Source organism: Nelusetta ayraudi, unplaced genomic scaffold (assembly GCF_046127955.1).
Source record: "Nelusetta ayraudi isolate G7.1 ecotype Tasmania unplaced genomic scaffold, CSIRO-AGI_Nayr_v1 ptg000039l, whole genome shotgun sequence".
In the NCBI taxonomy this organism is placed as follows: domain Eukaryota; kingdom Metazoa; phylum Chordata; class Actinopteri; order Tetraodontiformes; family Monacanthidae; genus Nelusetta; species Nelusetta ayraudi.
Window position 1 is genome coordinate 520,168 of NW_027466089.1, and position 114,671 is coordinate 634,838.

The following is a 114,671-nucleotide window of genomic DNA, read 5'->3' on the forward strand; positions in this document are numbered from 1 at the left end:
TCCGCTCGCCGTTACGCCTTGAAGACGAAGTGGCACTTAAGAGTGTGCATTTCATTTGACCCCTGAGGCTCTCGTGTCACACAGTCAGTGGTGCACTGTCACTGCTGGCCTCGGGGAATGCTGATGGTGCAAAGCACTCAGAGGAGTGATCCATCCACTTTGGAGGGGCGAGGCAGGGAGTGCAGCGAGAGGGCCCGTGTGTGTGTGTGTGTGTATGTTTGTGTGTGTGGCAGGGGAAGGAAAATGAGATGTTTGTTTTGTGTGTTTTGCGGGCTGCATGATACAATATCAAGTTTTTAAAGGGATTTCATTCCCCGCATGCTTCAGTGTCTGGACGGCAGAGTTCACCGCGTGTGCATCCGCCGCCCAGCCAGTAATATTCAGCGCTCGCTCTCAAGTCAGTCTGCCCATCCGGGCATATTTTCGCTGGTTCGCATCCAGGTGGAGCAGGCAGCAACCGCAGCACAGCTCAGCACACACTTTTAGGCAAAGAGACTGAAAAAAAAGGTGCACGTCTGCACGTGAGGTGCAATTAGGGAGACAGAGCCGTGCGAGGAAACGTGGCCCTGGACATCATCCCCAATTCAGCTCAACACTGCCCAGAAAAGAAGCTTAATGCATTCTACCATTAGCCTCAGTGCACGCGTGCACTGACCTCAGAGCAGCCTGGAAACTTGTTTTTCGAGACCCTGACGCCTGTTCGAATAGACCTCACGTTTTGCAATGCCTTTAAATGCAGCCAAATATGATCAGCAGTCAGCCAGCCAGCCAGTCAGACAGTCAGGCAGGCAGGAGAGAAGCTCCCAAAACACGCGTAGGCTGCAGCAGTTCTGCCTGGCCTCCGCTCACGTTCACACCTAACAGCAGAACAAACAATGACAGGGCGGGAAGGAATTGCAGACACCTCACCCTGCATGTGTAAAAACAAAAGCTGCTCCAGGGCGGATTCTTCTGCGTCTTCAACAATCATGGAAATTGCGACGGCCACGCCATGCAGGCCGCGCTCAGACAAAGGTGTTTGGCTCCAATTGTACGTGTCATGTCCTTGAGGGCGACTCCTGTGTCATTGTTACTGCGTGGAGCTCTGTTAACTTTTTTTTTTTTTTTTTGACGCAGACAGGATCTCAATGGAAAATATATTTCATCGGCGTCGGCCTTCTTTGATGTCTGCACTTGTCATCACGCAGATTAATTGCATTTTGCTGTGGGATTAAGTAATTCATTGCGTCTAACCGCATAATAATATTTGGGGCGGGACATCAAAGTCAGCTCTGTCGCTTTTCTGGGCGTTTTTTTTTTTTTTTTTTTTTTTTTCTTCAAAGGTAAAGCAGGGTCTGCGCTCTGTCTAAACTTAACCACCTCCTCGCCTCTGAGAGTTCCAAATGGAAAATCTGATCCCGAGAATGTGAGAGCGAAAAGGCAACCCCTCGCGCTCAGAGGACGTTTTCATCACCTCTGGGCCGGCTGCTCGGCAGATACTTCTGATTGCATCAATGTGTCCGACCGAAGGGAAGTGGTTGTTAAGTGCTGCTGGTGAGACATAAACAGAGAGGGAGCGCGAGACTGGACAGTGTGGGCAGAGGGAAAGTCTCTCACCTCTTGGGTCTGGATGATGACTCCTCTGTCGCAGGGTCGTAGAACACCAGCAGCAGTGCAAATATCAAATAAGACGAGTGACTCCTGTCATTCGTTTCATTGTTCTGTAAATGAGATGGAAATTTCAACTCTATGCTGATGACTTCACGCTCTTGGCTAGTCACAGGTGAGCAGAATGGGGGACTGAGGTAGACAGTAATGCAAGCCTCACTGGGTGCTGACGAACAATCAGCACATAAACCCTGAAGCACAAACCTAGCCAGGGTTCACGTGGGAGAAATTAAGCCGCCTCGTTCTCCATCTGAATTCTGAGTGACCTCTGGACTCCAGTCACTCACTCTGGGGATGAATAACACAGAGGTGTTCCAAATTGCAACGGTGACCTTTTATTGATCCCCAAGGAAACATGGTTTGAAACCCACGCTGTATACTGACAAATCTATGTGACCCTGTCACCTTTCCATCAGCGGTCTGCTGCACACAGGGCTGCTGCAGGGACTCCACTTGATCACTGGCAAGCATGAAGAAAAGTCACCAACTCATCACGGACAAACGACATCTGCGTTCACGCTGAGAAAAAAACAGCAGGTTGTTTACACATGATTTATTATGTGATTTCTTTGGATTGGGCGAGTGTTGAGACTAATTTAGTAAAACAGTTTAAATTATTTTGCAATTATAGACAGCTAAATTGAAGTAAAATTATTAAGGATTGAAATATGTTTTTGCATTGAATACATTTGCATATCATTTTAGTCTAATTGAAAAATTGCTTTCATACTGGTGACGACCAGCGCTTGATTGTGAGCTGTGGAGCTGGGGTGTGGTTGTTTTGTCTGTTCATTTCAGGTGCTGCCGTTGGTGTTGGAAGTAGACGCTTTTGTTTGTTAAAAGAAAATTCACCAAATAAATCCTCAGTTAATTCCACAAATGGTTTCCGGCATTTTATTTTGGAGATTTTAACAAGGAGGAACTATTGCTCCCTGAAAGAACACGTTACAAACAACTTGGAGCAGCAGGTGGAATGTTTCACATACATATGTGACATATTTCACATGTCTAAGGGGGAAAGAGCCTGCAAAAGGTGAATTTGAATAAGACCGGGCGTGTTCACTTTATTCGACTGAGGAAATACAGCCTAGCTGTAACAGAACTCCAGTCGCTGCAGTGATCTAGCTCCGCCCACCACTGTTTTCAAGAATCCTGTCTAAATCCTGGCCTCTTTCTTCTCTGAGGACACTGATTGGTCCTGTCATACGCTCAACAGAAACCATTAAAAGGGCTAAAACAATTTCGACGGGCGCTTTTCAAGGTGGATCTGTGTGATTACATCATTAAAAACTCAGCAGCGCGGCCGCCTGCCGAGGATTGGGACACACAGGGAGGCCTGGCCAGAGCGGGAAGTCCACTTCCTCTCCCACTGATCAGCAAATCTTATTCTCTGCCAGTCTGTCCTTTGATGTAGCACAGTTCACACTCACCTAAGGATAAAGTCAATGCTGGAGTGCAGAGGGCAAATGTTGCCTGAAAGGTCAGCCCGTCCCCACATGTGCGCGACTCTATCGGAGCAGTGAAGTAGCACAGCAGAAAATCCCAACAACAGCAGCTCATCTTACTGTAATTTACGAGGGCCTCATTTGAAAAGCACAAAATTGGATGCATCCCAAGGTTACATGCCCGTAAATTTTCCGAAAAGCGCCCCATGTACAGAGGTGACCCCACCAGTGACAATAATTTACATTTCAAAGCTTGGGAAATTGACTTTAATGGCGTGGGTTTTTTTTTTTTTCTTTTTCCAGCAGAAATATGAGTACGAGTTGACTTTTTCTTCCCAGTTTGGCATGGAATGGGGTCTGGAGTTATCATCGCAGAGGAGATTCCAAAGCAGGTACTTAAGCAAATCTATTTCCATGCTCCAATTTAACTCACAGGGGCAGAGAATTCGGGGGTCGGGTCTCTGCCGGGTGAAATAAATAGAACAGAGACGTGAGTGTGGGAGGACTGGAGATGAAGAAATAAGACGAGACGGCACGGGAGTAACGAGAGACGGGAGGGTAAACAGCAAAGGAATAAAGACATTGAATTAAAGATGTGCCCCTGGTTGAGGAGGCGTGTAGGTGGGCGGGAAGAGGGTTGCTGGAATACAGGAGAGGTTACTCACGTCTGCAGGCAGAGATGTGGAGCCCCAGACAATTGTGAGGAGGAGACACAAAAGGTGACACACTCAGTCAGGAACTTGGGTTAGAAAGTAGTATTTCTACATCAGAGGTTGTTGTTCTGATTGAGCCGTAGCTTTAGTTTGGTTCCCTACTGGTGTTATAACTTTGGTGCGTTGTCTTGAATGAACTTTTTGAATGAAATTGTTGTCAAAATACAGATGTTGATTGGAATCAAATACAAATCCCACTAAACTGAAACAACAGATCCGGTTAGTAAGTTTAACAAAGTAACTTTTTTGAATTCTAAGTGTTATGTATTTGCAAATGTACTGAACTTTGCTCTATCGTGGCTAGTCAGCAGCAAATACATTCAAACTGCTCGTCTTTATAACATCATATTATTCTCAGTTGTGCAACTGAAAACTCTTGCGGCACAAACGGACCTGTGATATTAAAGTGCATTTTTAGAACAATAAAAAAGACTTTAAAAAAGAGACATTTTCTTCCCACCCGGGAATCCCATTTTTCTGAAGCCCTCTGGCTATGGGCTCTAAGTGCTGTTTCATGCTACAGGTCAAGCAAAGAAAAAAGAAAAAACAAGCAGTGTGACCGCGTTTTGCTCCGTTTTTTGTGAGGAATGCAACGGATGCAGACTGGAGCCGCAGGGGATTGGTTGGATCGGCTGGTAGTCATAGCACATGTTGTCCTTGTCTGCACCACCTCTGACCGGTCGCTGCGTTCACTGAGCAAAAAAAAAAAGGCTATGAGGCCTGATGTTTAAAAAAAAAAGAAGAAAAAAGCAAGAGCATCTTACTAGCCTGTAATGTCTGAATAAAGACTGTCGGGCGTAATGTCAGCAGCCAGCCAGTGGGTTTAACACCAACGGCTTCACAGTTACAGTGACTATGAATAAGAAAGTCAGAACGTTTCTTTTCCTGCAGACATTAGGTAGGCGGGTGGCACAGATTCTACTGACGACAGTCTGTTTTGTTTATGACCTTTGTGGAAACATTACTTTACCTTCTGATGAGCCTCTTTGGCTGCTGGATGGATACAATTTGGATTCCAATATAATGGCTGGACTGGTTTAATGACATTATCTACACATTTGACTCTCATCCAAATCTTTCCACCTAACGAGAGCCAACTGTCGAGTTCAATCCGGCTGTTTAGCTCAGTATCAGCTCGGACAGAAATGTGTTTTCTGATTCGTAGCTTTGAAAAAACCAGTTTTAGACTTCATCCCGTATCTTTCAACAAAGTCAGTTATCAGTGGGGACAAAGCTGCTTTTATTGAAAGAGCTTACGCGGATTTATTTTAAACGCTCCATCTTTCCATGGACAGTGTCATGTAAACCCCTGACAGCTGACTTCGTCTCCCCCGCCGACGTGTTAGACGCAGACTGGCCGCTGTCTTAAAAAGCCGGCGGTGCCAGACCGAGCGACAGCTGCCTGGAAAAGAGCTTGTTGTTGTGGGTCCAATCCGAACCTGAGCGAGTTTGGGGTAATCCGGGTCTTAGTGCGAGTGTAAATACTCATCGCGTCAATCTCTCCAGTGTTTCCTGCACACATGGATCTGCGCGACTCCCACAGACTGGCACCTACGGCGAGATCCAAAACTCCACCGCAGCGTGCCATTCCTCGGGGCCTTTTGTAAATTTGACAACGTGAGTAATCGCTGTCGAAAGATCACCAGCATAAATAGCGCTTAATTTGTGTGTGTGTGTGTGTGTGTGTGTGAGTGTGATTCATTGATGGGAAACAGTAACGCAACGGGTAGGAACACGCCTCTCTTGGATCAGCGTGTCGAGTTGATATTTGCAGCGAGTGTTGTGCGTCTGGCTCCGACTCGGAGCTCAGGCCGAACGTGAATCGTTCCACTGTTAATGCACTTCAAATAAATCCTCCGGCAGATTTATTCCATTATTTGAAGTGTTTGAAATGTATTAGACGATGCAGGCAGCGTGTGTGTGTGTGTGTGTGTGTGTGTGTGTGTGTGTGTGTTGCAACATCCCAGGCCAGCAGCCAGTCCAACACTCTGCCCTGCAGACGGAAACACGCTTGTGTACACAGCCGTGTTTCCTTCCCATGACAACAGATTGGACCCGCCCACGTGTCATCAGGTGGCCGATAATGGACGAAGTCCCGTGATGATGATGTCACCGCCTCGACACAAAAGGAGCGCGGCGGCGGCGCTGAGGAGCGCGGACAAGGCTTCTCACTATCTCAAGAGCTGGGTGTTGAGTTGGGGATTAAAGGGGACGGTGGCCGTGCCAGCGTCACCTCCAAACACTCCCTCACTCCCCGCCTTTTAAAAGTGTGTAAAAACTTAACTATAGGCGTTTGGGCCACGATGCGAACTTTGCTACATTGTACTTTCCGCTTGGACTCAAGCGCCAAGAAAAATATGACATAACCGGCAGCGCTCGCATCAAAGTCGGGGATTTGCAAAGAAAGGAGAGGGAAAGAGAGAGCAATGAAAAAAGGGGTCATAGGTCAGGCTGTGCACCCCACTCGTCAGCTTCCTCTGCCTACCTCCACCAATAAACAGGAGCACTGGTGTGACGACTATGAACTGTGACGGCTGTTGGATTGGACACTTTATGGGGTCCAAGTTATGGCGAAAATAGCCGATCAGCCAATCACATCACAGCAATGCGGCTTAATAAAGTTCAAAGCGAGTATCAGAATTGGGGAAGAAAGGTGACTGAAGTGACTTTTTTTTACAAAACAGATTTTCACGGCATCACAGTCATCTCTAGGGTTTACCGAGAATGCTCCCCAAAAGAGAGGATATCCAATGAGCCTCAGTCGATGCCAGGGGTCAGAGGTCAGAATGTGCAAACTGGTTGGAGACCACGGAAGAACTCGTATGAACTCGAGATATGTGTGCAGGTTTTTGTTGTTTGTTCAGATCTTCAGTAAAGTGGCACTCCTCCCACTGTATCGTGGTTTTGCAAGAATACAAACGACGACGTGCTGTTTTCCGCCCACAAAAGCAAAAAAAAAAAAAAAAAACTGCACACAGCCAGCACAGTCGTGAAAACAGAGGCAGCCCAGAAGTTGTGCGGCGGCATATTGCCAAGAAACTGCCATGGGGGACGTCACTGCGCACGTGCGTACAATGATCTTGGTTGACAAAATGATTGAAAAAGAAAGAATGGAAAGATAGAGGAGCAACACTTGCAGCTGTTCAGACAGCCTTGTCCAGAGCAAGGGTGATTACGTCTGTTCTATACGGAAAAGACGTTCGTATCGCCTGCCCTTCGGTGGCTGCATCTCTGCTGTGTCTAAGCCACGAGAGGAAACACACACGCACACACACGCACGCACTATTACACAAGAGAATAAGTTGAATAAGGGTCCGACCAGCTCAGCCGCAGCGTCGCACCTGCAGCTTCAACCTTGACGGACGGCCATCGCCTGCCGCCGTGCTGAGTGCTGTCGCCTCGGACGACAAGTGCAAACAAAGTGCGAACCTCTACGCCTGGTCACGGCGAGGACAGCCGGGGAGGTCACGGCGGTGGCAGCCAGATAATCCCCATCCTCAACCGTCGGCTTCCTAATGGAAAGCAGACACGGTTAATAGCAGATTCCTGCCCGTGATTAATGATATTGATTCAGTTTCCCAAGCCCTGTGTTTTCCTCTTTTTGAAATGTTTCATCAGTGTTGCCATGGCCAATTAGTCTGATTGCTCTGCCGCTGGCATCAAAGGCTGGCTGTGAGAGCGGCGGGCCTGATGTGTCCCGGGCCGAGCGCGCAAGGCGCTCAGGAGGACTGGAAAACAAGCCCGATGTCTCTCGTTACGAAGGTTCGCACGTAATCAGACCCGACCTGGGGGGAGGAACAGCCATCCCAGCTTACGCTTTAAAAATGTCCGCCTGACGTAAAGGCGGAGATTTTCAGAGTGACTCAACTTTGCCGTGACGTCCCTCCGAGGAGGACGGAGGTACCGCGGATGAAAGAGAGGGCGGCGTCAGAGGGGTTTTTGACGCAGGTGTCGGCCGTCAGCCGTTTTTTTCGGTTGGAAATTCAAATGTGTCACGGTCGGTTTGAAGACGACGTCGGAGAAAAAAAGGAAATCTTCCCACGATAAAACACCCTGCCAGGAAATGTCACGTGGAAACAATCAGCGTGTGAATTAGGAAAAAGAGGTACGATTGAACCCTGAACCCACCTGGTGTTCACCAGTAGGAATCCTGCAGTCCAGCCTCACCTCACTGCACGTCCAACTGAGCGTCTGCGTACATTTTCTGTTCCATTTTTCATCATAAAAATCATTTCATCATTAAAACACACTGACTGATTTATTAAGTCAGATCAAGTCATCCTGACGCTGTGTGGAACAGTTTGAGTTTTAGGACAGTCCTAACCTCACTTCAGCTGATGTCACATGGTCCTACTTGATGTCCTGTTCACCACACCAGCTGCAGTTTGCACCAAACATCACAGGAGCTGTAACCCAAGTGCCTAACAGTTCAAATGATAATTCAACCTTGAATTTTTCATGAAAACTCCTCAGTCCTTGTGCAATATAAGTTGTGTCTGCTGAGGGTTCAATGCAAGAAAACAACCAAAATTGACATTTCTGGCAAGAAAGTCAGTTTAAACAAATCTGTGAAACTACCCGTAAAATCTAGTTGCTGTCAAACTGCCTTGAGGGGGTTAGTGGAATGTCATTAAACTGGTGTTTCTTTGAGGTGACTTACAAACACGTTGCTCCGTGAACTCCCCTCTTTTAACTGGCCACACAGGTCCACGTCACGGTGCCGCTTGGAGCTCAAACCCAAACCAGGTTGACATGAAAAAGCCCCTCAACTTGTCATCGAGTGTGTCGGCTGAGCTACAAGTCCGGCAAAACATGCACCAGAAACGAGAGGCACCCTGTACGACACCAGGTACATCAGTGCGGTCGGAAACTTATCCCACTGACGGAAAAGCGAGTGTTTGTAAGCCCCCAAAACTACTAAAAAGGCTTTATCGATTCAGTAATGACATTCCCGTCCACTCTATCTCCACAGGGTGCTCCACCCTAACTCGATCCAGATGAGCTCCATCATGTCATACTTGGAGGGGAACCAATCTTACATGACAGAAGTGGGTGGGTATTTCTACACTTCTGATAAAAAATTGGTGGGGTGGGTGGGGGGGGGAGTAGGAAAAAAAAAACATTTCTAAGCGGACACTCTATTAAAGAAAAAGGCACGAGGCCTTTTCCAACACAGCTGTTTTGCACATTGGCCCGAGTCAAGCGGCGTTGCTGGTAATGGAGTGACAGATAGTGCGGAGGCTCGGTCCACTGAGGGCCGCGTTAGGCTTTCTTCGGGGTGTTGAAGAAGCACTAGCAGGACCGCACACACACTCAGAGTAACACTGACGCTGTGCAAACATGAAAAAAAAAAAAAAAAACACACACACACAGATTGCAAAACGGCATCGCCTGCATGTGAACAAAAAAAAAAAGCGCCTGACAAACCTGGTTTTCCCCCTCGTCTGTTGTGGTTTTACCTTACACCTTGTTCTAATGATGCACAGGTGTGCAACAACACACACATCTGACAACGCAACAGCAAACTCAAGGGGAAACACGCCAGAGTCGCATTGTGTCCTTGAACTTGTGTCCTTGAGGACTCTGTTTTCTCAAGAGCAACAGCTGATTTTTGGTTGTTCAGCAGAAAACCAGCTCGACCACACCGAATCGGCCTCAGCCTCAGCCATTTCTGTTCCGGAAACCAAGGGGAAATGTGTCCGGGCCAATCTTTGCACCCGCAAATTACAAGAGGGGATGCCAATCGGACTGCCTAATTCAAGCCGGAGGTTTTTTATGAACGCAGTCGCTATCGCTGCCAGAGAGTTACACTGAGCACGCATGGGCCGGAGGAGCTGGCACTGCAAGCAACAAAACAGGGAAAGAGCAAGAGAGAGAGCAAGACCATCTGGCCAAAAACATCAAAACACAACAGCAAGCAGACCGCCGTCAGCATCAGGGATGATGAGGAACACCTGAGTGGTGGGAACAAGGAGGAAACGACTCGCACTGACAAAGTCAAAAGCTGAGGGACCACATCCAGGCTGCAGAGACGCTGTTCCAAAGGAGGCTGAGCGTGCAAACCCCACGGACCTGGGAACAGCTTGAGCTTGAACAGCAAACCAGAGTGGAAGACTTGGGGGTTGCATGACAATAGCAGCCTTCGCCATAAAACAGCTTCAGTAATATCCACCTGCATTGCAGAAATCAGTTTAGAATCATATACTGAAAAGCCCAGCTGGCACACACAAACATAAAAAAATAAAAAAAAACTTGTGGTTCACCAGCTCATGTGCCACCACCTCTAACATCCAACATCTGCAGCAGAGCGGAACAGTGCCCAGCGATATTTTTAAGAGCTCCGCTCGCTGGAAATAGCGGCCAACCAACCGCCACCAGGCAGACAGCTCGGACCAGAGCTGTGTAATTAAAAGCCAAGCGGTTTGTGAAGTTGCGACCGCTGGAAACGCCGCGGTGAGATGAAAGCTGCGGAACGGCGGCTTTTTTCCCCTCCACGGCGAGGCTCGGATCGTTCAGATCGGCCTCCAGAACCCCCTCCGATGGCCTAACGGGCCTCGCCGGACCCGCTCGGGCCGCTCGGCCCGCGCAGTATAACCGGCGTAGCGTGCGAGGAAAGTCGTGACACGGCGGGGCGCACTTCAAAGACGAGCTGGGATACCTGAGCCTCACCTTCGGCCGGTTGCCTCACCGCCGCGGCGGCCTGTAAAAATAACACGCTGACTGCTGTGTTTAATGTAGTCGCTGGTGTTTGCCGTCGCCGCAGCGCAGGGGCCAAGTTCGCCTCACGCTCCACTGATCACTTTGCATTTACATACTTTCCTCCAGAGCGGACGCGTCCAGGAGTCGTCGGCGTGACGTGACCGGCCCCCGGTAATTTGCGTGAGCAGATCGAGGCAGACTACTTGAGCTGGCAGCGAGTTAGAAAACGAAGAAATGGGGAAAATTAAACAAGCCCTTAAATAGAGCAGGTTCTCGTAGCACGGAGTGGCGGAACGATCCCCGGGGTCCAAGAACTTTGCGCTCGTTCTCGACAACATTCTGGCAGGTTTTCCAAGGGACAAAAAGCACCGAAGGCCTCTTTCTCATCTCAGTACACTGTGATCTGTGCTTTGAGTCATTCTCGTCTGTTTGGCAGGACATATTTTAAGCGACATACAATGTAAATTGATCCATGTGAGGGAAAGCAACAGCACAACAAAATCTTTTTAGGAGAAAAGAAAGCCTGTTGGCAGTAGGAAGACTTAGTAAAGCAAGAAAAAACAACAAGAAAAACATACCCTGTTATCAATAAAAAAAAAATCAGTTTCCTAACTGTAGCAGACTGCTGGTATTTGACTCACATTCTTTTTCAAGCACTAATTAAAAAGAAATGATGTAATGGAAGATTTTGAACAGTAATTGCCACACTGAGTTCGGTTTCCTTTAGGTCTCACCTACAACTTGAGAGAAACACAGACGTGTTTCTCTCTTTTGTTGACTATGTATTGTTTTTTGGGTGTGTGTATGCATTAGCAGTGTCATTTCCTTATAATTTATTCTTATAAGGAAATAATAGTATCATATTATAATGTTTCCCAGTGTGTTGTGCGTTTTTGCTTCACTGGTACCTGCGCTGTCTGTGCCTCTCTGGATTTTTTGCCCAGTGCCCAGTACACTTGTTTGCCCACACGAGACTGTTTATCAAGGCTGTTCTGACTCATTATTCCAGTAAGGCTTCTATTTTTGCTTTAGTAAATAAATCGTTAAACTAAAACAGCAACGCCTCCACTGACTTTTATGTTGCCATTTTTGTCACTTGTAGCATTTCTAAATCACCTCGACCATCAGGCATCCACTGTCGGGCTTTGTCTGACCAATCACGTCATGCACCTGCTCCATCTGGACTGTGGTAAGCTTCACCTCACCAATCTCCCAAAATCTGAGTCTTGCAGTTTATCTCTTCCTGCATGGATGGACGGATGATGGATGGATGGATGATGGATGGGGGGGAAACGCACGCACGGGCTCACCACGTTTTATTTCCACACAAACTGAGGACAAAACATTGGGGGAAATGAAGTTTACTGAGGCCTTTGTATTCACTCTGAGATGGAAAAAGAACACAGCTGAGGTTATTTCATTTGACTTCATGGTACCTGTGAGATCACTTACAGTCCACTTAAATGAGCACTAAACGGCTTCACACAGCCATTTAAAAGAAGACGGTCCAGCGGCTCGCCATAAAGGAGGTCTCAAAAACCTCCCCTGACCTTTGGGAGAGATCATTATCTGCGAGAGTCAGTCGGGGTCCAAGAGTTCACTTCCAGCTTCCTCCGCTGCCAAACGTTAAAACTCTATTAGTTAACACCTTGTAGCGCCATGAAACATGCCTGCGCTAGTTTTACAGGTTTTGGCTAATGGGACCCGCGGATCCTCTCGGACCAGTAAAAAAAATTCAAAAAATAAAAAAATCTACGAGCGCACAGTGGAAAGTGGAAGACGTTGGCCCATATGAGCAATCAGACAGCGGGGATGGGAGGGATGGGTGCGTGCGCGCTCTCAGCCTCCGCCAGCCGCACAGTAATGTCACCGAGTGGAGAAATGAATCCATGGAAAAGACACATAATCCTTATTACAAAGGCTTTTGGCTCGTCTTCTTATAACAAATGCAACTGGCGGGACAATAATGTATTTTTCTAATCCCATCGAGCAGTCAGCAGCTGGTTTTGTGGAGGCCCGACCTTTACGGCAATAACGGAATCTCCTGAACAAAACAGACACGTCAGGTTTGCCTCTCCCTCGCGGGCCGGCGTTACGTTGACACGTGCTGTCCTCGTTGCTCTGCGTGTCGCCCAGGCCAACGGCGTACGTGCACGAGGCAGGGGGCGGCGGACTTGCACTTGCACAGGAGTCAGGACTTTGCAACTGAATAGCTCTGATCTGTACTGCTGTCGGCAGGTCAAAATGTGGCAGGACCAATCAGGGTGCTTGCAAGAGGCGGGAGCTACGGCCGGGGGTTCAGCTGTGACAATAGCGAGGAGCTACGAGGCCGCGGCGCCTTTCAAGCCTCGCTGTGGCGCTGCCAACAGGCGGGTTAGGAAATCTGATTGGCTTGAATCAGCGGCAGGTCCCCCTTCCAAAATACATTGGAAATGTAAAACATTCCATGTGACGTGTCGGATGAGGTAAGCAGAGAACAACTGATGGATCGATGGAAATACGTTTTCTGATGGGAGATTTAGCCTCTCATTTGATGTCATTGTAATCAGTGATGGCGAGTACTAAGTAATCCACTACTGTAATTAAACTACTTTTTGAGTAACGGAGTAATGTAACAGGACTACTGTGATAAAACTCGTAATTATATCATAATTACTAGTAGACATTTACATAATTACAATTACATAATAGTTACTAGATTCCATAACCTGTCCGAAATGTTTTGCTTTTTTTTAACTCAAGTAATTAGTAATTGATTACTTATGAAACAAAGTAGTTAAAAAAATAATTAGATTACTTTTTTAAAATAAGTTATCAGTAATCAGTCGTTGGATTACTTTTATGGAGTAATCCCAACAACACTGATTATAATTATAGAAGAAGTAGTAGTAGTAGTCGTTTTGTGGTTCACCAATTAGCTCTGGATCATCAGAGCGGAACATCACAACAGCGTAGTCCAAGTCCCTGCAAAGCCACATGTCTCACACATGTCACCGAATCCGCTAAGTTGACGCGTTGTGCAAACTGTGAGTTTTGGAAGTCACATCCAATCAAGTCCCTTTTAATTTAGCGGACATCATTTTCCCTGAGCTTTGGATTGTTCCTTTCACGATGGGCATGTGAGAAGAGAAGGAGAACGGAAAGTGTAACGACACCAACTCACCAAACAAAGTAAGAATGTACCAAAAAACTGCAACGAGAAAAAAAACAACAAGCTAACTTTAAGGTGCACGGGTTCACGGTCTGCTGTTGTCAATAACAGCGGGGTTCGCTCGGCGACCCGGCGCGCTGCTCGGCTCCTCCTGCAGCTTGTCGGAACTGGCGGCTCCTTCCCAGGGACTCCTGGCTCTCTCGTCCAAAGTGCAGTCAAGCCTCAGAAATAAAGAACCCATGAGACCCATTCGCCCGAGCAGGCAAGCCTCGCACCGACAGTACGTCACAGGCCTGAAACCCACACTTCCACCGCCGATTCCTTTTTTCTCCGTCTTCGCTTTCTATAAATATGAACACACACACTCAGACACACACATATATTAAATACAACTGCATCGGCTTTTCTCTCTTCTGTCACTCTCCGCACCGTCGTCCGCCCTCCACTCTGGCATTCCTCTTCATCCGCATTGTTCCCCCCCTCCTTGCACATTCCCTTCTCCGCTTGTAGTTGTTTTGTTTTTCTGTTTCCCACTCTTGATTTCTATGGTGACAGTGTGTTTCCCAGGAATAATGGCGGCTGGGGGATTTGGAGGCGTGAAGGCGGACGGATGGCTTTCTCATAAATAGGTAGGAAACTCCTGCAGCCGGCTGGATGGGATCAGCAGATGTGTTACATGAGCTCAGCCTCTAATTGAAGACATTTCTATCAGTCCGGGCTGCGTGCGCGGGGGGAAACGGGAAACATTCACACGGTAAAAAAAAAAAACACACACGCAGACACACACACACAGGCACACTCATGTCCAGACGCTTGTATCGTCCCCGTCTCTCGAACTCGGGGACCACTAAACACCACTTAATAACCCACAGCGAGAAACACACACACACACAGCGCTGGCGGGCGCGCCACTAGAGAGGCTTCATCCCAGAGAGGCTCCATGTTGACAGGATCCCCACGCGGCTCTGAATGGCCTGGGAACCACACACACACACACACACACACATACACACACAGGTTAAGAAGAGAAAAAAGAAAAAGCCCCTTAAGTCAAAACACATCAAAACAGTCGTCGCACACACAGGCAGTCCAACGGGAGGTCGAACAGAAACAAGGCCGGCGTGTTTACACTGCCATTCCCACTTGTTTGGAAGATAAAGTTTGAGGTTCGCCGGGTTTCTTTGCTGCTGCGACGCAGCAACTTTCAGCAAGCGAGGGGGAGCTGGAGTTAGAGCTAGAGTTTGAGTTGGAGTTGGTGTTGGTGTTGGAGCTAGAGCTAGACCTAGAGCTAAAGCTTGACCTAGAGCTTGAGCTTGAGCTTGAGCTTGAGCTAGAGCTTGAGCTTGAGCTTGAGCTAGAGCTTGAGCTGGAGCTGGAGCTGGAGCTAGAGCTGGAGCTGGAGCTAGAGCTAGAGCTGGAGCTAGAGCTAGAGCTGGAGCTAGAGCTGGAGATGGAACTGGAGCTGGAACTGGAGCTTGAGCTAGACCTAGAGCTGGAGCTGGAGCTGGAGCTGGAGCTAGAGCTAGACCTAGACCTACAGCTAGAGCTAGACCTGGAGCTGGAGCTGCAGTTGGAGTTGGAGCTGGAGCTGGAGCTGGAGTTGGAGCTGGAGCTGGAGCTGAAGCTAGAACTGGAGACCCTGACAGGCGGTTCCGTCAAAAAAGGAAACGCCATCGTCTTTTGGTACAGCACTTTTTGGCGTTACAGAAGAGAGAAAGAGAGAAACGGAGAGAGAGACAGAGAGAGGGTGAATTTCCTGTGAGTGTGTGTGTGCAAGCGCGCGTGTCTCAAGTTTAGCGAGGCCTGGTGTGTTCAACAGCCTGAAACATCCAGTAGCCGCTGCGCTCCATATTTGCCTAACCGCGGCGACCACAGGCGAGCCACAAGCTAAAGTCTCCAAAGCCAATTAAAATGTTATGAAGTGGAGTTCCCTCCATTTATTTATTTATTCCTCCTGGCAGCGACGCAGCCAGACAGTTTTCTGTAAGTACACAAAAAAAACTTGCGTCCTCGGCCCTGCCTGCCCGCCTGACTGCCTCCCTGCTGCCTGTGGAAAAACTGCAAGCTGCGGAGGCTCAATACCGCCCCCCACCTCTCCCTGGTGAGGCTTTGGCTGAGGCCCTGTGACAGGCTGACAGCGGGGGCAGTGGGGAAAGTGGGCGAGCGCGACCCCAGCGAGGCCGAGGTCACAGGAAAGGCTCCAACGCCGCCGCCGCCGCCGCCGCTCCGAGACCCACCTACGCCGAACACGTCGCACAGTGACGTGTGTTGCGCTGACACACGTAACCCTGCGCCGTCAAAGCTGCGAGCCTGGAGCACCTGTGAGTGTGTGTGTGTGTGTGTGTGTGTGTGTGTGTGTGTGTGACGGAGGGAGGGAGGGAGGGAATCGCCTCGCTTATAAAAACATCCTGCAGGCCCAGCTGAACACACACTGGAGTCCCCGGCAGCCCTGAGCTCCTCACGCTGCGGCTGCATGGCAGAAACGCTACACACACACACACACACACACACACACACACACACACACACACACACACTTCTCCAGGACTCACACACACAGACACACACACATCGTCCCCACCCCAAACAACGCCCCTCAGAGAGCCACAACCTCGCCGTTCCCAGGCTTTCGCGCTCGCGTTCTGCACGTCGCAGGTGTTCCAGTCGCGGACCGGCAGCAGCGGCGGAGGCTCGACGGCGTGGAGGTAAAAAGTCCCCGCTTGCCACTCGCAGAGGCGTGAGGGAACACGCTCGATGGCACCTTGGCAACGCGTTTTCTTCCCTGCCCCCGTCTGTATTCCCTCCAGCAGAGTCCCCCCTGCGACACAGACACCTTGCAGTGGATGGGCGGTACCCCAGCAACACCTGATGTCACCTGACTGGTTACTGCTCGCACTGTGAAGAACTGAACTTCATTTCATTCTGTAAATATACAGGTGTTTATATGGGTTATAATATAAGGAGGGTTTTTTTCAGTGTTTTAAGAGTCATTTCAATAAAGAGCTAAATACCATTGAGCGTCAAAGACAATGGTTTTATTGTAACTTTGCTTTTGTTCATTTTCAATTGACATTAAAGCATGTTTTCTACACAATCCATGATATGTTTTTTCTCCTATGAGATGGGTAATGAAAACACTCCATCCATCTGCTGCTGCTCCGGCCCCTCGGTCACATTTTAGAACCCATTGTGACCCCATCGGTCAAAAAGTTTGCCCACCCCTATTCTCGATGTTATTTCATCTTTATTTTTTCAACCTATTTATGCACTCTATATCTCTATTTCAAAAAATGCATGTATATTTCCATTTTTCTTCTTTCTGTGTGAAAGCCAAAAGTCAAAATTCCTGCTTGCATGTTTGCGTCGCGGCAATAAAAGATCTTGAGTCTGGCTCTGCAAAATGTGCCGAAGAAACAGAAAAAGAGAAACTATTTCATACTCCACACCGAGATGATGACACGAAGTCTGTGTGTACGTGTGGTAGCGCCTCCCGCCAAGTGCACGCCAACGGCTCACCGTGCCCGCCGCTGTCTTGTTGATGCAAAACGGTGATGAAATGACTTCTTCTCTCTCGTCTTCACGCAACCGTCCACAGAGGTGCCACCGACGTCGGGACTGCGGAATGCGCTTTTCTCGCCCAGCCATCAACACGGCGGGGGAACTGTTTGTGCACAAATTGTAGGTTGACGTGCAGCGCAGGCCAGTCATGTACCTGTTTTAGGGAGGAAATATTCATTGTCTCAGCAGGTTGCGGCCGGACAAAGTAAACAGTGTGCAGACGCGGCGGGAGCAACAGAGAACCTGTTCCCAGATCGGGCAGAAGATTCCAGCGTGTTTTCCATCCGTTTGCTTGCCATCTGCTAAAAGCTTCTGCTGAGTTTTTTGGAGGGTTTTTTTTCTCTCTCTCATTAGATAAAATCAGATTTTTCAGTCTTCACAAGTTATCTTGATACGGAAAGAAAAGACCAGAGCCAAGCCAATAACGGGGCAGTGGAAAAGCCGTTTTACCTCCCTCACATGAAAACGCTTGAAAGATTGAAAAATGTGGTTTGTTTTGTTTCTTCTCTTCCCAAGAATTTTGAGCAACGTCTCCGGTCGCCAGTAGGGGCCGTAGTTTTTCTGCACATGCCTGAGGAGGAAGAGGAGACGGGAAGGATGGAGGAATTCGGATTGCGCGCACAGGTCGAGCTTGAAAAGGAGGCCGCCTGTCATCGGCTGGGTGAGACGGGACGATGCTAACGGCACCCTGGTGGGATGACGGCAGCGCCGAGGATGATGCTGCTCTCCGGAGAGGAGGCGCGTTCGCTCCGTCACGCTCCGCTAAGCTTCCCCGAGCCCTTTGATATCACACGGCAGCGCATCCAGAACACCCACATTCACCCCCCCCCCCCCCCAAACCCCACCCTTCCACCCTCCACCCCGTTGCATTCATCAAGACGTGTTTACGCGTTCCTCGATACGGAGGAGAGGCCTGGTGGGAGAGTCGAGCGCAGATCCCGATGGACTGTAAAAGCGACTCCATCAAAGAGGGAGCCGTCGTCGAGGTTCTGGGAAGAATTAAGTGGGACTCACTTTTCGTACGTTTCCTCATCCGTGAAATGCCGCTAGTTGCGGAAAGTCGTGAATAATCGGCCTCGTTGATGTTCAGCGCAAACTTGGAATCTGAGGCCTGATCAAAAAACAAAACGGCCAGTTTGCTTTTTATAATTATCAAGGGGGGATTAGATTTACACTTGTGAGAAAAGGAGGGGTCGTGAAGTTAACCGCGGCCTCTCAGAAAGCTCTTTTTTTTTTCGCCAACAACCCGACGTCTCTCCTCCCCCTCCTCCTCCTCCACCTCCGCTTCGCCGACAAATGGTGGCGTTCTTTCCGATCGATTCTACTGTATGTGCTGGCGCATATTTGTTTTCCCTCTCTCCTCCCTCCCTCACTCCCCTCCCAATCAATTCCTGGTGGAATTACTCCATTATTCCATGGAAACCGCCTAATGCGAGCAGGTGTTGCGGAGCCGAGCTGATTGCCAGACGGAGCCGGAGCTGGAGTGCAGCTGACTGTAGGGCCTAATGCGAAGCGACAGGCCCTCTGAAGCTGGGGAAGAATTGGAGGAGTGGAGAGGGTGGAGGGGAGTGTGGGGGGCGTTCCACTTTCCAGAGCCGCTCCAGGAGTTATCAGGTTAACTGCAGGTTAAATACAAAGCAAAGTAAAAAACAAAAAATTATAAATACTTGATTCAACTTTAATTGGTTTCCCGGGTTGACAAGTTCAATTGTTATTGATTAGAGGCAAGTGATTCACCGCCGGATGCTGAAAGACAATTACGTTCTGATCCAGAAATAAAGCTGATGGAAATCTTTGTTCATTGTTGCCTTTCACGCATCCCGGAGAGAGATCCGAGTTCTGACAACAAAGAAAGCGCCCATGAAAAAGAGGTTTTGATCCTTGAGCTCAGTCGTCATAATTGCTAATGCGCCGTCACAATTAAAAAAAGCAGCCTCCGGCAAACCCAGCCAGCTCATAATGCTATTCATCAGCGATAGGCCAACAGGGGTATTTTTCACTTTGCACAGCATATTGCTAATTTTTTTTTCTCTTTTTTTTTTTTCGCCCTGACTTTCCCTCGGACGACGCTGCCAGAAACCAAGAGTATCAACTTTGGTTTGACATCTGCCCCGGCACAGCAGGTGTTTTGAAAGCGGAGAGACACTCCATAAATCCAATGAGGAACATGTTCACAGGCAAACAAAATGTCATCAATCCCGCCGTCTACAAGCTTATTCGATCGAAAACAGAAACCAGCAGGAATCTTGCTCACATCTGTTTCTCGTGACGCCAGCGGACAAAAGTCATGAAATCACTCATTCACCGCCGAGGCGGAGAGGTATGAGAGGGGCGAGCGAGAACGAGAAAGAGAGAGAGAGGGAGAGAGAGAGAAGCTGCGAGTCAAGGTGGTTCCAATTACCGAGCTATAGATAACCCCCTCATTTATTTGAGACTTGGCCCCAAAGAACAAACGTTAAATTCACACCATTGGCTAATGGAGTCTTCTTTAATGAAAGCAGATACCTCTATCGGTCCTGGACTCGGCTGCTGGCTGTTTTCTAGCCAGCTAGTATCCCGCCACGCTGACAGGATGAAAGGTAAACAGTGAGGGAGGGCGCACGCAAAAGGGCCCGAGTTCTCGGTCTGAACCCCTGACAGGGAATAACTGAACAACTGCCACGGCAGCCTGGAAGAGGAACAGAGAGAGAACCACATCTGTTAGGCTCATGAGTGCGGGCCGCTCTCCCTGCGCCGAGTCTGAGTCTGTCTGTGCCCCTCGGAAAGGAGCCGGGGCTAAAAGCACCAGTCAGAGCCACTTTGTTTCACACCCTGCTCCATCTTTAAGTCGATTCCCTTCAAACGGTCCTCTCATCTCTCCTCCCGATCAGGGTGTTCTCTCTAGAAAGGTTGCGCTTAAAGTTCTAATAATTCATCATTTATAAAGTTATTCTAAAGTCTTTTACTTGAATGAACTTTGACAAGGTGTGTGCAACAAAACAGTCGGCTAAATATAAGACAGAAGTTTTGCATTTTGTTTTTTTTGTCCGAATGGTAATATTCCAAGTCAGCGGGCTTTTATGAGAAACAAAAGCTTACGGCACCAGGTGCATCCGCAGAGCGCCGTCCGAGAACTCGGATGGAGACACGGAGGGAGAGAAGAGGCAGACGGCAGGGCGGCTTTGAGCGGACAATGAAAAAGCCATGTGTCCACGTGGGCATTTCCAGAGCCCCCGGGGTCAGAGACACAGAGATTCATAATGCAGCGATCATTCTGCACAACCTAAACAAGTCTGAGATTTTAACATCGCCGCTCTCTGGAAAAAGACTTATGCCTCGGACCTCTGGAATGTGTTTATAGACGGCTGTCCACCTGACAAAGCCATCGGCAGATATATGAACTACTGTCAGGAGTCACTTCAAAGCTGCGGCTCATATCTTCGGAAGCAGCTTCCGCCGTGTGTGTCCCGTCTCATCTGACTAATACTTTATTAAACAGAAGGAAAGGTACTTGTTGGCAAGGAGCGCAGACTCGGTTTCATCAGGTTCCCACAGCATGTTAAAGTCACTTACTATTTCAGGATCATTTTTTTATGTATACGTCCATTAAACTTGAACCATCACACAACCAGGGAAGCAGCAGCTGAGAAGCTAAAAGATTCCTCTTTTTTTTCAGAAGACCTCTTCTATTACCAAGAACACGTCATAAAATGTATTTAGCAGTGTTTATAACAATAATTGCCTGCAGGCTGTGATTAAACTCGCCAGGCAAGAGAGAGAAGTTCATATTTTGCCTCGACTAGAGTGTGTTGCTAAAACACACACTTATCTTTCTGGTAAATCCCCTTTGTGATGTCACCGTGGGCCTTGATGTCTCTTTCAGGCTACTAGCAACATCTCCAGGCAGGCGTTCCATTCGCTGGAACCTCTGTCCATTTCCAAAGACAAGGTGCGACAAAGCATCTGTAAAAATAGCAAAGAGAAGGTTGTAAACAAAGGGCTAAATACATTGTTTTGTGGAGAGGTCTTCCAATTTCAGGATTTTAGACATTTGAACTGTTATTATTATGCAAAAGCATCATAGTGCAACAAAAGTTTGTTCAGCTCTTTGATGGCAGAGAGCGAGGAGCACATCCTTCTCAGACAATCTATTTCAGTCCCTCTCTTCATGTGCAAAGCGGCCTTCAAGTCATCTATGAAATGCAGCTGTTGCTTTGAGCGGAGAGACTGCGATAATTAATAACCTCGCTCGTGCCTCACACTCTGGCGCTCAAAAGAACACGTCAACAAGTGGGGAAACACACACAGCGACTTAAACAAAAACAACCAAAAAGATTCCCTTCTGTTCGAGGTTACGCTACACGATGGGGAAGCGTGCGCTCAAGTCAGCATGCGTGCCACACACGGAAGGAGACGCGCACACGCAACGATGTGTCTTGTACCCAGAGGTGTCAAAAGTACTCACATTCTGTACTGAAGTAAAAATGTGAATACTTGTGTAAAACAAATACTGTGGCAAAAGTAAAAGTACTGAACTTCAACTCTTTTACTCAAGTAAAAGTAAGATAGTACAGGTTCTGAAATGTATTGATGTAAAGAGTAAAAATTATAAACTATGCAATTCATGAAACTACATTAATTGTATAATAATTGTTTAATAATTTTGCAAAAATGAAAAAGTAGTGACAGAGTAATCTGGACTGAACTGACCAGAGTGGCCCCAGCGCTGAGGTACACAAAAATAATCTCCCTCTAAAATATGATCCACTTTTATATTTAGCTACACAACAGCAAACAGCTACACTTCAAGCCACAACATATTACGTTCAACAGAATCAGTGTATTTTACGCACTTGTAAACACAAAAGTAACGAGCATGTTTTCCAATGTAAGAAGTAGACAGTACATATATTTGTGTACAAATGTAGGGGGGTAAAAGTAAAAAGTCGTTAGGAAAATAAATACACAGGTGAAGTACAGACACCTGAAAAATCTACTTAAGGACAGGAACAAAGTCTTGGTACGTCGTTACTTCCCACCTCTGCTCGTACCTTACATCAGAGTGACAATCTGCTCAATGGACTGACTCATGGAAACGTCAGTCTTACCGTCCTGAAGCCACACTGCGCAGCTCAGAGCGGATCTCTAATTCCGATGTCTTTTGCTGCATACTCACAGTACACAGGCATGCGTGTATGTCATGTATATGTCATACATACAGTAAACCATTTGTCCAGATGATGGGGATTTATTAGGAAGGGACTGTAACCACATGTCTAGAGGAGAAAGGGGGGCACCAAAAGTAGAACTCTGCTAATAAACACTTCCACCCTGCCAACTAAATATGACATTCTCTCAATGACTTGGATTCAAACAGCTGCTCCGGTCGATGTTTCTGCGGCTAGCTGGCAAACATTTGTTAAACCACAAGTGTTAACGGACCCATAATTCAAGGCTGGAAATAACTAAATGGGAAGGGGTTTCCCCACCTGCCCTCCTGATGTTTCTGCGTGTGCGTCTATATGGCTGGGGGCTAAATTAGCATGAAGACAACCGCGCAAACTTGATCTCCAAACCGTTAGCGCCTCCCTCAGCGTCGCAATGCAGCTGAGTGGCTGCCGTTACACTCCTACAGAAAGTGTTGTCCATCACATAGTACTCTACCACCAATCAGCTCCCTTTTAGTTGCGATGAAACCAGAAAGTAGCTACAAAGCGTTGCAGGAAGTGCGAGGGGAAGTGATTTGTTTGCATCGACTGCTATATCTGAACTGGCTTTTTGGGAGAACGCAATGGAGCACTGATGGTGTTTTTGACTGTCGAAAATGATCAACACAGATAAATAAATGAGCCAGGTGGATCTACTCCCATTCCCACTTGCTCGGGTACTTTTCGCTTGTACAGGAAAAAGGCTGTATCACGAAGATGTGCTTCACCAAGAAAAACAGATCATTTTGGAAACTGGAACAAGGCAAGTTGCAAGTTGAGGAGTTGAGATGCCCTGGGGCACAAGGTACTTATTAACTCCAAACCAGTCGTGGAAATCACAAAGGCAGTGTCAATGCAAAACGAGAGTCACCGACAGGTAGATACCAAAGAGCTTTTGTTCCACCACAGCGTCTCATTTAGTGCCTAGATTCTCTGCCCCGTCTAATCCCCGGCGTGTCGACACAAACAAGGAAATGAAAACTTCCCTTCTTCCACAAATCCATTTGGCACGTCAACAAGGCCACCAGTCAGTGTTTGCTCCCGGGGGGAGCAACAGCGCCTCATCGAATTACCGCAGCTATTCATATCTGCCTCTCCGCCAATAGAAAGATTTACCTAGAAACAATCCCGTCTTTCCGCGATGATCTTTAGACTCCCCCCTTGGCAGTCAGCTGCCTAGTCCTCCGATGTAGGCCGTGCACTTGACGACTTTCTACGCCATTTCAAAGTCATTTTTAAAATGGCTTAATTTTATTGGCAGTAAGGGGGGAAATCATTAAGGCATTGATGGAGTGTCGTATCGAACTGGACTGTCAGGGTACAAGGGATTTTTATACTCATCATGGTGTCACAAATGTATGAGTAGTTGTATGATATTTGTTTGGTCTTGAGTCTGTGGCTAAAACATCAATGACTCAGTGAGTCACAGGCAGTGGCAATGAACTTAGATTTGTCATTGTAAATTAGTGCACCATTAGTGCACTACTCTGCTGGTGGATTAATCCCTTATGTCCTCTGTTATAGCAGAGACAAGGCGCGTCCAATGAAAACTTGGTTCAAGTGGTGTAAGTTATTTTTGCTTGTTGGGACCAATTAGAGATAATTAGAACCGACACACATTCAAACTTGTTTGACTTGACAACTTTCCTGCCGCTCTTGCGAAGCACTCATTTAAAAAGTGTACAGTAACGATACTGCTGCAGTGTCTTTGCAGCAGAAGCACGCAAACATCATCTGGGCTCAAACTCAAAGGCTATATGAATTCCCCAGCGCGTCACCAAGAAAAACAGCTTCACCGCAAAATATGGATTCCAAGAGGTTCCCCCTTTTTTATATTAATCAAAACATCTGTAATAAGTGCAAGTATTTCCATCCATCTGTTATTCGTGCCTCGCAGCCTGGTGTACAGGAAAGTGGCAGCAGTCTGACTTTGGAGGAGTCCTGAGCAGAAGTTTTCTGTGTTCGAGGACAGCGCATACATCCTGGTGTCCTGCTGCGCTGAAGTTTCCTTTTGCTGCAAAAAAATTTATCACCTGACTAACGTAAACCTACAGCCCGGTTTGCGGCTCCCACTGTCTTACTCATTTTGTTGTCTGGCAGCGAATGGAAAAATCATATGTGGCTCAGATAGTTCAGGGCTGATGCTAAGCAGTTTGTGCAGTCAGAGCTCTGGACTCCTAATCCAAGCAGCAGCGGCAGCCAAGTGGGAAACTGCAACCACACAAAGCATTTTTTTTTTCTTCTTCTTCTTAAATCAGGTGAGGCTTAACAAACTGGACGCAAACGCAATGACATTCGGGTCCGAGATTGATTAAGCATTTCGTAGGGGGGAGTCAAACAACAGGTGTCTTTGTGCGTCCGAGGCTGCAGCAGGCAGGCGGGCAGGCAGAGGGCGGCCGCTGCGTTAGGGTTTCAGCTCTTTGAAACCGATATGGGTGAGCTGCTTTTCTCAGGCCTAACCCCAAATCTGCCGCTGATGGACGGACCACCCAACTCTCCGCTCTTACAGGCGCACAGTGGGGCCGCTCGCAAGCAAAAGGCGGTCCCCTGTCGCCCCCCTCCCCAACCCCTTTGGCAGGGAAATGGATCAGCCGACTGTTTGTCAGGGCCCACTGTCAGGGTCTCCTCCACAATCAGCGGCCCGCATTCCCAAAACAACGGCGCGGGAATGATGGATTCCAACGGGATACATGCGGTGCTTTACAAACCCCGGAGCTTTACATCGGTTTCAAAATGTAGCCGCCGGCCTGACAGAAAGGGGCAGAATTCCCCTCTCTTTGTGCACGTACAGGAAGGCCCACTGTAGGAAAAAATAAGACAGCACCATCACTCAAAGGCAGGGTCCCAAGAAAGAAAAAAAAATTTTTTGGGCCATTTGCCTCTCCAGTAAAGCCCTCTGTTTCGGCGTATTATTGGGACTTTTATGAGGGTTTTCTGTAACCCCGCACAGCAGCTGAATCGCTCAGATTTCAACTCTGAGAAACCCAGCTCATCCACCTTGCCAGCCTCAGACGCAAAAGTGTTTTTAAGCCGCTCTTAATTTTCCACAGATTTCATAACCAGTCAGCTTCCATTAGGGGTAAAGGTGGCCAGGGCTACGAGGACAAGAAGTGACGGCTCCAGACCGCTCCAAAAAACGACGCAAGGAAGCTGCTAAACAGTGGCTGCTGCTGCTGAAGAGATCAGCTGGATTGCGGATTTAACATTGAAAGCATTTTTTAAAAAAAATGCCCTGAAGACATTTTGCTAGATGACATTGTTCAACTTTTGATCCTACTAGCTTTAGCGATGGTTCTATTGATCAAATAGTGCTTGTTGGCTAGCAAGGGACAACGACATGTAGCTGCGGCATAAAAATCCCATTGGCCTGCCTGAATGTTTGTCCAATCACCTTGCATACGTTGCCTTCCTTCCTCCAAAAACCTTTGTTGGCATCTTGACCAGGTGGAATCTTTTTCTTCATCTGAACTATTATGGCATTATCAGGTTTATCAGTACGACCAAAGTCAGAGAGCAGGGAGAACGAGAGCTGTTGATCAGAGGCGGAGGGTTATCTTTGCAGGACCGTTCAACTGACTCTGTAGTAGCTTTTCCAAATCCAGAGACTCTTCTCTGGAGTCCCCCTGATCAGACGCAGCCTCGAGTAAGCCTGCACACTCTGACTGGGTCTGTTTTCCCTTTGCTCCTAAATAGAATCTTACACTATGTTTTGATGCGCTGAGGCCAGGCCGACTCCTCATCTTCTGTCCAACCAGTGGGAAGCATTGAGTGCCGACCAACACTGAGTCAAAGACTGGGGCCCAAACCAAGCCGCTCTCCCTCTTGTCCTGGCACGTCACACTCACTATCGTCTCAGACCCAGAACAAAATATCTATCTTTCGCTGGATCTTTCTTCTCTCCCCCCCCACCTTCAGACACATTGCATACATACAGACATACCTAGCCCACTTCTCAAAGGGAAACAAGTTGTGTTTGGCTGGTGCAAGGGGGGGGGGGATTGGGGGGCCGGGCACAACCATAAGTCCAAATACCAAACATATGTTCCCGTCCTTGGCTGGATGAGATCTGAGATACTGATCATTACTTTCATGGCTTTTTCTGTTACGAGGGAGCCCCTCCCCAATTAAAAAGGGGGCCTCATGTGTCTCTCCAATCAATAAAATGAGAACCGTATTGAGCGGGGCACCGGCCAACAAACAACACTATGTCAGCCACCCCAAATTAAAACCTGTTACCTGCAAGAGGCACAGACGCAAAGGCAGACGCGAGGCCTCAGCTTTGTGTGAACAAGTGTGTAACTCCCCCCCCCCGCCCCCCCGAGTCTCAGCTTCGGCCGTCCATCCATATTCTGTACCGTAAATCAAACCGGCGTAGCATAAATCACAAATTAAAAAAAAAAAAAAAATCACTGGTTGTGAAGAAATTAAGCCAGTGATTAATTTTTGTGCAGACATTTTTTGTCAAAACGCTTACCTCATCGCCTCACGCTCCCGCTTCATTACTCAAACACATCTGGCTGACAGGTGCCCCATCTGTTAAGCGTTGAGTAATTTCATTCCAGCAAAGAGGAGCAAATGGAGAGGAGTGGAGAATAAGGTACTCTATCTTCTATCTGCGATGACATCAGGCCCGGGCTCTTGTTAAGGGAGGCCGACTCGGAGCGGCGCTGCTCTCCCTCCCTGTGTGCAGACAGTAATCCGGCCCGCCGCTGTCATAGCCTGCGCTGAGCACTGATTACTCCATTTCCAAAGGCCTAATCTCTGTAAACAATCTCTGTTTTCATTATCTTTTAAACTGATTAGCCCGATGAATATAACTTTCCAGGACGCTGGACTTAGACAAAAAAAAAGAAAAAAAAAAGGCGGCCTTGCCATATTGATGCCAGCTGTAGCTCGCATGACCTTACAAGAGGAGCAAAGCTGCGATACAAACTCAGATAGAGGAGCGAGCGAGCCGCGGCCCCGCCGAGGAACACAGCGAACCACGGCCAACGACTTCAGAGCGAGAAGAGGCAAATTCCTGAGGGCGAAGCCTTAACCTGATTGCGGTTTTGCACAATTTGCAGCTTAATATTTAAGTCGAAAACTTGGGCCGTCTTCTTTACGGGCCCCGATCGCCAACTCAAACACGTGGGCTTGAGGCGATTTTTTTTTTCGGAGGGGCGGCGGGGGAGGTGCTTCTATTTGTAGGATCCACAGCAATGGATGAAAAGCCTGATTGCCTCTCTCTCCGGCTCTCCATGCGGACGCCTCAAGTGCCATTCGGAATGAGATGTTGGCTCCCAACCCGTCCCTCCCCCGCCCCCAATCTTTTATTTTGGACCAAGCGAGGTAACATTGGCCAGCATATGTCTCCGTCTGTGAACAAACACTTCCAACATGTTGAGAACAACAATTTGGCCCGGCGTGCTCCTCCATCGGGATGTGATGAACCGGTGCACCTGTCTCAGCCTCCAGCCTTGTTTCTGGCAGCGGCCGAGACTGTCTCAACCCGACAACTATTCAAGGAGCCTCACATCAAAGGCGGCAAAGTCGAGAGACTCGCAAGTTAAAAAAAAAACAAAAAAAAAACGGAACGCCGCTTTCTTTTTCCATTCTAGCCCCCGCCGGTTACAAATCATCAACAGCGAACCTGCTGCCCCCAAGAGTTCCTTTTTTTCACCTCCCCCCCCCCCCCCACGTTTGCCAAAAATCACTCGGAGCCAATTAAAACGTCCCTGCTGGAGAATGTTTGATGTCAGCGAGCACGCAGGAGACGTGCCTTCTGCTAATCTCATTCGGTAAACACCGCTACGAGAGCGTTCTCGTGCAAAACAGAAAGAGGGCCCACACCCCCGGACAACTAAATCAGCCCCGAACGGTTCAAATCACATCGAGTAACATTTCTGGTCCGGGGGGAAGAAAAAAAACAAGAGATAAAACTGCGTCAGGGATCTTGATTGCAGAGACGGCGGGGAGAATTTGTCCAGTCACGCGAGCCGAGTCATCGACTTGGCCGCCGCCGCCGCCGCCGCTGCCGTGACACGGAGGGGCGTTCAGGAATGAAAGCAGCCAGGGAGGGCGACCCCGGCGTCACCCTGCCTCTGAACCCCCCCCCCCAGTTTAATTAGCCGACGCGTCTCCATTTGTCATGGCGTGACATCGCACGATTCCGAGGCAATCCGAGACGCCGGCTGGACGCGGCGCGGGAGGGAAAACATCAGCACCCTCTGCTGACAGGCCGGCCAGCTTCAAGCGTCTCCCGGGACTTTGATGTCATTTCCTTCCATTTGCATGAAGGTTGCCGGTCTAATTACGGGCCCTGTGATAATGCTGCCACTGACCGGCCCGCTAACGAGGACCAGATCCGCTCACTCTCTCCCTCTCTCTCTCTCTCTCTCTTGCTCTCTCTCCCCCGCTGTTTTGCATCATCGAGGTCATGGTGGCTTTGATGAAGGTTTCGGGATTTTTGCAAATAAGATCAACACACGTCAATGTGAAAAAACAATGTGTGCTGAAGGGAGGAGGGAACGGCCAAATAACCGATTTTGTTTTTCTTACACTTAAAGCAAACAGAATTTGGCCCCAGTAGCTCAGAACTGCACAAAAACTGCTTTTGAGAAAAGGGGAACGTTGGGGATTTGTTGTTGTCGTCGTCGTTGTTGTTGTTGTTCTGCATACCTACTGGGTTACGTCTCATGAAAAGACCAATAAATGCCTTTAAGTACCTTCTGGCAAAATGACAACATTTATGTCATAAGGTTGTTGAAATTGTGTTGCTTGTTTGTGTAGAAATTGCTAACAAGCGATTGGTAGTTATAACACTTTTATGCCTCTTTTGAATGTTTGCTAAATCCTCTCGGCCCATCTGCAAACTCACCTTCGCAGGTCAGTGAAAAAGAGAAAAACAACCAATCAACATGACGTTTGCATCAATGATTATAGCTGCGTTTCCATTACAGTTTTTCACAAAATAAGAGCGATATTTCTACAATTTTGACAAAGTTCAACTGCGATTTGTAGGTGTTTCCATCGAATGATGTGAAGCGCATAAGCAGTAATTCTCGTAGACTCTCGTCCCGCAAGATTTACGAGAATTATGTTTGTTTGTTTACGTTTGTTTGCTGTCATGAAGGGTTGTTATATTTTTTACTTAGTCTCCTCCTCTGTCCGAACGTAACGCGGCACTTTCACTTGAAGTGAACTGGACACATGACCCCATACGTCACGTCCAGCATCGCTTAAATGCGAAAGAAAAATGTTTCTCTGACACTTTAGCGATATACCTCGACATCAATACGTCAGAAAAACCACCTCATGAAAGCGTGAAGACCTTTGAGCCATATGTGAGAGGTTTTTCCAAGTTTAGTTGTTTCCATTACCGTTTTTTTATTGCGATATTTAGGTCTTGCTCAATTCTAGGGGTCATGGAAGTGCAGCTGCTGATGGACTGTTAGCACATTTTACATCTCTTCACCTGAAACCCAGAGTCTGTTATCGCTACACGCGCTCCAACTTCAAGGGACATATTTGGCTTTTTCACTGACAGGGTAAAAAAAGGCCCTAAATATAAAGCAACGGGCTGAGGGTCCGTGCCGGTGTGGAGATATTCTCAGATACGGCGCGGCCTGGTCTTTTTCATCTCCGTGTAACCGAACCTGCGCTCGCTGGTATGTCTCTGTCTGCTCGGCCAAGCAAATTAGTCCCTCTGATTGATCAAAGTTTATATGAGCGCGGCTATTTGATTTCAAACAGTGAGGAGGGGGGCGGGGGGGCAGTGAAGGAGGGAGGGGAGGCTGGGTAAAACAGGGGGAATGTGAAATGCGAAAGGCAGAGAGCTGGGTGGCGGTGGTGATGGTGGTGGTGGTGGGGGGGGGGGGCAGAAGCAGAGGAGGAGAAGAGAGAAGAGGAGAGTTAAAGAGTGCGCAGCTGGATTGCCATGTAAATAGCTGTGCAGATAGGTAGAGTCGGGCTCCGTGCCAGAGGCTCTACAAAGGGCTCCTAACATCTGTTTGAGGGTAGATTCCTGCTCTGTGTTGTTGTAAGAATAATAGTCTCGCTTTGAGGGCCTCATCAGACGGGGGATCATGATCACGCATACACGCTCGCTAACGTCAGACCGCCGAGCTCGAGAAACACGAGTCGATGCCGGGCCGCCGATGTTGCCGGACGCCGCGCCGCGGACCGACAGGTGGAACATCGCTCCGGTGCGGCTGGGTGGGCGGGCGGGCGGTTGCTCCTCCTCCTCTCGAGAGAACATGAGACTGCAATTAATTAGCCTATTAGCCGCCATCGCTGCCTCTGAGAGCCAGGAGGACTTTTCGCTACTTTGATGAATAAGTGGCCGTATTTCAGTTGAAATACGGCCACTTAGTGCTGCGAGTTTACGTTCGACTCAAACAGACATCTGCTTGCGAAAAAAAGGCCAAACCGCACGTTTGCAGCGCAGGTAATTAACCGCAAAAGCCAAATTAGAAAAAAAAAACAAAAAAACGGTGGAGACAAACTTTTAAATATTTCCCCCTCCGCTGAAGTTCTCCCACCGTCGGACGGGCGAGAAAAGAAGCGGCGTGACATCTCCGTCGGCGCGTCGCGTCAGGGATTCTGTTTCCCTCTCGCGGGGGAAAACACATGCAGGCAATTTGTACGGCAAATGTTGGTTTTAGACCGCGTTCCATTTTTTTCCTCTCGCGTACCGGGGCGGCTCCTCGGCGCAGAGAGCTGGAAGGGCTCCGTTCGTTAGCGCTGGAGAGCAAAAAGCAAACACATTAATTAGTGCTATCTTTCTCGGGGGGGTGGTGGGGGGTAGCGGGGGGGAACAGGCGCTGAAACGCTACACCCTTACCTAAATTCACATGCGTCTGTCTGCTGTACCCTCCCGCCCCCCCCCCCACCGGCCCTGCTTCCAGTCCCGCCCCTGGCCCGGCGCTCGCGGCCGGCGCCCTTGAACAAGGCCGAGAAGACCACCTGCGTGAAAGCGGAGACCCTCTCTGTTATGTCTTTGCTAGGGAATGAAATAACACGGAATCCAGCTCTGCAAATAACTCACAGGGAAGATCATTTTCCACATGCTGCTTGACAAAAGGTAAAATAAGAACAGATGATGTCCTCCTCCCTCTCCCCCCCACCTTCCCCTCGTCTCTCCGCTCTCTTTCTCGCGGATCTGGATCTCGGCTCGGCCCGTCCGGGGCCCAGAACCTGTCTCGTGCACGCCGCCTTCGGTGGCCTTGTTAAAGAGGGGATTGGGGGGGGGGGGGGGGGGGGCGTGAAGAAAGATAGCGGCTCTCATTCCCAACAGCCACTGACACTGAAAGAGCCTCTCCTTTTCTCTCCCTCTCTCTCTCTCTCTCCCCCCTGCTCCCCTTTTTTTTTCATGCCCTCACTCGGCCGAGGTTAAGAGGGGTTCAAGGAACCCGATCCCAGATCGGATGATTACGTGTGAGCCATCAGGAGCAGCGGGAGGCCTTTTTCTAAAACCGGGCATCCATCACAGGAGAGAGAAGGAGGCGGCAACTGGCTCCATTATGACCAGCATGGCGGTGGGGGGGAGGGGGGGGGGGGTGAGGAGAGGGAGGGAGGGGCGATACATTTATTTGCTTTGCGTTCCCGTAAAGAATTTTGCACAAATTCCGCGGAATGGCATTACACAACAATTACACGGCCTGGAGGCCGTTTTATTTGGACGGCAGGATGAGAGGAGAGGAGATGAGATGATGGGAGAAGAGGTGAGGAGGAGGAGGAGGAGGAGGAGGAGGAGGAGGGAGGATCGATGTCGCTGTTTCATATTACAGAGTCTAGATTGCAACGCCTCGGAGCGCCAGTGTCGTCACAGGTAGAGTTGTGGAATTTACCAGAAGTGATGACAAAAAAGGGTGTTTACGGGTTGTTGTTTTTTTTTGTTTTGTTTTGTTTCGTTACCACTTTGGGGTTTACTGTCACTCCGGCTACTTTGTTTTTTTAACGGCAAATTGCAAACAGACGGTAAAAGGCAACGCTAAACAAACAGACGCGCACGCACACACACACACACACACCGCAGTGTTACCGACTGGTTTTAAATGAGGCGGCATTGCTCGGACAGGAACATGGTCTTGGAGCTCGCTGCGATACATCGCTCCTGTGGCGCTTCGATAATGTGGCGCTGGAGCAAAGCGGTCCGGTCTCAGGTTTTTGAGACGACAAATTAGTGCCGTGCATCTGTGCACGTGGCAGCAGCAGCAGCAGCATTGTATCTTTGCACAGGGTTAGTGTGCAAGCAGGCAATTTTGAACACAGCATTTGGCTTTTAAAGAGCAAATAACAGGAGGGAAACCCAGCGGGGAAACATGGAGCACGGATACCTGGCATACTTGGTGTCTTTGGCTCCAGCTAAAATGTCAAATCGATGCTTTTGCTCCTCGTTGTGAGTCGGAACTCCGCCGCCCCGCACGCGGCGACGCGTCGTCGAACCTCCAGCGCGGCCGCGAAACCCCGCCTCACGGTCTGTAAAACAGGCCGGGGGTTTGTTTGTGCAAGCGGACCTGGGCGCACCCCCCCCCCCAAACCCCTTCCCCCCTCCCCCTGCCCCTCCCCCCGCCCCCGGCGAAGAGGACACATGTGAAGTTTGTCTAATCCAAATAAATAGGTGAGGCTCCCATTAGCCCCAATCCCTGCTGCAAGTGTACCTTCAATTCCAATTTGGACCCTCCCGCCGTGACTCATGGGAGAGCGACTTCAAAGCCGCAGCCGCGCACTCGAGGTCATTATCTTCATTTCTATATCCTCTGCAGGTTCGCAGCCATATGGGAACATTTTAGGGCCTGGATCGTGTGTGTGTGTGTGTGTGCGCGCGTGCGTGCGTGTGTTTTTGTGTGTGTGTGTGTGTGTGTGTGTGTGTGTCTACTGCCATAAATCTGCCGTGTCTACTATAAAATATAGCTGACCAGCAGCAGATGTAGCTTCTAATAGCTACAAAAGCAAAAGAGGAATCTAAATTCACCACCTCTTGATTTTTATTCCTACGCATAATGGAGCCGAAGATGGATTTGAGCTCCGGGCCCGGGGGGGTCGGGGGTCGGGGGGGGGGGGCGGACGGTGAGTTGAAAGTCAGAAACGTGCCCCCGCGGGAATGGGGGGAGAAAAGGTGCGCGCGCGTGCGCCTGTGTGTGCGTGTGTGTGTGTTGGCGTTTCCTTGTAATTATCCTCCGTGCTCCCTCGCTTGCATCTCTTTCGGCCCCGTCTCCCCTCCGCGTCTTTTCTTCCATCCCTCTTTTGAGCTGAGACGAATTCCCCTTTCAGCCACCACCCCCCCACCCCCCCGCTCCGCCTCCCTCCGATGGGTCCCCGGCGTCCCGGCGCACAAAAGCCCCGACCGTCCCTGACTCCTCGTCAACCCCTTCCTTCCCGATTCATCAAGCGGAGGCCCACCGAGCATTCATCACCGCCGCCACCTTTTCATATAGCGTACCAGCTGAAAGCCACTGTCCCTCCCCTGACTTCAATGCGAGCGTGACACACCCGCAAGATTTATAGCGGCATAATTAGTAGCAGCGGAGGGGGGAGGAAAAAAAGAGGGCCCTTGGTACTTTGGAGGGTCAATCATACTGTAACCCGCTCACATCTGCCCCGCCGCCGCCGGTGCCGCCGCCACCGCCGCCGCGAGAGTTGATGAATTGGCCGAACGAAGAAGAAGAAGAAGAAGAAGAAGGAAAAAAAAAACGCAGGAAGCCGGGGAAAATCCATCAAAGGCCGACGGTGACATCAAAACAATCTCAAGCGCGCCGTTTGTCACCATTCACAGAGGCAAGAAGGGCCCCGGTCGCACCGTAAATCACGCTCCTCCACAGGAAGGCCGGGGCGGAGATGAGCGGCGCTGAGGTGAGAGCTCAGCAGCTCTCAGGTCGGAGGCGGAGGCGGGGGGGGATTTCCAGAAGCAGCTCCGGGCCACTCTTAAATAACACGGCTGATAGTTTAACGCACTGTTTACGTAATCACGCCTCCTCCTCCTCCTCCTCCTCCTCCTCCTCCCCCCACCGACCACCGCCGATACCAGCTCATTCAACCGCTGCTCCAGGAGTTTGTTTTCAGTTTCTCACACCGAAAATTAAAGTCCCCGACTAAACCTTCATCTTCCTTGCGGAGCCGCAAGCCGGGACCTGTCGCTCCCCGAGTGCACCGAGGGGCTGCAGAAATCCCCCATCGATCTGAAGTCACGCCGGTTACTCATCGTTCCTCACAATCTTTCCTGGCGTCTGGTCAGGTTGCAACAGCAGGAGATGTAAAAAAAATTTAAAATTTAAAAAAAAAATTAAAAAAAAAAGGGCGGTTGAGTTTGAAGTGACTCGTAGTTTACTCTTTCCATTAGTCTGAATTTATTTGACGGCTACAATGAGATTATGATTTCTAATGTAAACCTTGTTAACATGTCAGCGGAGGACTTCAAGTCCAGATGACTGTTTGATCTCCGCTGACACTGTTATTATTGTTTTTCTCATTTGCAAAAGCGGATTTCCCCCCCCCCCCAAAAAAACAAAACAATTTCGGGGGGGCGGGGCCCCTGGAGCCCGACTTTTGGCCTCGCAGCCGCAAGTCCTAGCGAGTGTTCTTTGGAAAACTGCAGCTTCTACATTATAAAACATCATAGGAACAGACTTTATATGCCAAGATATAAGAATTCCACAAGTTTAACGTGGGGCAATGAAAGCTATTTTATGTGCGCAAGTGCGCCGTAATGAAGGAGAGAGTCGCAGATTCAATGAGTTTGTTTCCTGTTTTCTTTTAAAACTGTCTTGGACACAAACACAAATGCGTTTTAATGCTGTCCAACATCTGTCAAGCACCAGCCTCTTTATCAGTGTTTTCCTAACAACTTGTGTCTGGAAGTAACTCGTCATTCATATGCGGTACTGAGCTTTTTAGAAGGTTTTGGGAAACTCTTAGACACACAGCTATTTCCATGAATCAGCTCCGGCAGGAAGTGCGAAGTGAACATTTTGGGGAGAAGGCTGTAAACAGCGGGCTAAGTGTGCAGCGCTCTGGGATAGATAGCTGCATCAGTTCATGATCGACTGGAATCAAAGATGAGAGGTAAAGACGTGGAAATCGCCACCATACGCACCCTTTACATCACGTTTCTGCTCTTTCAGGGCCTTTGCACCACTGAGTTGCTCATGTTTTGCAACTTTCTCCCTCGTGTTACATAAGCACTGAGCAGAAACAGGCCGCTCGGATCCGACGCGACACGTCATCCGCGTCGTTAAGCAGTAGTTGCAGTTGTGGTGGTTAAAGATGCTGGTTTCGCTGGAGCGCATTGCCGAGCGTCGGGCAGAGGGGGGGGGGGGCGAGGAAGCACCTGCTTGTTCCAGCGGGGAGGTGGAGAGAAGCTCGGCTCAGCTCGGCTCTGCTCTGCTGAGAACGTCCAGCTGCAGCGGTTGGCACTTGTGCTGCGGATTGGATTGCTCAGAAGATTATGCCTCGGTTATTTTTACAGTCTTAAATCTGAAGCGCTCTGATGCTTTGAGGGTTTCCTTCTCTCTCTCTCTCTCTCTCTCTCTCTCTCTCTCTCCCCCTCTCTCTCTCTCTCTCTCTCCCTCCACCCCCCTGCTCTCTCTCTCTCTCTCTCTCTCTCTCCCTCTCTCTCTCTCTCTCTCTCTCTCTCTCTCTCTCTCTCTTTTCCAGAGGACTGTTGTGGTGTGACCCAAAAAAACCCAGAGCAAATTATGGATTGCCTCTGTGGTGGAGCGGTCGCTACAGTTTGTCTTCCGATTTTCGCATTTGTGTCAGCTCCCATTGGCCTCTGAGCGATGATGATCTCTGCCTCTCGGGCTCTCCGCGCGCCGCTAAGTGTTGCCAGAGCTCCCCGCGCACGGACGCTCGCCGCGGTTTTGGCCAGACGGCGCGCGGCCGCGAACACGACGAGCGCACGAGCTCCGAGGAGATAAGAGATCCCGCACTTTTCGGATGTCGCCCGCAGCCTCGTTGAGACGGAGACACGGTCGGAGGTGTACTGATACGTGTGTATTCCAAAAAGTTTGAGTGAAGTGACGAGGGAAGAAACACAATCAAGCGAGGAAACCGAGGCGCGTAAGAAGAGATGCCAGCCAGGCGTGGCTTGTGTCTTGAATGTCCAATGTGAGAATGCGTGGGGAGTATGTATATAATAGAGTCTTTCCATCTGATAGAGAGAGAGATATCAAACTGATGATTACAGCGAGGGACGATCGATAATCTGAGAGAGGCGTCCTCGGATTCGGCAGGAGCGCGGCGCGCTGGGGGACTCGCTGTTTGCGCGCACACGGAGCGGACTTGTGTAAACTTTTTATGTTGTTTTTGTTTTGTTTTGTTTTGTTTTTATTGTTTTTACACGCTTCCCCGCGTCGCTCACCGGTGATCTAACTTTTCGATCTAAACAACAAAAATGCCACCGCTTAACTTGACCGCGGTGCACACCATGGCAGAGGTCGGGAGTTTCCTGGGGACCATCGACTTGGATTTACAGACTTTCCCCCCACTGGGCACCGTGCCGCTGCCGGAGTCTCCGCTGGGCTTGAATGAGCGGCTCGGTCAGATCGAGGGGAGGCTGCAGCGGGGCTCTCCCACGGATTTCGGGCACCTGAAAGGGATCCTGAGGCGGCGGCAGCTCTACTGCAGGACCGGCTTCCAGCTGGAGATATTCCCAAACGGCACCGTGCACGGGACAAGGCAGGACCACAGCAGATTCGGTGAGATGTTCTCCCGTGCACGCCTTGTAAAGAGATTTGAAGGAGAAAAAAAATGTGTGACTTTTGCTTTCACAGCAACTTGTCTCGGAGATGTGTTTTTTCCCATCGTTATTATTATTATTATTATTATTATTATTATTATTATTTATTTATTATTATTATTATTATCATTATTATTACAGTACTGTATCTATTAATTTACTATATGTAGTTTGGAGTGAATTTCCTGTTTATAGTGGTGTCAGGAAAACAAGTTACAAATGCATACAGCATATAAAGTCAAGACAAATATTTGCGCTATAGTCGCTGTGCGGCTTCAGTGCGGGTTCATCTGGAGGCTTTTCCGCGCGCACGTCCCCAGAGGCGGCCCGTTCGTGCGTCACTGTCACCTGGCCGCGCACCTTTTTCGGTGGCGAGGGGCGTCTTGGGTGGTGGCGTCAGGTGTGTCGACCCGGGTTTGGCAGCCTAGGCAACAGCGCGTGCGCGTGGCGTGCCCCCGTGAAACAAATGGAGCGAGGTGCGGCCGGCCAGAATGCATGGCGGACGATAAACACATGAGAGAGGGGCGGGGTTGGGGGTGGATGGAGTGGTGGGTGAGGGTGGCAGACACGCACATCATGTCCCGCGCCTCATATCCACGCAACCGCCGCTGCTCCCTCGCAGGTGCGGCGCCGCCGATTCTCTACTGCGCCAACATAACGGGGTGGGGGTGGGGGGGGGGCGACTCGGGGATAAGATTAAAGCGTGACCACCAGTGCGGGATACGGTCGTGTTGAGCCCAAAACAAGGGGATGGGTGGTCCGTTTGTTGGCTTCTGGCTTCACTTAAGTTTTTTTAAAAGATGCAACAAACTCTTTTGTCAGAGCAGAGAGGGAGGAGGGGGTGGGGGGGGGGGGGGAGAAAGAGGAAGACGTGGCTTTGATTAGAGGGATATTAAACACACTCCTCACCCCACAAGAGAAAAAAAAAAAAAAATTAGAGGGATGTTCTCTGTCATCCTCTGGCCATCGGATGAGGTCGCAGGCAGAGATGGGGACCAGGTGGCCCCAGTGCCTGGCAGCGCTGCCAGCTGGATCCTCTCTGACTAACCTCTGCAGAAGCGCAGCTTTTAATTTCACCGGTTGTTTCCCCGCCTTTGAAGTGCCTGTTCACTTTACTGTCTATCTTCCTGTGAGTCAGCAGCACCCCCACACCCCACACACACATACACACACACACACACACACACACACCATGGGCCCACATCTCAGCTCAATAAAAGCGACCTCTGCGCGTGTATTATTAGCCGGATGGGAAGTTCCAAAGACAGGCTGAACACATGTACAGACACCGCAGCCCACTGTGATTAACGTGTCGGGAGCATTTAAAAAGAGAAAGATATCAAATGAATCTTCAATGTGAAAGCAATTAGAGTTATGCATTTACTGGATTTTTTTTTTCTTTTTGCTTTAATGAGGGATGCTGATTCAAGGGGGACGAACAGAGAACGCTCAAAAACGACACTTGTAACTTGTGCCTTTTCATCACTCCATTTTCTGTGTGTGTGTGTGTGTGTGTGTGTGTGCATTGTTTAACCCCAGGTATCCTGGAGTTCATCAGTCTGGCAGTGGGTCTGGTCAGCATCAGAGGGGTGGACGCTGGACTCTACCTCGGCATGAATGAGAAAGGAGAGCTCTATGGGTCGGTGAGTCAAAAAAAAAAAGAGAGAGAGAGCGGGCGGGGGTGGGGGGTGGACTCCTTTCATTCACAATCCCAGCCTCGACAGGCAGCCCGGGCTCTCATTCACAGGCCCCGGTACTTGATACACATGACTTGCTTTGCAGAATACGCGACTTTACAGCCATTCTCCCAAGACAAAGCGCTTTATTTTTTTCAATCCCCTACAATATCCACCAGGAGAGCTTTTAGAAAATGAGGGGTTTTTTTCCAGGAGAATTTTCCGAGACACTCGGTTATCAGGGTTCCCATACATGAAAGATGGGAAAACCGCAGTGAGACAAAACAACCCGAGTTTCGCTACCAGCGGCTCTCACACCAGCGGAGCTAATAAATGATGGTGAGCTCGGGACCAAAAACAACTGGACTTGTTGCAGAGTTTCTCAGGAGATTAAATTCAGGGTGATAGAAAGCCCTTGTCTTTATTTAGTCTTGAGTTATTGACGGTAATATGGTGGAAACAGAAGCACTGGGAGGTTCTCAGCGTGCACCTGGGTGCACCGGTGGAATATAATGATTGTCACGTCAAGTTTGCCCTCAAATCAGAAAACATACTGTCCTCATAAATGCTGCGTCTCCAGGACGTCTTCCCCTCTGGCTGACTTTGCCTCCCGTGTTGTTGCTATCTGTGCACACCGAGAGAGGGAGGAGAAGGGGAAGAGCCGTAGCAAATGAAGGGGAAATATGCGAGGGGTTACCTGTATCAGGTGTCCTAGGGCATTACCGGAGGGCCCCTCGGGGCCCAGACTGCCTCTGGCTGGGAACGCTGGGAACAGAGGCTACCTTTAAGCACGGCCATTACGTTGAAAGTGCAGATATTGTTACTGCACGCTATCAGAGTCTGGCATCCTGCAGCTTTGACCCTGGGATGGAGGGGGAAGGCGGAGGGGGGCGGGGTAATTGCACACCTGACTGAGTCACCTGACTGACAGAGGGAGCGATGTGGACACGTCTGCGATGGAGGGCCGCCGAGGGGGGCGGAGTAGGCAGGGGGAAGAACAGGTAGAGGTTTGCTTCCGTCCAGCAGCCAGCAGACCTTGACGGGCTTTTGATCCAGTGAGATGTGTGTGTGTGTGTGTGTGTGTGTGTGTGTGTGTGTGTGTGTGTGTGTGTGTGTGTGTGCGGGGGGTGATGTATTAGGATGGAACTGGCCCAGTCATGTGCCCTTGAGACTGTGTTTACAGGCAACAGATTCACCACACAGCCCTAGTCAAGCCGAGCCTGACAACCAGTCAACAAAACTTCTGCTGCTTCTGTTGCTGCTGGAGGTTTTTCTTAAGAAGAAGTGACTCTTGCTCAAACAGTGACAGAGGCCAACGGTTTTTCTCAGGGCTGGGGATGAACAGACGACTTGTGTAGAGAAGCCAGAAAGAGACGGTCTGAGGGGAGGAATGTCGGGAAGGGAAGGGAAGGGAAGGGAAGGGAAGGGAAGAGAAGGGAAAGGACATGAACAGGGAGGAGATGATTTGGAACATATTCATAACGGGTGCAAACGGGTCCAGCTGTTTGCTCCTTGATGGTATTTCTGACTGGACTGTGTATCTCTGGACTGTGAGGCCCTAAAAGCGAAGTTCCTTACTGCTCCCATACTCCCTGACGGCCCTTTGTGGAGTGAGCAGAGGAGATGTTTCTCCGTGCAAAAGATCAGGAGGTTGGCAGGTTTGAGGATTCCGTGTGGGGGACGGAGTGAACAGACAAGTTGTCATATCAGAAGTACCTGCCTCAAAGAGTTTCTCCTGGTTCGTTTCAACTAGTTGCAACACAGTGAAATACCCCCACCGCCTGTCAAAGATCTGCAAAGTTGCGTAGAGATCTCTGCTGCATTTGCAGGACAAACTAACTAATGTTTTTGTCTTTCCCCACCCAGAAGAAGCTGACGGCGGAATGCGTGTTCCGAGAGCAGTTTGAGGAGAACTGGTACAACACCTACGCCTCCACCCTGTATAAACACACGGACACGGGGCGCTTCTACTACGTGGCTCTGAACAAGGACGGCTCGCCCCGGGAGGGCAACAGGACTAAAAAGCACCAGAAGCTCACCCACTTCCTTCCCAGGCCGGTGGAGATCGAAAAGATCCCGCAGGCATACCGGGACTTGTTCCAGTACAGGTGACCAAGTGCTTGCAGCTGCGGAGAGCCGCTTACAAGTGGAGCGACGGAGATGAAAAGGGGAGGGAGGAGGAGGAGGAGGAAGAGGAAGCGATGTGGCCAGTGGACCACTCACCTCAGAGAGGAGGTGGCACCACGGCGGATGCAGACGGAGTACCACATGAATGCCCAGCTGGGAGGGCATCAAAGGTCCCCGACATCCTGACTCTGGACTATCCAATCAAGCGGCTTATTTTCTTCTTCTTCTTCTAATCTCCTTCAAAACAACCACTTTGAAGAGGCGGAAGTGTAGATACTGAGACGACATTCGGCGTGCGTCGAAGGCGTTGCGGGGACGATGAATACAAGGTTTGACTACAGGGGACAACGAGAGGAGACTTTTGGGGAGTTTCAAACGATGACACCACCAGATGTCATCCGGCGCGTTCGCCACGCGTGGCCGTGGCGAACGCCAGAAAAGACCACATTCCTTCAAAAAGTCTCACCCCAGAACATGTGAAGCGCGCATATTGACAGGACGCGAGAGTCAGGTACGAAAGTCAGCGAGGAGGGACTCGCTCGGTAGTCCAAATAAGAGATGAAAGAGGCACAATGAGATGAATGTGTGAGAGATCAGAGAGCACTTACTGCACATAGCCGGTCCCGGCTGGAGGCTCAACTCTTCTCCCCAGCCAACTGAGTCAGAGTAATGAGCTCATCCATCACCTTTAGATAAACTAACAGGCGGCGTCTTGCAGAGGTTGTGCGACGCAGAGAAAATGATTAACTTTTGGGACGGAAGCACTTCTCCAACTGTGGTTGTAAAGGAATACGTGGTGGGTTTTGTGACTTGTAATGTTCAGGAGTGTGAGGAACATTATTAAAAATGCAAAAGCAGCTGAGGTGTACATATGGGTGGTCCTATTTATGAGATGTACAATGTATTTATTTTCTACATATAAAGTATAAATATAAATCTATATATTTATTTATTGAAAAGACTTTATTTTGTAATGAACCTGGACTGTAGATTCTACTGAAATTACACGCGGGAAAAAAAAAACAGGACGACAAAAAAAACAAACTGCAATGAACATGACAATAAAATTGTCTTGCTATCAAAAATATTGTGAGAGGCTATTTTTGCTTGGTTGAAAAGAAACGAGGGTGTACCAGTTAAAACAAAATATAGAATCTATGTGAATACTGCAGTTTGCGTTGGTGAACCATCCTGACCCCGAGGGAAATACCTCCATCACAGCTGGATTAATCATCACACTGCAGACATTAATGGAACCTGCAGGGCAAAATTCCATTAACTTGTAGGAGAAACTTTGCCAGTACAGGAAGTCGCTGTAAACCTAGCTGTTGCTAAAAAAGATTAGCTCAGATGCTGCATTTGTTGGCGGTGTTATCTAAACTACGACATTTTCACACTCCGGGAAGAAAGAAGAAAGGGGGTGAGGGGAGGCCGAGGGAAATGTGGAAAATGTTTTAGCTTCAACTTGGACCAAGAAAAGAGAAGGAAAAGTTGAGTTGTTCCCCAGCATTTCTAATGTCTCCCCACTGACGGGAGGCTTTCAGCTGTTTGATAACCGACTCAACTGGCTGTAAAAATGTGATTGGTCCACTTCGAATGAATCTGATAGACAGAAGCCTTGTCCGGGCTGCTTCCAATTCCATTTATAAAAGGGCTTTTCCATTCCAAAACGCTCTCAGTGATTTCTTTACCAGACAAGATGAACACAGGGAAACTGGAGTCGCCAGGTTATCATGGAGTTATCATTTAGGGATAGTAACATAAAAATGTAGCCTTGTAAGAATTGCAGGTAAGACCATGAAAATACAAACATAACGTACTTTTTTTTTTTTTTTTTTTTCACAATTAAGCGTAATAAAAAACATGATGTCCAAGTGTCCAAAACAGTCAAGCGAGAGAGCAGATTCCTTCCCAGGGAACAACAGTGCAATCTCAGGCCAATTTGCCCTCATAAACCCTTTTTACTAAGCAACGTGCACAGACCCTCTCTGTCTCCACGGGGTCTTAGTCCGCCTTACATCCACCGTACAAAATCAGATTCCTCATGCAACTGAATCCTGACCCCTAATTGGCTTTACACATCAGCATGGATTAAGGGCAGTGATTGGCTGCTCCATGGCGGGGGGCCTCACGGACCCCGCCGCGGCAGTGGCAGCGGCAGCAGCAGCAGCAGACTCTACAACGCCGGCTTCTTTTTCAATGGACAGAAACAGCTGCCTCGCCCTCGCCGTGCCGAGAAGCAGCGGGGATGTGCCGCGGCCACGGAGTCGGTGGTAATCTGGGGCTGAGAGGGGATGGGATCAACATTTCAACATCTGCAATAGTTGTAATGTTTCTCCACTGGCAGATATCTGTAAGCTGCGAGAGGGAGACAGAGAGAGGGAGCGAGAGAGAGAGAGAGAGAGAGAGAGAGACAGCAAGCCCCCCCCCGGGGGAGCGAAGGGAATGGAAAAGTCAAAGACATGCAGGGGGAAAACCCTGGCAGACAGTGAAATGAAAACAATACCGAGAGAGGTGGGGGGAAAGATGAAAGCTAAAAAGAGAAGAGAAGAGAAGAATGGGACGAGAGGCATTGCGGGTGTGAGGCACGTCAGTCATCTGTTCAAATGTCATCGGAAGGAAGCGGCGAAAAACATGGGTGTGTGTGAACCCGGCTGCCGAGGAGACGAGTAGGTTGATGTCGCCCTCGCGTCTCTGAAGCTGCTGCCATGTTAGCAGAATTACTGGAGCCAAGAGGAAACAAGTGGGCGGGTTTGGTTCAAATCTAAAGTGAAGAGTCTGTCACATGATGTCAATGATGATGATTTTTTTTTTTTTTATAAAAAAAAAAAAAAAGAGAACGTCAACTTCAATGCTAAGCTTTTCATTTTTTTCATTTGATCTGTTGCCGTATACAACAGCCACAGTGGCATTTAGTCATTTATTGCTGACTCAAGAGGCCCGGCAACACCACAAGTAAGACACTGGCCAATCAGTGCTCGCCACCCTCAGCAAGTTTGGAAGCCATCGTGGAGGCAGGATGGACCAAAGAACAACTGAGTTCCAGAATTAGTTGAACATGAAGGTTTTGTCATGTGACTGGCTCATTTTGTTACAATGTGTACAAGATAAAACACGTTTTGTTTCTTAACATTTAAACATGTTGCACGGTAGTCTTGTAAGTAGTCCAGCATCAGCACATTAAATTGATTTCTTTTTTATTCCGACAACAAAAATCTTCAATTCCATTTAAATTGAAATAGTAATAATAATTAAACCTGCAAGCAGGGTTGGCGGGACTGAGCCGCCTGATGGCCCCCTACGGCCTCCCATCCTCCACCTTCAACAAACTACAATACATCCAGAACTCCGCCGCCAGACTCCTCACCAGTTCCTGCTCCTACGACCACATCACCCCCGTCCTCCACCAACTCCATTGGCTTCCTGTTGCCCACCGTATCCAATTCAAGATCCTCCTCCTCACCTTCAAGTCTCTCCACAACCTGGCCCCTCCCTACTTGTCTGACCTCATTGTCCGTCACACCCCAAACCGTCCCCTTCGCTCAGCTGATGCAAACCTCCTCTCACCCCTTGCCATAACCAAGCACCGAACCCTGGGGGACCGGGCCTTCAGTGTCTCCGCCCCCACCCTCTGGAACTCCCTCCCCAAACACATCCGCAACTGCACGGAGCTCAACAAATTCAAGTCTGCCCTCAAAACCCACCTCTTCAGACTTGCCTACCCTACCTGAACCCTCCTACACACCACACCTCCCAGCCCATATTTGCCCTCTCAACCCTGTCTGTTTTAACTGATTTTATTCTTGTGTTGCATCTATTTTAATCGTTTTTAATTTTTTTTTAATCTCTCGCATTGTTTTATATTGTTATTTTACCTGGAAAGCGACTTTGAGCATCTGTAAAAGCACTTTATAAATAAAAAAAAACATTATTATTATTTGATCATGTTCTGCCTGCCAGTTAAGAAAAAAAAAAAAAAGAACGTTATGCAGTCAGTGTTCTGCATTGTGGAGCGTTCATAATCAAAGTCAATCCGACGTTCTAAAACCAAGTGGGGACAGAGAGTTTCAGCAGCGGGGAATGTTGAAGAGACAGAGCAGCTACAAAGCACTTATCAAGCGCTGCTGTTTACCTGTACATTATGAGAGCTGCTGCTGAAATCTGTACCCGTTTACCGAGGAAAGGGCTATAAAATGAAAACGGTGCAATGCATCCGGACCATTCTTTTTACGTTGACCTTCTGACTTTTGGAGCATGTTTTGTAAATAATAAGAATAAACCTTACAAAAAGAAGCAAGTCTTCGCTCTGTTCCAGAGCAGGCCTTCCGCTTAGGCTCAGTCCCGAATAATAATAAAATATTGAAAATACTTTTGGCTTTACGTTAGCTGATGGTCCCAGACCCCAAACCAATAAAACCAAACTGCATGTCCTTCCATTCAGTAGCAGACTTATTCATTTACTTTTTTTTTGACAACTCTACAGTAACTTGCTTCATTAACGGCTTGCAAAAATGAATCGCGTGCGCCGCATGATGACCAGAGCTTCTACCAGCATCTCCCGAGTTACTGTAAAACCAGTCAGTAGAAAGGAATGTGCCACGAATCATTTTCAGTCGCGAAAAACAAATGACTCAAAGAGCTTCTCACTGTTTTGGTCACTTTATTAAATGTTATATTAAATACTTATCAAGATAATAGCGGATCAGAACCATGGTGTTGGTGTATTTGCTAACATAAGAACATTCTGAAAAGAGAGCCAAAAAGGTTTTTTTCTTCTTCTTCTTCTTCTTCTTCTTCTTCTCCTTCTTCTTCTTCTTACATTTATGAAATACATTTTGTGCAAACACAGGAGCCAACGAGAGAGATCACAGGCATCTCTTCATGAGAAATGTACAGAACACACTCCTCATGGATAACAGCTACACCAGTTTAAGCGTTTAGAAGCCGAAAACAAAAAGAAAAAAGAAAAAAGAAAAAACATGTCATAATAATAATAATGTGCTAAAGTAGAGTACAGGTAGTCTAGGAGGAGTGGGGCCCTGCCTGGTGGGACTACACTGTCCAGAAGGCATTTGTCACAAAGCAGAAGGAGCAGATCAGCCGGGCTGTGCAGTCCGGCTGAGCCGCGTTGCGTTTTGTGGGACCCCGATCTTTGCCCGAGCTCGGGGGGTCAAACACAAGTGGAACAGAAAGGATGGAGAGGGAGAGAGAGAGAGAGAGAACGCACAGGCTATGCTAGACACCACGCGACGATGGGCAGGATGTTAGGGGAAAAAAAAAGTTGGGGGAGGGTCCGAGGAACCGGCAGGCAGTTTTGAAAACACAAGCATTCCATTATCATGTTCAGCGACAACTAACGTAAACACGTAAAAGTGTACTTAAAAAAAGGTTGTCAACAAATCTCAGAAATTTACACATTTTTTATTTTTTATTTTTTTAGGAAATTAACATAAGGCCATATTGTTTTTCTTAAAATGTTTTTTTCTGTTTTCGAGTTTGACTTATTTTTTTATTTTTTTAATCTCCCAAAAAAAAGAGCAGGGCGTCGCAGCGCCGCCGGTCGCCTGCTCGGCTAGAGGTGTCGGTGACGGAATCTACTGGGAATGATGACGATGAGGAGCTTTACATAATAAGAGTCACCAACGACACGAGTCCCACTGGGGTTTAGGCATTTAAAACAGTATAAAAAACTGACTTTAAATCTTGAGGAGACCCTCTTCTAAGGGGAACGATACAACGCTTTGAAGCATTGGCGGGGCTTTTTTTTTTTTTCGTCATTAAATACACGAAAAGAGAAGATATAGAACTTGAATAACATTAAGGCTGTATATACATTAACTTTTTCGTTTGAAATTCTTAATGGATTCCTCTCGCACACAGTCATTTTTACATTACAGAGCCCAACCTTCTCCCAGCGGGCGATGGAATAAAGGACCGAGACGCCGTCCCACTTGAGGCCTGAGTGGACGTCAGTCTGGTCTCCCGAGGTCCTCCGCCCAGTCGTCCTCCAGCTCTGAACAGTCTCACAGTGCTTTGATAACAGGGAGCCGAGCCTCACTTGGGTGGGAGGGACCGCTGGGAGAGCGGGCTAGCCTAGCGGGGGATGGGCGGGTGGGTGGTTGGGTGGTTGGGATTGGGCTGAAGGGACAGTTGATCCGACTCTTTAAAGGCCCTTGGAGGGTCCGGGGCTCTTGCCCATACCCTGCTGGTGGGAGCCCAGGCCGTGGAGCTGCTGGTAGAGGCCCAGCAGGTCCATCTGAGTCATCCCACTGGGTCCCATCATACCGTTCTGCATAGCCAACTGGTTCAAGTACGTGGCTTGGTTGGCCAGGGCCAGCTGCTGCTCCTGCACCTTCCTGTTGGTGATCAGCTTCTGGACGAGCATCATCAGCTGGATGGAAGGGGGAGGGAGGAACAGAGATGGTTAACAGACTGTCAATATTAAGCAAATAGACCAACATATCAAGCTGTGTCCTTCCATCTACATTTGGATCGTTGCTGCCTAGATCTCCCAGGATTCTTTGGTATATAAGGCCGAGTTCAGATTGCCTGCCAAAATCCGATTTTTAGCCCATCCAGATTGAAACCGGATTCCTTTTTTCTAGTCTGAACAGTCACAAATCACATGAAATCCGATTCTTGCGAAACGGATTGAAACCACCTTGGGGAGGTAGTTTCAAATCGCATTTGGACAGATGCTCTGACGTGGTTCCTACACCAACCTGTTAGATGGGTCAATAATGTGGCCCAGTCTGAACAGAGCCAGATCCCATTTGGACTCTTGCTAAAAACAGTGTGGACAGTCAGCCTTAAAAATCAGATTTGAGAAGGAATCTGATTTGAATCAGATTCGCCTGCAGTCTGAACGCAGCCTTAGATGCTTGGTGCTTCTCATACACCAGTACGGCACCTCTGAGTGTGCAGAGTTACCGGTGCACATTTACGGTGCACATATTTGCATGCATCTTATTATTTTTATCTTTATTTGGCCAAAACCTCCTGGTCTGCTCTTGGTTCTCGGTTTCCTGGTTCTTACCGACTGCTGCCTGTTGAGGACGTCTCTGTAGACGGCTTCCCGACGCTTGAACTCCATCTCCAGGGTGGCCTGCTGAGCCATGGCGACGGACTGGACCTGGCTCTCCAGCAGCCCAGGGTTCTCCTGCCACTGCGAGGACAAAAAGCCAGAGGCATTTCGAGACAAAGTTGCAACAAAGCACATTTACAAACCCTCTGAATGTTTATCTTTTTGCTTAAAATGTATTTGTATAGTCTCCATTGTGACAAAAGATGCGCCAACTTGAGTTTGCGACACGCACCACTTTGCTGATGATGTCCTCCAGAGATTCCCGCGGAAACATCTTCAAGGCGTTTGTCGCTTCGATGACTTTCTGTCGTCCCTGATTGATGAGACCCTGGACACAAATTGGGGACGCAACACCATGACGCGCGGTTTTCGCAGTTCATTTTTGACACATAAGCACAGAAACACTTGGACACCCGGCCAACACTTGAGGTTCACGTCACGGAACGACACAGGAAGTCGGGGCAGCTGCTCGCTGATATCGCCAAACAGTTTGTTTAGGATATTTCATAAAGGTCTGATACCTTCACAGCTCGGAAAAAGGGAAATCGCCAAGTCAACACGACTCTTCGCAAAGGTAAACACCTCTGTACCGGTGTTGGGGTGGGGGAAAAAAGTTGTACACAAACTGTTTTATGAAAGGTCAGCAGATCTTCCGGAGAACTGGAAGGAGACGCTGCATCTCATTCATCCAGTTGGTTTTTTGTGACATGCGTTTCGGACGCTTCGCCAAAATATTTAAATTTAACTATAGTACAGTTGCAACAATCGGCAAGTGAGTCAGGAAGCAGAAGCTGGTTAATACTATACAGTGACTGGGTTTGGACGCTGTCTCCAGTGCTGCAGCACTCACAAAGCTTCCGTCTTCATCTTGTTCTGTTCATGACTCCTTCCCCTGCTGTCAAATATGTCCCTTTAGGTTGGAACGCGTGCAGCGATAACAGACTCTGGGTTTTAGGTGAAGAGATGGAAAATGTGCTACTTGTCCATCAGTAGCTGCGTTTCCATTACCCCTAGAATTGCGCCAAACCTAAATGTGGCAATAAAAAAAACTCGGAATGGAAACACCTAAACTTCGAAAAACCCTTCAAATATGGCTAAAAGTTTTTGACGCTCTCATTAGGTGGCTTTTCAGACGTATCGATAGAGAAATATATCGCAGAAGTGTCATGGAAACACTTTTTTTTCGCATTTAGGCTTTGCAAATGATGTTACGGGGTCACGTGACCAGTTCACGTCAAGTGGAAATGGCGTGTTATGTTTGGACGGAGGAGACAGATTATTTTTTACAAGTAATCAAAGTGAAAAATATGACAAACATTCTTGACAGCAAACAAACGGAAAAACAAACAAAAAAAACAAACGTAATTCTCGTAAATCTCGTAGGACGAGAATCTCGTGGCTGTAATTCTCATAAAATCTCGTAGGAAGAGATTTTAAAAGAATAATGGCTTATGCGCTTCACACCATTCAATAAAAACACCTGCAAATTGCAATTGTACTTCTTTTTTTGTTGCGAAAAACTGTCTTGGAAACGCAGCTCCAGTCGCGATGCGTAGCCTGGTTCAAGGCGAGTATAATCTGAGTCAGACTGACAGGTTTATCTGCATTCAGTCAGACTCGTAATGAAATCGATCTCTCGGGGTGTCGCGCTAACGTCCCCGAACAACGATTGGCTTTTCATTTCAGGGGCGGGCGGTTCCTTCAGCGTTTAAACACCCTTAAGCTCATTTTATTGAGCAGCCGCGAACCGGCCGGCCTGCGCACCTTCTGTCCCGTCACTCAGCCCGGACAAATATAGCCGCTGGCCCAGACGTGGAGCATTAGGAGCCACTGGCTGGAGGAAAGCGGGCACCATGGCTACTAGACTGTTGTCACAATTAGCAGTGGGGTCTGAGGAATGTGGGGCGCCGTGCCGTGGGGGGACGGCAGAGCGAGGGAGAGGGAGAAGGGGAGAGAGAGAGAGAGAGAGAGAGAGAGAGAGAGAGAGAGAGAGAGAGAGAGAGCAGGGGAGGGGAGGGGTCCATGTGGAGCTCATTACTTACCTCCAGCTGCTGGTTGGTCATGGAGGCCAAAGCTGCCACGTTGAAGGGGTGGAAGCCGGCGCCCATGTCCATCTGGGAATACTGAGTCCCGTAGGTGCCCCTCATGGACAGACCCTGAGGAGTCGGGGAGGAGAGAGAGAGAGGGGAGGCTATTGAAGGCACGTGAGGACGGAGCGGATCGGACGAGTCTGCGAGGAGCTTTCATCTCCTCGCACGCACAAACATACAGACACGCGAGCCGCTTGACTGGGCTGTGTGTGAGGACAAGTGTCCAGAAACTTCTTCCCCATTCCGCTCCCCCGGCAAAAGGGAAGCAGGACGCCGATGTTTGTGTGTAATTGAGCCTCTTGTTGCAGATGGTTTCCCCCCCCCGTGCTCTGTAATCTGGCCATCCGGTATGTAGGTGTGTGTGTGTGTGTGTGTGTCTGTCAGTGTGTGTGTGTGTGTGTGTGTGTGTGTGTGTGTGTGTGTGTGTGTGTGTGTGTGTGTCTGTCTGTGTGTGTGTGTGTGTGAGTCTCGGGGGCCAGCCAGGGTCTTTGGACGCGGCCAGAGAGACAGGTGTGCAGGCTTAAACAGTGCGAAACCTCAAAGCAACCACAAAAACCACAACATAAGCAGCTCCCAGCTCCAGCCGCCTCGCCGCTCGCCAGCCAGCAGGGCTGGAAGCCCCGCCAGGAAATAAAAATCCAAATTAAAATGTTGTTTTTCTACACGTTACTTTGAAATTAAGAAGCTGATCTACTCTCCTTTTCGCACGCATTAACGTGTTTGCGTACCGCCCCCCCCCCCGAGACAGAAGCCGGCTGTGGAAACGCCATTCAGTGAGCGAGAACCCGTGGGGCAGAAATGGTTCTCATCGGGTTCTCCGTGCGGGCCGGGACGGGCCAAGGATGACATTTAGTGCCTTTCCGCAGAGCCTTTTAACATCCATTAGGAACGTCTCATTAGGAATTTTATGGAAACGGCATAATTCGAAACGACTTCCTCTAATTCGCAGTAAAGTTTGTGCGCTCTCTTGAGGCGTTTTTTTTTTCCTCCTCTTTTTTGCCCTAAAATCAGAGCCAATCTGCACAGAATTCCTTTTGTTGCAGTTCTCTCGAAACAATACCGATTTTAGTCCAATTCTCCAGTTCTAGCAACCGGTGGCATCAGAGGAAAATAAGTATACAATTAAATAATTACACATCTGACTAAAAAGAATTCAAGAAATACTATTACCAATACCACTAGTACTCTAATTAAAAACTTAAATGCTGAAAAATAACCATTCCGACATTAAGAACCTCAGCTGCCTCAACAACAAGGTTGTAGTTTTAAATTGAATAACTAAGATGTTTATTAAAATAATGGTGTATGAAATCATTTGAGATGCATTTTTTTTAATTCTTTGAGTACACAGTGTTTTTAAATCAATAAATCAATGACCTTTTATTTGTAAAGCCTAAATCAAATCCAAAGGCATCCCCAAGCACATCAAGAGAAAGCCAACTTTTTCAAGAGAACGAATCACTGGTGCACTTGGTTTTGCATTAGCCGTGATACGTGCCAGCGAACGTGCACCGACACGAACCCACTCCTCGGCCTGGGCCGCGTTCCCTTCTGCAGATTTCACACATATTAAAAAAAAAAAAAAATGGAGACCTGACCTCATTTCCATTAAAAATCGGCATCTGAGATCTAAATTTGCCCCGAGAATTCTCCCGAGTATTGTGACAAAGCTGAAGTCATCCCAGACTGGAGGTTCCTGGGTTCGCCGCCGCCAGTGGGTTTTCCCCACTTCCTGAACTGCAAATCCCATATTCAAACAAGGAGCTTTCCCCCCTGGCCGCCGCTGGCCCGACCCTGAAGATGTAAAGACATTAGCAGAGGTTCCTGCTGTATGTAAATCTGCGGGGTCGACGGCGTCAAGGCCACCGGCCTCTCCGGGATGATCACAAGAGCATCTTCTCTTCGTAACAGAATTTTAAACGAAAAAAAAAAGAAAAAGAAAAAAAGAAAATACCCGCCGACTTGAACACTTGGATTTTTTATTTTTTTTTCCTTTCTCCCACCTCCCTGTGACTGGGAACCGGCTGCTCTCTTTAAAGGCGGGGGCGCTCTGAGGGAAAAGCCGCTTATGGCACACGGAGGGAGAGTGTGTTGGAAAAATAATCATTAGGGTGAATTAGAATCTAGGATTACCCGTGTGTGTGTGTGTGTGTGTGTGTGTTGGGAGGGCCAGTCTTTATACCCTTCTTTCTTGTCCCACAAGAAAGGAAGGGGAGGAAGAGGAGAGCGGCAGCGTGGTGGAGGAGGAGGTGCAGGAGGACGCTGCTGTCCGGACCTCCACCTCGCACCGGTTCCTGTGGCAGCAGGCTGCAGGCCGGCCCCGTGTTTTGGCCTGTCGTCTGTTTGACCTCGAGTGATGACAGGGTTCTCCAGACGCGACACCAACTCAGACATCTCCACGAACCGACCGGGCGGGAGCCTCGGCAGCTGCACACGTGGGCGCCTTTGATTTCGGGAGAGGTTGACTGTCCTCCCCCCCCACCGCCCTTCTCCTTCACACATTTACCATGGCTTATCTGTTGGCTACCGTCATCTCTTCCACCCCATCAGGCACATTGTGTTTCTCCTTTCAATCTTCCACCTTTGCAAAGTCGCTGCTCATGATTTCGGTTTGGTTTGATTATGTTCTGGTTCAATTCATTCTTGGGTTTTTGTCATTTTTCTCTCTTTGAGTTTCTTCAATCGAAACGTCAGATGTCTATTTTTATCCACGTCTTATTGTCTTATGTTCTGGTCCAGTCTTGGATTTTGTGTAGGGATGTTAAAAATTAATCGATTATCGATTAATTGTCGATTAAGAATTAAATCGATTAAATTAAATTAGTCGCAATTAATTGAACAATTTTTTCGCGGGTAGTTAATATTATAACAGTGTAATAGCAGGAAAGAGCTATTCACCTGTAGATACTGTGATGGTCATAATATACCTACATCACAGTTTTGGTTTTTTTTTTCTTAAGTTTAAATGAAAAATCGTCTCTTATAAATCAATCGTTAATCGATCGTTAAGGTCAATCAACTAACGAGTAATGAATTAATCGATAATTTGCATCCCTAAGTGTAGTAAAAAAAAATCTCTCAGGCAATCTTAAAATCATTTGAAAATGCCTCTATGACGGCGAGAATTGGTGATGAATGGATGAAATATAGACGGAAATAAAAGGCATCGCCAGCAACATTTGGACAGAATCTATCAGAAGCAAACAATGGATTTTTCTCATTTCCTCAGCAAACTAACTAGACACAAAGTGGTAAAGTGAATTTAACAATAACAGCTACTCTTAAAATAATGTCGAGAAGCAGAAATCTGTTTCTCTAGTCTGGGTGGTGGAGTAAATTCTAGCCATAATTCGCTTCTTCCAACGAGTGTGCTCATGTGCGTTCTTTTCACGAGGCTTTTACTTTTGAAGCGAGCGCCACGGTCAACCTCTTTCTACACTTGACTTCCTCCGCACGCAGGAGGCCTTTGCCTTCGATTACGCTCCTAGCTGTTGCGGGTCGGTAATCATTTTTAAAAACGTCACGTCTGCTACGCAACCTGAGAAACGGATCTGTGTAGAAGCTAATGGGACGGGACGTGAGGCGCATTCTGGGCTAGAGAGAGAGAGAGAGAGAGAGAGAGAGAGGGAGAGAGAGAGGGAGAGAGGGAGAGAGGGAGAGAGAGAGAGAGAGAGAGAGAGGGGGGGGGGGCGGGGGGGGAGAGGGAGAGAGAGAGAGAGAGAGAGAGGAAGCGGGCGTCCTGTCTTTCATCAATGACCAACTTACCAGCTCCGTGTATTCTGATCATGTTAGTCATCTTCGCTCACTTCAAAGAGAGAACTCTCTGCTCTGGAAGTCTTTATTTGATGCATTTGACCACACAACCAGACAGTAATCAACGTGAGTAAGAACTTATGTTCGAGCAATGCGAAAAATGCGACGCTCTGCTACAAATATAGCTCGTCTCTTTATAAACACCCGAACCCTTCCCATGGACGGCAACACTTCTCAACTGGACCGGCCCGGCTGGGCCCAAGTGGCCCGTTTTGCAGGCATTTTGCTGAGGCTGCCGCTGATGGTGTATTGCGAATGGGTTTTTTTGTTGCCTACCTTTTTCTCTAATTCGTACTCGGCCCAAGCTGCCTTGCGGTCCTCCTCGCTCAGCTCTTCCTCCTCCTTGTGGTCCAGCAGGGAGTCGTGTTCATGGTAACACACAATCTGGTCCTTGTTGTTCTGCAGCATCTCCGCCAGAACAGGATCCTGCAACAAAAGGCATGTTTTTTTGTTTGTTTGTTGTTGTTTTTTTTTTAAAGAATTAAAAAAAAAAAAGGCAGAGAGAGTCAACCTGAGCTTAAGGCGACACCAGGACAACCAGGAAAGGTGAATATCAGGTAAAAGTGTGTATGAAGGGAAGGTTTTCCTGATGCAAACCTGTGTTTTGTGTACAGCGTGTTGCTGTGTTTTGCGCATGTTTATGTTTTGCATGAGTTGCCCCGTCGGGAAGATATACAGCTGTGATCTCAAATGTGTTGAACACATAGTGCAATATGGATGTTTTCCACGCTTGTTTAAAATCATCACTGTATATTAGGCTTAACAATACTGGGTTGGAATTCTGTTAGTTATAAACACGTTATAAATAATAGGGTTATGAATAACTTTTTTTCCTCGCTGTGCCTTGTTGCGGTTTCACAGCTGATCTCCAGTGTCAGTCCCGCATTAGCCAACTCAATACACTCCGAATGTTTGTGTGTATATTAAAAAAAAATAAAAGGATTTTTGTACTTTTGGGGAGGGGTGACGGCGGTGGTTGTGGTTTCCATGACGACACTGTTATTGAAAACAATACCTGAACCAACTTAAAAGAGCGCCGCCACTCGTAACCCCCCACCCCCGCCCCAGTGTGGATAAAATTACTCTCCCCGCAGCGTGTTTGCTTTTCTCTGTCTCCAGTTCTCTTTACATTAGGCTGAGACTTTGTAATCTAGAAACAATGTCGTACACGAGTTGCATCATTAACCTCCGGCGCGGGCTGCCCGAGAGGGGCGTGGGGTTGGGTGTTGGAGGGGATGGGGGGGCTTGCTTTCCAAGGGCGACGCGGGGCGCGAGGCGGCAAACAAGAAATCAATCATGGACGTCACCCGTATTAGGTCAAAGAAGAGGACAAAAGCAGGAGGCCCGACGATGAAATTAAGCGGTGATTGCGGGCTCGTGTCGGATAAACAGAAAATAAACAGTGGGCCGCACACCCCGAGCTGGAGGGCAAGGGCGGCGTGTGATGGAATCCACGGCTGGGAACTCCAGCAGACAAGGTGTGTGAAACAGGTAGGAGGAGACAAGCTGCTGCCTGGAGTTTTTTTGTTTTTTTTCCCCCCTCCCCTTTTTCTTACACCTACACGCACGTCGGCCTCCAGCCCCTTTTGCCGGAGCGGCAGACCTGATTGCTCTCCTTGCTGACACGTGTTTATGTTTCCCAGCCACCGCAGCTAATCAGGACGAAGGCAGGCCACCCCCGAACAAGGCTGGCCAACTTCTGAGACTGCGACTGTAATTACGCCGCCAGAGCTTCAAGGCCCCGGATGGACGGACGGACGGACGGAGCTACTTGGATAAAGGGAGAGGGGGGAAAAAAAAGGAAGCCGCTTTGGTTTGAGCTGCCAGACAGGTGACGAAGAGGTGGAACAACAAAGGGCGCAGTAGGTGTTCAGACAAGGAGCGACCTTGGCACCCGTGGAGCTCCGACAGGACAAATTTGACAGAGCGGAAACAGTGAAGAAAGACCTTTGATGTCTTAAAGGCTTCAACGCCGCTCAGTTTTCCAGAAGTGGAGATGCTCTCATCCATTGGCATTTAGTCTCTTTCTTGGTTGGTGGTCACTAAAGTTCCAGTCAAAAGCTCTGTGGGAGCAGCTTCTTCTGTGCAAGAAGGTCTGCAGATGCAGTGTTTATTTTAACAGCAAAAACTTGATTTAGTTTTAGTCATAGTCTTTTTCTTGAACGACCGTCGCTGCTTCAGCAGCAATTGACCGCTTAACAAGCTAAAGGTTTGACTGAAAAATGTGCACAGTGGCAGATTAGAAGGAATTAGTGCTTGTGTACTGATCCAAACATCAATACCAATGTTGGTACCAATCCATAACAGTGTAATCTGAGATCAATAGTTACATTTCAGCCTCTCTCGCTACAATACTGTGGCCATAAAGTTTGAATTATATACTTTTTTTTAACATGAAAATGACTTGAAATGATTTTAATCGCTTTTAATGATTAAAGACTTGTCGGTCATATCGATATTGGCCCTGTATTTACCCGACACAATGCTAAACCTCACAGTATCGCACCAGACTCGAAGGGATCCAGAACAGCTGATTTACTGCATGAAAATTGTTTGAATTCTCTGAAAGTTGCTTCTCCTTCAGCAAGGTTTTTCGCGCACGATTATGATTATGAAAACAGCGTGGAGTGCCAACAGTCTATAAATGATCCAGAGCTCTTTCTACCGTTCGCAGACTCAACATTGGAGGGATGAAAAGCAGCGAGCGGAGGCCTCATGCAGACTTTACAACTTGGCACCGGCGCCGATGTGCACTTGGCCACCGCGCTTGAGGTGGCCGCTTGACTGTGAGAGGTCCGGCGCAATTAAACACCTACTTGCATTAATAGTTCTTGGTTTTTCATGCAGGCAGGGGGGGGTTTGGCTCGGCGTTGGAAACGTTCTTTCGAGCCGAGAACATTCGCAGCCGCGTTAACCCCCCGGTTTCCTGCAGTCACAGGACCACTTATTGTGTCACACACACAAAAAAAAACCCAGACGTGCTTCCACCAGAAGAGTTTTTCATCGCGTCCAGAGCTGCGTTTCCATTACAGTTTTTCGCAAAACAAAAGCGATATTTCTGAAATTGCGATTTGCAGGTGTTTCGATTGAATGGTGGGAAGCGTAAAAGCTGCAATTCTCGGAAAATCGAGAATTGCAGCGAGATTCTACGAGATTTACGCTTGCTTTTGTTTGTTTACGCTCGTTTGCTGTATGGTTAGCTTTAACGCGAAAACACAAAGCGCCATTTTCACTTGACGTGAACTGGTAACGTGACCCCGTACATCACGTCCGGTGACACGTCAATGCGAAAAAAAGTGTTCCCATGAAACTTTTGCCATATATCTCTATATATTAATGCATCTGAAAAACCACCTCATGAGAGCGTCAAAACGTTTTTGTGATATTTGAGAGATTTTTCGGAGTTTACGTGTTTCCATGACCAGTTTCTTATTGCGATATTTAGGTTTCGCGCAATTCTTGGGGTCACGGAAACGCAGCGAATGTCACTGAGAAAACAGTGAGGCTGGGGAAGACAACAGCGTCGCACTGGAGGACTGAAAAATAAAAGATGAGAGAATGTCAAAATGACAGGGACCCCCCATAACTAAGTGTCCTCAGTGCTCCTCAGACATTTAGTTATCGCAAGTTTTTTGGATTTCTTTGGAGTTCATTTGGAGCCACGATCGAGCAAAAAAAAAAAAAAAAAAAAAAAGAGAACTGCTCCTGAGGAGCAGGTGCTCCCGACGTGGCAGCGGAGGAGTCAAAAACAGGATCCCCCCGCTGCAGGAATGCGGCTGAGATATTTGTAATACCTAAACATAGCCAGTCTAAACTATGCTCTCTCTCGCTCTCAGCTGCACAGCACAAGTAACACACACACACACACACACACACACACACACACACACACACACACACACACACACACACACACACACACACACACACACACACACACACACACACACACACACACACACACACGCCTCAGCACTAGGGTCCTTCTTACTGTCTGACACCAGGAGGCCAAACAACTGCCCTCTGGATCATGTTGTCAGACCCGGAGCGGCCCGGTCGTGTCAGAGGGTTTACCGAGCCATCACTCAATCCCACAACAGCACGAGAAAACCGCAGCGCCACCAGGGGGATAAACAAAGATAATAAATACGGTGCATTCCGACAGAAAGAAAAAAAAAAAAACTCGGCTCAGCTCGGGCAGAGAAGTTCTCAGCCGGTGCGCAGGTTCCCAAGAAGCGACAAAGGGGGGGGTTAAAATCATAGGATGATAGTAATTTTCTGACCGTTTGGTCTGAAAATTAAAGGCGACTTCTGGGTGAATTCCATCCACGTGAATGCGTCGCTGGGAGCCATAGAGGACAGCAGAAATCTGTGGGAAGGGGGGGGGGGGGGGGCAAGCTACAGAGACAGTAGCAACGTTTCCATTGCCCCTAGAATTGCGCAAAAAACCTAAATATTGCAATAAAAAACTGGCAATGGAAACCTAAATTTTCGAAAGACCTCTCAAATGTCGCTAAAAGGTTTTTACGCCCTCATGAGGTGGTTTTATCGCAAGAGTGTCATGGAAACACTTTTTTCGCATTTAAGCATCCCCGGAGGAGACATACGGGGTCACATGACCACCTCACTTCCAAGTGAAAATGGCGCGTTATGTTTGGACGGAGGAGGAGACAGAATATTTTTTTACAAGTAATCAAAAAGAAAAAAAATCTAACAACAATTCTTGACAGCAAGCAAACGTAAACAAACGCAAACATACTTCTCGTAAATCTTGCTGGAAGAGATTTCACGAGAATTATGTTCCGTAAAACAAGATTTTACGAGCATTACGGGCTTTTGCACTTCAATGGAAACACCAGCAAATCTCAATTGTATGTCGAAAATATTGCTTTCATTTTGCAAAAAATGGTAATGGAAACGCAGCCAGAGTTGGAGCCGGGCAACGTGTTAGCAGAGCTGACAGTCTTTCACAGTTTATGATCTCTCCAAAGATGTGAGACAGATGATGGGAAGAAAAAAAGTTGCGTTGAGGACGTTCTGATTGTGACAGAGCCGACAGGCAGCGAGATTTACAGTGCTGATAAACGAGCACGGCAGCGGGGTTGGAAAGACAGAACTTGCGAATGCAGAGATGACACGGCAGCAGCTTTGCTAACGAGGAGAAAGTACAGGGAGGAGGTTCTGGTAATTCTCAGCCGCTGCACAGCTGAATATCGTGAACTGAGGTGGGCCCTCGTTGCACGTGTCGGAGTGGATTCACTTCTTGCAAACTGCTAATGGAACAAAATTCAGGATTCAGAAAATTAAAAAATAATAATATGTGAACCATGTTGCTGTCTGCTGAGATTTACTCATCACTCCTAATTTGCTAATTAATTCTGCAGTCCCTGATCCAAGCATCGGCTCTACACGTTCTTTACCTGCAATAACCCAGAGATCTGTCAAAAAGAGAGAGAGAGAGCGAAAGAGAAAAAGCAGAGCTACATATCGGTTTAAATTCTATTAACTTGAGAATTCACTTTTAAAAGGTCACGGCGGATTCCAATGACTAATGGGAAAAACATGGTGTTTTATGCCTTCGGTGCTGCCGTGTGAGTGTGTCGTGGCTCCTGGAGCCCTTTGGTGGAGTTGACAGAGGCTAATGACCGGTGCAGCCGTCACCTGCTGGGAAGCACCGACTGCAGGAGTGGCCCAGCTAGCACGACGTTGCAGAGATAGCGCCTCATGGTGCGTGTGCTTGCACGTTGCACGGGAACATGCGGAGGAAATGGGCGAGGATGTGTCGGGATGGGCGGGACGGCTCCCGTCTGAGCGAGCGAGCGAGCGAGCGAGCGAGCGCTCCTTCTTTGTTATTAGCGGGCGAGATATCCTGTGGCCATTGTCTCCAATTAGTTTCTCAGAGGAGCGCGGAGACATCTTTAAGAGAGGGGTTTAAGTAATGACCCTTCATCAAGGGCGACGAGGGCCAGCGAGAGAGAGAGAGAGAGAGAGAGAGAGAGAGAGATGGAGGGGGAGAGAGAGAGAGAGAGAGAGAGAGACAGAGAGAGGAAGAAAAACAGCAACTTTACTGGGCTGGCTTTGAACATTCAAAGGCAAAAAAACTGTGAGTCAGTGAGGCAACAGATGGCGGTGATGACAGGATGAGGGGGAAAAACTGGGGGTGGGGTTAATGTTGGGCATCGCGAAAGGACAAGGGGAGGTGGGGCGGGGGGTGGCTGGTAATGGGGGGGAGGGGCAGGAGACGCAGGAACAGGAAGAGACACTCGCCGCACACGAACACAGACACAAGAATCGACAACCTGACCTGCTTCAGACAAATCCTGCAAGAAACCGGGAGGGGGGGGGGCGGGCAGAAATAGCAGAAAACCTTTTGGCTCGTCGTCGCCGTCGCGTCGTGGCTGCGGCCCGTTGATCGGGCCTCCCAGAGAACCACACGGCACACGGGTCGAGCGGTGAGTCAGAGAGTTAATTTGGGTGTGTGCGCGTGTGTCATCAGGCCCGTGTCTTTTAGCAGCCGTCGGGGTCTGTTGGTGGAGGTTCAACGTGAAACGGCCAGGATCTTCCAGGGAGAACAACCGCGAGCATCAGTGGCTGCGTTTCCATTACAGTTTTTCGCAAAATAAAAGAGATGCTTTTCGACAGAGAGCAAATTGCGATTTGCAGGTGTTTCCATTGAATGGTGTGAAGTGCAATAGCCGTAATTCTCGTAAAATCTCGTCCTGCGAGATTTACCAGAATTACGCTTTTGTTTATTTACGTTTGTTTGCTGTCAAGAATGGTGCTTATATTTTCTCTTTAATTAAAAAAAATATTCAGTTTCCTTCTCCGTCCAAAAAATAACGCGCCATTTTCACTTGAAGTCAACTGGTCATGTGACCTCGTACGTCACGTCCGGTGACGTGTAATGCGAAAAAAAAGTGTTTCCATGACACTTTTGCGATATAACTCTATACCAATACATCTCAAAAACCACCTCATAAGAGCGTCAAAACCTTTTGAGAGGTTGTTCGAAATGTAGGCGTTTCCATTGCCAGTTTTTTATTGCGATATTTAGGCTTTGCGCAATTCTAGGGGTAACGAAAACACACTTTGCTTTCCCTGTTACTGCTCACCTTGCCATGTGTACTGTGCAGTGACTTTGACAGAAAGTAATGATTGGAAATATGACAGCCTGTCCTTTGTTTTTTGCTCAAATGCACTGCACGAGTTAAATTTAAAATTTGTATCTCTTCTGTATTTAAAGGTCCAGTGTGTAAAGGAAGTCGGGGAAGTTGGGTATTTAAGGTAGCTTGCCTGAGAGTGCTTTTCGTATTTAGAGCACTATTTAGCTAACTTGTAAGCAAGTATATTTTTATCGACATATATGAGACCAGTTCTAAGGATAGGAAAACTAAATGACTTTTATTGCACTGCAAGTACACACTTTTATTAATGTATGTATGGGCAACATGTTAAGATTTTACCAATACAAAAATCATAAATCAACCCAAATTTTACACACTGGACCTTTAAACAACCTTGACTTTTGTACAAGTCTGTGATTGTGACTTTCTGGCCCTTTTCCACTCTTGTATTTGCCCATTCACGCGCAAACACGGCAACCCTCGGCGGTGCCTCCCGCTGCTCATCATCTGCACCCGACCAGTCAGGGGGCCTCGAGGTTCGAACTGACGAAGGAAGCGGCGCCGCTCGACCCACTGAAAACAGCTGCACTTGCGAACGGAGGCTTCGCGAGCGACAAAAGCCAAGCTGGCACCGGGAAGAGTTCTTCCCAGCTTGAAGAGCTTAGAGGAATAAGCCGGGGAAAAAAAACGAGCTCCCTCTGCCATGGCTCGGATCATTTTCTCCTTTCGCAGAGCAGCTCGCTGGGCCCTGGAGTGATGGAGGGCGTCTGACTCATCTTCACATCATTCCAGATGGCAAATTCCTTCCACAATACTCGCGACTCTTGCGCTGCCACATCACAGCGAGGCTTCGCGGCCAAGAACAGGTTCAGCTCGTAACGGGGCTCGTCCGCCGCCGCCGCCTCTCCTTTTATTATTTATTTCCTTTTAATACCGTGTCACGTAAATGTCGCCGGGGCTCGTTAAAGATCACACGCACATCTTGATGCGCCGCCGCCGCGGCTCACCGAGCGCTCGTCGAGAGCTCCAGCTGTGCGGCGCCGCATGGCGAGAGGTGAAAGACGCAGCAGCAAAGGCTTCTACCTGTTAATAGCACATCTATGAAGGTTTCACCTCTCCCGACTGAGATGGAGAGAGTCTTGCGCCTGGTGGAGTATGTATGCATTCTGTTTACGGATATCCGCACAGTAATTCCCGGTGGAACCAAAACAAAGAAGCGGAGCCACTCAGGAGGACATGAATAAACGCAGGGGCCGTGGAGAGGAGAAAAAATATAGCAGGGAGACCGGGAAGGAAGAGCGGAGGAGGGATTGAAAAAAAAGAAGAGGAGAGCAGGTTTATAGACGGGCAGCAGCAGTGTTGCAATGAGAAGACTATTTGGTAAATAGCAGTAAACAGACAAATCGACGCAGCTGCGGAGTAGCTGCGTGGCCCATGTAAGGGCTGCGTGTTCTCATTAAACCCCAGGGGGTCGGCGACGGTGACACAGCACCTGCGTCAAAGAGGGGCGAGCCGAGTGCGAGGCGAAGAGAGTGCACGGCCGTGCAAAGAAAAGTAACAACAAAAAAAAAAAAATCCAAATTAAGACGATCCAGCCAAAAACAACAACTAGAACAATACAAAAAAAAACAAACCCAGACAGGTTATAAACCAAATTTTAGGAGCTCAACTCCAAAAAGGAAGACTAACCACTCGCATGATGCACCGGGTGTTTTACTGGGGCTAAATTGCTCTGGTGCACGTTTCCTCATTTCCTTTGGCGAGAGAGGGAGAGAGGGAGAGAAAAGCCATTAAAAGTCTGTCGGGTTTGTCTCAGTTCACAAACATCCATCCCTTTTGAACACTGGGGGTGTAACAGAACATTGTGGATCCGCGGTGCGTGAAAATTACCCCCCCCGCCCTCTCCTCCTCCTCCACGGGAGGGTGAGAGAGGGGCGGGGGGTGGTGGGATGGTGGGATGGTGGTGGTGGGGGGTAGGGGCTTGCATGTGGTTCGCAGAGTGAACAGCAAAGAAAGAAAGAAAAAAAAGAAAAAAGTGACCGTCCCAGCTTTACGGCCGACTGTTAAGTTTAAACAGTTTCCTACATCAGAGTGGCGGTGCTCAGAAAAGCAGCGACTGGCTGCGACCCACCGCTGTTCTCGCCGCCGGTTTTCAGTGGGAAACTGGGTGCGCTTGTCGTCGCGGAAGCCCAAAAAAAACAAAAAAAAAACAAGCAGGGCAGATTGTGAAATTTATGGCATGTTTGGCAGTAATCTGCGGTAAACCGACTCTGGAGTGGAACGGCTCCAGCCGCTCTGTTCCTGTCACACACCAAACCCTTAGACGGCATGTGTCCAATCAGAGTGAGCGCCCCCGAGGAACATACGGCTACATCCTGGGTAGGGCCGTGTGTTGTGGATTTTTTTTTTTTTTTCATTTAAAAAAATAGAAACATTAAGCTAAAATAATTAATGTCTTTCAGAAGACTAAGTAGTTGTTTACAACCTGTGTCGAAGAAAGAACTTTTTGTTTTTGTTTTTCCCTTCTTTTGTTTTTGTTTTTTTACCTTGGGGAGCACAGGCGTAGCCGACTTCCTCTTTTTCCCTGAGGTTTCGTCCAGGAGCTCCGGCTCAAAGGTGTAGAGCTCGGCCAGCTCGGTGGTGGTGAAGTGGCGCTCGATCTGCTGCTGGTCCACCACCCGGAACGATAGAGACTGTTTGGTGACCTGCCGGTCGTAAATCTTCTCCTCCATGGTACCCTGGAGGAGAGGGGGAGGAGAGAGGAGAAGGAGCTTGAATAGAGTTGCACCATACTGGACAAACAGCGAGAGCTTGGACCCTCACGATAAGACGGCTGGAGGTTCAATTCCCAGATTCCCACAATTTGCATCTGGGTGCCCTGGCTCCCTCTCACAGTTCAATGACAGGCGCAAATGATAAACTGGAAACTACTTCTTAGAGATCAATGTAACAAAAACACAGGAACTCGTCTTTCGTGAGAAGGTCCCTGTGACCCTTACGACTAAGGGACAGATTGTAGAGGTAGTTAACAAGTTGAAGTATTTAGGTACACATATTGACTCCAACCTACATGTCAGTGAAAACATTGACTATATCTTGAAAACGCCTCCACCTACTAGTGAAGCTCAACTCCTTTAGAGTGAGCAAGCATGTTATGGGAACAGTTTATCAGAACCTGATGGAGGGAATCTTAACTTTTAACATGACAATGTGAATGGTAACCTAAACATAAAAGGAAGAAGCCGGCTGCAGAGAAGAATGAACCGAGCTTCAAAAATCATAGGGAAGAAGAGACAGAAACAATGAAGTTGTATTTAAAAGGAGGTGCTTAGGAAAAAAGCTGTGGTGCTCTGGCCCATCATCAAAAGAAACTCACACTGCAGCTGCTGTGGTGGCCGGTTTTTCTTGATTAGAGGTAGCAGTACTTTTAAAAAGTACATAAAAAGCAGTAATTCAAAGCCTGCCCTGAAAACATTTGCCTAATGGATAATTTCAGACTGTGAGACTGCCGGTGGCACAGTAACGATCTGCTTGGTCTCGCTCAAATGTGTCATCGATCACGGCCGGACTTCAGGAGGCTGATCACGTGGGACACTGTGGTCGACGCCGCGCTCACCTGGGCGAGGAACCTGTACACGAAGACCGTCTTCAGCTGGCCAAAGCGGTAGACCCTGAAGATACTCTGGACGTCGTAGGAAGGGTTCCAGGAGGCGTCGAAGATGATGACCCTGTTGGCGGCCACCAGGTTGATGCCCAGCGAGCCGGCGCGGGTGGAAATGAGGAACAGACGTCCTCTGGAGGAGAGTGGCGGAGCCACGAGAGGAAGTGAGGGGAAAGCTACAGAGCCGCTTGTATTTCTATCACCGTCTTCCGTTTGGTCGCTTCGTGTTCTACCTTATGTTGCTGGTGTCGTTAAACTCCTCGGCCCATTTCTTCCTGGTGGTGGCGTTGGTGGAGCCGTCCAGGCGGTAGTAGTCAATGTTCCTGAACCACTTGCCTTCACCTTCAAAGACACGTCGCACCCAAATCAAATCTGACGGCTTCACTTTTTTCTTTTCTTTTTTTTTGTCAGAGTTTCATCTGCACAAAACCTTCCGAAAACACACGACGTCATCATCATCATCATCATCATCATCGTCATCATCATCATCATCGGCTACGCCCTTATTTGTTCTCTCTTGGCAACAGAACTTGGGTTCAGTATCAGCAGACAGACTGTTGTGTTGGTGTGAGGCCGGCCGGCCTTGTTTAGTCTTCGCCGTCACATCACCGCCGTCACCCAACCCCCGTCCACCCACCCACCGTCCTCACCGGCCTTTATAAACCGCTGCGTCGGTATGTTTCCAATTATGCCGCTGTGATCTTTTCATTACAAATTACAAACCCTTGAGCAAACATTTTTTGCAGAATAAAAAGTCAAGGTCTAATCATTTTCAAAAATTCAAGTAAAAACAGCTGCCGGTGTTTAATTAGGAACACGACCTTACACCAGCGGCGGTGCGCATGTGAATGCCTGCCTGCCTGCCTGCGTGCGTGCGTGCGTGTGTGTGTGCGTGTGTGTTTAAGGGGGTAATAAGCAGGCAGAGAGCGTACAAGTATACATGCTGCAGGTGGCCTGCTTCACCAGAGTGAGAGCCGCATCTCAGCATCAGGGGGAAACAAAAAACAGGCCTTCTGCAACTTAATATCTCGTGCGATGTATGCAAGATCAATTCATGCAGCACCATAAAACCAAAGAACTCACTTTAAGAAAAAAAAAACAGCAGAGGTTCGTACATCAATTACTTGCTTCATGAGTGCAGGGCTCCAGATTTACTTTTTTTTTTCCTGTTTTTATGAGCACAGTGGCCCCCAGCTTAAAACTGTAGGGGTGCACTGGGGTGGTCTTGCAAAGTAAATCTTCACATTTCTTCTTATGTTCATTATACTACTGACACATGCAATAAATACAGAAACAACAATGTTTGAAATTCACAAATGTCATTTTCACGTTATTTCGTGAAAATGTGAAATTATCCCGTTATTTTGTGATAATTAATAACGTGATACTGAGGGGACATTCTAAAACGCTGAACGTAAAAAGTTTAGCGTAGCTTAATGTCCGAAAACAGCGATCAACTGTCACCAAATTTCACGTGGACATCTGCAGTTCGATGGCCAGCTTGTTATAACGTGAAACTTCCACAAATAAACGTGATAGTTTCACGTTATAACGTGAAAATTATAGCGTAAAAACGTGACGACAATTTCAATTCACAAGCTGGGAAATTGACTTGCACGTCTCAAATTTTAGGGCCAAAATGCAACCATGTGGGGGCAGTCTGGAGCCTCCTTTGAAGATAGGTGACATGGGAGGCAATGATGACAGCCAACCAAAGGGTGGCGCTTGCTGCACACAATGTACCTTTATACGGAGAGACTTTGTCCTCGTCTTTAGCTCGGCAGGAGAGCTCCAGGAAGTCCTCGATCAGGTCCAGTGAGATGAGAGACTGACTGAACACCAGCCTGCGGACGGGACGGGAGACGCTCCGTGTCACTGCATCGTCACTCAGTCACATTCTCCCGAAATCGCGCTGAGGCGACGCAACGGCACACTCACACTTTGTCCTCTGCCTCCTCAGCCATGCGCAGGATCTCGAAGAGTAGCGTAATCTTCCCCGAGTGCTCCAGGATCTCGGCGTCGGCCTCGGTGACAAACTCCTTGTGCCAGTCGGGGGTGGGGCTCCCTGGTGTGGAGCCGGCGGGCTGAGGCGCTTTGGCGGCGCACGAAAAGTAACAGATTAGCTGTTTGTTTGCAGTCAACGCGGCCTCATAACAAGCCGCCATAAACACATAGTTTCTCTATGATGTGTTCGCCCTGCCAGTCGACGGCGCCGTGCGTGCGGGAATTAGCCGCCAAAGCTGGAATGTTGTTAAATGTTTTCTTTCGCGGGATTATACAAGATCCTCTTTCCCTGCTGTATTTTCCTTATCGCCTTGCAACTCGGGGCCCGTTTACACAGAGACTATTTTTTTTCTTTTAAACCAATCATTTTCTGAAACATTAAGAAAAAGGCATTTAGACAAAGCCTTGTTCAAAAATGTTCAGACAAAACTACTGAAACTGCTACAGTACTTATGCCAGGCCTTGTGTGGCGCTGTTTGCAAGTTTACTTCCTGAAGGTGGAAAAGAAGACCTGGAGCGTGGCATATTTGCTGAATAAGGAGCAGTAGTAGTAGGTAGTACTATTACCCTCACATACTAGCAAACTTAGCTAGACCTGTTAGGCTGCGTTCAGACTGCAGGCGAATCAGATTCCAATCAGATTCCTTCTCAATTCCAATTTCAGGCCTGACTGTCCACACTGTTTTTAGCAAGTGTCCAAATGGGATCTGGCTCTGTTCAGACTGGGCCACATTATTGACCCATCTGACAGGTATGCTGAAGCAACGACCTCCTCGGAACTACAGCAAACCTGTCAGCGGAGGCGTTCTCCAGCGCGTGTAGCGTGTGACATCATATAATTGCAAAAGTGGAAAAAACTAAATGGATTTGCTGCGATAAATGCCCTCGAGTGAGTAGCAGCAGTCAAAACTGAAAGGTGTGTTTGGAGCGGATCAGACTGAGACGCATCTGTCCAAATGTCATTTGAAAAGACCTCCCAAAGGTGGTCTCAATCTGTTTTGTAAAAATCGGATTTCATGTGATTTGTGACTGTTCAGACTACAAAAGAGGAATCCGGTTTCAATCTGGATGGGCTAAAAATCAGATTTTGCCTGGCAGTCTGAATGTGGCTTTCGCTGGACTTGTTAAACACTTTAAAAACAGACACCAGTTTGCCAATTGATTATCATTTACAATTATCACTCAAACGTATGGGCACTGGTCTAGTTTACTTACGTTCCTCGACAGACTCTCTCCTGTTGCGGCCCTCCCCGTTCTTGCCCCGGGAGCTGGTGTTCCACTCCTTGATGACCTCCACGTCGTCGCTGTCGGAATCCTCGGACCCTTTCTTTTTCCCCCTCCCTTTCTTCTTCCTAGTAGGGGGACGAACGGTGAAGGAGGTCGATTCAGACACGGAGACGGCCGACGGGGAATGAATAAAGCGAAGTTGCTCTGCAGGTGAGGTGGCTCACTTTTTTGGCTTCTCGTTCTCTGAAGACAGACTCATGGAGGATTCTTCCGTATCGGAGGCGATGAACTCTTCCATGCTGTCTTCATCGAAAAAACCCTGCAGAGAGAAAAACCCCATCAGCTGGCTGGATGGCAGCTGTGCAGGCTCTCAGGAAGCCATTCCTTCCTTCCACCATCAATCCATCCATCCACGCTACGGCGATACGTGCGGTGCGCGGCCTGTCAGCGCCGCCGTTGCTTTTCCGCAGCGTGCGCAACTTTGCATCAGGTGTATTTTCTCTGTTTGACTTTGGTCTTTGCGCCCAGAAACCTACTCTGTTTTCTTTGCTGATGTAGTCCAGCTGAAGGCACCAGGGATGGGTCCAGATTCTGCTGAGCATCTGGAAATCCTGGAAGAGTTTGGTGCCGGCGCGGCCCCGGCCCCCCTCTGCGGCACTGCCCACACCTGCGGACAAAGGAGCCAGTTGGAAGGACGAGGAAGACGGGTGTGTGTTTGTGTTAGGTGGCCGGCGGCAGAGGCTTTTCACACTGACAGAAAATAGCGAGGGGGTCCGAATTGGCGCGTTTTGCTAAATCTGTTGAATTTATTTCACGTGTCTGTGGGGAAAAGAGCAGACAATCGCTGGAAAGTGATTTTCTTGCAGCTCAGATAAATATGCTTTACGGTTGCATCCTCCATCTGTTCACACTTGTACTGTATATTATAATAAAATAATAAACAGCAGAAAAAACTAAAAGGAAAAACAAACTGGAAGTACTGTGATTCAGTCATTTTGCTCTTTGAAGTAGATCTCTGCAGAATGAGGCGATGTCACGTTATGCCAGCTCTGTGTGTCCTCCTCATTGACTCTGGGAGGTCACATGTTGCAGCACCATGCCCGGGCAAAACACCTCTCTTGAGGTCCACCGCAACAGTCCCCGCTCCTGCCTAGTGAGCCACAGCGCCCCCTTCCTCTTTCACTCCTCCACTGCAGATTTTGCTCTTGACGATTCTTTTATTTGTCTTTAATCTGAAGCTAAAAACTCTTGCTGCTTCTTTTGCTCCAAAGTATTTTTTCGCGCCTGGTCCTTTACGACCCCCGTGTTCGCCCCCTTCAGCAGCCCCACCCCCCGACCACCCCACTCCCAGAGCTCTTCATTAGGGAGACGTGGGAAAATGGGCTTAAAACTGAGCCTGCGGCACATTGCCAGCTGCCACTTTTACACACACACGCACGCGAAAAGTGGGAGACCTTCCACTTACCTGTAACCTCCTTTAGGTAAATGAAAACTATTTAGGCGAGCGCTTTTCGGATAATTATAGTCAGCGGTGGAACGAGGCTGAGTCAAAGATTAGCAGAGGAATTCTTCCTCTCGTTCTGCTCATACGAGGGATATAAACTCTGTTTATTGTGACTCCATCTATCCGGGTCGAGCAAATTTAAAGCAAACTTTGGACCACTTTCTTTCAGTACGCTAATGACACATTTCCATTGAGTGATTTGATACAAAACACGTGACTAAAACCAGCAGCTACTAAACCAGAAACCAGCTCTCACCTGTGAAGTGCTCCAAGTAGTATCTGTAGAGCGTACACTGGATGGGAGTCACCCTGACAGACAGCACATACTCGTGCTTAGGAGGCAGGAACTTGGTGAGGGCCGTGTAGTCTTTTCTCTGTCGGAAGCAAGAGATAACTTTCATTTGTGAAGGATTCAATGAATCAAAGAAAAAAAAAAAAAACAAGGTAGGAGTTTTCCTTTGTTGATGTTAACAATTAATCGACGATCGATTAATTTGTTGATTAAGAATTTATTCGATTAAATTAAATTAGTCACAATTAATTGAACAGTTTTTAAACATTTTTTTTCTTTCATGACTACAACAAGTTACTTTTCAACAATTTTTTTTTTTTAAAGTTGAAATGTGACCCATTAGAAGTCTACTTAAAGTCAGAAAATACATGGTGTTTTGAATGTTCTCTAATGTAAAAATGGGTCACATTGGACCCTCAACATTATAATGTGTTCCTTACACATTTTTCATTGTGACATTTAGCTTCTCAGGAAAAAAATTGCCGCTTATCAATCAATCGTCAATCGATCGATAAGGTCAATCAACTAACGACTAATGAATGAATCGCCAATCTGCATCCCGAACCTGAACACAGCCGGCCAGCATCTCGTAGAGGATGTGAGCCCTTTTCTTCATGATGCGCACATCGTGCAGCGTGGAGTCGGCACATTGGCCGTTCTGGATGGGATTAATGAAGCGGTTCCTGAACTCCTTGACGGACCCCAGCAGATTCTCCTTGATGAAGTTCACCATGCAGTGGTCTGTGGAGGGGAGAGTGGGGGGGGGGTCACACAAGTTTGAGACACGAGCAGGTGAGAGTGAGACGACGGAGACCTGCCGAGTTCAACTGGGCCGACTCACATTCAATCAGGTTGTTTTGCAGGGGCGTCCCGGTCAGCACCACCCTCCTCCGCGTCCTGATGGAGTTCATGGCTTTTGAGACGGCGGACGCCTCGTTTTTCAAGATGTGGCCTTCGTCGCAGATCACCAAGTCTGGACCTGGAGCGAGTAGAACGGAGCAAGTCAAAGCTTTTAATCAATTATTGACTTTTGTCACAATCATTTTTGCCCTTTTTGTTTTTCTTTTAGTAATTTATGTAATGTAAATAAGCATAATGTAATAAGGAGTGCAGTATTATGCTCTGTCTGCACCTTTGCAGGCACTTTTGCTATGTGTTTTTATTAGACTAACTGTACTCCTACACTGACTCAGGGAAACGTACAAGAGTTTCAATGCACATGTTTTAACTTGTTTTTAACTTGTACAAATGGCAATTAACAGCTGCTGTTGAACGCTCCTACATGGCTGTTCCAAGTTGTTTAGACCAATCTTAATAGTTCATATATTTGGCTTGATTACATAGGGGTACATGTTTCAACGGTATTAGCATTAGAAGTCCTACATCAGAGCCTGCCTCTAGGTTTTCAAAGCAAAAATAACTGCTAAGAATAATTCACACACAACACATAAATCCAGACAGCCAAAAAAAATGCCAGTTATAAATGTTCCACTATTGTAGTAGCACAGCAAGGCTAGGAGGCTACATGAATAGCATGTGCTTCAGGAGCACCATAGTTACAACAAAAGAAACCAGAAAAACTTGCAACAGCTATGCTTTCTAACCTATAATTGACTCTATTTTGACATCGTAGCACCGGTTCCACATCTTACTACAGTCCTGCAGCAACCTGTGCCGTACCTGGATCCACCAGTGTCTTCTGGAAGGTCTCCTTCAGCTTCTTGCTCTTGGTGTTCCTGCCTTGCGTCAGGTTCCGGTACATCTCATAACCTATGATCATGATTCCACCCATCTCCTGCCACTGCTGCAGCGCGAAAGCTCGCTCCTGGGGCCTCTTCACCGTGGCCAGTTCAGTCACCTGGTGGAAACAAGGCAGGACCATCACGCACTAGGAACTAACTAGGAGTGTGAGAAATGTATCCATCATTGCAACTAAAGGGAATGTTTGTAATAAAAGCTCCAAACCTCTAAACACTCCTCGTCCTTCATTCCGTGTTGCCACTTCTCAAACTCATTGAGCCAGTTCAGGACGGTGTTCAGGGGACAAACCACCAGCGCAGTGCTGAAGTCCAGCTTGTCACACAGCAGCAACGTGTGAAGGAAGGTCACCACCTAGTGGGAAAAGGCAAAACTGCATTCACAGATTCGAGCAGGTCTGCAAACGGCTGGTTAACGCATCACGTTTGAAGAGGATTAAGATTTTCTTTGCACTGAAAACACGTTGCATTAAGCTCTTATTACCAGTCTGACAAGTGTTTAAAAGATTTGCAACATGTTGGCTGAAAAAAACCCACTGAAGTCCAATTTATTATGGCTAACAAACTGACTTTTCCTCACATGGCTTCATTATCATTCTGTCTACCTACTTGCAGAGTTTTCCCCAGTCCCATACAGTGGGCGAGGATGCAGCCTGAGCCGGAGGACTTTTTGATCTTCCTCATAGATTCACAGCAGCAGTCCCACATAAACTGCACCCCTGCAGACACAGAGAACAAACACACCAGTGTCAACATTCCACATTCCAACGGTCCAGAGCTGAGGCGCCCAAATTTTGGTTCTCACACACACAGCTGCTCATTGTCATTCAGCGCGTTTGACTCGCTTCGTACCATCGACCTGGTGAGGTTTGAGCTTCGTGACCAGGTTCTCGTGCACCTGCACAATCGGCTCCTTGGTCTCTTCATCCTCATCCAGGACAAGCTTGGTGGTGATGGGACAAGTCACCTGAGAGTTCTCCTTCACCACGATCACCTGAAGAACAGAACAGAACAGAGAATTGGGTCAGAAAGAAAAAATGTACAACCAATTTTAAAACACAGAAACCCAAAGAACTTGCATAAAATAGAAACTATGCAAAGCATATAATGACAATCATGAAATCCCCTGGAACAAAAAAACACCTGGGCACATTTCCCTTTGAAGGCTTCTGAGTTCAGTCATTAAAATACGCACTATTCTAAGCTAAAACCAACCATCAGGGAGACTTGAAATAGGACAAGATATTTTAAAATGTCTGTTATTCTACAAGTGTGGCAGACTGGGGATTGCATTCAAGTGCAACAGGATTTTAGAATTTATCATTTCTCATACCTAAAGGGAGGTGAAAGAAAAATATATATGCTAATGTATAATAATAGCTGACTTCTTGTTTTAATTAGATTAAAAAAATTTTTTTTTTTTATTAATTATTAAATTATTTCAACTGGCAGGGGAGGTTGGTGCTATAATAAGGCACGTAATTGACATGGCAATGTCAAAATGCATTTTTATCTTATCAGTGTCTGACAGAAAACTGGTAAATGAAATTATATCTTCCTTTGAAATCTCCCCAGTGGCGTCGTCCTACATGAGTGCTTTAAGCTAGTTCGCAGTTGACCCGGTGCCATTCTGCCCAGACCCGAGTGTTGAAGACTCAACCGGTCCGAGCCTTTTACCTCTCTGAGTTTCTCCCTGAGTGCTTCTCTGTCTGCGATGCGCTTCCTCCTGTCCTCCTCCTCTTTCAGGGCGTCCCTGGTCTCCATCCGCAGCTTGTCATCCTTCATGATTTTGCGGATCTTTTTGCGCCCTTTGCGGTCCTCTCCATCTTCATCCTCTCCGCTCTGCGGAAATGAACACTTTAAGTCGAGCTCTCTGATCTCGGGGCCCCTCGGGGCATTGGGGGAAAAGGGGGGGGATTCACTTCCAACGATTAATTGTGGCTGCAATAATCCTCACAACATGCCGCAGGGGGGGGGGGGGGGGGGAGTTCAAATAACATTTTGAGGTGTCATGCATGACTTGAGAAGTAAACGCAATGTGGGTTCCATCTCCTCCACCTGGAAAAAGCTATCATGGGGGATGCAAACTCCTGGACACTTTCAGACTGGGAGCGAGTGCTCTGCATTTTAAACACCTTCTCATTGCTGGAGGACGACTCCTGGACTTTGATTCTGCGGCGCTTCTTCTTCTGCTTGTAACTTCTCTGTTTCTCATCATCCTTCTTCTGCGTAGCTCTGCAACACAGAAAAATACACATTTAAAAAAAAAGAAAGAAATTCAAACGGGCGCAGGAGATGCAACCAAATCCGGCCGCGATAAATCTCAGCATCAGTGATGCTCCTTTGCCGGAGGAGAGCTTCCTCACCTCGTCTTCCGCCGTTTCCCGTCTCCCTCAGACTCACTGAGCGCTTCGGAGATTTCCGACTCTTCACTTTCGGATCCTTCCTTCTTAAAGTCAGAATCTTCGGAGTCGTCGCTGCCGACTGACAGTAATGCAAGAGGAAGACACACACACACAAAAAAAATGGGGGATTAGGTTGGTACGATTCACATCGGGGGAGGGCGGTGGGGACCAAGCACAGGGAACAACCTTTTTTTCTGGACTTCTTCCCTCCCTTCTTCTTCTCCTTGCCAGCAGCTTTCTCCTCTCCCGACTCGTCTTCGCTCAGCGAGAGTTTGTGACGGAGCAGCTTGTGGCGCTTGCCGCGCTTCTTGACGTTGCCGTCTGAACTGGAGCCTTCTGAGTCTTCATCGTCTGGAAGAAAAAAGGGAGAAAAGGTTGGTTTCAGAGGGGAAGATGCGCGACGAAGGAGGTCGAGTTGACGACGCGTCGCTGCGTGCGCGGCACCTTCGTCTTTTTCGTCGCTCTTGTCCTCTTTCTTTGTCTTCCTGGAGGACTTCTTCTCCTCTGCCTCCTCCTCCTCCTCGTCGTCGTCGTCCTCCTCGTCGTCCGACGAGCTATCACCTCCAGATGAGTAGTTGGATTTTATTTGGGCCAGGAGCATCTTCTTTGCAATTCTACAGGGTTAAAACGCACATTTGTTTCGGCAGCTTGGCAATGAGTGAAAAGGTCAATCGGCTTGTTAAAGGTGCCGTTTTGATTTTTCATCAGCGTCAGCAGCCCGAGCCTGAGATTTTTCCACGACGCGCCGTTGAATCGCACCTGTTTTCAGGGTCGTCGTCGTCGTCGACGTCACCACCCGGAGCAACTTTGTCTTTGTCGTCCGCCTCGTCTCCTACGCAACAGAAGGGTGTTTAACTTAAGATGAGTCAAAGTGATTCCCACTCAGTTTTGGTACAGCAAAGCAAGGCAATGGAACAAACAACGAAACAGTGACGCTGCTTAACATTAATAGCGAGACAACTCCAACTATAAATCTGAGTAGTACTGCAAGTATTTTCTCCGTAATAGAGGTTTTAAATGTCTCAACATTGAGACATTTTTTTGCAGCAAATCTTTTGCAGCAATATGCCGACGTCTCAGCAGTTGCCGAGCTGCAGTGACATTTTGTCTGCCTTGTTCAGCTAGATTGTTTTGTTTTTGGTTTCAATGTTTCAATTCTGGTGCACGGTGCGCCTCGCTAAATGCTCTGAAGTGGTGAGCTGGCCTGGTTCTGTGAAAAACTCCCAGACATAAAAAAAAAACCCAGACTGACTGAATATGCGGGGTCCAACTGATGCTTATCATAGTGGGAACTGCGAAACACGAGGCTGCAGTGCGAACCCACCAGACGACTGCCGGAACGCTCCGCCGCCCTCCATCGCGCTCTCCTCCACGATGGGCTTGATCTTCTGCACGTCGTGGTCGTCGGCCGAGTCGCCGTCCTCCTGCTGCTCCTCCTCCTCCTCTTCCTGACTGGATGACGACGACTGCAGCCTGGACGACGGCTTGGAGCTCCGCCGCTTGCTCTTCCTCTTGTAGGACCTCTTGGACTCGACCGAGCGGCTCTCCGGGGAGTTTTTGTCTTCGTCCTTCTTCTTGCCGCTCGACTTCTTCTTCGCCGCGCTCGCCTTGCCCTTGGCCGCCCTCTCCTGGTCCGAGTCGGAGCTGGACGCCTCTGCGCTCTTCTTCTGCTTCCTCTTCTTGGAGGATTTTGCCGTTTTGCCCTCCAGGTCCGAGTCCGAGCTCTCTGGCTTCCCCCTCTTGCGTTTGGACTCTTTGTCGGCGTCCGGCGTGTTCTTGGCCTTGAAGAGCCGCTTCTTGGAGCTCGCCGTTTCCTGCTCCTGCTCGTCGTCCGTGCTGTGGCCCTCCGCTGCCTTTTCCACCAGGACGGCGGGGACTTCGTCGGAGTCGGAATCCTCCGCCTTCACTTGGTCCTCGTCGCCGTTGCTGGACTTTTCGGCCTTCCCGTCCTGCTCAGAGTCGGAGGATTCGTCCTTGCGGACTTTCTTCTCGGCTTGCTTCCTCAGCGGGGTCGTCTTCACCCTGCTGGAGCGGCGGGTGGGCGGCGGGCTGCTGTTCTTGTTCTTGTCCTTGTCCTTGTCCTGCTCATCTTTGGGCTTCTTCGGCGCGTCGCCTCCCTCTCTGTTCTTGGACCTGGACTTCTTCCCGCTGGTGGTCACGACCGGCACGGGGGTGAGTTTGACGATGAGGTTCTTCACCTTGGGCTTCGGGCTCTCCGCGTCCCCGTTTGACTTGACACTCCCCGGGTCTTTTCCGGCGGCGGCGGCGGCGGCGGTGTTGGAGTCGGCCTGCGCCAGCATGGCGGAGTCGGCCAGGCTCTCCACCATCTGGAAGAGCTCCTCTGGAACGGAGGGCGGCACCGACATGATGTCCTGGTCCAAGGGCGTCTCTCCGGCCGACAGAAGTCCGTCGTCACACGGTTTGCTTTTGGACGCCTTTTTGGCCGACTCAGTCTCCGACTGGCTGTCTTTGCCGTCGGGAGCGTCTTTTGACGCCGAGTCGCTGTTCACGTCCGGCTCGTTATTCTCGTCCGCCTCCTCCTCATCGTCCTCGTCGCGCTCCATCGGCTGCCCATCGTCCTCCTCCTCCTCCAGGGCCGCCGCCTCTTCCTCCTCGTGGTCGTTTTCCGCAGCGCTCTTTGCCACCGCGACATGCTCTTCGTTGCCGTTCTGCACGTCCACGTTTTTGAACTCGTGCTCCAAGGCTTCTTCCAGCGTAGTGTGCGCTTTTTGCAAATCAGAGAGGACCGCCTTGAAGGCTTTCAAGTGGCGATACCTGATGGACCCTTGGCCCTGCTCGCCGGCCCCCTGCTGGATGAACTGGATGAACGTGTGGTTCAGGCCTGTTGTGGTTTCCACAAGCTTTTTTGCTTTCTTTATGAGTTCTTTGGGTACCTGCAGCTTTTTGTACGAGAACGTCATGGTCCCTGAGCCTTCGCTGTGTTCCTTCCCATTCACCACCGCTTTGTGCTCTTTGACTGCTTTGCTTTTGTGCCGTTTGCTCTCCTCCGACTTCTCGCTTTTACGCTGCTTGGTTTTCTGGTCCTGTTCCAGCTTCTCCATGATCCTACGGCACTTGTTGACCAACTCCTGGAGGGGATCCGACCTGCAGACGTAGCAGTGCCACTTGGAGTTCTCGTCGGTGATGAGCGACAGCTCCTTGCGGCCCAGGTTGCGCAGGATGCACTTCTTGCAGAAGGCGTTGTTGCAGTAGTCGCAGCATATCAGCTTCCCACCTTCAGCGCACCATCTGTGCACGGAGGAAGACATCGGGCACAATGACACACATATACATACAGACGCAACACATATATCCAAGTTTAATAGTCAACCTGGTTGGTATATTTAAACTTTAATTGATGAAACTGTATCATGTTGTGCACCTGCACTGCTCATCCATCCCGTCGGCGTCTTTGTTGATGTCGTCGCTTGTGTAATAATTGTAGCAGGACTGAAAGGGGAAAGCAGAGGCCGTGCGGTCATTTACACGCGACAAACGGAGGACGGGAATGGATGCAGAGGTCAGGGGGGCATGCGAAATGAGTCCAGTGCGTGCGTTTTTACACCTCTACCTTGCAAATGAGCACTTTGAGAGCAGGATGCTCGAACACGGAGTTGCGCAGAAACTGGTTGACCTGTTTTCCGCAGGCAGTGCAGCTTACTTTCTTCTGCAGGGTGTCGTCTGTCGGAAAAAACCAAAGAGCCTGTCAGCCGCTGCCTTTCTTTGTACATTACTGGCTAAACTGATTTATTGTGACGGCGCATGCACTTTTTCACCCACTTCCTTGACAGTAAACAAGCCAATGCGTATCTGTGCTGTGACAGTATCGGTGAGCCTCGCGGCGCTTACATGCACAGCTCAAAATTTGGTTTTCTTATGTAATCGGACTTCTCTCCTCGTCCCCGTGTACATGCGGCTGAGAAAATCGAATTACTGAAGGGAACGTGTCCTGAGTCTTTAAGGCGTGTTAATTTCCAGTTAAATCGTTTCGTCACACAATAACAAAACTACTGCAGCGCAATACAACACCGGTGTAATGTCCGTACTGGTCTTCAATTCAACGTCAGCGGATTGGTCAGAAATTCACAAACATACATAACATTTTACTGGCAATTTTAAAGTCGCGGGCCACAGCTACCGTAAGTAAGCCGTACATGTTAGTGACCTAAAAAATTTAAAAAAAGAAAAGAAAAGAAAATATGGCATATGCAAATTTGCATCAAGCTAGGGCTGCAACAATCAGTCGTAAAGACATAAATTTGTCGGATCACACTCCGGCCGCCACATGCTCATTTGTACCTGCAGTGCAGTACTGAGCGCTGAGGGTGGCAGTGTCGCTCGTTGTTTACGTCCTGCAAAGAACAGAGAAGAAGAAGAACGGCTTCTTCTCTGAAAAGGCTCGAAAACTCTGACCCAAAGTTTCTAAAGTTGAGGAATATTTCAAAGAAAATGAAGCAGCGAAACAAACTCTGCGAAGCTAACCGAGCATTCCTTGGCAGCACTATAGCGATACGCCCACAACTTAAACGCCGACACCCCGGAGTCGCTTGTATCGTCACGCATCGCAGAGGAGTTCACAAATAACATTGAGGATAGATATTTCATAGCTGTTTTTTTAAATGACATTCTTATTTGTTAATTAATCAACAGCCTATGACGCAAGCACATCATGCGTTTTTTTTGTTTGTTTTTTTGCACGTGGGGAAATCATGGAAGGAACTGCTTAGTGAACAATGGTTCTTTACGGCAGTAATTAGTGAATTGCAGCCCCTGTCAATACTAGCGTTTATACTGAATTGTAACACTCGGTCATTCATCACCTGTGTTAGTTCGGGCACATTAATTTGATATCTAAGTTGTAAGAAATAGGTTGAAGGTATTTAACTGTGATATACATTGCATATAACTTTTAAATTGTGAATGACATGCATGATATTTTACGTGGAAAAAAATACCAACTATGTCACAGATAAATGCTTTGTGTGTCGTTATTTTGACACATTTGTTTAAGTACAACAGTATAACACAGGTGTGAAAATAAAGAAAATAATCGAAATAATAATCGATAGATTAGTCGACAACAAAAATAACCGTTAGTTGCAGCCCTATGTCGAGCTGGACTTCAGTCGGGAGCCAGTAACATGTTACGTATGTTTGGGAACTTTTTGACGCTCCACTGACGGCGGCGCAGCAGCTGTTTCGATGAGGAAACTGATGGTGATTTGGAGGCAGACAACGGCGTGTGCTGTTGGAGGGCTACAACAAAACCATGTCTTTGATTCTACACTTTGTGCCGTCACCGTGGCGACTGACCCGGACCCCTCGTTCTTGGTGCATACGGGTCTGGTGAACAGACTGGTGGGAGAGGGTGTGGAGCTTCAGTAAAAGCACTGAAACGTATCTGAGACTACTTTTATTGGGTTGATAAATAAAAGTAGAACACACAACGGTAATTAAAGAGTTTCAAATACATGATGCGAGACAATTTCCGAGTAACGTGCGGATCACTTGAGAAACTTGTGAAGGTGTTTAGAGCCGTCAAGAAGTAACTACGAGCGCCAATTCCACTCCAGGTGAGATGTGCCATTGTTCTGTATGAACTGGCGAGTTGTACAGAGCACCGTGTCATTAGAGAGTCTTTTTGGAGAGCACAAATTAACTGAAAAGGGTTGCGAACTGCTTCTGCAAAGGAATGCTGTTCTCAGTTATACACAGACTCGTAAAAGCGCCACACGTTGAAGAAGCTTGTGTGCCTTGAATGTTTTTTTTAAACACTGCGCTAGCCCGTGGCGCATGTGCATTGTCCCGTTGAACTCCGACTAAGGTGAATACAAGAGAGAGAAATTCAAATTCCGATGGCATCATCTGGGTGTCTTAATCGGAGTTCTCTAATTCCGATTTTAGTGGGACCAACGCGTTTACATGCACTTCAGTTGTCCAGTCAGAGTCTGACAAAGGCAATAATTTGGTTTTCTCAAGTGCCATGTAAACGCAGTGAGGGTGCATCACCTGAGGGTTTCTTTTTGAAGTCCACTCTCAGCTTCATGGCCCCTTTGTTTTCGTTGCCGGCTGGCCGCATCACTAAAGTGCCTGGTCCAAAAAAAAAAAGAAAAAAAAAAAGTTAAATAACGAGACGAAGCAACGCATCCCAACATTGCATCCTTGAGTAAGCAACACCTCCATGTTTCTTACCTTTGGAACTGTTGCCTGTGTCTGAGAGGTCGTCAGACGTGACGGCTTCGTTGTCGCTCTCCGCCGACTCCTCTGATTTGGCCACATCAGTGTGCTTCATTGCAGTTGTGCACTTCCTAAAATAAGTACGCAAACACTGAGGGTGTTATGAGGTGCGCCACAAGGGAACTCAGCCAAAAGAAACAACATGAGCGACGCTCAAGAAAAAAAAGCAACTGCTTACTTACCTCTTGTTGCGAGAAGAGGAAGGCTTCACAGCTTCAGTTGAGCTGCCAGGCTGCTGATGAGATGAAAATATACCCAGTGTGAATGCATTTGTTGTTGAGCTCTAGGACAGGTGAAACTGATGCCAGGCTGCATGCATGCTTACCTCCTCCCCCGTTTGTGCCATTTGGTCCTGGTTTGGTGTTGTAAGCGGCAGACTCATTTTTACCTGGAAACACATTCACAAATTTAATAACTCGGAATCTATGGCTCAATTACACAGGCAAAAGTTGCACATTTTAATACAAAGCAAAACAATATATTTTTTTGCACACAAGAGACAAAAGCAAAGTGCATGCCAGGGACGTAAAAAGAAACAAAATTAAAAACGGTCCCCAAACGGACTTGCAATTCCTTTTTGCAGAAAATGAATGGCTGGTTGGATGTACCCAACCACCCATTCACGGCAACCGTTTCATAACATCCATGTAAGCAATACCAACAACATAAACCCCAGTATTCAGAATCAATCGGATCAGGCAAAACGACACAACGCAAGAAAAAAACATTTTTAGCATATATATTAATTTATATTGTATATGCATTTTATTTTTATTTTATTTTTCAAATAAAACTAGCAAGCTCTCCGGTGAGCATGCGAGCGAAACGCCACTCACACATCCATGCTCCTGAGACGCAGGGCGCCGCTGTTTATTTTGCTGTTTTGCGTCATCACAATGTGCTGATTAGATCGCTATAAGCTGCGTGGAGCTATCACTCGTCTCCGCCAGCAGCGGCAGGCCGGTATAGTGGGGGGTGGGGGGGGAAACAATTCTAAATCAACCGTTAAAAAATACACTACAATAAAGAAACACATCAAACAAGCAACACAATGATTTGCTTTGTCTCTACGTGCTTGTTTTTTTTTTTTCCCTGGCCCCCTCAAACACAACCACCGCCGCCGCTCTCTTGTGTTTTGACAGCTCCGGACCTGGAACCATCAGGAGAGTCATGTTTATGCTCGCTGCTATTAGCGAAGCTAAAGTTGAGACCACCGATAAATGCCAAGCCACGTTGACAAGGGCATTTCAGGCGGGCAGCGCACACAGGGAACTGTGCACGAAGCATGCATCCGGGGGTGGCAGTGGCGGAGAGGGGAGGGGGGGGATGCATCCACAGGCCTTCCTTGTTTCTAGCCAAACCATGGCACCAAGTTGCAGCAGCAGCAGCGCGGTACCCGCGAAAATGCCACGGCTCCCAGCCAGCAGCAGCACTGGTGCAACGTTCAATTCAACGTACAATTCACACCGGGATAAATGTGAACTGGTGTCAGCGGACCCGGCAGACAACCTGGCATCGTGCGGCGGCTCCCTCGGGGAAGCCGCCGCGCGTGCCAACTTGAATATTGCCGGCTCGCGGAGAACAAGTGCGGCGCCGTTAGCCTAGCCGGCTAGCCAGCTAGCAGTCTGGCAGCGACGGAGCTCCCGCGCCGCTAGCCCAGGTAGCAACTGCACTCATTGCAAAGAAAAATGGCCCCAAACAAACCGGCTTAGCAGCAGCGCACCTACCGGCTTTTCGCTGTCCTCATTTCTCGATTTGGAGAGAGACGTTTTGACCGCGACGCGCGGTGCGAGTCGGGTGTCTACGACGGCACAGAGGCAGGAATGGCCGCGGTATATTCACACAACTCCGGTCAGGGCAGACAAAAGAAAGAGACCATCTTGCCGGATGGCTGTAGACGCAGTAAAATGGCGCATATAGCCTAAATCCTGTGAGGTTTCCTATTGGCTGGCTGCTCTCCCGACGTTAGTGGTTCAAGCCAGGTCCAGGCTAACTGGGTCTTGGCCGAGGAGAGAGTGCTTTCCTCCTGCTCGTCAAGTCAAGTGATGCTTGTTCACCTGCTGACACGGTGGAACGCCGGGGAGTTTCATTGGCGTGCTGACCTGGTGGAGATTGGCAAGCAGCGTTGCAGTTGCACCCAGATCACCCACGGCTCTTATGACTCTATGGACAATCTCAAATAGAAGAAATTTACTTCATTATTTCTACCATTACCATTACTACCAGTATTTCATTTTTGTGTACTGGTGTAAAAAAAAAATATATATATATATATATATATTAAATTAAATTAAAAAAAATAAATAAAATAAAGCTCAGGAATTGTATTGAAAATGGATGGATGGATGGTGTAAAAAAAAGTCCCTAAGAGTCAAGACACAATGAATGTAAAAAATAGACCTGTGGTAATGATGTTTACCTTTTGTTAAAGTCAGTATTTAAAAGTTATCATCAATCAGTACTGTACTTTAATGTCACTCTAACTCATTTTTTTTACATGTAAGATGTGTAGCATCTGAGAATTTGTGTATTGCTTTATTTTTATTACAATGATTGGAGATTACATTCTATTATAGTGACCAAGGTTTTTGGTTTTTTTTTACAGGTCAACTTAGCAGAAGACTATTTCTTTCTTTCTTTTCCATTTAAGAGATTTTAAAGTTATTTTCGAACAACTGAAACGTGTCAAATAGATATTATTTCATGCATGATGAAACATGATGAGTGACCTCTGAGAAGCCCTTCCGAACACACCCCGATGTCTTGCATCAGTCAGGGTTTTCTCCTCTCCAAAGGTTTGATGAATGATTATACGTTTTGAAAATCACCTCAAACACACACACCCACACACGCACACCCACACGTCATCCTACTCATACACAGTGACTTTGCCCAGTCAGAATTTTCAGATGTGAGGTTATCCACAGGAAAGTCCATCAGAGCGAGTTGGTGGAAAACATTAGGTCCCGATGTGGCACTACAGTATATATGGTAGTATTTCCTCCTGTGATTTCCTTTGCTGACACAGTTTAGATTATCAGATAAAAGTCGTGAATCTAGCGGAAAGAACTTGTAACCTTTAGTCCTTTTTTGGTGTCTTCCTCCTTGTGGTGTCATGGTTTCTCGCAGTGAAGACAGTATAAAAGTGACATGCAGCGTGCAGCATACTCATTGACTCATAGCATTCCAGCACTCTTGGCACACAACTTTTTTTTGATGATTATGAAGCACCTGCAGACTCTTGCAGTCGTCATGATGACCACAGCGATGGTCTTGGCGGCACCGCTCTTTTCAACTGAAGGGCCCAAGGGGACCATCGACGATAACGACTTTCTGAAAGAACAGATATATCGTGAAGCGAAAAGGATGCATGAAAACACACCGGTGAGAAAACAAGTGGGTTCGGGGGGGGGAACTGTCAGTTTGTTTGATACTTGTGATGCTAACGATCTTCACTTTTCAGAAACATGAGCTGCGTTATATCGTGACGAAGCCGTACATTGAGAGGCCACCTTGCAACGTATGTTTAAAATCTGTCATCATTTCTGTATAATTCAATCTCAAATTTATTAAAGATTGCAATGTTTTGGTTACTTATTCAGTTTACACAGTTTGCAGATAGAAACGAGGAGTTTTTCTGCAAAGCTGCTCTTGCTCTGAGGGAGGATGCTGCCGTAAATCGGAGTTTGATTCGTTTGCTGCGGACATATAACAAGGTAATGAGTCCACTTTGAGAATTTTTGTGATGTGACAATGGTGTTGTGCTGTATGCTGCTGATCTGCGTGTTACTTAACAATGTCGCACTTAATCTTTCAGAATAATACACAATGCACCGTGAACAGCAGTTACAAATTTGACTTAGACAGTCTTTTGAAGGACATCATGTCATGCTCCAAGTAGTAAAGATTCCCGGGAATGTTGGAGGAGTCAGAGGAACCCGTCAACACTGTTTTTGTCTTATTTATTTGTTTCATGTGACATATTTATTCTAATTTATATAAAAATGCCATATTTATTTTCTTCCTAATTTTGTTCCAAGTGATTGTAGAAATGAATCAATAAATTATGACATTACATTTTTACAAAGAAAAAAATGTTTGGTACTTCTCCTTTTATATTTTAAATATCTCAAACTCACTCTTTTTTTTTTTAAATTCTCACAAGCGCTATTATGTGTCATTACTATCTTCATTTTAAAAGGTATTGCGATAATTCTTGTACACGGCAAGAAGACAGAGTAGCAAGAGTGTGAGGTAAAACATGAAATAATTTAATAAATAAAATATCCAGGCATGGTGAATGTAAACATTTTACATACAATATAATACAAAAAAAAGCCAGTGTGCCTCCACTACAGAACACCTTAAAATTAATCTCATGCGAGTGCATCATAAGGCAAACCGTATCTAGAAAGGAATAATAAAAAAAGACATTAAGGACTTGTACTCCCAGACAGCTCCTACAGAAGAGAGTTTGCATGCATTTGACTATTTTTGACCTAAAGTATAAAAAGCATTTTACAGTAACGTGATTCTAAATAACCTCCTTTCTTCCATCGCTTCTATTGGTGTTTTTTCCACATTTCTTTCCATGTTTGTAACGATACAACTGTACTTGGAGGGGCGAAACACCGGCTCTGCAACTTGTGTTCCGAGGCGATATTTCTTCAGTTTATAGTGACATTAATTAAAGTATTCATTGAAGTCATGAAGTCATGTTTACTCTAAAACATTTTTCAGTTTTCTGGCCATATTCCTCATGATTAAGCCAGAGAAATAAGTTAATGGCGAATGAGTCAGTCTCCTCGAATCTAGCAAGGTGCTCAGGTTAAATACAAAATAAAACAACACCGTCACTGCTGTAATGTGCCTCAAAGCAACATTGACACGTGGTCACTAAATCATCATACAAGCATTTGGTCCTCTTGATCGTGAGGTCTTAATCCTATCAAAGGTGCAGCTACTTCTTCACATCGACAACCTTCTATGAGCATGACAGCGTTTTCAGAGAATCCTCACAATAACGTTCAGCAATGACACTCCGATGCCCTTCGTTCCTGCAGAAAAACACTGACGCTGCAGTAAAAAAAAAAGCATGCTCCTCTCGCTTTTCTTCACTGCAGGAGAGATTCAATCACAGAATCGAGCTTCGCAGATCTCTTCCTGTGGAAAGATGGTTACATGCAAACCGTTATCGACATGTTCAGGACATTTTTATCATTGCATCATTATTTCTCAGTACTGGCCCCTTATCTTCGCAGCCATCATGTGAATATCTAATCCAAGAAGGCTGATTCATAATCAGAGCAGCGGTGGCAGATGAGTGCAAATAAAGTGTGTGTGAAATCTAGATGTAAACGCATTCAAAGGTGAATCTAGTAGAAAAAGTGTGCAGCGAACTGAGAGGCAGATCAGCACCTTCGCCCCGTCTTGGGTCGGCCACTCTTGCCACTTTTCGAAGTCCCGGGCCGCTCGAGTTTCATCAGCGACTGCTGCATGCTCTCCTCCGTGTAGGCCAGGTACACGTGGGAGAGGTCCACCTCGAAGGGCTGCAGGAGACACAAGGACAAGCCAATGGGTCACCCATCGCAGAGACAGGAGCAGCTGCAGCTGCAGCGGCCGCGCAGCAAACTCACGTCTTTTTCTTTCTTGTCCGGTGCGGGCGTCTGCTTCCTCATGTTGTTGCCGGTGTAGGCCACACATTTCTGAGAGAGAGCACGCGTCAAAGTAAAAAATGTGAAATGTGCAAAAAAACGCAAGTTAATGTCACGGAGAAGCACGAGTGGGTACGCACCAGCTGCCACTCTCCAATGTCTTCATTCCAGTGGACGTAGTTCTCTATCATCTCCTGCAGAGCAACACACGAGGAATTGTAAAAAGAAATGGCCCGTGCATTTCTTTTGAGTGTGCAAGCGCTTTCAGGTATTTTGAGGTTTTATCTTGAATTTTCAAAACTCATCTTCCTTCTATTTTTGCTTGCGGGGAGCGCGCCGCAAGCCACGACAAGAACTTTATCAATTTTCAGTGAAGCTAACTTGGTTATCAAATCATTTAGTCAGTTTCCACCTCAGTCGACAAGGCCTTGACCGCAGCAGTTGCGCTCTGAATACGGCGTGCTCATCGTGTCAAGACAAGAGTCTGTTTTTCACTCATGCGCTTGTCCGCATACATTTTTGGGCGCCCAAAGCCTGATCAGTGACAAAAAGTGAGAGTTGGAATGATGGGTGGGGGGTTGGACTGCTGTGGATGGAAGCAACACACACACACAGACAGAGACCTGGTATTCCTGGGGGATAAAGTTATCTATGATGAGCATCTGTAGCCGCAGCTCTCGGCTCAGCTGGCGAATGTTCTCCAGGAGGCCCTCGATCTCCCGGTGATGCTCCTGCTGCAGATCTGCCATCTGTGGGGCAAACAACAACCTTCAGTGACCTAATCAGATTAGAAGTGAATAGATAATGGGTTGAGATAAAACAAAACTGAAAAAGGGGGTCGACAAATTGTGCTTTGAAAAATAAAAACGACCTCGGTGCAGCATGTACGCTGCGGTTCATGTTACCCTGACGTGGCTCCTAAAGACGCGACTGTCCTCGGAGCTCCTTGGAGCGGTGCTTACCTCTGATTTGGCGGCCATCAGCATGGTCCACACTTTCTTCAGCTTCTTGGTTTTGCCCTGAGCCTCCTCCTGCAGGCTGGTGTATTTCTCTTCAATGTCCAGGCGCTCTTGCTGTTGTGACACGGAGAGGGATCAGAGTCTTGCAGAGCCTATTTTAGTGACTCTGAATGTCTGAAAAGTAGTCAATCTAAGCCAGGGGTGGGCAAACTTGTTAGTGGTGGGGCAACAATGGGTTCTAAAATTGAAATACAGCTATTTTCTAACTTACTATTAATATAATTTCTTCAAGTTGGGCGGGCCGGATTAAAAAGCCTAACGGGCCACATGTGGCCCCCGGACCGTAGTTTGCCCACGCCTGATATAAACCTTCCCGACTGTCTGTTTCTCACCTCTTTCTCCTCCAGCTCCCTCCTCAGCTGCTCCGCTCTCCTGCGACGCTCCTCCAGGTCGTTGTTGGACTCTTGCAGGAGCCTCTCTTGCTCCTCGGCTTTGGCCAGCAGATCCACGCCACCGACGATCACCTTCTTCTTCAAGGCCGACAGCTTGTCCAGCAGAAGGTGATGTTCCTGCCTGGGGTGGGGTGGGGGTTGGGGGGCGTGTATCAAAGAGTGCTGCGACCTCCCGGCAAGAAGAAATCCCCCAACAGATGACGCGGCGTCAACAAACTCACTGCGCTTTGAGAAGGTCCTTCTCCCGCTTCTCCAGCTCCGCCCTCGCCTTGTTCCTCTCCTCCTCCTCCATGTCCAGTTTGGCCTCCAGGGCCTTCCTCTCCTCCTCGATCTTTGCCTGCATCTCCACCATCTTGTCGGCAGAGACCTTCTTCTTCCCTTTGACACAAAGCCAACCAAGGACTTTTATTACATGGACACGCAGCTCTCCACTCCCGCTCAACCATGTGTTTTGTCAGCGTGATGGTTAGGGAGCTTAAAATAGGTTCTGTCCGTTCAATGCTGAGGGTTGTGGGGGGGTTAAGCAGCATCAGTATTAGTATGCATGACCTTGATTTTACTTTCTTGCACAAACTTCTAGGCCTTAGCAAATTTTTACTCGCTGCTGCAGGGAGTGTTAGTGTCACCCGGTTTTTACAGGACGACTCAGCGGCGATAGATACGGAGGGTGCGGTGGCAGACGTATGGACACACACGGTGATGTTAGCGGTGATCACGCAGTACAGGTTGTTTTGTTTTTTGTTTTTCTTTCATCACCCTGCGCAGTTAATCAGCGTTAGCTCCTGAGCCCGCAGCGGCCGCTTGGGGATAGATCGTGTGAATAGGAACAGCGATGGCACACAGAACAAAAGAAGAACGGAGATTCATACACCAACCTCTTTCTTCTTGATTTAAGAAGTGAGTGATGCAGAGAGCCAGAGAGGATGATGAGAGAGAGAGGGAGAGGGAGGGAGGGAGAGGAAAAAGAGAAAGAGAGGGACAGAGGGAGGGAGAGAGAGAGAGTGAGAGAGAGAGAGAGAGAGAGAGACACAAATGGCGACACATTATCGAGTGATCTCCAAAATCTTTGCACTCTACAGTGTGGGGCACCGCCACGATGACACAAGTGGCGGAAAAATAAAGTCATACAACGGAAACGCTAAAATGACTGTTGAGGGACATTTTTGGAAACAAGCTAAATGAGTCCGGACGAGTGTGACAAAGTACACTTCCCAACGCGCGCGCGCGCACACACACACACACACACACACACACACACACACACACACACACACACACACACACACACACACACACACACACACACACACACACTTTCTTCTTCTCAAAACTGGGTCAGCTGTCACCAAAGGGGTCCTTGAGGAAGGTCACTTCATTTCAAATTGAACTGGCTACTACTGCATAAGAAATTGGTCTCTGGTGAAAATAAAAACAGCTCTTTAGAAAATATGTATATGATTTGAATGAAGACATTAGATGTGTGTGTCTGAGTGTCCTATCAATCACAAAATGTTCAATTCATTAGACTGCAATCTTAAATGGTGAAGCTTTTAAAGCAACCTCTACATATGGACAAGTTTTCTCTTGCCTAAACAGAAGTACAGCCGATCACCTGACCAACTTGTAGAGAGGAAACAAGAATGACGCTTCAAAAAAAATCCCCTTGCAGAAGAAAGGCAAAGACGTTACTTATTGCTGAGCAAACTGGCGGCAGGTCTTTGCACAGTACGCAAGGGGCTTGTGAGTCTACCAAGGCAAAGAGGAATCATTTTAAGAATACACCACTAACCACAAAGGGAACGGGGGGAACTCCATACATTGTAACATTGCACTTTAGAGAAACGTTGACCTCATACCTAGTGACTTCCACAGAAATTATTAGTGACTTGCGGTTCAGAAATCGCACTGATAAGAGAGTGGCGTCTGCCTGCACAGAGTTGACAGACAATGTCAGGCGATTGCGAAACAAGGTTTACCCCTTCGTCTCCTGTGGCCGTCTCCCGCCTCGGCTCCTTCGTCCTCGCCCTCGTCCATCTCTTCTGACCCGCTGGCCTCCGAGCCCGAGATCTCTTCGCCTGCAATCGCACAAAGGCGCATTTCAAGGCGTCCGTTCCCACTTACTGGTTGCACGTGCACTTTGAACGGCCGACCGTCCAGCTCTTTACCTTCTTCCAGTTTCTTTTTCAAGTCCTCGATCTCCTTCTGAAACTGCCGCAGCAGAGCGTCCTTGGGGTCCTCGTTGATTCGGGCCTTGTTCTTGATGTTTTTAGCTCTGTTAGCGTAGCGCAGGGTGCTAATGGTCTCGTCGTAGTTGTAGTCTGCAGGGCCTATGTTGGCGCACTGGTGGGATGGACGTTTCGGCAATTAAAACATTTTTTTAATGGATGAGGCACAGAAAACTGGCATCCCACTGCTCTCTGAAATTAAGTGGTTTGTTTTTTTTGTCAGGCTCTAAGCACCAGAGCACCAGAGCCACTTCGCACACAAGTTCCTGTTCCGGAACTGTTCTCAAACTCTTACCATCATGGTTTTGGAGTTTCCTCCGAGGGAATCCTGCAGCAGACGGGTCAGTTTGGAGTTCCTGTATGGGACGTGTGTGCTCTTGCCGTCGACCAGGGCAGAGATGACGTTCCCCAGTGTGGACAGGGAGAGGTTGATCTTGGTCGCTTCCTTCAGGCGCTGACCGGTAGCTCCAGTCTTCCCCTGCCTCTCTGATCCCTGGAGGGCAGAGAGGCGGAGAAATGGTTGGTCAGATGAACTGTGACGACTAACAACACATGAAACATGAGTCTTGATCTTCATCCGGCGCCTTTCAAAAAGGTCTGCGGAATGCATAATTATCTTTTTTGATAGAATTTCTACTTTACGACCGCAGATACTTACTGCAAGATCCACCAGGTGAAGTTTTCCCATGCACACATGCTGGTTGCCATCTAGGCCTTTCTCACTGCGCTCGATGGTGATGGTGAAGATGGCGTGCGAGCGGGAGCTGTGCTCGTTCATGTTTGTGGCGCCAACAGACCCTGAACGTAAGAAAATAAGCATGCCAGGCAATAATTCACGCTGAAATAATGGTACACATTTTGGAATAAAAATATTAAATGGTTATTTTTTCTTTTTATCAATTTTATCATCTGAGGTCACATATTAAACACATTTTTTTCAGATCTTGATATACGTTTGCCTCTGATCATTTTTGTGGTTGTGAGTTGAGCCTGCACTTCATTTTATACAGGAAATGTTAGTGGTTGGGCTTTTACATTGTGACGGATGTAATCTGATCTTGAGATGTCTTGTAAAGGAAATGTTTTTTATTATCGGTTCCTAAGGAAAGCGTGACATCGCCCAGTTAAGAAAAAATTCCGCACATCGGGTCAAAACCAGTTTCATCTACTATGGTTTTTTTGACCCAAAGCATCCCGTGAACTCACTGTGACATCAAGGTACCCTGCAATAAGATCAAGGAGGAGTTGGTTCATCGAAAGACATGTTTGAGCGTAAAAAAATATATAGTACGCAATTGCATGATTGTACATTTCCTGGTTAATGACAAAAATGTGTATTTTAAATGTAATTGTAAATTGGCAAAGACTGATAAACTCATGTTTTGTTTTGTTTTTATGTTGTTTGCTTACTGTTTTTATGGCCAACCATCATAATCTTGTCCATGTCGTCAGCATTGTTCACAACATATCCAATCAGGTCTTTGATGTAAACGCCAACATCTGGTCTCTCTTTCACCTGTGAAGGATTTTTTTTTTTTTTTTTTTTTTTAAAGAGACACAATTTGACCTTGATGTTAATAAGATCCCCGACACTGAAAATGTTACTGTTGTTCAATATAAAGTTTCATTATTAATGTTGAATATCATGTTTCAGTGTTGACAATACAATTGTGTGTGTACCTCGAGTCTCTGTGTCTGATCCTTCCCCAACAAGTCCCGCACCTCCTCATTGTAAATCTCCAAATATGAAACACGAACCAGAAACCTGTAAAGTAAAAGTTACCAAAAAATTACAATATAAAACTGGGATAGTTCAACTTTAGCCAAAACAACTTGAGAAACAATATCCACTACAGTCTTCTGATCAGGAGCCACATCTGTGTTAGATGTTTCGTTAACACGGGACACTTTGGACCTGACACTTAGATGATACCAAACTAGCAGTGTGAAGACCACATTCTTCTGCTTTACTGCTCTTGGATGGAGTTCTTCTCTCCATGAAATACAAAAATGGGCCTCCAGGAACCTCCAACAACACAGTGGTAAGCACAAAATGGATTTATCTTTTCAAACCACACAACCATTTAATAAAATTACTTATAGCGATATGAACTTTTCTAGAACAAAGACAAAACTATAATTGGCTGTGGTTCAAAATGGGACCTGAGTGTTTTGACATTTAATGGTTGACTAAAGGGCATGAACTATGTCTATGTAAATAACAGTTGACCACACATCTGATAGTCAGTTGCTTTTTACCTAGTGTCATCCTCTGCTTTGGCGATGTGACCAAATATGTGGGCAAAGGAGTTGGGGATGATCCCTCTGAGTTCTGGCACCGCTCTCACACCCTCCATTGTGTATGTTTTGCCTGTTCCAGTTTGCCCGTATGCAAAAATGGTGCCTGGCAACAAATTTACACAAGACATTTGATGTTGAAAGGATAAGCAACAGAAAAGTGATCATAGAGAGGTTCTCCATCAGAGAAAAAAATAAAATAAAATAAAGTTCATGACACATAAGATATACCATTGTAGCCCTCTAATACTGAGTCAATGATGGGTCGGGCTGTGAGATTGTAGACATCCAGCTGCTTGCTGTCTGGTCCAAACACTGTGTCAAAGGTGAACATCTTGGGAGGCTCCTGAGATGCATCCAGTTTGTTCACTGTCACGGTGCCACGGATCTCGTCCACTACGACGGCCTGCTTGTTCCCCATCATCTTTTCTTTCTGGTTGAGGGGACGACATCTCACCACCACTTTGACGTTGTCGTTCACCTCTGGCTTTTCGGGTTTATCAAGCTTATTGCTCTAAAAAGAGAAAGAGAGGCGTGGCGAAGGACAAAGATTTCATATTATATCGACAAGAAATGCTTTACGTGGAGTCAGACGCTAACAGCGGTCCTTCAGCTACATGCTATCTTCAGCTACAGGTTTACTTCTTCTGGTATATGTTTGCGTCTTATTAGCCTTTTGCTTGGTTGCTAGGAGGGCATCGCGACTGACGTTATCTGTTGCCGTGCCAATTACATTAGCTACCTGAAGGCCGACCCGGCTGAAAAAATAGCAGTGTAATGTTATTTCTTTATGAACTGAATTGCCAAGCTGTCATTGTTAAACAATGTCTCGTGACCAATGTTCGCAGCAGTGTACATTCACCGGTGAGAAACATAGCAAGTGACAAATTTCGAATGCTAACTGGTTAGCATCACATCAGAGATTGAGCTGTAAAGGAAGGGAGGAGCAGTTAATGGGAGGAGCCCATTAACCAACAAAACACAATAAATATACCAGCTCCGTGACTTACCGGCATGTTGAGAACGCGGAAATGCTATTTTTTAATAAGGACTGGATCCTGTCCGCTGATGTTAGATATGTTCTTTTCGCGAGCCAAGCAAAATACGATCCGTCATTGGAATGCGTCGGATTTGTCGAAGTAAGCTATAGTGTTCACGTTCCCATGTTTCCGGTTTTCAAAATAAGGTTTAATTCCTCCAGAAAATAGTAGAAGACCAACAGATTATTCGTAGAGACACGATTAAAATAAATTGCACGTATACTTTGACGGCAAAATAGGATTACTAGCAATATTTAGAAATTACATCTGATGCAATACTGGAGAGGAGAATCACACTTTAATATTAGAATCTTGAGTTCACAATAGATATATAGATAGATAGATATAGACGTCAAACTTAATATTGTGGAAAATGTCCAATCTTGTTTTGTAAACCGGAAACTGTTTTATTTGGTTTAACTCGTTAACTTCTGCAAACTCATTCCCTTCTCACTATTATCTGGTTTTTAATGTACAGTAATTACGAATTTTCGTGGATGACGTGCATTGAAGTTAATGTCATGTTAATCCTACAATTGAAATCCATGTGGAAATTTTTCATAGTATATAATGTATTAATGAAGTTAATATAGCCCTTACATGTTCATCACAGACTGCTAAATCCCCAAGCAAACCCCTTAGCGCTCATTAACCCCCCTTTTCCTGTCACCCTTTTTGCATTGTGTGTCACATTCCTGCGAATGAATGCAATCCTGCTCACCCAAGTTCTCAGCGGGTTAGATCGCACAAGTTGTTTGTTTCTGTCTTCGATCCTATAGATAAATGAACCTATATATGTGTGTATTCTTAAAAAGAAACAAAATTCCATCCCTTTTATAGTATTGTAAATATGCTGCTACAAAGTTGGGGGATAGAGACAGCTGGAGTAATGCAACGAAAAATCAATGGGTAAAAAATACCAATAAAATCTCAAGGATTACGATTTGCAAAACCTACAGTACATGCAACACGCATATTACTGCATTAAAAAACAATAATACATCCCCAATTATGTTGACAAAATACTTAATGAAAATTGTGTACTGTGCATTATTTTTGACTTGAGAGTTCTTTAAACTTAAGATAATAAGAAGAAAGAAAATAAATCCTTCTGCACTTAGTGCAATTTCAGATGCAATATCCTGAATCACAGTATGAATTAAAAATAAGTCGCTGGACCACTGATGTTCTGGAAGTGTTGTTTAATAAAACATAAGCAATACAGATATTTTACTTTATTATCCCTCTAAATATGTTAAATATAGTTTTTCTTCTCTTGCAGGTTTTCACAAAGGCACTAACCAATGTTTGTAACATGGATATTAGACAAGCAACACTCATCAGATAGGTTTTTGTGCAAAGTCTTTTAGTACATGTGTAACACACATACACAGAGGTTGGAGGACACACAATATTATTTTGGATCATTTAACCCCTCTTCTATAGTCTCACGGAACAAAAATAAAACTTCTTCAAAGGGTTGTAACTTAGCAGGCCAGTAGGTCATTCTAATCACTTGGTAGTTTAAAAACACGGAACAGAGTTGTAGTTCCTACGGGCACTACACAGTCAGCTGAGCCTCTCGAGGTCTTGAAGTACACTGCAGTGGAATAATCCTGTCTGCCCACTGCTCTCCTGAGTGATCAGGAGCCGCCCGTCAGGTCTGGGCCTGTGGACGAGGACGAGCTCCCCTTGAAGTAGACTTATCTCTGAGTCCATCTGGGCTAAATGCGTCGTCGACACTCTGTGCCTGGAAAAAAGGAGATGCAAAAGAGGCCAGAGGTTTCTTTTACTGCTTGATAAAAACAGAATGACAAGAGTTTGTTTGTTTTCATAGGTAGAAAAATCAACGGTACCTGCTTGGGCTGAACTGTGCCGACACGGCTGACAGGGACGGCGGCTGCAGCAATACTGGTCTCTGGGGGTTGGAGGTCAAATCTGAGGTGGCTTGGTCGTGACCTTTCCAGGGGATGGACACTTTGCCTTCCTTGAGAACGATCCCTGGGCCGTCCCTGCCCATGGTAAGGGATGGGGCCCAGACTTCCAGTGGCAGAGGCCCGCGGTGGCTGTTGGGGTGCACCTGACTTCCCGATGACCAGGAGGTGGTCCGAAGTCGAGTTGGTGGAGAGTCGTCGTCTGTGAGGAACCGCACAGACTTTGCTGGCTGGAGGTTGGAGGAGGAGTATATCTCATATTAAGGCCACAAATACAACGGTTAGCTTTAACTTCAGACAATTTAGTTTTAATTTACCTTGTCATTGTTGTTCTTGTGTGAGTCGGGCCTGACCAGAATCGACTGGGGCCCGTAGGAGGATTGTCGGTCGTGCTGAAACGTTGCCTCGTGCGAGGCGGTGAAATCCCTGTCCTTATGCGCTAGAGCAGCAGAGGGCGCTGCTGGCTCGGTCATCCAACCCAGTATCCTGCCGGGGTTGGACGCCGCGTTGCTGTTTTTCTTCCTCAGCAGGGCGGGTGAATAACCAGTCGCCTGCACTTGTGCAAAATGCCGTGAATTGGTTGGAATGTTTACATTGGACATGCGGTGGGAGCCTAAACAAACAGAAAAAAACAGATGAACAAACATGAACACACATAATAAATAATAATAATACATTTTATTGGTTATGTACTTTACATTAAAATAAATCTGGTTTTGCACAACTCGTGCAAATGCTAGTGCAGTGTTTTTCAACCACTGTGACGCGGCACACTTGTGTACCGTGAGATGTCAGGTGTGCCCTGAAAAATCATCCAATTTCACATTATTGGTCTAAAAAAATAATAACATTCCATTGTGGAGTGACTGTGCTTTTAATGTGAGCCTGTTTTCCTCCCTCAATTCCTGCCAGGACATCAGCTTTGTGTGCATCTAAACATGCCCAGGTTTCACACTAATTACAAATGAATTAAGAGACTATATTGTCATTATTCGGCTAAAAAGTGTCATTTTATAACATTGTTTTATAATATACAGTGCAATTTTTTTCAATGTAAAAAAAAAAAAAAAGTGCCGTGGCACAAATTAGGTTGAAAAACACTGTGCCAGTGTACTACTGAAAGTTTGGAGACAGGTGGTGCTTGTTAGACTCTCACCTCGATGAGGGTTAAAGATGCGTCTCACCGTCTCCCAGCCCTGAGTGCTGCCGTAGAGGGACGGCTTCCCGCTGACGGCGGATGACATCGAATGCTGCGCTCCATTCGGCACAGACGGGGCTTGTCCCGTCGAGTACAACGCTCCGTCAGAGTTGACTCTGTCGAGGGCGAGGACCATGGCGGGATTCTTAGCTGCTGCGGGATTCTTGCCGGCCGCTGCGTTGTGCTGCGAGGGTGTGTTAGCTGCTTTGGTCTCCAGGAGTCTGGCTGAGGTTCTGCAGCAAAAACATGAGACACTATGTACATATGCAGCACCAAGCACCGGCACCATTACACTTCAGTTAAACGATTCTTTTCACATGCACTACGGCTTGCTGCTCAGTCCGTACTGAATTACTGGTTAGAAATTCAAATGCCATCCAGCTCCCACTTAGTGCCGGCTGGGATCGTGGCCTCTCACCTGAGCACAGGCGAGATGTAGTTGCTGGGCAGAATGCCCACTTTGCCCGTTCGGAGTGATAACCCACGCAGCCAGCCTTCTTTGAACTTGCCGTACACTCCCACCATCTCACCCTTCCGCAGCTCCAGCTCCTCCGGCCGCCTTGGTTTGTAAGAATATAGGACGGCACACCTGAAGGAGACAAGACGGGATGTTTTTCCTCGCAGGGTCAGCGAAATAAGCTATCATGTGCTGGGTTTTTTCCTTTTTCTTTTTACAGGTCTGTGGGTGTCTTTTTTTTGTATTCATATGCTTTTGTCATTAAAATAATCTATGCAAATGTGACTCACACGCTGATGGAGAGCTGCTGCGTGGAGGAGTTTTTTCCATCTGCAGAGATTGAGGGCATTTGGGGATTCACCAGGGCCATAGCGATGGTGGGCGGGGTCTCATTGGTCATCTTCTTCTCGCTCTTCAAACGGATGGATTTGGGAGAAGAAAAAAAATCAGCAAACGGAAGGCAGTCAGTCAAGAGTTCTAACAAACACACAGAAGCAATGCCATTAGATGCCGTTTTGTGTCAGACCTGCATACACCTGGGATTGGTGTTTGTAAAGCAGTCCAAAAGAAAAAGCATGCGGGTGAAAAAAAAAGACATTTGCAGGTGCAACTATCTGATTACTCTTCTGGTTTCAGATTCAGTAATCACACTGATGTTCATTACAGAAGAAAAAGTCTGAACAAGCCACCAAGGTTTTGAAAGCGTCAGCTCCACATTGAGATTTTACAGTTGTGGTTCGTTATTAGCGGCAAGGCAACCTCCACAAGTACGCCAAAGTCGAATCTTAAGTAAGGGCTGTTCTCTTCTCTGCCGTTATTTTATCGCTGGTATTATTGTGTCCACCTCCACCTCCTGATCTTCTGTCAGGCATCTCACGAAAGGGCCTTATTATTCTTCAGCCATCACCCACATCACTCGCGTCAAGACTCCGTCGGGCGGCTTTCTTGGACGCGGCGCTGCCCACTCGCGCAGCGTGCGTCATGAAATCTGGTCTTCTTGCCAAATGTTATTTTACATGTGTTGTGCAAGTACAAAACAAATGTCCTGCTGCTGACATAGTTTCACAATGCTTTGGCTGAAGTCGGACCAACAATAAGATACAAAGTTAGAATCAAAATGATTAAAAACTGACGTGCAGAATCTTAATTTGGGGTAATTATGTTTATTTTTTCCAGAGAGACACGGATGACAACTTATTCCATGTAGAAGAAAAACAGCAAAAATAATAACTCCAAAAGTGCTCTGTGATGCCATGGCATGCCTCCCTTTCAAATTTATTTTTGGACACCAACCTGCCCTTTTTTGCCAATATGGGAGCGAGGACACCCTGGCAGGTCGTGAATCAGGCCTGACGCAGACGGCGGGGAGCAGGGAGTGACACTGAGGTGTGCCTCCAAACCGTCCATCACACAACGTGACGATTGAGTCCAGATTACCGACCTCAAAAAGGGGACTTTAGCGAGACTTTCACAGCACGCTTTTTATTCTCTCCAACTTAATAACCTCCACATACAAAGGGCTGCGTGTGTTGTTATTTTTATCACTACAGAGAGGCTGCAATAAACGTCCCAATGCCTATTATCTATGCAATGATGCCTACAGAGGCTTGCTGCTATTTGCAGCACTACAGCACTTACAAGAAAGCATTAATGCTGGCCTGGGGATGCCTCTGTATAGCATGCGCCTGCGTCCGAGAGCTCTCCTGCCATTAAGCTGCACTGTACCTCAGAGAAACATAAAAGTAAGGCTCAGCTACGAGGCGGCGGCGGCGGCTGCTATATGCAGTGTCACTGGTCAAAGGCAGCACGGTGAGGCAGAAGTAAAGTTTCTTTTCTCTGAGACAGCATAAAGTCATAAAGATATAATGTCCCAAAGACACAGCAGCCTTCAGCCGTGCAAACGGCGAATGGAGCCGGCATCAAAAATGTCTCTTGGTTTTAGTTTTTTTTTTTTGCATGAAATAGGACCTTAAAGCTGTGACTGCCGGATTAAAAATGTTGTATAACAGGACAAAAAAAGCCCAAAGACTACCTTTTTCATCCCATCTATTATTCAGTTAATTTTCAATAGTGTGTGTCCCTCTTCTATTCTTGGTAAAGGTTTTTTTTATCGGATGCACAGAGGCAGCTTCAACGGTGCCACAGTCACGCAACAGCCAGCCAGGTGCAGCGACCCAGCAGATACTCTATTTATGTAGATGGACAAAACAGCTCCAGTGGTGGTCGCGCACTGAATGTGGTCTAATCGGTGAAAAGGGCCGACACGCGCCTGCAGGAAAAAAAAAAAAAAAAAAAAAAAACTGCCGCCATAAATACATCAATTACAACAATATTAAAAGTACAGACACACAGAGTTTGTCCGTTTTCATTTGTCAAGACGATCTGGCCCTTCTTTTCCTCGCCAGGCTCAGAGGCTAAAACATGTAGCAGTGCTAATCTAAGAAAGAAACAGAATAATTCATCAAAACTAAGAAGAACTGGTAACAATGGTGTAATAATTATTACTATAAAAAAAAACTGCACAACTAAAGACGAGCATTACAAACAAATACAATATTTGGAAACCACTATAATCATTCAAATATATTTCGCTTCAAGATGCCGCACAGGTCGCAAGTTTTCAGCTTTCAAATTGCACTGACTAATTCCCTCCAATCGCTTCATCAGTACGACAGCAGCCAACGTCTGTGAATGGAGACAAACAGTACGCAACAACTGATGCGATAAACTGTTTGTTCTGTCACGGAAAACTGCAAACATGACTCTTTGGCTTCTGTGAAAGAAGATAAAAGACGTGATTAACTTTTTTTTTTCTTCTTCTTCTTCTTTTTTTAAACCTAATCTAATCTTAATCTCTTATGTCTTCTCAGCATAAAATAAATGAGGTTTTAACCAGGCACTTTTTTTCCCCCATCGGTTAAGCATAAAAATTAGCAGGAAACTTTTAATAAAGCGCCCTTTGTCACCTGTCGTCTTTGTTGCATGTGTTCCGCCGAGATATTCCTCCCTTCTGAGACATTCGCATCTAAAATCTGCGCCGCGTCACTGTGAAATGAAGACAAAGCGAAAAAGGTGCTGGAACTAATTGCTTTTCACGCCCTGCTCGCACAGACTCTGTTTACTAATTAGATTTCGGCGAGGTTGTGCTTGTGTGTAAATAAGAGGGGAATTACCCTCCGTTACTACACTCTTGTTATTGTACAAACAGTAGACGTGTTACTGCAGAGCGGGCTTGCATCATGTTTATTTTTCAACCCTTGGAGATCATGACTTGTCGAGACACTCGGCAACATCCCAGCATTTTCGTTAACAGGAAATGTCACTGTTTGTATTGGAGCCCAAAGGAGCTAAAACACATTCATTCAATTTTATTTTTATTCAGAATAAATGAAGTTAATTCATGTTTCCTTGAGCATGTTTCATGGCTCAGCCGCTGAGTTTTTTTTTTTTTTTAAGTGTTCCATCATTGCAGCAGAGATGCAGCTGCCCTATCTCAAAAAGACAAGCTGTGGTTTCCCTTGTTTAAGTCCGCCTCTTATCTTGTTGGACACTTAATTGGACATCCTGAACCCAAATAAACGCATTCTTGCATGCCTTGTAATGCAATCCATCTTCACTTTCAGGGTCGAATAGTTTTCAGAATAGTCACAGTTGTCAGTTTGAATTGGGCCTGCTTACTACAGAGTTGAAATATGTCCATGTTAGGGACGTTAATAATTAATCGATTAATTGTCGATTGATGATGACCTGCTCTCCACTGTCATGAAGCGCAAACTGAGGTGGTACGGCCACATCACCAGATCCTCAGGCCTTGCGAAGACCATCCTTCAAGGCACCGTACAAGGTGGCAGGAGACGAGGGAGGCAAAAGAAAAGATGGGAAGATAACATCGGAGAATGGACCCACTTGAAACTAAGTGAGGCAATGAGAGCTGCAGAGGACAGAGAGGGATGGAGAGAGCTGGTCAGAACATTGTCTGTGGTGCCCCAACGACCCTCCGGGGTTATGGGATAGGTACAGTACGGGGGGGTAATTGTTGATTAAGAATTGAATCGATTAAATTAGTCGCAATTAATTGAACATTTTTCAACCTTTTTTTGTTAAATGGCGTGGTGTATATCTGTATACCTAACAAGTTACTTTGAAACTTGTTCAGGGTGTTTTTACTGTTCTCAAATGTGAAAATGGGTCACATTGGACCCTAACATTATTTAAGGGTTAAATAATGTGTTCCTTACATTGTGAAATTTAGGTTCTCGGGAAAAATCAAAGCTTATCAATGAATCGTTAATCGATCGATAAGGTCAATCAACAAACGATTAATGAATCAATCGATAATTTGCAACCCTAGTCCAACCTTATTATTATGATTTTGAGATCATGTACTGTTGTACACAGCCCAAGTTCTAGCACCGTAGACAAGAGAAAAGCAGATTATCCAAAGTCAAAGGGCTCGTGATATGTGGAAGCCAACGCTGCTCTTGACTTTTTCAGATGAACTGTTTTTGCTTTGAGCACCCAGAGTGAAATGTCGGCATCGCTCCACTTTATTCAGGGAAAGGCTGACATATCTTTAGAGCTCCGCAACTCCCAATCCCTCTCCGAAAACAATCTAGATGGATAAAGAGCACCTCTGGCTGGAGGGGGAAAAGAATGTTTTTTAACCTTAAAATGAACCATGCAGTCATGTTTTTTTTTCCGTTCTCTTTTTGACTGCCAGAAACTCAAGGGAATTAAAAATGATTCACCAACTGTTGACTGAAATAGACAGATTCATGTTGTGCCACTTGATTAGTATGTGTTGGAAACATGATAATGAACCGAATTCAAGGTTCATTTTCAAAAGTATCACCTGTTTAGATTTCACCTCCGTCCTTGATATGGAATAGAGTGTTTCCTTTAAAGAATATAGTTTTTATTTTTGTATATCCTCTTACATAATCATGTCAATATTCTTTCATGCTTTTTCTTTGCTATCGACCGGTCGTGAGAAGTAGCATTTCTCTGTGAGATGCTGAGGTCGCAAGAGGGAAGTGATGGGACACGCTCACATTAGAGTGGTCAGTGGGGAGCAGCTTTGGGGACAGAGTGCTCCGCGCTTTTATTTATCTATTTATCTATTTATCCATTTTAAAAAAAAAAAAGAAGAAAAAAAAGGGAGCAGTGTGCAGCTCTTGTGTGATTACTAGCCTGCTGATGTGAGAGCGAGTGCTACCTGCTTAGTGAAGAGGAAGAAGTTTGAAGTCATAGGAGAGAGGGGCCTGTTATGTAAGGCGCTTCACTAGTGACTCATCATCATCAGCATGAGAGAGATAAGCAGACGCACTGAGGGACCCTCAAAGCCTCCCACTCTCCGTATCTATCTCTCATTTTCCCTCCTCCTTCTTCCTACGTCTTGTGTTTTGCCTTTTTTCACAGCTCACACGTTTGTTTCTCCGCCGGGCTCTTCGCCATCTCTTTGTGCCTGCCCTCAACTGCTTCGCACCTTTTCCTCTTCCGGTCTTATCCGTCCCATTTCCTGCTTTCCATCTTGATCAAAACACTAAAATTCCCCACCTTTTCCGTTCCTGGTTTTGCAGGCGGCCGCGACGAGACGGGGCCTCGCATTTTTATGCTCTGACATTTATAATTGCAGGGTTGAGCTGTGAAATGTGAAGTGAATTAAAGGAAATCGTTATCTCGGGGGGGGGGCGAGCACTTGGCAGCAGGTTATGTTATTAAAACCTGCAGACTTCAAAATTGGCGCTGCACTCGAGCGCGGCAGGACTTACTTTTGAGCAGCGCTCGCGGTTTTCCCTTCAATTGTTTTGGATTTTTATGACTGACAACGTGTCCAGCCGCAGACGTTAACTAGCGGTCAGGAAATAAGAGCACTTACGATCATTACGCTAGAATGTCTAACAACGTTAGCACCTCAGGCTGTGTGAATTCAATCAGGTTTCATCAGTGCACCATGGTGCCATGCATTACAGGCTGCTTAGATTATCCTGCAGGGATGATGTTGGGAAGACCAGAAAAAATAGATTATACATTTTTTGGATACCTTTTGACTTTATGTCAAAAGATAACTCATCAAAAGTAATAGTAATAGTAATAGTAAGGCTTTAAATAAAGTTTTAACTAGAACTTGAAAAAAAAGAAATGGTAAAAATTGATTAAAACAAATTTTTAAAAACACTATTTACTAACTTCCTCATCTATTTATGATGTCCTGTAAAGCAGCGTGTCGTGTAATACTGGTAGAGCGGAGCTTCATTTATTTTAATAAGTGCCGCAAATAGTTTCACCAAACTGCAGCTGAATTTACAGTTATACAAAGTCCCTCCAACACAATCAACCGGAGAAAGTCATGTGTTCCCTGTTCAACCATAAATCATCTCAAACCCTGGCTCACGGCCCAGAACGCTTGATGAAAGACCTTTAAAAGTTTCACTTTGCTCTCCACCAACAAATCTCACATCCTCCCCTTCCCCACATCTGTGTCACCTTAATGAACACCACTCAGTCATGTAGCAGTCAAACTTCGGGCGATGCCTCTTTCTCACTCATTCCCAGCGAGTGGTGTCACGGGTTCCTCCCAGTATTATTGCGGAGAACTTGATCCCTGAGTCACTCCACTCAAAAACCCTAACGATGGCTTCTTAACCACTTGTGACCACTCTGTAAAAACTAACCGCTGCAAATAACAAAGAGCCAACCTGGACTTGCTCAAAGTTTTTAAGTAGGGGGGGGGGGGGGGGGATCGGCGTGACGTAGAGCTCACTCACCTGTGACAGGTGTTTGTGTGAGGGGCCGGACTGGCGTCTGATTCGCTGAGAGTTCACCCTGGAGGGGTGAGGGTGGCTGCCAGTAGCGGGGGGCCCGCTGAGGCGGTGGGGCGGAGCCTGGCGGCCGACGTTGGCGAAGCTGTTGCCCGCGTCCTCCCTGGGCGGCTGGTAAAAGTTGCTGCTGTTAGCGGTGGGCTGCTTCCGCTGATTAGAAGCGGGCGCCTTGGCCGAAACTAAAGGGGCTCCGTAATGGGAGGTCCTGGCTGCTGCTGCTGCTGCTGCTGCTGCTGCATCAGCAGCGGCCTTGTCTTTGCCCACGTTCCCAGTCCGATGGTAAAACTCCGCTGAGTCGCTCGCCTTGCGATTCTTGCCCTCTAGTAGTTTGGCGGCGACTGAATTGGGCTGAAATCACAAACAAAGGAGGGAATGGAGGAGTGAAAACAGAGAAAATCTAGAAAACAGCGGAGGGAATCCTCCCCGGCTGGTCTCCTACCTGCTACTAGACCTCCCGCTCCTGCTGATCGGCAGAGCGGCTGCCCTAAGCACACCCACTTATCACAACTCCACTCACCCCTACAACTTGTTGGATAGGAGGCAGCCGGGGAGAGAGGCAGACGGAGCAAAAGTACCAGCCGGCAAGCCGGGAAGGTTTGACTGGTGCCGAGGAGAGGAGAGGCGCGCAGACGAGCAGGCAGGCGGACAGACAGACATGGCAGGGTTAATGCTTTCACTCCCCACAGTGGTGTGCTGTTATGCCACCCAAGCAGAGAAAGCATTAGTGTGTCTTCACGCCTGGCTGCACGACACTGGGAGAGACAGGCGCTCGCAAGAGGAGATGGGAGAGAGAGAGGAAGAGAGAGAGAGAGAGAGGGAGGAGGATAGAAGAATAGAGCACAAGAGAGGGAGAAAATGATGAAAAGCATCTCTGAGGCGGCGCTTGGGAAGAATACATGGGTGGACAGGAGACACGGGGAGGCGTATGAGGGGGATGAGGAACAATAACAAAACATTAAGGGGAAGAAGATTAAAGCAGCAGCCGGTGAGGAAGGGACGCAGGAGCTGGCTGAGGCGCCGTGTCCATCCAAGTGTAGCAACACGTGAATCTGTTCCCTCCAAAGGCAGAAAAGTGAAACAACTGTCAGAGAGCTACCTGAGCAAAACGAAGGGGAACCTGTGAGCGAGCCACACGCCAGCGACCTGCAGACACAGCAGGACTCCACAGGGAACTCCGTGTTTTGTTGCAGCGGCATATTTTCCGATGATTCGAGGATTTAAATTAAACCCTCCCTCCCAAAAAAACAAAACCAAAGGTGGTGTCCCGGCTTTGACCTGGCACTGACACTACGCAGACAAGAACATCTACGATCCGATTCATTACAGAGAAGAGGGCCAAAGTGCCGGGTTGTCAACCTTGACGGCGCCTGAAGGAATGGCGTTTAAAAAAACGCAGGAGGGGAGAAAAAGGGAAGAACTCGGCGGAACTCACCTCTGTGAACTGCAGAGGGCAAACTCCAACTTTCTCTCCCAGCTTGGCTTCAATCCAGTGCTCATCCACACGCCGGATGACAGTGAGAACGTCTCCCTGCAAGAGCCAGAGACGTAACAGGGGGAGAGCTGAACTCAGGGAGGGCGATAGGCGAGATAAGCTGCTGGAATAGTGAGCAAAGTGTTGCAGGAGTTTCTCAGTGTGTTCCCCTGTGGACGCTGAGCACTCAGCTCGGGAACTCTCCGAGCCCTGAGTTCATCCTGCAGCATGTGACATCAACCCCCTTTATGTCTGCAGGCCCGGTCCATTCTGCGGCCAGCCCCCTGCTCTGAAAACCATTTTGAATCTGCATTAAAACTGAGAGGGGCGGGGGGGAGAAGAAGCCGAGTGCAAGTGTGCTTTTTAATGGAGGGAGCCGGAACACTGTAGCCCTTATATAACAGCCTCGGAAATCCTGCAGGGTAAGAAACAAGCACCGCAACAGAGGTCCAGGTCTATAAGTCAGCCGGAGCGGTGGAAATGACAAAAACAAACAGTGACTGTTATCTGTTTGTGCTGCTGGGAACTCCTGCTGCTACAGGTTCATGGCCAGAGCAACAGCAGCAGAGTGATGCTGAACAGATTAAGGTGCTGTGCGTCTAAGAATTAGGAAGCCAGATTATTACGGTTAACTGAAAGTGTGTGATAAATCATTATTTATCCTTATTTTAAAAAAATATTCATAGCCATGTCCACGTGCTACAAAGAACGTTCAAAATACAACCTCTGGCAAATCAAATTATTACTTATTACGCACATTTTTTTTTTTTTAACAATTGCCATAAACGGTGGAAAACAGGAAAACCCACCCTTCACTGCTATGGCTCACTCTACTTCATAGTCAGCTATAATATGATAGACCATCAGACAAACATTTCACATCCTATGATATTAGTGGCACTTTCAACATATATTTGCAGCTATTCTCTTGCACATAACAAAGTCAAGACTTTGCACTGCTAAGTACCACATCTGAAAACTTGCTCAGAGCTCATTAATCACTGGATATATAAAAGGTCCAGGTGACAGATTTAGGTATTGTGACATTATTCTGTTCCCATTTACCACCGGATAATACAATGACCTTTCATAATGTGCACACTCACCGGACACTACGAGCAAATACTGGTGTTGTATGGGAATTCTTAGTAGGCTAATGCTAATACTTAACATCAACGATGAATCAATATCGGGACATAATCATTTCACAATATCATAAGATATTTGTACTTGCAGGTTTTTGTCCCTAATAATAAAAATAAAGCATTCAGGAGTTAGAGAGCCAAACCTTTACAAAACCGAGGCAACAGTGACTGTCTTCCAGGTTGAGTTCTTCAGGGTTGAAGTCACAGAGAGCCCTGCACAGGGCTGCGGGAGGCAGGGACTGATGCTGGGGCTCCACCTCAGGCATCTGGCTGACAGTCTGCAGCGTGCTGGCACCGGCAAAGGGGCCGCTGGCCTCATTGCTGCTCCTCCGGTGCCTGTCTTCATCCACTTTGTGTTTTGGGTTGACACCGTGGCCGGGCATTGGCACCGGCTCTCCTGACAGATCGGCTTGCTGGTTATGAGTGGAAGCTCTCACAGCAAGCTGAAAAAACAAGATAAAGAGCGAGGAATTATTTTTACACGGTGATATGTACATGGGTGGCAAGCGAATACAAATGCACTGATTTTGACCTCTGATTCAAACATGTTAACTAAACTATGCAAACAGGAAATCCGCGGGGAAAGGGAAACAAGGTGAAAAGGTGTGTTGAGTGTCGGAATGAAAAACATATTTTTTTTTATAGAGTTTGGAGTGAAGTTTTTGTTCAACGACTGACTTGCGTCTGATTATTAGACAGTATTTTTCCAGATACAGGGTTTTATCAAATAACGACCCAGACTTCGCAGACACTCATGTCAGTGACACCTTATCACTGATGTCAAGGCAAAAACAGGACACAAGCGTTTTATATCTGTATGGATGAGCTTGGAAAAAATACAGAGATAACAAAACAGAAACGCACTACAATTTTTTTCCTTCCCTATAACTTTTTACAATTATATGGAATTAAGCTTAACACTCTTTAAAATGCACCAATGCACAAAATACTGAAATTTGCAATCAGGACAGGATTTGATTATGCTTATTCAGGACTGGAACAATTGTGATGATAAAAGCAGACTTTCAGTCAGGATCCCTCTTACAAATGTGTCCACCAACCTCAAGTGCTTGTTTATTGCTTTGCGCTGCAACATCTGGATTTAGTGAAAACACAACGGCAAAGGAAAAGAAAGAAACCCTGTTTCATTGTTGTGCATTGAGGGGTTCCGCAATCCAATCTATGTTTGAACAGTGGAACCTGGTGAACTCGGCTGAGCCTCTTGAACACTGGCTGAACTCGAGCTGCTTGAGCTACGGATTGCAAGCAAACTAGCAGGCAAATCAGAGCCGCTCACACACCCTGGTTCCTGATCAAGGCAGGGCCAGTGCGTTTCTCATTATCCCTGAGAATAAAACATCAGAATCAGGTGATTAACCGACTGCCGAGCACCTTGACAATGCTCTCAGGCCTCTTTGGGGTTTGAAGTGGGTGACGGATGTGCGCCGCAGAAAAATCATTTGTCAACACGCAGGGCCCGCTCCTCTCCGTTCTGTCATTTCCTTCAAAATTATAGAGCACGTGCACAGTTCCTGAGAGCTGAGGCGAACAACTCTGAAGAAAGATAAGTGCTTGTATGCTCTTATTCCCACTCACTGTAAAATAGAGGCCACATGTGAGTGAGACTCAGTGATCATCTGTCTCTCATTAGAGCAGTTCACTTTGTCTTCAGCACCCTTGGGAAGAAAGAAAAATACTTTTTTTTTTATCCTGAACAAGACTTAAATTAAACCAGAATCAATTGGGTTTCTACTAGCAGTGCAAATAATCAATTAATCGATCGATTAACGATTCATTGATAAGCAGCAATTTTTCCTGAGAACCTAAAAGTCACAATAAAAAAAATGTGTAAGGACACATTATTTAACCCTTAAATAATGTTGAGGGTCCAATGTGACCCATTTTTACATTAGAGAACAGTAAAAACACCCTAACCTCTGACTTTAAGTTGACTTCTAACTGGTCACATTCATTCATTCATTCATTCATTCATTCATTCATCTTCTATAACCACTTATTCCTATTCAAGGTCACGGGGGTCTGCTGGAGCCTATCCCAGCTGTCTTGACACACTGGACAAGTCGCCAGTTCATCGCAGGGCCACATAGAAACAGACAACCATTCACACTCACATGCACACCTACGGACAATTTAGAATGTTAAATTGACCTCACATGCATGTTTTTGGAGTGTGGGAGGAAGCCGGAGAACCCGGAGAGAACCCACGCAGACACAGGGAGAACAAGCAAACTCCATACAGAAAGGTCCCAGGCCCGGGCCCCGGAATCGAACCCACAACCTTCTTGCTGTGAGGCTGCAGCGCTAACCACTGCGCCACCGTGTCGCCCCACTGGTCACATTTCATTATAAAAAAAAAAAAATTTAAAAGTAACTTGTTCTAAATACATTCTGTCCATCACAGTATCTACAGGTGAACTAAAGGTCCACGATCCCAGTTGCAGAAGGTTGTTTGCCAACAAATGAGCCCAAAGCATTCACCATAATAAGCCTCCTCTTTCTTTACAAAACAAAGGGGATTAGAGATTCTTAAAAATATATGATTCATTACTTTGATGACATCTGTACCTCTTTGGTCACATGTACTTACTTTTGAATTTGCATCAATCCTTTCGTCATTCGTGTTCAATACTTCTTTTTTTATAACTTTCTTCAGAGTAAACGATCCATCGCGATGAGGGGCGAATGTCGTCCTTTCCACAGATTTGACTTTAACACATCAAATAAATCAGAGTTTTTGCCACATTTCTCTGACAATCACTCAGACACTTGTTTGTTCTGAACAACTTCTGAAACTCTTCATGCTCAAGGTGTGTTCAAGGACAGTGAGAGGAGGGACTGGGCACTGTATCATCGTCAATCTTAGATGCCTCTAGATGTTAGTGGTACTGTACTGAGTCATAGTACCCGTACAATTTGTATGGGAAGCTCATTCTCCATCTCCTATCAAACTAAGTCTAAATGTTTGGTGATTGGGACCTTTCAATCACCGAACATTTCAAGTTCATTCAAGTTCATTCAACTTTGGGTTACTTTAGGTAAACAAAAAGTGGTGGATTTGTGCTTTGTTTAATAAAAAAATACATGGGCAGACTTCTAAAGATAAAATAAATTGTAACTAGCTATGAAAAATTGCACCTGTACTGTAACACAAGGGCATGGGTTCATTATCCATATGGAAAGGGGTGCTTGTAAGGGGATGAAAGTGGGTCGAAGTGTCAGTTCAATACTAATAACGTCAACATATCAGTTCATGGCCGGTGTGTTGTGTGTTTTCCCCCTGCAGACCAGTTCCTGTTATGTAGGTGATGATGAATCAAAACAATATTATAAACATTAATCTACCAATAATTACTGACCTCATTCTTCTCTTTCTGCGGCCTGTCCGCCTGCTGCTGCTGCTGCTGCTGCTGCTGCTGCTGCTGCTGACCACGTCTGACTGCCAGGCTCCCCCTGGAGAGGGGCATGGCATAGTGCGCCGTTTTCCTGTCCCTGGGGAGCTGTGGGGAGCCCCGGAGACCCTCCAGGAGCCTCACCAGCAGGAGATTTGTCGGGAGCTCCTCCACCGTCCGGACGGGGACGGGGGCGCGACACTCTGGGCAGAGCAGCAGCTGGGAGTGAGCTGCCGCCTCCTCCTGCCTCCTCTTCAGGCAGGGCAGGCAGAACGTGTGCTGGCAGGGCAGGACCTTGGCTGACACATCCAGCTGGTTGCCACACAAGGGACACTCCAGCAGGGCCACAAGAGCCAGCTCCTCCATTTTAAAAGGGCGAGCTTTCGCCGAGAGAAGTGCTTGTTGAGGTGCACTTGAGACACTGTAGTCCACCATTCTGGGTTTAGTTAGGGCAGAGCGAGAGAGAGAGAGAGAGAGAGAGAGGGGCCAGCTCAATGACACGTGTTGGTGTCAGCTAATGTCAAATCCTGCTGCTCTTACAACATGACTGGTCAAAGGTCCTCCGGCGTGTCTTACAAACCCGTAAAACTACACGAGACAACGACATGACAACTGTCATATTGCTATGGGGCGCACTAGTAGCACGTAGTAAATACGAGGCGCCGCTCAGCCACTCTGTGATGATGATGTCACGGCGGCTCACCTGCCTGAACAGGTAGAGGCGAACAGGAAGGAGGCGCTGACAACACAAGGCGCAAATATGTCCTCACGTTCACCTCAAAGGCGCCAGTTTTAGAGAGCGCGGCCACTACTTACGTGTGTGGATACGCTGTAGCCCGGCGCCGGCGCTGGAAAGCCAGCGGAATTCCATTAACTCCGGTTAGGAAATGCGTAACTTTTTCTTCGTCGTCGCCGCCGCCATGACGCAGTGCGCTGAGAAGGATGGGACGGGGGGGGCGGGGCGACGGCGCGGCGAGGCTGGAGGAGCAGTGCCGAGCAGAAACAAGCCCGACGGCTCGGCGGCAGCCACCTGTTGACGGCAGACTTTAACTAACCTGTGACGGGCGGTTCTCACCGCAGCCTGGCTGGCTAATCCATCAGGAAGTGAAACCCGCCACAGTCGGCAGTCACATCCGACTGGTGTTAACCCTTAACAGCTGGCCGACGCTCCCGTTTGCCACGATTAGCTTCATTAGCAGAGTTAAGTTCGTCACGGATCACGTATTTCTAAAGTAGTTAGAAAATGCTGCATGCATTTTTAATCCAAAATGCGATTTAGACATTAATTATGCAATTCAATGTCTGAGTATGTCTATTTGTAATCTGCTATATTTATCATTATCCCATGTTTCTTCCTTTTTGCACTTTTTGCACCTTTATCCAGTCAATTTTATCTCATGTACATGTACATTGTACGTGTTTTTAGCTGTGAAGCACTTTGGTTTAGCCCAGCTGTTTGTAAATGCACTATATAAATAAAGTTGACTTGACGTATCTTATCCTATTTGATGAAAATGTAATAGTCTTGATTTAACTCTTGATAGAAATTGAATTGAATTAGCTGGTTAAAACACAAGAACCATAAAGAACAAGGGAACTCGGAAGGTCAAGAGAAAATCAAAAGAATTGAATTCAAAAGGGTTAACATACAGACAAACAAAGCAAGAGTTTCAAATGTAGTGCAATAAATGAGTCATGAGAAGGGTGTGGGGAAAAAAATAAAAACAGAGCATTGACGGCACAGTCATGTGACATGGTCTCCCTCTGCTGGTGCTTTCACTGACCTGCTCTGCATTCACGCGTTGGCAAATGAGCTTCACATTGTTCATCATCAGTCCCACTGGAAACAAGTGGGATGAAGGAAACAAATAAAACCAAACTCGAGCATCTGGTATATACAGAACTATATTCACATATATTATTTTTTTTTCCTCCACACAAATCGTGAGAATATTACTTCTAGGTATAGGAAACACTGAGACACTGTCCTTGGAGATGATGGCGCTGGTGAACAACCATTTCCGTGTGTTTGCTTTATCATTGTTTGGATTTTATTATTTGCAGAGTTCAACTCAGAAATTCCCTTTTCTTGCATCCCAAGACTAAATAATTTATCTATATTGGCTATGTAGTGGTAGTGAGTGCTCAGGACATCTGTTTGAATTTTTTAAAGTAGCATGAATCTTTCATCTCTTTCTTCACGTCAGCAGAACTCGGGGAATTCTAAAAATGTGCATATGGCTTTTACATGGGGGGCAAGTGAGTGAGTGAGAGAGAGAGAGAGAGAGAGATTAACCATGACTTATTTACACTCTCATATCAAAGTTGATACAGGGCCCATCATAGTTTCACAGCTCAGTATTTCTTCTTCTTCTTCTTCTTTTTCCCCTCCTTCATTCCCACTTAACCTCTTGATGATTGTCTCTAGTCTGGGATCTTTTGTGCTGCAAACAGGGAGTCAGTGTTGTTGTTCCGCAGCTCAGAGGAAGTCACACATCAGTGATCATCAGCTGGCTTTGCAGCCCCGTCAGTCAAGTCTGGCTACACTTAATGAGGAGCGCCTGATGTCGTGGGCCGACATGGGATTGTTCTGAAATATGGTCAGCGTGATGGAGATGAAGGGAGGGTAGAGGGGTGGTCTCCCCCTTGGGGATGGCTCCGAGCTGGGTGTGCTGTCTCTCAGAATATCATGGCTTGTCATAAGTTGCTGCATAAGGAGGAACGTCTTCTTCTTCTTCTTCTTCCAGCTTTCATGTTTTATTTAAGAAGCTGTCTTAGCCAGTGAGCGCCGCTAACTCATTGAATGTGATCTGTCTCAGCACTGCCGCCACCCCCTCTCTACCCCCGCCTTCTTCTTCTTCTTCTCCATATTTTTTGGGTCTCCTTCTCCCTCCAAGTCTGCAACTGTGTTTGATCATTTGACTACTGTGTGTGTGTGTGTGTGTGTGTGTGTGTGTGTGTGTGTGTGTGCGCGCGTGCGTGCCTGCCTGGCACTACACGTGGTTGCGTTTCAGCAGTTCAATTCTAACTTGGTGTCAGTCAAACGCTCATAATCCCGCTGCAGCAGCGTGATGAGGATTAACCAGCACTTTAGGTGTATCAGGGACATAATTAACTCCTGCCTTCTTTTTTTTTCTCGAAGGGAAATAATCCTCCGCCCAAAAACACCCTCTGTCGTCTCTGTCATGTCTGCCGAGTCGTTCCCAGGTGCAGTTGAGGTGACCTGTTTTTTTTTTTTCCTCCCTCCGTTGTTTCTCTCCCCCTCCCTCGACTGACGCACTCCACCGCCTTCAAAGACGGAGGGGAAAAAAACGTTGGGTTTCGCTCGCATAGCAACGTGGAGAGGTGAGGCTGGCTTGCAGTCTGTGTTTGCGGGGAAAACATGACGTTCCGGTTCGACTGGTTCGACCAGCCTACCCGCGGCGTTTTGGGGGGAAAGCCACACGTGCCGGCGCAGAAATGCAAACGCCGCACCTCGATGAGGTGTCCCGCTCTCATTGTTTTGACAAAGTCCAGCTGGCTCCTCCATATTGTTGTCACTCCAGGCCGGCTGAGTGTCTGAGGGCCAGGGACGGGTTTGATGCACGTTACAAGACGCCACACGCACTCCTCAGTGTGCGCCCGTCAAGCAACTTTGCGCCACTTCCGCCCACAGTTTGTTCGGCCCGCTCCTCCTCCTCCTTCTCTGCCGGCAGATTGAAACCTATTAATATTTCATATTTGATAAATAAATGAAACAACCTCTTTTCTCTTACTTCTGGGTAGCACGCTGAGTTGCCCTGGTACCTAAGTATGCAGGAGCTGATTATCGCAGCCCTGGCAGGTTTTTTTTTTGTTTTTTTTTTAGCGGTTGCCTCTTTGAGAATTGGGGTGTTTGTGTTTGTTTTTGATATGCATCAGATGCACCGGCTTGTTTTTCTTTCTCTCTCCCCGCAGTACGATGTGTGTTTCCCAGCTGCTGTCGAAATAGGCTTAAGACTTCAAGCATAACCTTTACGTGGCGAAGGTGCCTGTGTGTTTATATAACAAAAATAATTTAAAAGGCTCAAGGCTAATAATAGACGCTATGCGCATGTCAACCTCTGATGATGATACCAGAGTGACATTTTAGGCCATCGTGCCATTAACGACCTCTTTTGACTGCTGGGTGTCTTCATGCATTACTCACATGGGACGTTTGGCTATTTACAGCCTTTGATTTACTTGCCAGACTGCGGGCGGTGCGCATCAGAGGCACTTATAGGTCATGTGTGTTACACTACACCTGGCCTGTGCCAGAAAGTAACTCAAGCTCACTGAAGGAAGAAAAACACACTGGAAAAAAAAACAACAACCTGAGGGAAAGAGGGCCGAGGGGCGGGACTTATAGCTCGGAGCCGAACTGCAGGTGAAACGCGTGAGCTGGTGCAATGCCAAAGCTTTCCTCAGGTTTCCTGAGTAATTGTCTGCAGAAAATGAGGAGGCTGAAGTCTTTTCGGTGTGCGAATGCTTCAGCAGCTGTTTGAGCGCTAGATGTGCATGCGGGAAACTAAAAATAGGACGCGCACACCTCTGAGCCAGCTGCCTTCTCGTTGCCTGTGGGACTGCCTCTGCAACTCCCTTCTCTCCTCTTTTTAGTCTTTTTGCATTTCTTTTTTTTTTTGTTCACAGAGTGGCTGTTGTTACCCCTCCCTCTCTGCTCTCCTACTTTTCTGAGGCCCTGAATAAAGCCTTGTGTCTGTGGCCCGTCCCGTGTCCCCGTTAGCGGGTGGAAACAGGACACCGCATCCGTTCGCAGCAGTCAGTGAACCAGGAAAACTCAAATGCCGAGGCACAGCAGGTGCCTGAAACTGTGCCTGCCTCATGAGAGTTGGATTAAGTTATTCTGGAAGCTCGCAAAAGTTTTATTTTGCTCCCAAATAATGAAGATCTGGTGCTATAAAAAGGGTACTGGCATGAGCCAATGTGCGTTTGAAAACGATCCCAGAAAAACACCAAATATTTTTTTCTATTCCGAGGTTGGCGGGACATCAAGCGGGCCTTGGTGCAGTTGGAGCTCCTGCTCTCCTTTCTTTCCCTGCCTGATGATGATTATTTTTTTTTCAATGTGTCTTTCCATGTCAAATAATTTCTTCATGTGAGATCTAACAGTGGCTATTTTTCCCATACAGCGATAATTCCATCACTGAGTAGAAAAAGCGAAAATGCTGGCAGCACTATATAGCAATTAATTACCACAATTACTGTTGCCTAGTGCCCAAGTTTCCCTCTCTTTCACACCATGAAAATGTACAATTCATTTGCAGATTAACACTTTCAGACTTGCAGACAAGCAATTAAAAAGATATGTTTTTGTATTTTTTGATACCTGTTATGCAAATGTATTCAAATCTGCGCTCAGATGACATATACATCAAGACATGAGTGTGAATTGTCATCAAATCATCATTCAATTTTGTTAATTGTTTTGATGCTATCCACAACTCTGTAGTACCCACTTCCTAAATTA

General features: G+C 47.2%; 4 protein-coding genes and 1 long non-coding RNA gene across 8 annotated transcripts; 2 read left to right on the forward strand and 3 right to left on the reverse strand.

Annotated features, from left to right (window-relative positions):
* Nucleotides 1-35,941: 35,941 nt before the first annotated feature.
* Nucleotides 35,942-40,970, forward strand: fgf16 (fibroblast growth factor 16). Its single transcript, XM_076032859.1, has 3 exons — nucleotides 35,942-37,077; nucleotides 38,658-38,761; nucleotides 40,661-40,970. Exons 1-3 carry the CDS (start codon nucleotides 36,774-36,776, stop codon nucleotides 40,904-40,906), a joined length of 654 nt encoding a protein of 217 aa, XP_075888974.1. The 5' UTR covers nucleotides 35,942-36,773; the 3' UTR covers nucleotides 40,907-40,970.
* A 4,591-nt stretch (nucleotides 40,971-45,561) lies between these two features.
* atrx (ATRX chromatin remodeler) lies at nucleotides 45,562-82,174 on the reverse strand. Of its 2 annotated transcripts, none has more exons than XM_076032861.1 (34): nucleotides 81,847-82,174; nucleotides 80,445-80,507; nucleotides 80,302-80,351; nucleotides 80,075-80,190; nucleotides 79,892-79,972; nucleotides 77,454-77,563; nucleotides 77,265-77,332; nucleotides 75,207-77,131; nucleotides 74,642-74,714; nucleotides 74,327-74,496; nucleotides 74,069-74,233; nucleotides 73,844-73,961; nucleotides 73,613-73,712; nucleotides 73,155-73,319; nucleotides 72,330-72,471; nucleotides 72,087-72,196; nucleotides 71,686-71,832; nucleotides 71,401-71,578; nucleotides 70,562-70,699; nucleotides 70,286-70,461; nucleotides 69,685-69,802; nucleotides 68,461-68,591; nucleotides 68,149-68,243; nucleotides 67,913-68,049; nucleotides 66,632-66,785; nucleotides 66,437-66,537; nucleotides 64,927-65,035; nucleotides 64,649-64,826; nucleotides 63,579-63,770; nucleotides 54,185-54,334; nucleotides 50,048-50,161; nucleotides 48,238-48,333; nucleotides 47,958-48,086; nucleotides 45,562-47,312 (listed from the first exon to the last, which is right to left on the reverse strand). In XM_076032861.1, exons 2-34 carry the CDS (start codon nucleotides 80,499-80,501, stop codon nucleotides 47,085-47,087), a joined length of 6,021 nt encoding a protein of 2,006 aa, XP_075888976.1. In that variant the 5' UTR covers nucleotides 80,502-80,507; nucleotides 81,847-82,174; the 3' UTR covers nucleotides 45,562-47,084. The 2 variants fall into 2 exon arrangements, with proteins under 2 accessions (XP_075888976.1, XP_075888975.1); XM_076032860.1 differs by having other exon boundaries at nucleotides 80,302-80,354.
* A 981-nt stretch (nucleotides 82,175-83,155) lies between these two features.
* On the forward strand, nucleotides 83,156-84,207 carry LOC142892781 (uncharacterized). Its single transcript, XR_012927489.1, has 4 exons — nucleotides 83,156-83,503; nucleotides 83,583-83,639; nucleotides 83,731-83,835; nucleotides 83,937-84,207. It is a non-coding gene; the product is annotated as an uncharacterized LOC142892781 (long non-coding RNA).
* A 162-nt stretch (nucleotides 84,208-84,369) lies between these two features.
* kif3a (kinesin family member 3A) lies at nucleotides 84,370-92,876 on the reverse strand. Of its 3 annotated transcripts, XM_076032863.1 has the most exons (18): nucleotides 92,718-92,876; nucleotides 91,939-92,221; nucleotides 91,669-91,813; nucleotides 91,090-91,174; nucleotides 90,820-90,925; nucleotides 90,068-90,207; nucleotides 89,705-89,902; nucleotides 89,350-89,524; nucleotides 89,161-89,259; nucleotides 88,060-88,068; nucleotides 87,406-87,562; nucleotides 87,125-87,305; nucleotides 86,736-86,846; nucleotides 86,397-86,522; nucleotides 85,914-85,967; nucleotides 85,756-85,824; nucleotides 85,538-85,668; nucleotides 84,370-85,282 (listed from the first exon to the last, which is right to left on the reverse strand). In XM_076032863.1, exons 1-18 carry the CDS (start codon nucleotides 92,721-92,723, stop codon nucleotides 85,234-85,236), a joined length of 2,124 nt encoding a protein of 707 aa, XP_075888978.1. In that variant the 5' UTR covers nucleotides 92,724-92,876; the 3' UTR covers nucleotides 84,370-85,233. The 3 variants fall into 3 exon arrangements, with proteins under 3 accessions (XP_075888978.1, XP_075888979.1, XP_075888977.1); XM_076032864.1 differs by lacking the exon at nucleotides 88,060-88,068; XM_076032862.1 differs by lacking the exon at nucleotides 88,060-88,068 and having other exon boundaries at nucleotides 89,152-89,259.
* A 1,058-nt stretch (nucleotides 92,877-93,934) lies between these two features.
* On the reverse strand, nucleotides 93,935-110,241 carry sh3rf2 (SH3 domain containing ring finger 2). Its single transcript, XM_076032865.1, has 11 exons — nucleotides 110,000-110,241; nucleotides 109,151-109,619; nucleotides 105,917-106,216; nucleotides 104,590-104,685; nucleotides 103,104-103,505; nucleotides 96,627-96,748; nucleotides 96,298-96,468; nucleotides 95,838-96,112; nucleotides 94,999-95,294; nucleotides 94,604-94,911; nucleotides 93,935-94,497 (listed from the first exon to the last, which is right to left on the reverse strand). Exons 2-11 carry the CDS (start codon nucleotides 109,616-109,618, stop codon nucleotides 94,317-94,319), a joined length of 2,619 nt encoding a protein of 872 aa, XP_075888980.1. The 5' UTR covers nucleotide 109,619; nucleotides 110,000-110,241; the 3' UTR covers nucleotides 93,935-94,316.
* Between the last annotated feature and the right edge of the window lie 4,430 nt (nucleotides 110,242-114,671).

Bases quoted from the DNA above. Each gene is read 5' to 3' on its own strand.
- fgf16 (XM_076032859.1), top strand. From the start codon at position 36,774: ATGCCACCGCTTAACTTGACCGCGGTGCACACCATGGCAGAGGTCGGG. The intron at 37,078-38,657 runs GTGAGATGTTCT...GTTTAACCCCAG, and splicing joins GCAGGACCACAGCAGATTCG to GTATCCTGGAGTTCATCAGT. The intron at 38,762-40,660 runs GTGAGTCAAAAA...TTCCCCACCCAG, and splicing joins AAGGAGAGCTCTATGGGTCG to AAGAAGCTGACGGCGGAATG.
- atrx (XM_076032860.1), bottom strand. From the start codon at position 80,501: ATGAGTCTGCCGCTTACAACACCAAACCAGGACCAAATGGCACAAACG. The intron at 74,234-74,326 runs GTGCCGCGCACG...TTTTTCTTCCAG, and splicing joins GAGCGACGAAAAAGACGAAG to ACGATGAAGACTCAGAAGGC. The intron at 72,472-73,154 runs GTAAAAGGCTCG...TCTGTTCTTCAG, and splicing joins TCAGGGAGAAACTCAGAGAG to GTGATCGTGGTGAAGGAGAA.
- kif3a (XM_076032863.1), bottom strand. The intron at 90,926-91,089 runs GTACACACACAA...AATCCTTCACAG, and splicing joins ATCAGACACAGAGACTCGAG to GTGAAAGAGAGACCAGATGT. The intron at 85,825-85,913 runs GTGCGTACCCAC...GCTCTCTCTCAG, and splicing joins ACATTGGAGAGTGGCAGCTG to AAATGTGTGGCCTACACCGG.
- sh3rf2 (XM_076032865.1), bottom strand. From the start codon at position 109,618: ATGGTGGACTACAGTGTCTCAAGTGCACCTCAACAAGCACTTCTCTCG. The intron at 95,295-95,837 runs GTGAGAGTCTAA...CTGTTTGTTTAG, and splicing joins CATCTTTAACCCTCATCGAG to GCTCCCACCGCATGTCCAAT. The intron at 94,498-94,603 runs GTACCGTTGATT...CCTTTTTTCCAG, and splicing joins GCACAGTTCAGCCCAAGCAG to GCACAGAGTGTCGACGACGC.